The 134,024-nt window shown below is 39.9% G+C and overlaps 1 protein-coding gene across 3 annotated transcripts; it reads right to left on the bottom strand.

The window, feature by feature from the left end:
• Positions 1–20,087: 20,087 nt before the first annotated feature.
• Positions 20,088–123,583, bottom strand: LOC143033419 (tetratricopeptide repeat protein 39C-like). Of its 3 annotated transcripts, none has more exons than XM_076198833.1 (14): positions 123,431–123,583; positions 123,002–123,177; positions 114,001–114,091; positions 113,400–113,755; positions 99,530–99,670; positions 93,161–93,368; positions 73,244–73,481; positions 56,756–56,956; positions 45,009–45,177; positions 44,281–44,479; positions 42,602–42,720; positions 42,133–42,247; positions 23,056–23,261; positions 20,088–20,588 (listed from the first exon to the last, which is right to left on the bottom strand). In XM_076198833.1, exons 4-14 carry the CDS (start codon positions 113,721–113,723, stop codon positions 20,475–20,477), a joined length of 2,034 nt encoding a protein of 677 aa, XP_076054948.1. In that variant the 5' UTR covers positions 113,724–113,755; positions 114,001–114,091; positions 123,002–123,177; positions 123,431–123,583; the 3' UTR covers positions 20,088–20,474. The 3 variants fall into 3 exon arrangements, with proteins under 3 accessions (XP_076054948.1, XP_076054950.1, XP_076054949.1); XM_076198835.1 differs by having other exon boundaries at positions 113,400–113,751; XM_076198834.1 differs by lacking the exon at positions 123,431–123,583 and adding an exon at positions 123,299–123,316.
• Positions 123,584–134,024: the final 10,441 nt, after the last annotated feature.

Genomic DNA, 134,024 nt, shown 5'->3' with positions numbered 1-134,024 from the left:
TGTATTTACCTAGTTGTATTTTGCAGGATGAGAGCTATGCTCGTAGTGACCCGCAGTTGTATCTTTCTACATCCATTTCTTTCTTAAAATCATGTATAGTTTTAGCACTCACTGTTTCCTCTTTCAATTTGTTCCATGTATCTATTACTCTATGTGGAAAGATGTTTTTTCAGGTCTCTTCTGTAACAATCTTTCTTAAGTTTCTTCTTATGTCCTTTTGTATTTCTTCTGTCCCATTTTAGTAGGTCATCCCTATCAAGGATTTCTATCCCTTTCATAACTCTGTAGATGGTTATCAAATCACCTCTTTGTATCATTAGTAATGTATTCTAGGGTAGGAAAACATGTATTGACTTTATGAACATTTTGAGTTAGGAATGGCTATTCAGAATGTAACTATTCCAGAAGTTGGGGAGTGTTTGTACTTGAGAAAGTTGAAAGATATTGTTTAAAATAATTCTTACTCAAATAAGAAATTAAAAGGATCCAGTTGATCAAAAATACATTTGTTGATAATGTGAAATTAAGCCATGGGTTGTATAAACTGGGTAATTTTATAATTAAGAAAGCTATGGCTCAAACATCTGGGACAGAGAAATAAAAATAGTGGAAGGATATGTGGGCCTAGGAGAGATCTCCCACTGACCCAAGCTTCCCAAATTCCTTCACCTGTCAACTTTGTGTGTGTGTATATGTACTCTTGGTTCTCTTGTCTGTGTACCTTGAAGATATCTTGATAAGACTAAAGCACTTGGGCAATAATTTAGCATTTGCCTTGTGGTTTTTCAGTGAATATATAGTCATCCCTCACCAAATCATGGTTCACTTTTTGTGGACTTGGTATGTCACAGATTTTTCTCACTAGTATATGTAAAATTATATTGTAGGATTCTGCAGCCAATGGATAATTTTACATTTCTAGATTTCAATTGCAGGATTCAGCATCCCGTCTTGTTCAGTTTGCATCCACATGTGATCACTGTGCATAGCCTTACTCTGAGTTATGTTTTCTGCAATTTGTGTAAATTTGTGAATTTGTTTCAAGCTCTACGATGATGGGTAACTGTTCTGCGTCTTCTAAGGATTCTGCTACTGAATCTTATGTGTCTGAGGATGATGTTAAAGGTAGGTGAGAAGCTTTGTGGCTGTGGGCTGCCATTACAGGATGAATGTATCTATGGTCCATTACATTAAGAAGGATGACAAGAATATAAGGGTGATGGCAGCAGTCCCCTTTAACCAGACAGCAGGACCATCAATCACATCTCCCACCAAACCAACCCAATTCAATGCCTGCAAGGGTTGGTTTGCTGTAGACACTGACAACAATGACAATGACCATGAAGCAGGACCATCAATCACATCTCTCACCAAACCAACCCAATTCAATGCCTGCAAAGGCTGGTTTGACAAATTTCAAAAATGGTTCAAGCTGAAGAGCATGGACCTGCATGGAGAAACTGCCTTTGCTGATATAGCTGCGATCAAGGTGTACGTCAATGTTACATTCAAGACAATCCTTGATGAATGGGGTTATAAGCCTGAACAAATTTTTAATATGGATGAGATGGGATTATTTTGGAAACGAATGTCATCTTGCACTTTCATCACAACTGAGGAAGCCAGAGCCCCTAGATTTAAGGCCCACAAAGATTGGGTAATTTTAGTAATGTGTGGGAATGCTGTGGGCTTTATGATAAAGCCAGGTCTTATTCATAACTCCAAAAACCTAAGGGCCCTCAAAAACAAAAATAAGAACCTGCTGTCAATGTATTGGATACACAACCCCAAATCCTGGATTACAAAACTCCTCACATTGGATTGGTTCCACCAGTGCTTCATTCCTGTGGTCAAACTTTATCTTGCAGAAAAATTACTCAAATTCAAAGTGCTGTTGTTTATGGATAGTGCAGAATATGTGGTTGACCTGTCATACAATGGCGTACAAATAGTCTTCCTGCTGAACACCACATCATTAATACAGCCCATGGATCAAGGCATTATTCATACATTTAAGGCACTGTATATGCAAAATGCCCTGCAGCACCTGGTCAAGGCTATGGACTTGTATGAAAAAATCTTGCTGAAGGAGTACTGGCACAAGTACACCATTGCAACATACCTTACCTTATGGAGACCTCAGGACCTTCACTTCAGTTACAGGAACTGCTGCTGCTTCCTCCCTGGCCGTGCTGCCTACAGTGAAGGAGGTGTGTCTTCTATTTCTTGTAGGAAGGAATCCAGCCATCTTTTGAATACTTCCACTGTGCAGGATGTGGTGTTCTTCAGGTAGTTGGGGAGACTATTGAAGAGCTTGGGGGCTGCTCTGGTGAAGGAGGTTGCTTGAAGAGATATGGTGTTCCTTGTGTTGTTGGTTATTCCTTCAACATAGCAAGATCTTCTCATCCTCTCTTGGAAGAGTGTCACTCCAATGTTAACCTCTAATGTGACCCTCCAGCATTTTCCACATGTAAATTATCAAATACCATTCTCTGCACCTTTAAAATGAGTAGAGTTTGGGATGCTTGAGTCTGTCCCAGTAGTTCATGCCTTTTACACACTCAATCTTGCTGGTGAAGGTTCTTTGGACACTCAAGTTTCTCTATCTCCCCTATACTGTCTGGGTTCCACAGTTGGCAGCAGTATTCAAGTTTAGGTAGTACCAGGGTTTTCCACAGTGTAATCATGCAATCTTCGTCTCTTGATGTAAATGTTCTGAGGATCCAACCTGATAATTTTCTGGCGCTGTCAACAATGTTGTCAATGTGTGTGGTAAACTTGCCATCTCGACTCAACATTACTCCCAGATCTCTAACATTCACCTTGTTCATGATCTCTCTGTGAGCTGTGGTGTAGGGTTGGATGTTATTTGTGAGGCTTTTGCCATACCTCATTAGTTTGAATTTGGTTTTGTTAAATATCATGTTGTTGTAGACAGCCCAGATGTATACATTGCCAAGGTCCGTAAGGAGGAGGTTGGTAGTTTCAATCCCCTTTATTTCTTTGGTGGCTCTGGTGTCATCTGTGAATGAAGACATGTTGGAGTGTATAACTGTGCTGTCAATGTTGCTCATGAGTACTAGGAGTCCCTCCTTGTAGACTTTTAGAAGGGGTGCTGCCATGCCATCTGGCCCAGCTGAGGATGAGGATTTGAGTCCCACTATTGCCCTCACAATGTCCTTGCTGGAGAAGTCGAGGTCACATAGTGTACCCTCCCTTGAATCACCAAAGAACATTTTGTTGAGAGTCTATCACCTTGTTGGCAATTGGTTTGCTGATTTGTACTGTTTTCTTAGTTGTTCAGGTATTAGGTAGTGGTCCTGTATCATATCCCCATTTTCATCTTTTAATGGGCCACCCTGGGAACAGACTTTGTTTTTTCTTTGCATACATAAAGAAGTATTTGCTGTTGGTTTTTATTACATTTATTGCTTTCCTTTCATTTCATTTATGTTCTTCCTCATATGACTTTAGTTATCTCAATTTCAATCTTAATTAGCTTGTTTTTTTAAGGTTGATTGCTTTGGTGTTGTATTGGCCTTTTGGATTTTGTGGGAGAAATATTTCCTTTTCTTGAAAAGGATCCTCCTGTCTCTCAGGATTTATGGTGTTATCCTTCTTACACCCCTGAGCAGGCCATGCAAGCTGCATTTGTTGTAGCACATCTTCAGGAGGATCTGGATCACTTGCTGTGTGGATTTACCATCAAGATGCCCCTGCCAGTTTACATTTCTCATTTTCTTCTTGATCTCATCTCAGTTGATTTTGTTACTATGGAGGTTCAGAGTATTTAGCCCACTCAACAAAATCTGCTGGGATGGAGGAGAGGGGTTAATCTCTCCAGGCTTGTATGTTCTCATCAATATTAATCTATGGTCCGATATGGCCATATCTAGGACCTCACAGATATTAATAAGGGCATGGTTTCTTGTGAAGACTTGGTCTAGTATGTCTTCCTTTCTACTTGGTAAAAGAATGTGCTGGGTTAGGCTCAATTCCTCTACTAGATCTAGCAAAGGGCAGTTCTTTTAATTGAGGCTGCATTTGCAGCAGTGCTTTCTGTAGAATTTGTAACTTTTGGTTTTTGTTTCTACTTGATGTGAAGACCTCTGGGCTTTGAGTAGTAGACTCTTCTGTAATCTTGTTGCACTTTGTTTCTACAAGCTGCTCAGGTTTCTTTATAGTCAAGAGTTGGAAAGATTCTTTCTCAGACCCTGGGTGAACATATTCCTGCTGATTTTGTCGATGCTGCTGTGTGGCTCTGAATTCATAGCTCAGTGACTGTTTTACAAACTTTTTTTTTCCACTATCACTGTTTATGTCTCTTTGATCTATGTATTTACCAAGTTGTATTTTACGGGAAGAAAGTTATGCTCGTGGTGACCCGCTTTTGTATCTTTCAGCATCCAGAGCACTTTTTGCAAATGAAATTTCTGTTATGCTTAGAGAAGTTCATTAACTGGTATGTGGGAAGTTTGCTATAGTAGAAGTGGATCCATCCACTGCAGTTGTCACAGCAGATGGTGTGACTTATGTAATGTTTACAACCACATACACTGCACTTAACTGCATTGTTTAGACTGTTGGGCACTGCCATGTGTATCTAATCACTGTACTTTATTTTCATGACAGGATTTTCTGTTCTATCTATATAACACTTATCCTCTAATATCTTTTGCTTATTTCACTCATTTCCTATACTAAGTATAATACATGAGTACAAACTCTATGGTCTCTAAAGTCACTTAATCACTGCTTGTCATTTTATATGTTTCATACTGACAGGACTTGTCCCAACAGGTTCCCTCACAATGGGTAATGATATCAGAGAGATTAAGGTCAGGAAAAGTAATCAGGAAGAGAAGGATATGAAGGAGAAGGAAAGAGCAGGGAGGAGAAGGAGGATGAGGAGGAAGAGGAAGAGGCTTGAATGAGGGAGAGCAGGGATGAGGAGGAGGCTTGGGAAATGCAGTGGAGGCCTCAGTCTTCCATAGCCATTTACTTGTTGGCTGAGGTGGCTCTGGGAGGAGGGGGAAAGGGCGGTAGGTTGGTTTATGACCTTCACACACTGGCACCCTTGTTCAAATTGTAAACATACTCAGGCCCATGGGACTAAATTTGATATTTTGCTTCTTCATTTCCAATGGCAATAAAAGAGACGAAGAAAGAAACTTTGAATGCCTGCAAGAAAAAATTATGCCCAGAGGTGGTCCACGATTATAAGGGTTTCTCTCCTGATGAAACCCATCACTCTGCAGTAGATAAGGTAGTGAAGCTGGCAAAATTACTAGGAGGAGATGGCTTCAATTATATAACCCCCAATGACATTAATGAGCTGCTCAAGGCCCACTTGGATCCATTAAGGGATGAAGAACTGGCAGAAATGACAAAGTCAGCAAGTTAAGAAGAAGAGGAACAAGAGGGTCCAGGGGATGAAGAAGGTCTATCACTGGAACATCTCGCAACCCTGGTGAGAATGGCAAAAGAACTTCAGGGAAGGGCTGAAGAATGGGGCACCCAGATGATTTATTTGTTGCTGTTCAGAAATGTAATCAATGGAGGCAGTGAAGCCTATAAAAACCTCCTTGAAGAAGACAGCACCAGCAATTGCCCATCACTATACCTCACTCGAAAAAAGAAAGAATATACACATACCAAATTTCAAATGTTGGTAAAAGTATCAAAAGTTTTATACAAACATTTTTATTGTTAAAATAGTATTAGGATGTGTTTAAAAAGTGTGCTTGTTTACAAAAAAAATTATGCAATTTTAAAAATTATACTGTACAAATATTTTTCTAATGCATCAGGTTGTGTCTCAAAGTGTGTTTAAGAGTGTGGAAAGTGTTTAAGAGTGTAGGAAGAGGTTATAAGAATATGAGAAAGGATTATAAGAGCATGGAAAAATTAAAGGCTTAAAGTCTAAAAAAAAAAAAAAAAAAAAAATATTTCTACTTCGCAGATCCTATTGCAGTTTATTTTGGAATGTAACCCCCGCAATAATTGAGTGATGACTGTGCATATATATATATATATATATATATATATATATATATATATATATATATATATATTTACCTAGTTGTTTGCCTAGCTGTATTCTGTGGGAGGAGAGCACTCACTGTTTCCTCTTTCAATTTGTTCCATGTATTTTTATGGGACGAGAGCTATGCTCGTAGTGACCCATTTTTGTATCTCTCCACATCCAGTTTGTTCTTAAAATCGTGTATAGTTACTCTGTGTGGAAAGCCGTTTTTTTCAGATCTCTTCTGTAACTGTCTTTCTTAAGTTTCTTCTTGTGTCCTCTTGTACTTCTTCTATCACATTTTAGTAGATCATCCCTATCAAGGATTTCCATCCCTTTTATAATGCTGTATATGGTTATCAAATCACCTCCTTCTCTTCTTTGTTCTAGAATTGATAAGTTTAGTTTGTTCAATCTTTGTTCATATATCAACTTGCAAAGTGTTGGTCCCATTTTTGCCATTGCTCTTTGAATTCTTTCTAGTTTCTTTATGTTCTTTTTTTTGTACTAGGTGTCCATAGAGACACTGTGTATTCCAATTTTGGTCTTACCAGTGTAACTAGTATCTTCTTTATCCTCATCCATGTAGTCAAAGGCCACTTTCATTGATCTTATTAAGTTGTAAGTTTCTCCAACTATTTTGTTTTCATGTTTGTCTGGTGTCATGTTGTTTGAGATAATTACTCCTAGGTCCCTTTCTGAGTTTACTTTTGTAACTTCTTTTGTACCAATTTTGTATTGACCCAATATTCTATTTTTGTTTTTTTTTCCAAATTACATTATACTACATTTCTTAATGTTGAAATTCACTTCGTTCTTTATACTACATTTCCAGACTTTGTCCAGGTCTTCTTGAAAAGATTTGCAATCTTCTTCTGTACTTACTCGCTTCAATAGTTTTGCATCATCTGCAAAGAATTTCATATAGCATTCCATGCCTTCATCCATGTTGTTTATATAAACAGCAAACATTATTGAAGCAAATACAGAGCCTTGTGGGACTCCACTTATCATATCTACCCAATTTGGGTTCTTTTCTCTAATTACACCCTCATTTTTCTTCCGTTAAAGAAGTCTTTCATTCATTCCAATAGTTTTCCTTGTATTCCACCTATTGTTTCAATTTTTCTTAGTAGCTTTTTGTGTGGTACTTTGTCAAAAGCCTTTTGTAAGTCCAAGAAGGCACAGTCTACCCAACCATCTCTTTCCTGTATTATTTCTATTAATCTTGAGTAAAAGCAAATTAAGTTTGTAGTACATTATCTTCCACTTCTAAATCCAAATTGCTTGGGCTTTAGTATGTTGTTCCCTTCCAGGTGTTTAATCCATTTATTTTTAATAACTTTTTTTGCATATTTTTGCAATTGTGCTTGTAAGGGATACCAGTCTATTGTTTGTTGGATTTTTTTTTATTTCCTCCCTTGTATATTGGTACAATATTTGCATTTTTCCATTCTTGTGGTACTTTACCTTCTTTGAGTGAGAAGTCAATTATCTTGTGTATTTTATCTGAAAGTTCATCTATACATTCTTTCAATATCCATTTTACTATTCTGTCAGGCCCATGTGACTTTCTGACGTCAAGGTTCTTTATTTGGTCCCTTATTTCTTTCTGTGTCACCATTATTTCTTTCATTTTGGAGGATCCTTCTCGCTATCCTTCATCCCACATTTGTGAGCTTTCATTTGTAAATATAGACTTAAAGTGGCTGGTCATTACTTCAGCCATTTCTACATCTCTTATATATTCTTTGTTTCCTTCACACAGTTTAATTATTTCATGTTTGTCTTTTAGTTTATCATTTACATATCTGTAAAATAGTTTAGGTTGGTCTTTGCATTTGTCTTTTATATCTTTTTTGTAGTTTCTTTTTTCCTATATGTGTATATCTACATATTCATTTCTCAGTTTGATGTATGTTTGCCATTTAGTCACTTTTTTGTCTTTTTTCCATTTTTTCCAGGCTTTGTCTCTTCTATCTTTAGCATTGCTACACTTTTTATTATACCAACACTTTATGTAAACCCTTTTTTGTTTCTGCTTAGGTACATGTTTATCTGTTCCCTCCTTAAATTTTTCTTTAAAAATGTTCTATTTCCCTTCCATCTTTGTTTCATCATTTGAAAATTTTTCCCAACTAGTGTTTAGATTTTTTTTTTTTTCCAAGTTTGACAAAGTCAGTTTTGTTGTACATTAATCTTCCTTATCTGTGTTTCTCATTTCTTCTCACAACATTTTGTTCCTTAAGCTCAAACTCCATCTAATATGTGGTCACTCTTCCCAATTGGTGTCTTATAAATAATTTTGTCTACAATTTCAGGCTCAGAAGTGAATATCAAGTCTAGTCTCGATGGTTCTTCATTGTGTCTATATCTGGTGTTTTCTTTGACCCATTGAGTCAATGTATAATCAATGGTCAGATCCAGTAGGACGTTGCCCCAGAGTTTCTCTCCATCTTTTATTGTCACTTCTTCCCAATTTATTTCGTTTGCGTTAAAGTCGCCCATAATTATTATATTTTCTCCATATTTCACTGTCTCGGTTAATTCATTCTGTATCTTCCAGTAATTTTGAGTGTTCACTGTCAGATCAAGTTTTAGTTTTTGGGGGCACATATACAACTATGAACTTTCTGCTTTTCATACTGTGTGTGTGTGTGTGTGTCCGTATGTGATTCAGCATGATCTTGGATCACATGTTGGACTCATGATCAACAGCTATTATCCTCCTGGAAGAGAGCTCAGAGCTCATATATGACCAATCTGTATTTACCTAGTTGTATTCTACGGGAAGGGAAGCTATACTCGTGGTGCCCTGTCCTTATATCTCGCAAAATCTAGTTTGTTCTTAAATTCATGTATGGTGTTTGCACACACTACTTTACCTAGTTGTACTATATGGAGCTATGCTCATAGTGACCCATCTGTATATCTTTCAACATCAAGTTTGTTCTTAAATTCTTGAATAGTATTTCCACACACTGTTGCCTTATCTAATTTATTCCAGGTATCCACCACTCTATGTGGAAAGCTATTCTTTTTCAGATCTCTTCTATAATTATCCTTTTTGAGTTTCTTTTCATGTCCTCTTGTTTTCCTATTGTCCCATTTTAATAAATCATCTCTATCTAGGATTTCCATTCCTTTCATGATTCTATAAATAGTCAATAGATATCCTCTCTCATTTCTTTGTTCCATAGTTGGTAGTTCCAATTTGGACAATCTTTGTTTGTATGTCATCCAATTTGTTCCAGACACCTTCTACTCTGTGTGGAAAGCTGTTCTTTTTCAGATCTCTTCTATAACTGTCCTTTTTGAATTTTTCGTGTCCTCTTGTCTTTCTTTTATCCCAATTTAATAAGTCTTCTCTATCAAGGATTTTCATGCCTTTCATAATTCTATAAATGGCCAACAGATCACCTCTTTCTCTTCTTTATTCCAGGGTGTGCGTATATGTGCACCTCACAACAACTCATGTCAGCCACACTAGATGTAGCCTCAATCAACACCTCTCCATTCAAGATAGAGCCATTGAACACCTTAGACAAGAACACAGCATAAAAATCAATGGTGAAGTTCTGGTCAGGTGCACCAGAATAACTGCAATTGCTTGAAACCACACTTATTCGTGAGAAAGCCCTGACAATCAACATGTATTCAAACATAACCTAAAGTATTGCACTGTATGGCACTTCACTGTGGGTGGGAAGTAGTCCCCCTTTTTTCCCTTTCCTCTCCCTCCACCTCTTTCACCCCACCCCCAACCAACTATGAGGAGGTCAACCCATCTTGCTAATTACACCTTTGAGGAAAGAGGATAGCCCCATTTAGAATACAAGATGTCATTATCATTCTGGGGTCTCATGTACTCCTACATTATTCCTGAAAATGTCTCCTTGTGGGCAAAATGTCAAATTAAATGGATATCCTTGGAGAATTTGTTATTGAACATCCTCCTGATGATAGAATTCTGGTTAGGAAATTAAATTGGAGAATACTACTAAGTATTTCAGCGGCTTTGACCCATCGTTTTTCGCTCATATTTCCGAAATAACCATTCACATCAGTATGATATATTAGCACAGCCTAATTCACACCCGGCCATAATACTTAAACTTGTCACACCACATATTCCCCTTGCTGACTCACAACACGGTTTTAGGCCACTACACTCCACAAACACTCTTCTGACAAACCTCACACAAAGAATTTTAGATGGCATCAATTCAGATAGGCCCCACCAAAGAACACTTCTTATAACATTAGACATTAGTAAAGCTTTTGATGCTATCCCCCGCCACAACCTAACAAATAAAATATATAACACAGACATGCACAATAACACCAAAAGATGGCTGGCCAATTATCTGGCAGGTAGGAATGCTTATGTGTCATATAATGGCCAATCATCGCACATCAGAAACATTAAGAACGGAGTACCACAGGGCTCAGTTCTATCCCCCACACTATTTAATCTATACATACATGACTTACCCACTCCAGACACCTCAGAAATACAAATCTCTTCCTACGCAGACGACATAACAATCACATGCACACATCGTAACACAGACAAAGCTGCAGAAATAATCCAACCATACCTTGACACACTCAACACATGGTTCATCACAAACAGACTCAAAATAGCTCCAACCAAATCTACAGCAACACTTCTCACCAACTGGACAAAAGAACACAAATACATACCTCATCTCTACATCAACAACACTCTAATACCACACACAAACACACCGAAAATTCTTGGTGTAACATACGATACATCCATGTCTTTCAAACAACACATCACAAACATAAAAAACAAATGCACACCTAGACTTAACGCACTTAAGTCAATCACTGGAACAACATTTGGACAAAACAAAGAAACTAATATAACAATATACAAACAATGCATACGCTCAGTGTTGAATTATGCGAGTCCTGCATGGGCTCCTAATCTCAGTGAGACACACCACAACACCCTTCAAATCATACAAAACAAAGCCCTAAAAACAATTACAGGCTGCACAAATACAACACCTACAGACCATTTACACCATGAAACAAAAGTCCTCAAAGTCAAGGACCACCTCGACATGAGAGGCACACAAACACTTGCCGCAGCCACCACAAACACATTACACCCGCTACACTACATAGCAGAACACCCACACACACACCAAGAAACATTAAAACAACACCCAAAGACCTTTATCACGCACAGATACTCTCTTCTCTTCCTCCACAACCACCAAATACCAGCCTCCGGAAACATATTCATAATCATATCACTCACCGCTCCATTAACACACTGAAAGACAACACACTGCTGCATGCCAGACCCCCTGATATCCACCCTTCTGAATCCTCTCTCCCACAAAAGGACAGAGTCCACTTGGCCAGACTGCGGTGCGGTCACCACCCAGCACTTCTAAGCTACCAGAAGAGGCTGGATGACCGCATTGTGAACAGCTGCCCAGGATGTAACACTTCACCCCATACCATACAACACATAATGGAAGACTGCATTATACACAATCATGCACGCAAACAACACAACATACGCTCTATAAAGGATTTGTGGGAAAACCCAGTTTCGGCTATGGCATTCCTTGGGGAGACGGGACTGCTCGGACAGACAGTCTAAGGAACGACAACAACAACAACCTCATGTATCCCAACTTCACTTGTTCGATTTACTTCATGGGTGTCGGCTACGACACACACAATATCAAGAGTAAACACCGTAATTAAATACACTTGTGAATACACTATAACGTCAAAAATTATGGCCGGGTGTGAATTAGGCTGTGCTAATATACCATGCTGATGTGAATGATTATTTCGGAAATATGAGCGAAAAACGATGGGTCAAAGCCGCTGAAATACTTAGTAGGAAGATTATCAAGTGTCAGAATACTGTCACTTTCAATTCCACTTGTATATATATATATATATATATATATATATATATATATACACACACACATATATGGAAAGAATGAAAGAAAGAATGGAAAGAATGAGTGAAGAATGACTAGTAAAAGAGGTGTGGAAGCCAGAGGTGGAAGGAGTGAACATGAGCATGTGGGGGGTGACCTAATATGAGATGGATGGATGGGGTAAAAAGGGCACTGGGAAAGAGGGGAATATCTGTTGAGGAAGGATGGGAGAGAACAGAAGATAGGGGTAAATGGAGAATGGTTGTGCATGGATGAGGCTGTGATGCAATGAGGGGGAGTGGGTTGGGGATGAGGGAGTATGTGTGAGAAATAAATTGATGCAGCCTGAAGGGATGTACGTGTATATATATATGTATTCACCTAGCTGTATTATACGGGAAGGGGAGCTATGCTCGTAGTGACCTGTCTTTGTATCTCTCAGCATCTAGTTTGTTCTTAAATTCTTGTATGATATTTGCACGCACTATTGTTTTGTCTAATTTATTCCAGACATCCACCACTCTGTGTGAATAATATTTTATTTCAGATCTTCTATTACTATCCTTTTTGAATTTCTTTTCATGTCCTCTTGTTTTTCTTTTATCCCACTTTAACAAGTCTCCTCTGTCTAGGACTCCCATGCCTTTCATGATTCTGTAAATGGCCAATAGGCCTCCTCTTCCTCTTCTTTGCTCCAGGATTGGTAGTTCTAGTTTAGACAATCTTTGTTCATATGTCAATTTTGAAAGTATTAGGCCCATTTTTGTTGTTGCTCTTTGTGTGTGTGTGTAGATACACACACACATATATAATAATGATAATAGATAAAAACAAAATTAGTCCTTCTACTAGTACTATGCAATCCTGTACTTCCTGCTACATGGTCAGATTGTCAGCTACTAAACCAGCTCCCCCATTGTTCATCTGCCCGTGAGGAGGGTGTGTTGAACACTCAGATGGAGGAAAAAGAAAACCAGCAAAATGGCAGATGAACTCTTGAGTCAATAGCCATCCAACTACCTTATGGGTTACTAACCCAGGTGTTTTTCATATTTTCATGCTTCTTTGGTCTTCTAATCAGGTCAGGATGGGTGGCCCTCTTGGTTTGGAGAGGCAAATCAGCTGGGCTAGTTGATTTAAATCTGTGGGTCAGGCTTGTCCTGAGTCAAGCAACTACTGCTTGGGCCAATATCACATGGTCTGTGTCTGTCATCCCCGAGTCACAAGATGGTGGGTGCGTATACTCTCCCATGACCCCTGGGTGTATTGGGTTTATATGTTTACCCAAATCCTGGTCTCTTTTTGTTGGGCTCAGTGGTGGATGGAGGTGTGGGAGAGTGAATCATAAGCTTTATGTTCATTACAACCATACTGGATGCATATGGGATGAGCTTGCAACCTGTCCCTCTCAAAATCTTCAAACCCACTGTGTGGGGTACTGGGGTGTTGCAAATGAAGTATAAAACACATTAGGCCAGGGGTGGGGTGAACCTCCAGCGGGTTCTCTGTGTGGGCATCTGGAACATTCTTTCTCTATCCCAGGATGACCAACTATCCTTTTTATTGAAGTAGATCAGGAATCTCAGATTGGATATAGTGGCTTTCTCAGAGGTGAGAAGACCAGGCACCAGAGAGATCAGCAGTGAGGATTACACCTACTTCTGGTTGGGCCTAACCAATGGGACCCGCCATGAATGAGTAACTGTAGACATATCTAGCCAACTACAGCATGCCATTGTGAAGGTTACTCCGGTTGATGAGCATATGATGCTGGTGAGGTTGAAGCACACCTTGCACTTCATCTCTCTTATTGCAGTATATGCTCCTATTGTGGCATATAACCTTGATGAGAAGGAGATGTTGTATGCCAAGCTTGAATCTATAGTTGACCAGTGCCCACCATGAGATGCACTTATTGTTTTGGGTGACTTTAATATGGTTACTGGCACCAACAGACCTAGCTCTGAAGTATGTATAGGCCCCCATGGTTCTGAAACCAGGAACATCAACAGTTCTCTTCTGCTGAACTTTTCAAAGTCCAGAAGGCTGAGGATTGGCAGTTCTTGGTTCTAGAGACAAGAGCTACACCAATGGACATGGTATAGTAATGCCAGAGGAGTGGCCAAGGAGATCGATCATATACTTGTTAGCACTCAATGGAAGATCCTACAGAACTGCAGGGTTTATTGAAGATCTGAATTCTTAGGAACCTATGACAGACTTGTGGTCACAATACTCAGACTGCATATCATATCCAGGAAAATCTTGAGATATAACCCACCTGGGTTTAATCTGGAAAAACTCAGGGATGATGCATGTGTCCAGGAAGTAACAATCTCTAATCTGTTTGAAGTACTTGGCTCTCTTGAGGAGTATAGAGTTAGGCTGTGCTACCAGAATGGCTGTGTACCTGGACCAATACAGGACTCAGAAATGGTGGACTAGAACTCTCATGAGAATGGATAAGTAGAGGCCTGTCAGGATGTTGAGGGCCATTTTAATGCAAATGACCTTAGGCCTGCTTACCAAGCCCTGAAAAAACTGCACTCCAAATCTGTGACCCAGAGGAACACAATCCCAACAGCTGATGGTGAATTAGTGTCAGGTGTGAAGTGGTGTAACCCCTTTGGTGAGTACTTTAAGCAGCTTTCCCTCAATGGTGTTTGGGTGGCTGTTTCTGATCCACCAATAGACGAATCTCCACCCTCTCTGACAAAGGTCAAAGGGGCTGTGAGTAAGGTGAAAGGTGGAAAGAGAGCTGGCATCTGCAACATTATTATAGTTGCTGAAAGCTGGAGGTGAGGCCATGATCCACATGTTGCGTACAGTACTGTCTGCTGTCTGGCAGTCTGGTACTATTCCCTCCGAGTGGAAAAAGGGTCTGGTCATCCCTATCTGGAGAGGGGACCAGCAGAACTACAACAATTACTGTAGCATCACAATGCTCAGTGTGCCAGGTAAGGTACTTGCCCATCTATTGCTGACATGGGTTTGTTCACATCTGCAAAAGCTTCAAAAGCATGAACAGTCTGGGATCACACCAGGTAAGTCAACAACTGATCGGATCCTTGTGTTTCATGTTTTTGTGGAGCACTGATATGAGTTTCAACAGGGGTTTCTTGTAGCTTATGTTGATCTCAAGAAGGTGTTTGACCCAGTGCATTGTGCAGCCCTCAAGTCACTGCACAGGGAGGCAAGACAGCTTGGATTTGAGGTTTCCTGGACTAAGACCATGGTCTAGGAGTTTGGGGGGTTACTGAATGACATAGTTCAGTCTGTCCATACATGTGGCGAGGACACCGAGGTCTTGAAAAGCTTAACATATTTTGGTAGTATAATATATAAGTGGTGGGTCATGTCAGGAAGTATTTCAAAGGATTGGCATTGCCCATGGTGTTATGGACTCTCAACCAGAGTATATGGCATTGTCATTATTTATGCAGGACTAAGATTTGAATCTTCAAGTCACTTGTGCTCCCTGTCTTGCTGTATGGCTGTGAGACATGAACATTGAATGCTGACTTGAAGAAGTGTCTCAATGTCTTTGGTACTAAGTGCCTTTGGAGAATCATGGGGTATTGCTGGAATGACTCTGTATCAAACCAGAGACTATACTGTGAGACTCAGGCTAGCCCAGTTATCAGCATAATTCATGAACATCAACTATATGGGCATGTAGCACATTTCCATGATTTTGATCATACTTACAGGGTTGTCTCCACAAGAGACAACCCTCAATGGAGGAGACAAGGGGATACCCACAGGACTCATGGCTGGGGCAAGTTGAATGAACCTGTTGAGAGTTGTTTGGAGTGGGAAGGGAGGGTGACTGCACGGGAAGTTGCTCAGAGAGATCATGGGGACTGGCGCTGGCCTGTGAGTGAAGGGGCAAGTTGAATGAACCTGTTGAGAGTTGTTTGGAGTGGGAAGGGTAGATGCATGGGAAGTTGCTCAAGGAGACCATGGGTACTGGCGCTGGCATGTGAATGAAGCAACACACTCCATGGCATATGTCCCCAATTGATGATGATGATGAGTCATTAAGTGGTTTGTGGGGCTAGGAGTGAGTTGAGATCACAAATATTCATGGCAATGGGAAACATAATCCATGGGCCTGTCTGATGGCCACTGCCTGTTACTTTAGACCTGTGAGTCTCCTGCAAGATAGACCTGGGCAGTCATTGACTGACTGAATTTAGGCCTTTTCCTTATCTGTTATTTACTTATTTATTCATTTTTTGCCCTATTTTAGGAAGCAAACTTGGCTATAAGTAGTCATTTTTCATCTGCTTCCTAAATTATGGATGAAGCACTTGGGTAAACTAGCTCTGGCTGGTGGGCTCTATTGTAAAAGAACTGTGCTTTATCTTATTACCTCAAACCCAAGAAGTTTGAAGGGGGTGAGAGTGATCCTTCATTCCTGAAGTGCCGCATACATACATACACATAACAAAAGCTCTTTTACTCTTAAAAGGGGTGTGACCTAGTGAAAGCACACATACATGTCATTCACATTAAATTCATTCAATATCCCTCCCATCTCAGTATTTCATCATTGAAGGGTGCCTGTACACTGTACTTCTACTTCAGGGCCTGAAAATTGGAGATGGTACCTAACTGCTACAATTTATAGTGACCCCCACCCTTCATCTCCTCAAAATATTTCAGTGAGGAGAGCAGCATAACTTCCCTCTTGGCTGCATCCTTTCATCCATTTACTCTTATCTTTTGCACTCTCTGTACTCTACTCCACAGGCATTATCTGTGCATCCAAGGCCCCCTTTATCCCATCCACCCACCTCATTTTTGGTCTTCATCTGAAGTTCATTCCATCTATTTCCATTTCCCACTTTTTTTTTTGTGTGTGTAGGTCTTTCCTCACTCATTCTTCTCATATGCCCAAACCACCTCAACACTCATTGGTCCACCCTATCCAACAGTTCTCTTTACATCTTTATTTTTTACCTCGTATCTACATTTCTCATTCTATTCATTCTTGTAACATCTACCATACTTCTCAAACACTTAATTCCAAATACATTCAGGCACCTCCTTTTTACTTCCCTTAAACTCAAAGTCTTTCATACTTTTTTTTCCATTCATCCATTTAGGGGATGGAATGGGTGGGAGCAGTTTCTATGCCTTTGTCTTTTGGCTACCTCCCATGTAAGGGAGAAAAGAGACTTTGGTATATGTATGTATGTCCATTCATCCCTAAAGAACCACTTCATACAGTTTAAAACCCAATTAATACCTTCTTCCATCTCAGCATCTCAAGGACATGGGGTCATCCAATGCCCTCTTCACCTCATCCATCCACCTCATCTTTATCCTTTCAAGTTTATTTAATTTATATTTCCCCTCCACACTCTTCATTTGTCTCTCCTCATTCTTTCTAATGCCTAAGCCATCTCAGCATTCCTATCTACCCTATCTGACAGCTGACTCCACCTCCACTCTCTGCCTTACATTCACATTTCTCACTCTATCCATCCTTGTAAAACCTAACCTGCTTTTCAAACATTTTATCTTCAACACACTTGGGGTCTTCTTTTCTGTCCCCTTCAAATTCCAATTCTCTACTCATTATAATTAAAATAATAATACATAAACCAAAAAGCTTTTTTCCCTTATAAGGAAATGGCAAATTCAAAGCATACATGCACCCTTCCAAAACCTATTCATTGTCCTTCCCATCTTGACACCTTGTGAATGAAGGATCATCCTTGACCTCTGCCACACTACTCAGGTCAAAAACAATGCAGCAAGTCACAGAAGGTCCTGACAACCAGAGCTGATTTACCCCATTCACTTCATTATATGACCACTTGAGAAATTCATGGAACTGACAAGAACATTCCTTTGGGCCATGTCATTTCCTCATCCATTTATAACCACTTTCCATTCACAACTATCTTTGGCACTCTGTCTTCCTTGCTCAACAGACATTCCTCTTGCATCCAATGCAAGGAGAGACAATGTCCATGTAAATATAGTGGTTGGTCCTGCTGTGGATGTGCTGTATCTTGCTACATTGCTTCTAACCCAGGCAGTGGACAGGGGAAAGGGATGATGCATCATCCAAAAGAAACAAAGATAAAAGGGGTGACAGATGGGAGTGGAATGGTAAGGGTGGGTGCATGCCTTGGCTGGCTGCCTCCCTTATTAGGGGGAAGAGGCAATGCAGCAAAACACAGCACATCCTCAGCAGGGCCAACCACTTCTTTTACATGGTGACCCTCCCTCATTGTCCCCTCATGTGAAAACTGTGTCAAATTATATTCCATTCACAACTGTTCTACATTCACATTTATCGCTTACCTTTATCTTTCCTTTCTCAACAGACATTCTCCCTTTACTCAAAGCCCCTTTCACCCTATCCGTCCATCTCATTCTTGGTCTTCCCCTTAACCACTTCAGTACGATGACATCTATGTAGGCGTCATGAGGAGTGAGTGGGTACACAAGGATGCCAGTATCAGCGTCTTGATTACATATTTTTTTCTGCAGTTGTACATGAGTGACTCCTGGATTCTGTGAACTAGTGTGATCATGTTTTCTGTGTTTATTATTAGAGTAAAAGAGAATGAGTAATACAGAAGAAACATTATTTTATAATGTGAGTGAGTAGTGTAATGCTAATTACATATGGCAGCCAATGCTGCATGTGAGAATTTGAGCTGTACTGAAATGGTTAAGGTAACTCCATCTACCTCTGCATTTCATCTTCTTTTTGTTAGTTTTTGGAAAAAAAAAAAAAAATCAAATAATTCTTTCCATGTGTGTTAACCACCCCGGCATTCTTACATCTACCCAATCTACCAATCTACCAATCTCCTCACCCTATCCATCCTCATAACACCCATCATACTTCTCAAATACTTTTAGATAATACATACATACATACATATATCAAGGGAGGTAGCCAAAGTCAAAGGCATAAATCCACTCCCACCCATTTCATCCCCACGTGCTCCATTCCCATTCACCCTCCTTCCCTCCCTTTTTTCCTGGCTCCTTATGGATGACAGGACATCCCTGCATCTCGCCCACTGCCCTGGGTCAGAAGCAATGTCGCAAGACACAGCACATCCACAGCAAGGCTGCTTCATTTAATCAGCAACCTTCTTCTCTGTCCCCTCATGCAAAAAAAGAGATGGGGAAATCCCTTTGGGCTGCATTAAAATACCATCCACACATACCTCCCCCCCCATCCCCCATCCACTCCCTTTCATGCATCACAGCATCATCCAAACAAAACCACTCTCCACTCACCCGTCTTCTGTCTTCTCCCTTCCTTCCTCAACAGACATTCCCCTCATTCCCAATGCCCCATCCATCTCATCCTCAGTCATGTCCTTATGTTAACTCTTCCCACCTCTGCCTTCCACACCTCTTTTACTAATCTTTCTTCACTCATTCTTTCCATAAGTCCAAACCATCCCATATACTTTTTCATCAACCCTATCTCTAAACTCCATTTCCACCCCCACTTTCCTCCTCACCTCCTTGTTTCTCACTCTATCCAGCCTAGTATCCCCTACCATACTTCCCAGGCATTTCATCCTGAACACATTTAAACTCTTCCTCTCTTATGTTCCATGTTTCTGCCTCACACAGTACTGTTGGCACAATCACCCTTTCATACAATCTCCTCTTAGCATTCATTCCCAAATGTCTATTTCTCATTACACTTTATAGTCCCCAAGGAATTTACTTGCTTCTCTCATTCTACATTCCACCTCTGCCTCCATGCCTCCCTTCCCTGCTACATTAGCCCCTAAGTATTTAAAGCTATCCACTTCCTCCTGTCTTTCTCCCTTAATAATCACTTCCATTTTGCGGCCATCCTCTCCCCTTGTACATCTCATCACCTTACTTTTACTCACATTTATCTTTAAGTTCCTTCTTTCATGTCCCCATGCTTGTGGTATGTAGTCATGCCATTCAGTGGTTAGGGGTTAACTGGCATTATGATTTTTGGTATTAATTTCTGGTTATTGCCATATTATTTTATTCGGCTCTGGAGATATCCTCTATCTATCAAAAGGCAAGTTCAGGCATAGTGCTTTTACTGTTTCAATTGGGTTTGGCCAACAAAAGAAAAGAAGAAGAAAAAACATATATCCTGCATTTTACTGCACTAACTTGGAAATCTTATTCTTCACAAAGAATCAATCATCAATCTAATGTTAGTACATACTGACCTCATTCACATTATGTGATTGATTATGGGTAAAAAGCACATAATAAAGCTCTTTCTTGTACAAATAAAATTCCATAAAATAGTTATATTATACATTGCAATATTGTATATCCCTTCCATTGCTATTGATATCTGCTACCTTCCAAGTATAAATAAATCAAAGTATACAGGGAACCCTGTCAGAATTCAAATTCTATGGGTGCATCAAACTATCTGATTTTCAAAGAGTAACATACTATAAATAACATCATACAAAATAAGATTTGTAGTACATGTTCCTACCAACCCATGTGTAGTTACATTATGAAAAGTTTTTCAGAGCCGCATGGATTCTAACATTTAGTCTATTTTCAAAGTCATATCCATGGTAGTTGTCACGGGCCTCTTCCAACAGTTTCTTGCCCTCATCTAGAGTCTGGAAAAAAAAAGGTTAAAATAAATAATTAAATTAAACACATGTTCTCAGTACAATTTGAAATTAAGCAATCTATTCTTTTTATTTTGACTGTAGAGTCTTTATTGGAAATGTATTTCAAAATTATAAAATTCTTCAAAATTAAATATTACAATCTCACATTACCACTGTGATCTCCTTTATCTTCTGTTTTGCTTCTCTTCTTTTCCTTTGTACCTTACATATGTTTCATCTTACTTTGCAACCAGCCTGTGAATACTTGCTTCTTCACTTCATCATCCCACCACTCACTACCCTTCCTTCTATTCCTTCTAATCCTCCTTGTTCTACACATTATCTTTGCATACCTTGTTACACCCTCCTTGAAACACCCCTATTCCTCCTCCACTCCTACCTCTACTCTATCCTTTGCCACCTCCCACATTACTCTCAGCCCCTCCTTGTATTCCTGCTCCTTATCCTTCTCCTTTAAACAGTTTACTCTAAGTACCCCCTTACCTTCTGTTCTCTTTCTCCACCTGTCCTTCACTCTTAACTTACCTTTCACCAGAAAATTATCCGGTATTCCCCCGCTCTCTCCCCTAAGAACATGTACATCCAAAACTCTTCCTACTCTTCTCCTGGATACCACTACATAGTCCATTAAATCCTTATCAACCACCCTTCCATCCACCACCCTCACCCATGTGTACATACTTAACTTTTTTCCTAAACATTGTGTTAGCTATCATCAGGTCTCTTTCTAAACACATCTCCCAAACTAGACACTGCAAGATACAAAGGGAGGACACCATGAGCGTAGCTCCCCTTCCCACAAAATACAACTAGGTAAATACACTTTCCAACCACTCTATTTACTGGTTCATCCCCAACCCTAGCATTGAGATCTTCCAATACCACTACATTGGTATTTCTCCCAAAACTCTCAAACACCTCTAAACTTTTCTCTTCCTTTCATAAATTCCAAGTCTCTACCCCATAGCGTTGTCAGCACAATCACTCCATCATATAATCTCTTTGGATCCATTCCCAGATGTCTATTTCACATGACACTTTTTAATCCCCCAGGGCATTTACTTGCTTCTCTCAGTCTACAATTTACCTCCACCCCAACCCCTACCTCCAGCCTCTCTCCTTTAAGGCTTATCATCAACTGACTGCCATCCTCTCTCCTTGTACATCTCATCACTTTACTTTTACCCACCTTTACCTTCAACTTTCTCCAACTGCATACCTTCCCAAACTCTATCACTAACTTAAATCCCCTTCTGACCTTGCCACCAGCACAGTGTCATCTGGAAATAACAACTGGCTCACTTCCCACTTCTCTCCATTTACTTTAACCATCTCCACTCCCCTGCTCAGTATTCTTGCATTTACCTCGTTCACCACCCCATCCATGTACACATTGAACAACCATGGGGACACGACACAGCCTTGCCATAGCCCCACCTTTCCCTTAAACTACTCACAATTTCATTTCTAATCCTAACACAAGCTCTACTACTCTCATAAAAAAATCTTTACTGCCCTAATCAGCTTTCCCCAATCCCATAATTTCCCAACAATACCTCCTACAGTGCCTTCCTGTCTACCCTGTTATAAGCCTTCTTCAAATCCATAAAGGCCCACAAAGCATCCTTACCTTTTCCTAAAGCTTTCTCACAGAACTGTTTTACCACAAAAATATGATCCATGCAATCCCTACATTTCCTAAACCCACACAGCTCCTCACCAATTACTCCCTTTGTTCCTCTCCTAATCCTCTCAATAAAACTCTCCCATAACCCTTCCCAACTACACTCAACAAACTGATTCCTCTAAAACTACTACATTCACAACTATCACAAGCAAATATCTATTATTAATCCCCCATATACCCAGGAGATTAAATTTTGAGTGAAAATCAGACAGATCAGTTCATATAAAGAAAATATACAATTTGCAAGTGTTGTATACATCAAAGTTATGAAGTAAGATGTTCCAACATGTCTAAAATGTATGTAGTTACTGACTTCTCTACTGCTATTTTGAACATGTCTAACAGAAATCTTATGAGATCTAAGACTAGTTTGATCAATACCTAACACTGACAAATATGGTAATCAAAATTTCTATTGATTTTCACCTATATCAAGGAGAGTTGATATTAGTAAGAATGCCACCAAACATTGACAGTCGTCAAGTTTCTTCTCAGATATATCTATGGGAAGGCCCATGGATTGTTGCCAGCCATTATAGGGCTGTGGGTTTCTAATCAGTGAATCTCCAGGCAACAATTATCATTATTCCATACACTGTGTAACATATATATATATATATATCAATCACTACTCATCAACACATAAATGCAGAATTTTTAAGTAAGAGTTGTTGAATTACACCACAGCATGCTGGTGATTTTTGGTATCAAGATAAAAGTTAGCTACCAAGATTTTCCAATTCATTATTAAATCTGTAACTTTACCTCTGGGTTTGCTGACAACAAAAGACCAAGTTCATAGGATGCAAAAGCTGGAACACATATTTCATCAGGATTTTCCACCCCATACTTGATACTGTCACGAAAGTATCTAAGAGAGTCCTGGTGACTACCTAGAGTATCATTGACAGCAGCAAGGATTAAGCAGTGAAGACCCCTGTTCTCAGGAAGTAGCTCCATCTGATCACATTCTGTTGAAATACAAGATAACATCTTAAACTGTGATTTTAATCTAAAAAAGTTAAAATTACCTACCAATCTGACTTATATTTCATATAAAATCAGCTTCCTGTTCAATATAACATTCATTAAGGATAAGGCAAGCAATAAAACATGTGCATGTCAATTTCACATGTGTAGCATTATGGAGTTTGGAAAAATTAGAAACAGAATATCAGGTCATTATAAAATTGGAACTAAGGAGGTAAAGAAAGTGGGATTTGAAAAAGATTTGGGAGTAATTATCTCAAATGACTTGTCCTATGATTAACAAATAAACAAAATTGTCGGAGAATCCTATAACTTGCTAAGATCAATAAAAGTGGCATTTACATTTTTGGATGAAGAAATGATTAAAAAAATATTAGTCACACTGATAAGGCCTAGACTAGAATATATGACGACATTGTGGTCACCCAGTACCAAAAAGAATATAGAGAAAATAGAAAGAATCCAGAGAGCAGCCACAAAAATGGCTCCTACACTTTCAAACTTGTCATATGAGGAGAGATTGGCTAAATTGGAGTTACCGACTCTGGAGCAAAGAAGAGAGAGAGGCAACTTACTGACCATCTATAGAATCATGAAGGGCACATAAATACTTGATAGAGAGGACTTGCTAAACTGGGACAAGAGAAACACAAGAGGACATGGAAAGAAACTCAAAAAACATAGTTACAGAAGAGATCTGAAGAACAGTTTTTCACATGGAGTGGTGGACACTTGGAACAAACTGGATGAGACAATAGTGTGTGCAAAAACCATTCATGAATTTAAGAGCAAACTAGACACTATGAGATACAAAGGCAGGACACCACGAGCGTAGCTCCCCTTCCTGTAAAATACAACTAGGTAAATAGGTAAATACACACACACATAGAAGATCATGTGGCACAAACTTGATATACTTTTACTTGAGGCTACTAGAAATAATTCAAAGGATGGATGGGCAGATTGTGCCTTCTTAGATTTACAAAAGGCATTTGACAAAGTACCATATAAAAAGCTATTAAGAAAATTTGAAACAATAGGTAAATTACAAGGACAGTTATTGGAATGGATGAAACAGGAGAAAAATGAGGGTGGTACTCAGAGATAAGAACTCAAATTGGGAAGAAATGATAAGTGGAGTCCCACAAGGCTCTGTATTGGCTCCAATAATGTTTGCCATATATATAAATGACATGGATGAAGGCATGGAATGTTATATGAACTTCTTTGCAGATGATGCAAAACTGCTAAAGTACAGAGGAAGATTGCAAATCACTACAAGAAGACCTGGACAAAATCTGGAAATGGAATCAGAAGTATGAAGTGAATTTCAACATTAAGAAATGTAGTATAATGGAATTTAGAAAAAGCAAAAATAGAATATCAGGACAATATAAAATTGGTACAAAGTTAAAAAAGTCAACTCGAAAAGGGACCTACGAGTAACTATCACCAATGACATGGCACCAGACAAACATAACAAATTAGTCAGAGAAACTTTCAATTTACTAAGATCAATGAAAGTGGCCTTTGACTACATGGATAAAGAAATGATAATGAAAATATTAGTTACATTGATAGGACCAAAATTGGAGTATGCTGTGATGCTATGGGCACCTAGTACTAAAAAGAACATTAAGAAATTAGAAAGAATTCAAAGAGCAATGACAAAGATGGCACCAACACTCTCCAAATTGACATACGAACAAAGATTGGACAAACTTGAACTACCAACCCTGGTACAAAGAAGAGAAAGAGGAGACCTGCTAACCATCTACAGAATTATGAAAGGGATGGGTGTCCTTGATAGAGATGACTTACTAAAGTGGGATAGATGAAAAACAAAGAGGACACAAAAAGAAACTAAAAATGGATGATTACAGAAGAGATCTAAAAAAGAATAGCTTTCAACACATAGTGATAGATATCTGGAACAAACTGAATGAGGAGACAGTGAGTGCAAAAATTATACAAGAACTTAAGAACAAACTGGATGCTGAAAGATACAAAAGTGGGTCACTATGAGCATAGCTCTCTTCCTGAAAAATACAACTAGGTAAATGCAACTAGGTAAAATAGACACACATGCACTTTTCATAAAGTGTCACACAGAAAACTACTAAGAAAACTGAAAACCATAAGAGTACAAGGTAAACTACTAGAAAGGTTGGAGGATCTCTTACATGGAAGAAAAATGAGAGTAGTGCTCAGATATAAGGGTTCTACTTGGGAAGAGGTGATTAGTGGAGTTCCACAGGGATTGATACTAGCTCCAATAATGTCTGCTATCTATGTGAATGACATGGATGAAGGTGTGGACAGTTACATGAGCTTCTTTGCAGATGATGCAAAGTTGTTGAGAAAAATGAGCACTGAAATAGACTGTGAGTCACTGCAGAAAGATCTGAACAAACTTTGGGAATGGAGTCAGAAGTGGGAAGTGGACTTCAACATTAAGAAATGTAGTATCATGGAATTTGGAAAAAGTAAAAACAGGATATCAGGACAATATAATATTGGCAAAAAGAAAGTAAAGAAAGTGGGATCTGAAAAAGACCTGGGAGTCAAAATGACGTCCCCTGATAAACAGATAAACAAAATTAGAGAAACCTACGACTTATTGAGATCAATAAAAGTGGCATTTACTTACTTGGATGAAGAAATGGTGAGGAAAATACTAGACACACTGATAAGGCCAAGACTGGAGTATGCAGTGACACTATAGTCACCCAGTACCAAAAAGAATATAAGGAAAATTGAAAGAATCCAAAAAGCAATTACAAAGATGGTCCTCACACTTTCAGAACTGTGATATGAAGAGATTGTCAAAACTAGAGTTACCGACCCTGGAACAAAGAAGAGAAAGAGGAGACTTGTTGACCATCTATAGAATCATGAGAGGTGTGGACATCCTTGATAGAGAAGACTTACTAAATTGGTATATACATACATACATATACCAAAGGCTTTTTCCCCCTTACATGGGAGGTAGCCAAAAAGAAAAAGGCATAGGAATCACTCCCACCCATTTCATTTCCCATATATTCCACTCCCCTCCACCCTCCTCCCTCCCTCCTATCTTGGCACCTCCTGGATGATGGGTCATCCCTGCATCCTGTCCACTACCCTGGGTCAGAGGCAGTGTTGCAAGACACAGCACATCCACGGCAAGGCCGCTTCATATATTCGGTGACCCCCCCTCTCTGTCCCCTCATGCAGGAAAGGAGAAGACGGGGAGAAATCCCTTCGGGCTGCGTCAAATTTTTTCTCATACATACTTCCTCACCCCCCATCCCCCACCCACTCCCCCTCATGCATCACAGCCTCATCTATACACAACCCTTTTCCATTCACCCCTATCTTCTGTCCTCTCCCATCCTTCCTCTACAGACATTCCTCTCTTTTGTAAAGCCCCTTTCACCCCATCCATCCATCTCATCCTAGGACGTCCCCTCATATTCATTCCTTCCACCTCCGCCTTCCACACTTCTTTTACTAATCTTTCTTCACTCATTCTTTCCATGTGTCCAAACCATCCTAATATTCTTTCATCAACCCTATCTCCCAGCTCCTTTTCCACTCCTGTTTTCCTCCTCACCTCCTCATTTCTCACTGTATCTAGCCTAGTAACCCCTATCATACTTCTCAGACATTTCATCTCAAACACATTCAAACTACTTCTCTCTTCCTCTCTCATGTTCCATGTTTCTGCCCCGTACATTGCTGTTGGCACAATCACTCCTTCATATAACCTCCTCTTAGCATCCATTCCCAAATGTCTATTTCTCATTACACTTTTTAATCCACCAAGGCATTTACTCGCTTCTCTCAATCTACATTCTACCTCCACCCCCACTCCTCCCTTTCCTGTCACATTCGCACCCAAGTATCTGAAACTATCCACTTCCTCCAGTTTCTCACCCTTAATGCTCACTTCCAGTCTACTGTCACTCTCTCCCCTTGTACATCTCATCACCTTACTTTTGCCCACATTTATCTTCAGCTTCCTTCTTTCACACACCTCAAACTCTATCACTAACTTCCTCAATCCCTCCTCTGATCCTGCTACAAGCGCAGTGTCGTCAGCAAACAACAACTGGCTCACCTCCCACTTTTCTCCATTTTCTTTAATCATCTCCAACCCCTGACCCACTGCCCTTGCATTCACCTCTTGCACCACCCCATCCATGTAAAGATTGAACAGCCAGGGCGACAAAACACATCCCTGACGAAGTCCCACCTTTACCTCAAACCATTCACTCTCTCCATTTCTAATCCTAACGCAAGCTCTAGTACTCTAATAAAAACTCTTGACTGCTCTTAACAACTTTCCTCCTATCCCATATATCTGCAGTACCTCCCACAATGCCTTCCTGTTTACCCTGTCATAAGCCTTTTCCAGATCCATAAAATTCCAAAAAACATCCTTACCTTTTCCTATAGCTTTCTCACATATCTGTCTTACCACAAAAATCTGATCTACACATCCCCTACCTGTCCTAAAACCACACTGTTCCTCACCAATTACTCCCTCTGTTCCTCTCGTAATCCTCTCAATCAAGACCCTCCCATAAGCCTTCCCAACTACACTCAACAAACTGATCCCTCTGTAACTACTACACTCACACTTGTCCCCCTTTCCTTTGTAAAGTGGAACTATACAGGCACTCCTCCAGTCTTCTGGCACTCTATTCTCTCTTAAACAAACATTAAATAACCTCATCAGCCAGTCCACCATAACTGTACCTCCTTTTTTCAGACATTCTGCATGGCATCCATCCAACCCAGGTGCCTTACCTGCTCTCATCATCTTAACAGCTGCTTTCACTTCATCCTTCCCTATTTCTCCTCCATTTTCCTCACTCATCACTCTCATTTTCTTAGCGCTTCCCACTGCAACTACCTTTCCCTCCCTATCCTCCTTACAAGGGAGGTAGCCAAAAAGGAAAAGGCATAAAATCACTCCCACCCATTCCATCCCTAAATACACTCCACACCCCTCCACCCTCCCTCCCATCTTAGCACCTCCTGGATGATGGGTCGTCCCTGCACCTTGTCCACTGCCCTGGGTCAGAAGCAGTGTCGCAAGACACAGCACATCCACAGCAAGGCCACTTCATTAAATCGGCGATCCCCCCCCTCTCCGTCCCCACATTGCATAAAAGAAGAAGACGGGGAGAAATCCCTTCGGGCTGCGTCAAAATTTGCTCACACATACTACCTCACCCCCCATCCCCCCGCCCATTCCACCTCATGCATCACATCATCCATATACAACCATTCTCCATTCACCTGTCTTCTGTCCTCTCCCGTCCTTCCTCAACAGACATTCCCCTCTTCCCCAAAGCCCCCTTCACCCCATCCATCCACCTCATCCTAGGAGGTCCTTTCATGTTCACTCCCTCCACATCTGCCTTCCATACCTCTTTTACTAGTCTTTCTTCACTCATTCTTTCCATGTGTCCAAACCATCCTAATACTCTTTCATCAACCATATCTCCCAACTCCTTTTCCACCCCTGTTCTCCTCCTCACCTCCTCATTTCTCACTCTATCTAGCCTAGTAACCCCCATCATACTTCTCAGACACCTCATCTCAAACACATTCAAACTCCTTCTCTCTTCCTCTCTTATGTTCCATGTTTCTGCCCCATACAGTGCTGTTGGCACAATCCCTCTTTCATACAGTCTCCTCTTAGCATCCATTCCCAAATATCTATTCCTCATTACATTCTTTAATCCACCAAGGCATTTACTCGCTTCTCTCAATCTACATTCTACCTCCACCTTCACTCCACCTTTTCCTGCCACATTTGCACCCAAGTATCTAAAACTATCCACTTCCTCCAGTCGCTCTCCCTTAATGCTCACTTCCAGTCTACTGCCACTTTCACCCCTTGTACATCTCATCACCTTACTTTTACCCACATTTAGCAACTCCCTAAAATACTCTGCCCACCTTCCTCTCACTGCTTTCTCTTCCATTATCATCTCTCCATCTGCACCTTTTACCTTTTCTTCTCTACTTGATTCGCCTCCTCTTCCTCTTTTAACTTCCTTCCAAAACATCTTTTTATTAATTTCAAAATTTTCTGTCATACTCTTTCCCCATTTCACATCTGCTCTCCTCTTTGCTTCCTTTATCTTATGCTTAACTTCCTTTCTCTTTACTTTGTACCTCTCATACGATTCCCTCGTCCTAATTTGTAGCCAATCTATGAATGCCTGCTTCTTCTCTTCTACACCCTTCTTTGCTTCCTCATCCCACCACTCACTACCCTTCTTTCTATTTCCTCCTGCCCTCCTTGTTCCACACACCATCTTTGCACACCTTATGACTCCCTCCTTGAACCATCCCCATTCCTCCTCCACTCCTAGTTCTACTCTATCCTTTACTCTCTCCCACTCCTCTCTCAACTTCTTATACTCATTCTCCTTTTTTTCTTCATTTAAGCAGTTCACTCTAAGTACCTCCCTACCAGGTATATGAGAAATACAAAGGGATATGGAAGGAAGCTCAAAAAAGACAGTTATAGAAGGGACCTGAAAAAGAACAGCTTTCCCCACAGAGTGGTGGATATATGGAACAAACTGGATGAAAAGGTAGTGTGTGCAAAAACCATACACGAATTTAATGACAATTTAGACACTGCAAGATACAGAGACAGGACACCACAAGCGTAGCTCCCTTTCCTGTAAGATACAACTAGGTAAATACACTCAAAAAATATAGTTATAGAAGAGATCTGAAGAACAGTTTTCCACATAGAGTGGTGGACACTTGGAACAAACTGGATGAAAAAATAGCCTGTGCAAAAACCATTCATGAATTTAAGAGCAATCTACACACTGGAAGATACAAAGGCAGGACACCACAAGTGTAGCTCCCCTTCCTATAAAATACAACCAGGTAAATACACACAATAAAAGTGGCTCTTACCTAATTAGACGAAATGGTTAAAAAATACTAGTCACACTAATGAGGCCTAGACTGGAGTATGCTGCAACACTATCTTCACTCAGTACCAAAAAGAATATAAAGAAAATTGAAAGAATCCAGAGAGCAGCCACGAAAATGGCCCCAACACTTTCAAACCTGTCATATGAGGAGAGACTGTCCAAATTCAAGTTACCAACTTTGGAACAAAGAAGAGAAAGAGATGACCTGCTAACCATCTACAAAATCATGAAAGGCATGAAAGTCCTTGATAGAGAGGACTTACTAAATTGGGATAAGAGAAATACAATATGACATGTTTTCCACACAGAGTGGTGGATATCTGGAACAAACTGGACAAAATAATAGTGTGTGTAAAAATTATACATGAATTTAAGAGCAAACTAGACACTACGAGATACAAAGATGGGACACCACGAGCATAGCTCCCCTTTCCATAAGATACAACTAGGTAAATATAACTAGGTAAATACACACAAAAAAGCATGCATGAAAATAAGCTTCCTTCACACATTTATAGTAGTACAATATAATTTTCTATATTACCCAAAATCTATTCACAATGATATAGTAATATGTAGTGGGTAATGACAGCAGTGAAGGAAGATATGAATGTAGATGAAGTGGAATTGGGAGAAAGTAAGGATGAAGCAATAAATAGGAAAATAGCAATGGAGGAATATGGTGAATGAGATTTTGGAGGGACATAATCCTCCCTATGACAAAAAAAAAAAAAAGAAAAAAAATGTGGAGAGGTAATCTAGAAAAAGTGGGAACAAGTGAAAATGAAGGATAGTGAGGTAATACAATATATAAATAAAAAATGTAATGATCCAATGGTTCAAAGAAACAACATAGAGAGGGCACATCAGCAAAAATTAATTTACATACATACATACATATACCAAGGCCTTTTACCCCTTACAAGGGAGGTAGCCAAAAAGGAAAAGGCATAAAATCATTCCCACCCATTCCATCCCTAAATACACTCCACACCCCTCCACCCTCCCTCTTCCCTCTTATCTTAGCACCTCCTGGATGATGGGTCATCCCTGCACCTTGTCCACTGCCCTGGGTCAGAAGCAGTGTCGCAAGACACAGCACATCCACAGCAAGGTCGCTTCATTAAATCGGCGACCCCCCCCTCTCCGTCCCCACATTGCATAAAAGGAGAAGACGGGGAGAAATCCCTTCGGGCTGCATCAAAATTTGCTCACACATACGACCTCACCCTCCATCCCCCCGCCCATTCCACCTCATGCATCACAACATCATCCATATACAACCATTCTCCATTCACCCCTGTCTTCTGTCCTCTCCCATCCTTCCTCAACAGACATTCTCCTCTTCCCCAAAGCCCCCTTCACCCCATCCATCCACCTCATCCTAGGACATCCCTTCATGTTCACTCCCTCCACATCTGCCTTCCATACCTCTTTTACTAGTCTTTCTTCACTCATTCTTTCCATGTGTCCAAACCATCCTAATACTCTTTCATCAATCATATCTCCCAACTCCCTTTCCACTCCTGTTCTCCTCCTCACCTCCTCATTTCTCACTCTATCTAGCCTAGTAACCCCCATCATACTTCTCAGACACCTCATCTCAAACACATTCAAACTCCTTCTCTCTTCCTCTCTTATGTTCCATCATTCTGCCCTATACAGTGCTGTTGGCACAGTCACTCCTTCATACAGTCTCCTCTTAGCATCCATTCCCAAATGTCTATTCCTCATTACACTCTTTAATCCACCAAGGCATTTACTCGCTTCTCTCAATCTACATTCTACCTCCACCTTCACTCCACCTTTTCCTGCCACATTTGCATCCAAGTATCTAAAACTATCCACTTCCTCCAGTTGCTCTCCCTTAATGCTCACTTCCAGTCTACTGCCACTTTCACCCCTTGTACATCTCATCACCTTACTTTTACCCACATTTATCTTTAGCTTTCTTCTATCACATACTCTCCCAAACTCTGTTACCAACTTCCTCAATCCCTCCTCCGATTCTGCCACAAGCGCAGTGTCGTCCGCAAACAACAGCTGGCTCACCTCCCACTTTTCTCCATTTTCTTTAACCATCTCCAATCCCTGACCCACTACCCTTGCTTTTACCTCTTGCTCTACCCCATCCATGTATAAGTTGAACAGCCAGGGCAACATAACGCATCCTTGACCAAGTCCCACCTTTACCTCGAAACACTCACTCTCTCCATTTCTAATCCTGACACAAGCTCTACTACTCTCATAAAAACTCTTGACAGCTCCCAGAAGCTTTCCTTCTATCCCGTATATCTGCATAACCTCCTACAGTGCCCTTCTGTCTACCCTATCGTAAGCCTTTTCCAGATCCATAAAAGCTCAAAAAACATCCTTCCCCTTTCCTATAGCTTTCTCACATATCTGTCTTACCACAAAGATCTGATCTACACAACCTCTACCTGTCCTAAATCCAAACTGTTCCTCACCAATTACTCCCTCTGTTCCTCTCCTAATCCTCTCAATCAAGATCCTCCCATAAGCCTTCCCAACTACACTTAACAAGTTAATTCCTCTGAAACTACTACATTCACACTTGTCCCCTTTTCCCTTGTAAAGAGGAACTATGCAGGCACTCCTCCAGTCCTCTGGCACTCTACCCTCTCTCCAGCAAACATTAAATAACCTCACCAGCCAGTCCACCATCACTGTACCTCCTTTTTTTAGACATTCTGCATGGCATCCATCCAGACCAGGTGCCTTACCTGCTTTCATCATCTTAACTGCCTTCACCTCATCCTTCCTTATTTCTCCTCCATTTTCCTCACTCATCACGGTCATTTTCTTAGCATTTCCCACTGCAGCTATCTTTCCCTCCCTATCCTCCTTCACATTTAGCAACTCCCTAAAATATTCTCCCCATCTTTCCCTTACTGCCTTCTCTTCCATTATCATCTCTCCATCTACACCTTTTACCTTTTCTTCTCTACTTGATTCACCTCCTTTTCCTCTCTTAATTTCTTTCCAAAACATCTTTTTATTACTTTCAAAATTTTCTGTCATACTCTTACCCCATTTCACATCTGCTCTCCTCTTTGCCTCCTTTACCTTTTGCTTTACTTCTCTTTTCTTTTCTTTGTACCTCTCATATGACTCCCTCGTCCTATTTTGTAACCAATCTGTGAAAGCTCGCTTCTTCTCTTCTACAACCTTCTTTGTTTCCTCATCCCACCATTCACTACCCTTCCTTCTATTTCCTCCTGTCCTTGTTCCACACACCATCCTTGCACACTTTGTGACTCTCTCCTTGAACCATCCCCATTCCTCCTCCACACCTAGCTCTACTCTATCCTTCACTCCCTCCCACTCCTCCTTCTGCTTCTTTTTGTACTCCTTCTCCTTTCCTTTTCATTCACAGAGTTCACTCTAAGAACCTCCCTACCTTTTGTCCTTTACCTCTTTCTCCATCTATCCTCCACTCTCAACTTACCTTCCACCAAAAAATGATCTGATATTCCCCCACCCTCTCCCCTTAGCACATGTACATCCTTAACTCTTCCTATCATAATCCTATTTAGCACTACATAATTCATTAACGCTCCATCTACCACCCTTCCATTCACCACCCTCTCCCATGTGTACTTATGCTTGACTTTCTTCCGAAACACTGTATTTGCTATCATCAACTCTCTTTCTAGACACATTTCCACCATCAACTCTCCACTACGATTCTTTCCTGGAACTCCACATTTCCCAACCACTCCATCAATTGGACTATTTCCTACCCTAGCATTAAGGTCTCCCAGTAATAATACATTGACATTTCTCCCTAAATCCTCTATGCACTCATTTAAATCTATCCAAAAGGCCTCCCTTTCTTCTACACTCTTCTCACTGCCAGGCCCATATGCACTTACAAAGACCCACATCTCCTTTCCCAGTTTCACCTTCATCCACATTATCCTTGAGGAAACCTCCTTCCACTCCACTACCTGTTTACCTATCTCCTCACTTACTAGAATAGCCACCCCTTTCCTCCCTCGCCCTCTCTTCACTCCTGATAACCTCCCATTTACACTCCCAAACTTACACTCACCCTTCCTTTTCAACTTAGTTTCACTCAAAGCCAACACATCCATCTTTCTTCTCACAAACATACTACCTATCTCTTCCCTTTTACTCTCATCTCTACCACATCCACGCACATTAAAAGACCCAAACCTTAGGAAGCTGGTCGGAAAACTCCCAGACCCTCTTATGCCTTTACTTTTTCTTTTAGGAATGTCCCCTGTGGGGCTACAAGGAGAAGGATGCCTAGTCCCAATCCCCGTCCCTTTCTTCTCGCCTCTTACGATCCAAGTGGGAATACTTGGTAGCAGTATTCTTTTCCCCCACCATAGGGAATTCCCTCACCACAGAAAAAGAATACTCAGAGAAATGGTACAGGACAGCAACAAGGGGTTGGGGAACAGCATAACGGAGGGACAGTCGTAGTATAAAAGTGTCATCATTTCTCTATGAACAGAGTTTTCCTCTATCATAGACAAAATGATGTGTGGCTCTGGTCCGTAGGGGTGCCCCATATAGACCCTAAAGTATCAACTGCATGCTACTTTGCCACAATAACAAGCAGCCAATACCCCAAGGGACTAGTCTTGGTGAAGAGCCATCTGTATTGTGGGACTACCCCCCAATCCCCAGCATGTAAGGAATTGAGGGCCAGACCAGCACAAGAAGTCCTTCTTACCCCTGCAGGTTGCCCAGATCCCTGGTATCAGCTTTGGTTACCCAGGGTAAGTACCACCACCCTTACCTAAATATACACTTTCACATTTTTTCAACACCGACAGGTGATTCTCTGGTGATCATTCCTCTTCTATTATTCGGAGATGTAGAGCAGAACCCTGGACCCATAACAAATTACACTTGTCCAACATACTCCAAACCCATCACCTTGAGCTGTCTGACAAAGAATTCAATTCAATGCAATTTATGCTATAACTGAGCCCACCTTACACAATACTTGCCAACACAAAAACATACACAAACACCTGGACCTAATTTTTGTGACCACTCATAATTTCACCCTTGCTTGGATCAAGGAAATGCCTTGTTGTTTTTGGAACGAGAGAACTATGCCATTGAGTGACTGGTAAGGTGTAAAATCCAGTTTTGGAAAAGTATAGTATAGCACAAAATGGAGGAAAGAAAAGAAGACAAAAGAATTAATGAACCAACGAAGAGAGAATTGGATATGAGTAGAGTGGAATTGCCACTGGGTGTGATACCGAAGAGGACGTGTCTAAACAGCACCTTGAAGACTACTCAAAGGTCGGAAACCAATGATTTTTCGGGATTCTAAAGAGAAAGGGGAGCAATAGGAAAGGTTATGGATACAGAAAGAGAAACTAGGTATAGCAGTGTACTAAGGAATCGAGACATTAACGACTTGATGGAGGAATTCATAGACCTAAGAATATATTACAGAGCCTTGTACAAAGAGATGACAAATTTACATAAAACTAACGAGGAAATAATCAGAGATGAATGACCTAAAAAGTGAACTAAGTATGATTAAAAGAAAAAACGAAAGAAAAATGATAGAAACAAAAACAAAGAACTAAAGAAAGAGGTCAAAATGCAAATACAAGCAGTGACTGAAAAAGTGGGAGAATCAAAGAGACGGATCTCATTGAAATAAAAATCAGTGGAAACAGGAATGTGAAAATCAGAAAATAACTTTCAAAGAAAAAGTACAACAGCAGGTTGAGGAAAATGTAAAAGAAACAGTAATTAAAGTAATTAAAGAAAAGCAAAACTGGGTGAGAGACACAGTGGATAAAAAAAAAATGCATTGTGGTTTATGGTATAAAAGAAAAACACAATGTTTACAAATACAAAAGAGAAAAAGAAAAGAAATTGCGAAGAAAATTCTGAAAGTGGTTCAGGACAAAGGCCAAGAATTAGACAAAGAAATCGGTGAGGTGCATAGGATGGGCACATACTCTAGAGAAAAACTCTATAGGCCATTGAAAACTAAGGACTCAATTGTGGAGGCAAAACTAGCTAACAGTAAAAATTGCAAAAATTTGTGGATAAAAAAGGAAATGAGCAATGAAGAAATAGAGGAAGATAAAGCACTAAGAAATGAAGCTAATAAAAGAGAGAAGAATGGAGACTGAAAAAAACAAGTTCTTTTTAATGGAGAGTACTGGATCTGAGGCTGAGAAAATGGTTCATTAGAAAAAAGGAAACATAAACCAAAAAAGAGAAGAAAAGAAAAATTAAAAGTGGCATACACAAACATGGATGGTATGATTTCTGGAATAAATCAACTAAATGACTATGTGTTAATAGAGAAACTAAACATAATGGGAATTGTGGAGACAAAATTGAAAGGTCCTCTATCATCAATTATGGTGGGACAAAGTCTATACAACCACTGGGCGAAAAATAGAATGGATAAACAGGGGGAAGGAGTCATAATATTGACTAGAAAGGGCTTAAACATGACAAAGATAACAGAAGGAAAAAATGAAGTGGAAATGATTATGATTAAAGTTGTAAATACATACATACATATACCAAAGGCTTTTTCCCCCTTACAAGGGAGGTAGCCAAAAAACAAAGGCATAAAAACCATTCCCACCCATTCCATCCCTAATACATTCCACTCCCCACCACCCGCTACCCTCCCTTTTATCTTGGCACCTCCTGGATAATGGGTCATCCCTGCATCTTGTCCACTGCCCTGGGTCAGAAGCAGTGACTCAAGACAGCACATCCACAGCAAGGCTGCTTCATTAATTTGGCGACCCCCCCTCTCTGTCCCCTCATGCAGAAAAGGAGAAGATGGGGAGAAATCCCTTCGGGCCATGTCAAATTTTTCTCATACACACTACCTCACCCACCATCCCCCCATCCATTCCACCTCATGCATCACAACATCATCCATATACAACCATTTTCCATTCACCCGTCTTCTGTCCTCTCCCGTCCTTCCTCAACAGACATTCCCCTCTTCCCCAAAGCCCCTTTCACCCCATCCATCCATCTCATCCTAGGTCGCCCCCTCATGTTCACTCCCTCCACATCTGCCTCCCATACCTCTTTTACTAGTCTTTCTTCACTCATTCTTTCCATGTGTTCAAACCATCCCAATACTCTTTCATCAACCCTATCTCCCAACTCATTTACCACCCCCGTTCTCTTTCTCACCTCCTCATTTCTCACTCTATCCAACCTAGTAACCTCCATCATACTTCTAAGACACCTCATCTCAAACACATTCAAACTCCTTCTCTCTTCATCTCTCATGTTCCATGTTTCTGCCCCATACAGTGCTGTTGGCACAATCACTCCTTCATACAATCTCCTCTTAGCATCCATTCCCAAATGTCTATTTCTCATTACACTTTTTGATCCACCAAGGCATTTACTCGTTTCTCTCAATCTACATTCTACCTCCACCTCCACTCCTCCCTTTCCTGCCACAATCACACCCAAGTATCTATAACTATTCACTTCCTCCAGTTGCTCTCCCTTAATGCTCACTTCCAGTCTGCTGCCACTTTCACCCCTTGTCCATCTCATCACCTTACTTTTACCCACATTTATCTTCAACTTTCTTCTTTCACACACACTCCCAAACTGTCACTAACTTCCTCATTCCCTCCTCTGATCCTGCTACAAGTGCAGTGTTGTCCGCAAACAGCTGGCTCACCTTCCACTTTTCTCCATTTTCTTTAACCATCTCCAACCCCTGATTGATTTATGGAATTTTTGGCTCGAAGGCCAAGCACCGGATCTCCAACCCCTGACCCACCACCCTTGCATTTACCTCTCGCACCACCCCATCTATGTACAAGTTGAACAGCCAGGGCGACATAACACATCCCTGACGAAGTCCCACCTTTACCTCAAACCACTCACTCTCTTCATTTCTAATCCTGACACATGCTCTACTACTCGCATAGAAACTCCTTACAGCTCCTTAAAGCTTTCCTCCTATCCCATATATTTGCAATACCTCCCATAGTGTCTTCCTGTCTACCTTGTCATAAGCCTCTTCCAGATCCATAAAAGCCCAAAAAACATCCTTACCTTTTCCTATAGCTTCCTCACATATCTGTCTTACCACAAAAATCTGATCTACGCAACCTCTACCTGTCCTAAATCCACACTGTTCCTCACCAATTACTCGCTCTGTTCCTCTCCTAATCCTCTTAATCAAGATCCTCCCATAAGCCTTCCCAACTACACTTAACAAGCTAATCCCTCTGAAACTACTACACTCAATAACCTTCAACACATCCACATAAAACACAAACAAGAAATACATCCACAGAGGCAACAGAAAATCATACAACCCAAATTTCACACCAGAAATTCAAGGCCTCATCAGACACTGTGACAATCTGACACACCACCCCCACACCTTTCCTTCAGAACATAACTGACCAAATACAAACACTTAACATTGAGATCAACAATAAAATACATGAACAAAAAACACTAAGTTGGCAAACCTTTGTCAACAGAATCATGAAAAAACGCTAAAAAATTGCACAAGACACTCAACACCATTACACTGCCCAACAGTAACACATCATGCTCTCACACAGCAATAACCACGATAACAGTTAACAGATAACACAAAAACACTCATAAATCAACTGCAAAGGCAAGCCATCTCATCCCTCATCCTGATGACCAATGTACCATTTGACATAAGACTTCCCCACAGATCCAGAATATGCACCTTTCTTAGACAGGCAGAAGTTATAAAGAATTCAAAGAGCAACGACAAAGTTGGCACCAACTCTCTCTAAATTGACATACAAAGAAAAATTGTCCAAACTGGAACTACCAACCCTGGAACAAAGAGGAGAAAGGGGGGATCTACTGACCATTTACAGAATTATGAAAGGGATGGAAGTCCTTGATGGAGATGATTTATTAAAGTGGGATAAGAGAAAAACAAGAGTACATGAAAAGAATCTAAAAAAGGATAGTTATAGAAGAGATCTGAAAAAGAATTGTTTCCCACACAGAATGGTGGATATTTGGAACAAACTGGATGAGGCAACAGTGTGCAAAAATTATACAAGAATTCAAGAACAAAGATGATGCTGAAAGATACAAAGATGGGTCACTACAAGCATAGTTCCCTTCCTGTATTATACAACTAGGTAAATATAGCATATTATCTATAACCTCAAACACTCATCCACTTGTAGTCTTGATAACAAAAGTAACATCCACCTTAAATACCTCAGACCACACAGCATACATTGCAAACTACAGTTATTCACACACCATACCCAACATCTGGAAGCATGGTAAAAGTATCCAAACCAATACAGCTGGTGTTTACGAGATTCCGTGATTGGGATGTGAAAAACCCTACACTGGGGAAAAATCACATGACCTAAAAACCCTGATACAAGAACACCGATACGATGTCCACCATGATGTCACCACCAACACGTGTGTTGCACACAGGAACAGTAGCAACCACTTGATGGACTGGGAAAATGCAGAACTTCTAGTACATGAACCCGACAAGATCCGTAGAAAATGTTTGGAAGCAGCCATCATACAAGGAACCAACATAATTAAACAAAATAGGGGCATGTTTAATATCTCACCCCACCTAATTCCTTTAATATCCATTGCCCACAAAATCTTAAGCCATCTCTAGTTGCCCTCCAAAATCCCCCAAGTAGACATTTGCCCACCCTTCTTATTTTCTTCTTCCTTTTGTTCCTTGGTTGTGAGCTAATGTCCTTTGCCCAGCCAACTGTTCCATCTTATCCTTAACCTTTCCTGTTCCCAGACATTTGGTCCATCTTCTCCTTAGCCTTTCCTTATATTCAGTGAACCCTTCCCCACTACCTCCTTTCCTCCCTCCCTCCCCCCCATTTCCCCAGTTCCTTTTATTTAATCTCAGTCATGTGTATTACGACTATCAACCATTTCCCTTTTATCTTAGCTCCTTGTGGATGAAGGGTCATCTCTGTCATCTGCCCACTACCTAGGTCACAAACAATGCAACAAGACACAGCACATCCACAGTAGGGTCAGCTTTTTCATTTACGTGGCGACCCTCCCTTCTCATTCCCTCGCATGAAAATAGAGAAGACGAGGCAAAAATCCCTTCAAATAGTGTTAATTTATTTTCCATTCTTGCGACACTGCTTCTGACCCAGGGCGGTGGGCAGGGTTCAGGGATGACCCGTCATCCAGGAGGTGCTCAGATGAGAGGAAGGGTGGGAGGGGTGTGGAGTGTATTTAGGGATGAAATGGGTGGGAGTGGTTTTTATGCCTTTCCTTTTGTGGCTACCTCCCTTGGAAGGGGGAAAAAGCCTTGGTATATGTATGTACAACCATTCTCTACTCAACCTATCCCATGGTTTCTCCCTTCCCTGTTTAACATCCCTCTTATACTCAAAACCCCTTTCACCCCATCCATCCATCTCATTCTTGGTCTATCCTTCAGTTTTCCTCTGTCCACTGCTGCCTTCCACACTCTTTTTGCTGGTCTTTTCTCACTCATTCTTTTCATGTGCTCAAACCATCCCAGTATTTTTTCATCTTCCCTACCTGCCAACTCTCTTTTCACAACAATTCTCCTCCTCATCTCATTTTTCAATCTATCCATCCTCATAACACCCATTATACTTCTCAAACACTTCATCTTAAACACATTCAAGTTTCTCCTTTCTATCTTTCTATATACCAAAGGATTCTTCTCTCTTATAAGGGAGGTGGTCAAGTCAAAGGTATGCACCTACTCCCATTAAATTACCATGTGCCACCCTTGTTTCCCTCTTAACTCAGCTCCTCATGGATGAATGGTCATACCTGTCTCCTGCCCATTGCCCAGGTCAGAAGCAGTGCAGTAAGACACCATATCCACAGCAGGGCAGCTTCACTTACACAGTGACTCCCCTCTCCCCTGAGCCATTACATGCTGAAGTGCAGCCCCTGGGCAAAGTTCTCAGTGATGCCCACCCCATCACTACTTCCCACCTCCACCACCCCTTACTGCCTATTTTCACTACTGGCTTGTGAAATAATTAAATAAGCTAAAAACTTTGTATTTAATGATCCTATTGTAGAAAGGATAAAGGAAAATATCTAATATTTTGTGGATTCTAAAGCAAAAATCGTCAATTAAGGTAAAATATTCAGGGCTTCTTTGACCTCTTTTTTATTATCATTATTTTGTCAGGCTTGTGGGAAGCAAGTCCAGGCTAGAATTGCCGTCCCCTAAAAGTGTCACTTGGGCATATGGCCCCTCCCTCTCCCTGTGTAGGAAATAGAGAAGACAAGGAGAAATCCTTTTGGGCTGCATCAAAATATCCACACAACCACAACCATCAAGTGGTCTGAGGTGAAGGTAGGGCTGCATCAGGGCTATGTAATTTCCCCATAGTTGTTTGACATGAACATGGATGTGGAGGTATAGAATGTAAATGTGATGGTGATGGGAGGGGATAACTGAGAATGGAGGGAAGTGGGAGGTGAGCCAGCTGTTATATGCAGATGACACTGCACTTGTGGCAGGGTCTGGGAGGTTCTAAAACAGGCAGTGGTGTGAATAAAAGTAAGGTAGTGATATGTACAGGGGGAGAGGGTGGCAGTGAGTAGGAGGTAAGTCTTAAAGGAAAGGCTGGATACAGGCAACACAGACAATAATGCATGTCTTCTTTAAATGATCTTTGGGAAAACCTGGGAATAGAGAATACTTTAAACATTTAGGAAACCCAAGCAACAAACCCAAGACAGGTAAAATAAAATCTTCACTGCATCGAAATAAACAGTTCATAAAAAAAAATAAGGTTAATTTTGCTACAACATATAGATAAAAATCTAAAAAAGTAAAAACATGAGAGGATCTAATACATACCCAATACAATATTGAGATGATGTTGACTAGAACAGGAGGGAAGAGCATTCCAGAGGTAGAGGAGTTCATATGCACGCAGGAGGCAATAGTCCCTTGTGAGAACACTGCCCCTTGACTGCAGAGAACAAGCAATAAATCATATTGTAAGATCATCTTTAATGAAGTCACTCTTACTATAAAAGAAGACAATAACTTACTACATAGTCACTTAATATTTTTGAAGGTTTTTATACAAACATTAGCACTTGAGTCCATCATGGTAAATAGTGTGTTGGAAGGAGTTTGTAATATTATTGTAGAACTAAATTTTATATAAACATATTGAACATTCTATATTGATTCTGATGAAATATAGAACTTTATCTTTTGAAAATGTAGGTTTAACACAAAGGTAACATATATGGATCCACATACAATATTTGTGTGAGTTTTGTACAAGTTTGTGTTAAATTTTAGTGAAAGGCCTTACCTTGATGGCACGCCTGAGTAAGAACACCTCTAAGGAATGGTTGGCCCTCCTAACTAATGAAGGCACCTCAGCCATCTGCTTGGCACATTCCTCTATATTGCCACTTGCCCCAAGGCACACTATCAGAGAAAGAATGAACAAGAACCACTGAGTATTTCTTCCCATTCAGTGTATTTATAACGATGAAAAGTTACTTTGCTGACTTACAAAAAATATGAAAACAATCCAAGAAGCAGTGTTACTAATGCTGGGTAATATACATATATATAGAAGTGGTGTTTATGTCCAACAAAATACTATTACAGGTATTCATCTATTTATGTGATATATGCATTCTTTTGGGTGTTGCACAATTAGAAAATTGCACTAATAGAAAATGGAGTGGATTTTCCTAGAGTTGCATCAACCATGGGTATGGGAAGGGGATGAAACACCACCTATCATGTCACAAAAATGTGTGCAAGTGATTTGAAACAAATAATTCTAAATAAATTTCTAGTATCATACGATGCACTAAAGTGAAAATGTGTTACTAGAACACATATAAATAGATGAATATGTACACACAAAAATACTCAATCCCTCTTGTATGGGGGGATGGCAGAGTCAAAGCATCTTTTTAACATAAGTCTTGTCAAATACTTAACTCCTTTGCACCCAGTTTTGCTAAGCATGAGTAGGTCTCAATCAAACTCTCACCCCTGTGCCCACACAATGCGCATATTTCATATTATGTTTTCTTACATGTATTTTTTTCAGCAACAATTTTTGCACTTTTTTCATTCCAATTATAGTTATTATAGAAAACTAATAGTAAAATATGTAGGGAATGTACTTACATTATATCTTTTATGGAGTAGATCTAAATGTGGCTCAATGTGTACAAGGCTTACCTTTTCTCAGGTTGCAGCTAGTGCAAACTTCAGAAATTTCAAAATAACTAAAAACCTAATTCTTGGCAAAAATACACCTGGTCCTACATATATCATACTGCCTGACCAATACATATACATGTTTAGTTTTTTCACCACATCCGTCAATATGAGGAAAAAAAAAAAAAAAATCTGTTGTAACTGGTCACTACTTCAGTTGATGCACTTTTTATTTTCTTGGATTTTCATGCCAGGATAAATCAGCACCGATTCATTCACATAATATAGACATTACTTCATAAAAAATATATACAAGGTCTGTCTGGAAAGTATCCAGCCATTATGAATATTTGCAGAACTAGTAGTGCAATCTTGACAAAAGTTGGTGGACACTGACAGAAGACTACTGCACATGAGTGAGTGGCCATAGTCCCATGTGAAAACTTAGTTACTGGCCAGACACAGTTGAGTGAGGGTGTGTACTTTTTGACTGTCACATTGACGCAGGTAACTTCCATTGGCTAGACTGGGCTCCAGATGGAGGTGAGGATGTTGACAGGTCTTAAAATTGGACAGTAGGGAGACAACTCTCTTTGACACCAACTTAATATGAAAACCTCATGCAAGTTCCCATCACTGGCCCCAATACCCTTTACAAGATAGGGTGGCTGAGTTAAAAAAAAAGAAAGAAAAAAAAATGTAAAAGGGGTGACTCTTTCCTTCAACTCATTTAGCCACCTCTTACAATATGCAGGGGAATAATGTGGTGGCATTCTTGTCCCATACCAATATCTTTGAAGCACACACCTGCAGCCAGATAGGCATAGAAACTCTTGGACCATCGTGATTCCTTCTTGAGGTTGGCAAAAGCTGTATATGCATTGGTCCAATTGAGCTGGAGCAGGTGACACCAGGCTACCTCATGAAGTGCCAATAGCTGTAACTCACGCTGTGGTGAAGCCTGAAGAGCCCCACGATAGGATGCTAAGGCTCCTCCTATGTCACCCTGTGAAGAAAAGAGGATAAGCATAACTTTTCCCAATTTCTATAACTATCATTGTTATTACTATTATCATTATGCCTTTGACTTCGGCTTGGTATATGTATTATCATAATTATCATTATTATTATTATCCTCTTTTATTTCTTTTTTTTTCAGAAAAAGGGAAATGAAGTTGTGAAAGGTATTTGTAAGTATGAATGATGTTATATATAATTGGAAGTGCAATTTCATAGTTTCAAAATCAAACTACTGATGATTAATCTGGGAGATTGAGTTATTGTCCAGTTCATAAATTGATCTTTTTTATTTATAGCCTATATGTGTCCTGAAGGGACCATGTGTTCATTCCACATTTTATATTTCTATCTATATAACAAAAACTTTTTTCCCCTTATAAGAGAGGTAGCCAAAGTCAAAGGCACATATCTACTCTCACCTATTTCACTCCCATCCGGTACCACCCTTTCCTCCCTTACATTTAACACATAAGACTATTTTCAAATGTAAAAGTATTCCAATGCTGTATGCTAACCTGTAACCTACTAACTCTGCCCATAAAGAACAGAAATAGAGCAGAGTTAGCATAATTCTGCTGTGCTTCCTGCAGTAGTAAATGAGCTGCTTCAACACCAGCTCTAACTTTGGTGCCATCCAGAGCGAAGAAGGGCCGTACAATAGTATGGTACCACAGCAAGGCTAAGCTGTCAATATGAATAATTATAATCACTAGTCTTCAACTGACATTAGCATGTGAAGAACATATACACATCTTCATTTGTCTGTTCCTAATAATGTGCAACACTTCACAATCTAGCAATGCCACTTCATCTGTAATGAAATTCTTGCCACCATCCTTATTTGAAATTATAGGTACAATATATGCTAAAAACTATAATCAGTGTTGGTATAATATATATATCAGTCCCTCCAAAATGCTGTCCCCAAACCATTAATACTGTCATGTACCACTTCTCTGGGAATAAATTTCCATTTTTGCCAGACCCTATGGTAGGGGAGAAAGAATAATGCCTCTGAGTGTTCCCAACTGTGTAGTAAAAGGCAACTAAAACAGGATGGAGGATAGGACTAGGCATCCTACTCTCTAGCCCCAAAAGGGGACATTCCTGTGAGAAGTCAAGGCATAAGAGGGTCTGGGAAGAGTTGTCCAACCAGAACCCTAAGGTTTGGGTCTTTTAATGTGCATGGGTGTGGTACAGATGAGAGTAAAAGGGAAGAGATAGGCAGTATGTTTGTGAAAAGATGGATATGTTGGCATTGAATGAGACTAAGTTAAAAGGGAGAGGCAATTTTGAGTTTGAGAGTGTAGTGGGGAGGGTGTCAGGAGTGAAGAGAGGATGAGGGAGAGAAGGGGTGGCTATATTAGTAAGTGAAAAGATAGGTAAGCGTGTGGTGGAGTGGAAGGAGGTTTCTTCAAGGTTAATGTGCATAAAGGTGAAACTGGGAAGGGAGATGTATTTTACCTAGTTTCCCATTTTCAATGGTGACCCCATATGAAAATGGAAAACGTCAACAGGAAAAGAAAGAAGATTTACCTAGTTGCATTTTATGGGAAGAGAGCTATGCTCATATTGACCCGTCTTTGTATCTTTCAGCATCAAGTTTGTTCTTAAGTTCTTGTATAGTTTTTGCACTCACTGCTTCCTCATCCAATTTATTCCAGATATCCACCACTCTGTGGGTTTTTGTAAGTGCATATGGGCCTGGTAGAGAGAAGAGTGTTGACTGTAGAGGAAAGGGAGGCTTTTTTGGATAGAGCTAAATGAGTGCATAGAGGGTTTGGGAAGAAATATCAATGTAATGGTATTGGGAGATCTCATTGTTAGAGTAGGAGATGAACCAATAGATGGAGTGGTTGGGAAGCATGGAGTACCATGAAAAAATTGTAGTGAAGAGTTGATGATAGCTAACACAGTGTTTAGGAAAAAAGTCAACCATAAGTACACATGGGAGAGGGTGGTGGATGGAAGGGTGGTAGATAGGGCTTTGATAGACTATCTAGTGGTACCCAGGAGAAGAGTAGGAAGAGTTTTGGATGTACATGTTCTTAAGAAGAGAGTGCAGGAATATCAGATAATTTTTTGATGGAAGGTAACTTGAGAGTGGAGGATAGATGGAGAAAGAGGAAAAGGACAGAAGGTAGGGAGGTGCTTGAGTGTTGCCTCCCTGGTCTCCTCCTACATCTGCTCCTACCCACTTCTCTTCCTCTTGGGCCTTCTTGGTTGATCTGGTAATTACTGCTACCAAATCCTTCATGTCAGATTCATTATCATTTGTCTGTTTGGTCATAGGGTCATTTACCATCCTTAGTCTATCCTGGACTATCTCACCTATATCATTTTTGAGGAGGACGTCTATCCTCTTCATTGGAAGTTCTGCTATCCCTACTTCAATGCTCGCTGTCCTAACCTCTATTTCAAGTAACACCTTAGCTATGGGTGCTAGTGTTGTCACTCCTCCAGCTAATTCCACAGTAAACTGACTTATGTGTCTAACCTTTAATTTGATCACATTTGGCCTCACAATGGTGCAGGATGCCCCTGTGTCTTGCAGAACCTTGAGTGCATATTTTGGCATCTTTAACATAATGCAACCACTCTTGGCTTACTCTCATATCTTCCATGTTGTATACCCATCTTCACCTACACAGTAATACCTATCATCTTTATTCCTTGCTACTTCTTTCTTCTTTGTCTTGCTAGAGTCTTTTCCTTGTCTCCAGTCTTGTGTCCCCTTTGCTTCCATTTCCCCTAGGGCAATTTTCCATCCCATGACCATATTTACTGCAGGTATAACATCTACTATTTTTATCCATCTCCCTACGCACATTATATCCTGTCTGGTTTGCTTGTTTCCCATTTCCTGCCTGTACCTTTGTCCATTTGGACTAGCATAACAATCCTGAGTTCTATGCCTAAACCTACCACAGTTGCACTGGACTTATCTCCCCCAACTATCTCCTACTTGTGGTCTCGCATATCTCTCACTCGGAATTACATACAGGGTGTTCAGGATAATTTTGATAATTTTTTTATCTTCTGTCATTTCAAAACCATTTAAAGGATTTACATACATACATACATATACCAAGGCTTTTTCCCCCTTCCAAGGGAGGTAGCCAAAAAGGGAAAGGCATAAAAACACTCCCACCCATTTCATCCCTAAATACACTCCACACCCCCCCCACCCTTCCTCTCATCTGAGCACCTCCTGGATGACGGGTCATCCCTGCACCCTGCCCACCGCCCTGGGTCAGAAGCAGTGTCGCAAGACACAGTACATCCACAGCGAGGCCGCTTCATTTAATCGGCGACCCCCCCTCTCCGTCCCCCTTTGCATATAAGGTGAGGACGGGGAAAAATCCCTTCGGGCTGCGTCAAAATTTACTCACACATACTACCCCACCCCCCACTTCCCCGCCCATTCCTCCTCATGCAGTCACAACATCATCCATATACAACCATTCTCCACTCACCTCTGTCTTCCGTCCTCTCCCTTCCTTCCTCAACAGACATTCCCCTCTTCCCCAAAGCCCCCTTCACCCCATCCATCCACCTCATCCTAGGACGTCCCCTCATGTTCACTCCCTCCACATCTGCCTTCCATACCTCTTTTACTAGTCTTTCTTCACTCATTCTTTCCATGTGTCCAAACCATCCTAATACTCTTTCATCAACCCTATCTCCCAAATCCTTTTTCACCCCTGTTCTCCTCCTCACCTCCTCATTTCTCACTCTATCTAGCCTAGTAACCCCCACCATACTTCTCAGACACCTCATCTCAAACACATTCAAACTCCTCTCTTCTTCTCTTATGTTCCACGTTTCTGCCCCATACAGTGCTGTTGGCACAATCACTCCTTCATACAGTCTCCTCTTCGCATCCATTCCCAAATGTCTATTCCTCATTACACTCTTTAAACCACCAAGGCATTTACTCGCTTCTCTCAATCTACATTCTACCTCCACCTTCACTCCACCTTTTCCTGCTACACTTGCACCCAAGTATCTAAAACTATCCACTTCCTCCAGTCGCTCTCCCTTAATGTTCACTTCCAGTCTACTGCCACTTTCACCCCTTGTACATCTCATCACCTTACTTTTACCCACATTTATCTTTAGCTTTCTTCTATCACATACTCTCCCAAACTCTGCCAGTAAAGTGCAATGGATAGCTGATTCTGTGTACTACTGGTGGGTGTGAGAGCTAGAGAGTATGGATGACTGGAAAGTACTGGAATATTTGAAGAGAGTGTCCCGCATCATGACAATTTGCACCGGATTAAAAAAATTCGGAAATCTTAGCTGCAGCTCAGTGCTCCATGAATACCATGAAGACTGAGATGTGAGCTGGAGAATTGTGATGGAGATGTGGATGCAGTGGCTAGCAGGAAAGATCATAGCAGGGATTCTGGCTCTCTCCTCACAACAAAATTTGTCAAGAAGCTGCAACAAATGGTGCAGCAAGATCCAGGCAAGACAATGTGGACCTTGATGAGAGAGATGGGCATCAGAGTGGCAACTATGAAGAAAGTACTGAACAGGGATTTTCACTACTCCTCACACAAGAGGCGCAAGGGCCAACTACTTACTGCCAAGCCCCACGAGAACTGCCTTACGAAAGCCAAGAAATTCCTCAACAAGGTCAAACATTCAGCTGAGCTGAGGATGCTCTGGATCTTCTCAGATGAGAAGAACTTGTGCCAGGACCAGTTGCATAATGTGCAGAACAACAGGTGGCTAGTCTACAGTCTGAACAAAGTCCCGCGCTTCATGAAGATCAAGTTCCCTCAAACTGTATTTACCTAGTTGCCTATTTGTATCATATGGGAAGGGGAGCTATGCTCATAATGACTATCCGAGTTACAGCATACAACCACTCCTCGTTTAATGACCTACTCGGTTAACGACAACACGGAGTAATGATGGGCTTTATGACAGACCAATATTCATTTAACGTAAATCTCCCGAAGTTACGACGTCGTGTACGATAAGTTGGCTGAGGCAAATTTGTATGATGTTATAAATGAACTTGTACGGTGGATATTACCTGTGAGGTAAAGTGTTCTGAAGCTTAGGTCTACATTATCATCCTGCAAGCTGCAAAAACTACCTGGGGTACAGTATATACCGGTATTGGTAAATTTTTAGTTTCAACCATGGGCACAAAATAGCAATAGAAAATTAATGATTAATTTTGTAAATTCTAATGTATCAACGTAATATACAATTTTGTGAGCGGAAAGAAAAAAACAAAAAAGGTGCTAAAACAGATTTCATAAGTAACGAAGTCGTGTCGGATGAATGGTACGCCATGTTTGTTATGAATGATGCCGACGTCATAGAAATGAAAGGATGATAAATTCGTCTAACCTAACCTGTGTTTAATAAATCATTACCTGCAAATTAAATGTCATCCGGCTCGTCCTCGTTGTCGTCGTCGTGAGAGATGTTGGTGGGCTTTTCATCATCCTCATTGTTCTCGTCGTGAGAGACGTTGGCGGGCTTTTCAACCACTCTCTCAGCTTGCAGGGTATACAAAGTTCTTGCAGCTTGAAGGAATGCATGTATCTCCACTCCATAACATTCCTTCAAGAAAATATACCTGGCGAGGTACTGTCGGAAGTACCAAGGCCGTCAATTGACAGATGACAAGATGGCGTCCCGATCCTATGCTACCGACTTCGTTCATTAGCATATTTGCTTGTAGCAAGGTATTTTTTATTTTCATTTCCGCCCACAAAATTGCATATTACATTGATACATTTTAATTTACAAAATTAATAATTAATTTTCTATTGCTATGTTGTGCCCATGGTCGAAACTAAAAAAATACCACGGTATTTAACCCCTTCCATACGGTGCCGCATACGTAGGCGGCATGAGGAGCAAGTGGATACGCGAGGCTGCCATATCGGCGTCTTGATTATATTTATTGTAGTTGCCCCTGCGTAATGACATACTCTCTAAACTGTCTTCATCACATTTTCTATGGTTATCAAAATTCACGGGTGAAAGAGAGAACGATCGATATAAGTGGTGACTATATTTTATGATGCAAGTATTATTACGACACATCATACGTCTGACAGCTAATGCTGCCCGCGAGATTTTGGCCCGTACTGAAGAGGTTTATATGGAATGTCAGCATATGCGGATTTGGTCATACACGGTAATTTCAGGAACCTAACCACTGCGTTATTTGAGGGCTTTCTGTACTATGAAAACAGTAAATAATGCTTTAATGTACTGTATAAAAGAGGGAAAATACACGAAAATAAAGATACATGTATTGCTGGACATTTTACATACAGTACATGTACGTATATGTATACACTTTCGCTTAACGACCAATTTGGTTAATGACGGCGACGCTGGTCCCAATTGTTGTCGTTAAACGAGGAGTGGTTTTACGCGAGTTATGACCACCCGTACTTACAACCATGTCTAGCAGATGCCTATTATGAGTTTACTGTATATGTCTGGCAACACAGCTCGTAAGATAGTAGTGGCAGCCCGGCATTGTGTACGACAGTTATGGCAGGGATGGAAAAGTTGCTATACATGTGGTTGGAAGATAATAGGCAAAGAAATGTGAAAGTGATGTTGCAAGCAGTGCAAAGGCTACAAGTTAATTTCGCATGTTGAAAGAATGTGCAGGTGAAGAATACGCTTCACATGAATTCATAGCAAGTGCTGGGTGGTTTCATCGCTTTCGAGAGCGTTACCAGGTTCACCATGTGTTGTCGAAAGGTGAGGCTGCTAGCAGTGATACACCTGCAGCTAAGGCATTTATGGAAGAGTTTGATAAATTAATTAGCACACATTATTGGAGTCAATACTGACTCCTGTGGAACTCCACTAATCACTTCTTCCCAAGCTGAACTCGTTTCTCTAAGCACCACCCTCATTTTCCTTCCATGCAAAAAATCCTCCATCCAGTTTAGTAGTTTACCTTTTATCCCTCCTATATTTTCCATTCTTTAAAATAATTTTTTATGTGGTACTTTGTCGAAGGCTTTTTGTATATCTAGGAAAACACAATTAGCCCATCCATTCCTTTCTTATATTACATCTATTAGTCTTGAGTAGAAACAGATTAAATTTGTGGCACATGATCTTCCCTGTCTGAATCCCAATTGTCTCAAATTTATATTTTCTTTTTTCAAATGTTTTATCCATCTATTCTTAATAACCTTTTCACAAATTTTGGCTACAGTGCTTGTAAGGGAAACCAATCTGTAATAATTTGTTGTATCTTTGTTTCCTCTCTCTATATATAATTCCTCCTTTAGTTCAAGTTCTATTAATATGTGATCAATCTTCCCAAATAATGTCTTTTATTCAATTTTATCCACAATTTCAGGTTCTGTTGTAAATATTGAGATGAAATGTCTGAGAAGTATAGTAGAGGTTACTAAGTTTTATAGAGTGAGAAATGAGGGGGTGAGGAGGGCGGGAGTGGAAAAGAAGATGGCAGATAGGACTGATGAAAGATTACTGGGATGGTTTGGTCACATGGAAAGAATGAGTAATGAAAGATTGGTAAAAGAGGTGTGGAAGGCAGAGGTGGAGGGAGTGAACTTGAGGGGATGACCGAGGACAAGATGGATGAGGTGAAGGGGGCATTGAGCAATAGGGGAATGTCTGTTGAGCAAGGAAAGGAGAAGGCAGGAGATAGGGATGAGTGGAGAATGTGTATGGATGATACTGTTATCCAAGGAAGGGAGAGATGGGGGTGCTTATGTGTGAATGATATTTTGATGCAGCCTGAAGAGATTTCTTCCTGCCTTCTCTCTTTCTGCATGAGGGGACAGAGAGGGGGGGTGGTTGCTGTCGATGTACTGTGTCTTGTTGCATTTGTTTGATCCTAGGCAGGTGGCAGATGCAGTTATAGGGTGGGAAAAGCTCTTGGTATATAGATAGACTACCCCGCCTGGGTCAAGTCCATAATCCAGGTACCTGCCCCGCAAGTCTGCACATTGCAGAGGTATTCACCTAGTTGTAGTATATAGGAAAAGAGCAACACTCATGGGCTCATGTCTCCTATTCTCCAATTTAGCATATATAGCTTCAAATTCATGTATGTTTCTTACTTGGTCTGTATCCTTTTTAGAATTATCATACTTAGATTTGAATTTATGTCTTTGTTCCACCTTGGGCTTATAATCACCTAAGCTATTCCAGGTATTTATGTATCTGAATGGATAACTGTATTTCTTCACATATTTTAGACATGTAGTCTTTCCTAATTTGTTCTTATGACCTTTTGAAGCCCTCTTATCCTTAATCAAGAGATCTCTTCTGTCAATGTAATGTATCCCTATTTGTGACCTGAATACTGTAATCATATTACCTCTTTCTCATCAATCTTTCAATGTTGGCAGATCCAATTCTTTTAGTCTCTCCTTATATAGTTTATCTGCCATGCTGGGAACCAGTTTGATTGCTGCCCTTTATATTCTCTCCATCTTGCTTATATCCTTCACTCTGTGTAAAGACACACCACCAATACATATCTTGGACAGGTCAGGGTTCTGATGAGTTTTTTCATCATCTCTTTATTCATACAATGGAAAGCCACTTTAATCTTTAATTTATCTAATCTTCTCTTAACCACTTCAGTACAATGATGTCTACATAGGCATCACGAGGTGCAAGTGGGTACATGAGAATGCTGGTGTCGGCGTCTTGATTATATATATTTTTTGTAGTTGTACATGAGTTAACCCCAGATTCTGTGAACTGATTTGATCATATTTTCTGTGTTTATTATTACTCAGAGTAAATGAGAATGAGTGATACAAAAGTGACTTTATATTTTATAATGGAAGTAATGTGAGGCTTTATTCATATGGCAGCTGATGCTGTGAGTGAGAATTTGACTTGTACTGAAGTGGTTAAAATAACCAATTGTTTCAGTGCTTATTACATTGTTACTAAGTCTATTCCATTTGTTAATCACTCTTTTGGTAAGCTAGTTCTTACCTATTTCCTTCTTAAACCTGAATTGTCCAATTGAAAGCCATTACTATGAGTCCTGCCCCAGTCTCAATATGATGACTTTGCCTGCTTCACCCTTGTTAAAGCCCTTAACTCATTTGAATACCTCTATTAGATCACTCTGCACTTTTCATTTTTCCAGAGAGTGTAAGTTAAGATACCTAAGCCTGTCTTCATATGGTAAATTTCTGAGTCCTTGTATCATTTTGGTGATTCGCCTCTATACTATTTACAGTGAATTCATTTCTATAGGATGGAGACCATAACTGTACCACATAGTCAAGGATTGGTCTATTGGTTCTATTATTTGTGACCATTCTAAAAATAAACCTTAATGCCCTATTAGCCCTTTTCCTGGCATTAATGCATGATTTCCTGGGCTCACTAACCCCTAAGTCCTTTTCAGGTTCTGTTTTCTTTAAAATGGCATTATCTAAGCTATACCTATTAGCTGGGTTGTGTAATCCTATGTTCAACACATTGCACTTTGAGATATTAAAGTCCATTTGCCATTACACTGACTATGTAAACAATTGATCAAAATTCTGCTACAGTATCCCAGCATCTTCTCCTGATCTAATATGGCATCCTATTCTAGTGTCATCCACAAACTTATTAACCCCTTCCATACGGTGCCGCACACGTAGGCGTCATGAGGAGCAAGTGGATTCGCGACGCTGCCATATCGGCGTCTTGATTATATTTATTGTAGTCGCCCCTGTGTTTTTACATTCTTCCAAATGCGCCCTGAATCCCATTCTCTGTGGTTTTCAAAATTCGCGGGTGAAAGAGAGAACGATCGATATAAGCGGCGACTATATTTTATGATGCGAATATTATTTCGTTACGTCATACGTCTGGCATTGGTTGCTGCCCGCGAGATTTAAGTCCCGTATTGAAGTGGTTAAAATCACTATTAATTCCATTGTTCAAGTCGTTTATATACATAATGAACAATAATGGCCCCAAAACTAAGCTCTGGGGAAATCCACTATTAACATTACACATTTGGATTTTACAATGTTAATGGTGACCCTCTATTTTCCATCAGCAACCTCTGTTATAATCTATTTAAACACTTTTCCTCCTATGCCAGTTCATATGTCTCACCCACAATCCTGCTATGCCTGTCAGGTGATGGGTTGTATCTTGTCAACATTCCTAAATCTTTCTCCTCTTTTGGTTTTGATTTATGAAATTTTTTGGCTCGAAGGCCAAGCGCCGGAGCCGGTAGGCCATTCAGCGCTCTTTTGGTTTTGTTATGGATTTATGTCCCAAGGAATAGTTTAAAGATGGTCCTTAAGAGCTATTGCCCACTGCCAATACTTATGTTGCATTTCTTGGTATTGAAATTAATTTTTCATTCTTGACTTCATGTGAATGTGGCGTCTAGATCCTTTTGCAACTGCCTACAGTCCTCATTTTTCACTTTTCTCATGATTTTTGTATCATCTGCAAATATGTAGATATAGTTTGTTGTATTTAGAGATGGTTGGAGATAGTAGAGAGAAGTGCGAGGTGAGCCAGTTGTTGTTTGCAGACAACAATGTGCTTGTGGTGGGGTCAGAGGAGAGGGATTAATACAGCTGGTGACAGTCTGAAGAGGTATGCCCTAGGAGAATGTTCAAGGTAAATGTAAGTAAAAGTAAGATGATGAGATGTACAAAGGGAGAAGGTGGCAATGAGTTGGAAGTGAGTCTGACAGGAGAGAGTTTGGAAGAAGTGGATATTTTTAAGTATCTGGGGTCACATGTATTTATCTAGTTGTATTTACCTAGTTATATTTTACGGGAAGGGGAGCTACACTCATGGTGTCCCGCCTTTGTATCTCGCAGTGTCTAGTTTGCTCTTAAATTCATGAATGGTTTTTGCGCGCACTATTTTTTTGTCCAGTTTGTTCTAAGTGTCCACCACTCTATGTGAACTACTGTTTTTCTTCAGATCTCTTCTGTAACTATGTTTTCTGAGTTTCTTTCCATGCCCTCTTGTGTTTCTCTTGTCCCAATTTAACAAGTCCTCTCTATCAAGTATTTCTGTGTCCTTCATGATTCTGTAGATGGTCAGTAGGTTGCCTCTCTCTCTCTTCTTTGCTCCAGAGTTGGTAATTACAGTTTAGTCAGTCTCTCCTCATATGACAAGTTTACAAGTGCAGGGGCCATTTTTGTGGCTGCTCTCTGGATTCTTTCTATTTTCTTTATATTCTTTTTGGTACTGGGTGACCACAATGTCGCTGCATACTCTAGTCTAGACCTTATCGGTGTGACTAATATTTTTTTAATAATTTCTTCATCCAAATATGTAAATGCCACTTTTATTGATCTTAGCAAGTTGTAGGATTCTCCAACAATTTTGTTTATCAGTTTATCATGGGACAAGTCGTTTGAGATAATTACACCCAAATCTTTTTTGGATCCCACTTTCTTTACCTCCTTAGTTCCAATTTTATATTGTCCTCATAAAGAATTAAAACACAATTACCAACCTCCCAACATCAATATGGATTCAAAGAATGCCATTCTACCAGCACACTGGTCTTTACCATCACACAACAAGTATTAGCGGGTTTCAACAAGACATCATCTCCAAATAGAACAGTGAAGATGGCAACAAACTTGTACAATGGCAAGACTGGGACAATGGACTGACTAGTTGATTAATCAATTGACTGAACAGTTGATAGTCTTCTCTGAGCATTTACTTATTCTCAATACTTTGCAATTTTTGACATGTTCATTTTCCACAAATGACTATAGGCATATATGCTGTCTAGATCTTAAAACAATTTGCAGACTCCCTCATCTTTTAGTCTCAGGATTATTACTTTGTCTGCAAACATGTTAGTGTAGCTTGATGTACTACCAATCATGTAATTTATGCAGACCAAGAACATCATAGGTGTTAGTAGTGCTGATTCTTGCGAGACTTTACTGCACACAAACATAAATACTTGGCTCCCAATGACATTAAGTCATCTTCCAATCTATTAAAGTTCAACATTCTACAAAATGACAATGCTTTTTACATTTAACAAAAATATATGCAAGCCACAGACCTCTAAATCTCTTAATCCAAGAGAAAATGTAACTTTTTCCATGCGACATGTTAAAAATATATTTATAAAAAAATATAAATAAAGGCTTTCAAACTGATTATATGTATATACAAGATAATGTTGAAATGTTTAGCCTATAATTATGTATCATTAAAGCCTGGTAATGTGCAAATTTTGGCTCTTCAAACATGAACTTCTAAGACTTACGTTGCTAAAGGTGCTCGCATATCATGAGATTTGCGAGTGAACATGAGAGCTGATAGACCTGCTAGCCTATCTCCTTGTAAACCCAGAACATGGACTAGCCGGAGTAGGGACGGTGGTAGTAATGACATACAGAGTTGAAACAAACCATAACCAAAACTCACAGAGGCCATCAACCGTGACACAACATCTGAAGAAAGTTTTCTGCCAAAGAAAAATATTATATTACACTATAAATATTACTTTGTCATGAAGTCTGGAGATGACTTATTCTACACCATAATTATATTTATAATTCATATAACAAATTATCTAGAAAAAATTAAAATTCCAGAATCAAACTACATATACATGTACATATACAAAGAAAACTTGTCCCCCTTGTAACTAAGTGGCTTAGTCAAAGCACACATCCTTGCAACATCCATTCCATACCTATCCAAGACACATAACATTCCCCCCACTGTTCACATCACTTGAATCAGAGGCAACACAGCATATTGGAGGACTAGGAGACAAACTTCTTGAATGTATGAAAGATTTTTTGAAGGGAAGTTACATCAGGACAGTAGTAAAGGAAAAGATGTCAAGATAGAGAGCAGTAATGAGTGGAGTTCCACAAGGTTTAGTGCTTTCACCTATAATGTTTCTTATGTCAATGACATGATGGGAGGTACAACAAGCTATGCTAACACATTTGCAGATGATGCAAAATCATGGGAAGAATGAAAAACAAGGAGGACTATAAGTTATTGCAAAAAGATCTAGCTCCACCTTTAAACTATTTCTTGAGTGAACACAGTACAAAAACAAGAGGAGACATATCAGCAGGATTGTGGGAGAGATGTACAGACTGCTACAGAACATTAAAGTGGCTTTTCACTGTATGGATGTAGAGATGATTAAAATACTCATTGAAATCCTGATTTGCCCAAGATTGGAATATGTGTCAGTTGTATGGTAACCATACATCATATCACCTCTTTCTCTCTGATCTTTCAAAGTTGGCAGACCCAATGCTTTTACTCTTTCCTCATATGGTTTATCTACCAGGCTGGGGGCCAATTTGGTTGCTGCCCTTTTTATTGTGTCAGTCTTGCTTATATTCTTCAATCTGTTGGGGAACCATAATGATTATGGTTCCCCAACAGATTGAAGAATATAAGCAAGACTGACACAATAAAAAGGGCAGCAACCAAATTGGCCCCCAGCCTGGTAGATAAACCATATGAGGAAAGAGTAAAAGCATTGGGTCTGCCAACTTTGAAAGATCAGAGAGAAAGAGGTGATATGATTACGATATTCAGGACACTAAAGGGGTTACATTACATCAGTGGTCCCCAACCTGTAGCTCGCGGGCACCATGGCACCCTCGGGACCCTATTATGGTGCCCGCAAGGGTCAACCAGAAAACTGTGAAACATCCTTCATTTTAACACGTTCTATATAAGTATATATATATACTTCTCTCTGGGGGAAGGCACCTTCTGCTATGTTTATAATGACAGATGTAGCCTTCAGCCTACAAAAGGTTGGGGACCACTGCATTACATTAACAGAAGAGATCTCTTGATTAAGGATAAGACAGATTTAATAGGTCATGAAAATGAACTTATGAAGAGTACATGTCTAAAAGATGTGAAAAAATACAGTTCTCCATATAGATGCATAAATAATTTACTTAAAAGGTGATATACCCCAAGCTGGAATGATACACGTATTCAAATCTAAATATGGTAATTGGAAATCATAGATATGAAGTTGGATCTGTACATGAATTTGAGGCTAGATATGATAAACTGGAGAGTAGGAGATGGGACCCAACCAGTTTTGTTTCTTTCCTGTAAATTTCAATTACCGTATTTTTCGGACCATAAGGCGCGGGCAAAATCCTTAAAATCGGCCAAAATTGGGTGGTGCGCCTTATCGTGAGGTGCGCCTTATGTGTGGCTTCATTGCAAAAAAATGCCTCGGACAGTGACGTACTATTTTCACACGTTTCGTAGCTAGCCTGCCGACGGCGACAGTGCATAGGCCTAGCAAAAGTTACAACCAAGTTATAACCAAGATGCATGTATCTTGACAAGAAAATTGCGAAAACTTCAACAGTTTTCGAGTCCATGCCACCGCATTCATTAACGCTATCATGGCTATGACACGTTAGCGTCTACAACAAAGACAGCCATTCTACATTGGTCTAGTCTCGCTCCACTCCGACTGTAGTCATTTGGGTATTTTTTAAGTTTCGACCATGGGCGCAATATAGCAATAGAAAATTAATTATTAATTTTGTAAATTAAAATGTATCAACGTAATATGCAATTTTGTGGGCGGAAATGAAAAAAAAAAAAAAAAAAACCTTGCTACAAGCAAATATGCTAATGAACGAAGTCGGTAGCATAGGAACTGTATACCCCGCAAGCTGAGAGTGGTTGAAAAGCCCGCCAATGTCTCTCACGATGACGACAACGAGGACGAGCCGGATGACATTTAATTTGCAGGTAACAATTTATTAAACACAGGTTAGGTTAGACGTCGGCATCTATCATAACAAACATGGCGTACCATTCGTCCGACAAGACTTCGTTAATTACGAAATCTGTTTTAGTAACTTTTTTCGTTTTTTATTTCCACTCACAAAATTGCATATTACATTGATACATTACAATTTACAAAATTAATAATTAATTTTCTATTGCTATATTGTGCCCATGGTCGAAACTAAAAATTTACCTTCATTTGTAATCTTGTGTTTTTACGTGAATAGAGAATTCCGGGAATAAAAGTTTTTAAAACTGCTAATGCTGGTTTTATTCCCTACAATTCCCGTAACGTGTTTATATTGTTTTTTAGGGGTATTGGTAGGGCAGACCATCCATGGAGGTGGTCTGATTTCACTGACCAAAATGAAAAAATATATCATTTATTTTTGTAATTTTGCTAAATCCCAAACAATTTTTCTCATTCGACAACGAAAATGATCAGTTCTGAATGCACTCACATAAGCATGATTATCTGATGACGAGACCAGCTGTGCCTTATGGTCAGGTGTGCCTTATGTATGGACGGGAAAGAGCAAATTACGGGTGCGCCTTATGGTACGAAGCACCTTATGGTCCGAAAAATACGGTAGATAAATATATACAGAAGTCAAATGGGTTCGGCATGATGATTGACACAACTGTTGGAAAAATTGACCAACTGTGTGCCCAGAGGGAGAAGAAATACTATTCAGGGCCTTTGTTGAAGAATAGAATTGGTGGTTCCAATTCTGGAAACTAAAGGTCTTATTTCATTTTAGTTTATTTTCATTACAAAGTGTGAATTTATCTTAAATTACAAATGGCAAAATTTGAAGGTTTTCCATAAGTAAGGGTGAATTACCTCATTACAGAAATTGATCAGGATGATACTGAGGCCAAAATAAAAGGAGGTAAGTGAATTCTCAATCGAGTTGAAACAATTGAGAATAGGTCCTATGAAAGAGGGGGGGAGAGGTCTAGCCAGTACTTTATTCCAAGGCCCAGGAGATAAGGAGGGTCCCACAGCAACCATTCTCCCCTCAAGAACAAGCACTTTCTACTACCCCAAGTATGAAATACACTTACATTCATCTACATAAGCATCACTATACTTATCACACCACACTTACTTCTTTTTATTAGTATTTATAATTGATTAACGTAGACCTAGTTGTACAGACATAGATTTATTGGACATTAAATCCTCAATTTAAAAAAAAATCTCTGCCTGCTTCAGGGTCCCAAAGGGCTGTAGCACCTTGCAAAATTTCTCTTGGAGGCCCTGACTGAGAAAATTACTTTCTTCCCATTGGTTAAAGTTTCATGACCTAGAGTGAAAGCTTGAACAAGAAAAGGCCACAAGTCCACCTCAGAAAAGAGATATTGATAAACTTGAAAGAGTAAATGAGATTTTGACAAGTGAGAAAAATAATCTTCCCTATGTCATTAAAACAAGTGAGGCCAGGGCAAAACCAAATGAGGATAAGATCTGTGAACTGCTGAAGGTACAATAAGGCTGGTTATAAGGTCAACAGGATACAATAACCTTTAACAAGATTACAAAGCAACAGAGAAGAGAAACTGATGGGCTAGAAGAAGGAATAGTGGAAGTTACTGAAAAAAGGGAATTTCTTGTCAAGGGTGTAATTGATAAAACTACATGTCATACTTTTTGACTGGTGGGAAGACCACATCACTTCACAGAAGGTATGCTAGGAATATGAGATACAAAAGGCTATGGAAATTACTTTTATGATTATGGGAAATTACTTGAATGTAAATTATTAGATTGATGATGTGTCTAAGTGACAGATAGCATGAATCTGTCTGTAAGATGACATCTGGGAATTTTCATGTTTTTTTTGTGTGGGGGGGGGGGTAAGTGGGCTTTTTATTATTTTTCATAATTATTTCTTGTTGACAGGCTGAAGAAATGGAGCTTCCTTTCTGTGTCATTTTGTGAGAAGAAAAGAAAACGGGGGTGAAGGGGACTTGCTCAAGGTTATCTGTGACCTCGGGATTGGATTTCTGTGGTGTTATCTGTGATAGGGAGGAGAATTTTGGTTGTGGCACTTGTGTCCACAAAACAGATAGATTGGTGGACCAGTGTGATGAGTCCACCCCCATTGCCGTCGGTCTGGTGTTGTCTAATGGTGGTGAAATTGTGAAATGTTGGTGTTTTGTGCGAGTGTCTTAGTTTTGTTTCTTGTATGATGGCAATGTGTATGTTGTGTTGTTTGAGGAAGTGTTCGAGTTTGTGATTTTTTGTGTTGATGCCACTGATGTTGTGTTGTAATATGTTGAAGCTGTGTGTTCTGTATGTATTGTATTTTGCCTTCTTGGGTTGGGGTGTTGATGGGGAAGGTATAAGATCTGGGTTAGAGGAAGGGAAAGGTGTGATTGGGGACAAAGGAAGGGGAGGACTGATTGAGGATAAGGCCAGGGGGAGACTGGGTGTGGGTAAGGGTGCAGGCTGTGATTGGGAAGATGGGAGTGAAGTTATTGGAGGGCAGGTAGAACATGTCCAATTGTTTGTGTATTCGTTTGTGTTTGCAAGTGTTGTGCAAGTGAAGTGGGGCCAATTTTTGCATATGTTGCAGTGAACTGAGCCCTTTGTCTGTCTGCTCAAAGTGATCAGTTTGGAGCATGTTGGGCATGTATATATTGTGGTGTGCCCAGGATTGCTTTCCTAGTTGAAGTCTGTGATAAGTCTAGGGGAAATTTATTACTTTAATTTAAAAAAAGAAAAAATTAGATGATGTATAGAAAGACTCAAAATTAATAAAACACCAGGGCCTGATGGTTGGCATCTTAAAGGAAATGAAAAATGAGATTGTTGTTCCGTAAGGAATTACTTAAAAAGATATCAATCATATCTGGAGATGTCCCAAGAGAATGGAAGTTAGCTAACATTACCCCCATATTCAAAAAGGGTGACAAAAAGAAGCCAATGAACAACAGGCCAATATGCATAACCATTTAATAAAAGAGCCAGCATGGATTCAGATGGAAATGTTCCTGCATGACTAACCTACTCAAATTCTACAACATGGTCATCTCAAATTATGACAAAAGAAACAATATAGGCTTTCAATACTGTCCTGCACAAAAGACTACTCGCTAAATTAGCTTCACAAGGAATAAGTGGTGGTCTATTAAGCTGGACTAGTAATTGATTAAATGATCGTAAACATAGAGTTGTTATCAATGGCAAAACTTCTAGATGGAAAAATATTATGAGTGGAGTTCCTCAGGGTTCCATTCTTGGGCCACTTCTATTCATAATATTTATAAATGATATTGACCATGGACTGAAATCTATTGTCTCCAAATATACATACATAAATATACCAAGGCTTTTTCCCCCTTACAAGGTAGGTAGCCAAAAAGGAAAAGGCATAAAATCATTCCCATCCATTCCATCCCTGAATACACTCCACACCCCTCCACCCTCCCTCTTATCTGAGCACCTCCTGGATGACGGGTCATCCCTGCACCTTGTCCACTGGCCTGGGTCAGAAGCAGTGTCGCAAGACACAGCACATCCACCGCAAGGTCGCTTCATTAAATCGGCGACCCCCCCTCTCCGTCCCCCCATGCATAAAAGGAGAGGACGGGGAGAAATCCCTTCGGGCCACGTCAACTTCTGCTCACACATACCTCACCCCCCATCCCCCCACCCATTCCACCTCATGCAATCACAACATCATCCATATACAACCATTCTCCATTCACCCCTGTCTTCTGTCCTCTCCCATCCTTCCTCAACAGACATTCCCCTCTTCCCCAAAGCCCCCTTCACCCCATCCATCCACCTCATCCTAGGACGTCCCCTCATGTTCACTCCCTCCACATCTGCCTTCCATACCTCTTTTACTAGTCTTTCTTCACTCATTCTTTCCATGTGTCCAAACCATTCTAATATTCTTTCATCAATCCTATCTCCCAGCTCCTTTTCCACCCCTGTTCTCCTCCTCACCTCCTCATTTCTCACTCTATCTAGCCTAGTAACCCTCATCATACTTCTCAGACACCTCATCTCAAACACATTCAAACTCCTTCTCTCTTCTTCTCTTATGTTCCATGTTTCTGCCCCATACCGTCTGGGGTATTGGCTGCTTGTTATTGTGGCAAAGTAGCATGCAGTTGATATTTTAGGGTCTATATGGGGCACCCCTACGGACCAGATCCACACATCATTTTGTCTATGATAGAGGAAAACTCTGTTCATAGAGAAATGATGACACTTTTATACTATGACTGTCCCTCCATTATGCTGTCCCCCAACCCCTTGTTGCTGTCCTGTACCATTTCTCTGATTATTCTTTTTCTGTGATGGGGGAATTCCATGTGGTGGGGGAAAAGAATACTGCCACCAAGGTTTCCCACTTGGATCGTAAGAGGCGAGAAGAAAGGGACAGGGATTGGGACTAGGCATCCTTCTCCTTGTAGCCCCACAGGGGACATTCCTAAACAAAAAAAGAGGCCTCCAAATATGCTGATGATATAAAACTGAACCAATTAGATATTCAAGAAGATTTAGATAAACTACAGCAATGGTCTGAAAAGTGGCTAATAAAATTTAACACGAGTAAATGTAAGGTTATGCATGTAATTAATAACAATGATTACAAGTTATCTGGAAAGTCATTAACAAAAGTGGATAGTGAGAAGGATCTTGGCGTAATTATCAGTGATGATCTCAAATCATTTAAGCAGTGCATTTCCACCTCAGAGAAGGCAAATAAGATTCTAGGACTGAGTGCATGGTCTTTTGATTTTAAAAGTCCATCTGTCATTAACATACATACATAAATACATATACCAAAGGCTTTTTCCCCCTTACATGGGGGGTAGCCAAAAAGAAAAAAGCATAGAAACCACTCCCACCCATTCCATTCCCTACATATTCCACTCCCCTCCACCCTCCTCCCTCCCTCTTATCTTGGCATCTCCTGGATGACGGGTCATCATTGTATCCTGTCCACTGCCCTGGGTCAGAAGCAGTGTTACAAGACACGGCACATCCACAGCAAGGCCGTTTCATAAATTCAGTGACCCCCCTCTCCGTCCCCTCATGCAGAAAAGGAGAAGACCGGGAGAAATCCCTTCGGGCTGTGTCAAATTTTTTCTCATACATACTTCCTCACCCAAAATCCCCCACCCACCCCCCCTCATGCATCATAGCCTCATCTATACACAACCCTTCTCCATTCACCCCTATCTTCTGTCCTCTCCCATCCTTCCTCAACAGACATTCCTCTCTTTTGTAATGCCCCTTTAACCCCATCCATCCATCTCATCCTAGGACACCCCCTCATATTCACTCCTTCCACCTCTGCCTTCCGCACCTCTTTTACTAATCTTTCTTCACTCATTCTTTCCATGTGTCCAAACCATCCTAATACTCTTTCATCAACCCTATCTCCCAGCTCCCTTTACACCCCATAACAAGCTATATAAATCATTAGTTCATCCACATTCGGAATATGGTGTATCTGTATGGTCACCAAATCTCATTAAAGATGTTGACGGATTGGAAAATCTACAACAGTGAGCAACAAAACTGATTCCAAATATCAGAAACAAATCATATGAAAATTGACTAAAAAAGCTTAGACTCGGGGATATTTTTAAACAGATCTTTAAGATTCTATGGGGAATTGACAACATCAGAAGTGATGACATTTTCACACTGAATGTGAATCACACAAGAAATAATGGTCTCAAACTGTCAGGAAGTAGATTTAATTTGGAGATGGGTAGAAACAACTTTGCCAACCATATAGTGAGTAAAAGGAATGAACTTCCTGCAGAGGCAGTGCAATGTACTACAGTTCCAAGTTTTAAGATTCATTTAGATAAGCACCTAAAAAATATGCTGCAATGCCTACCATCTTTTTTATTTATTACTATCTATCTAGTTATTATTATCTATCTGTTAATCTTTTATGTATTATAAATTATTGTTATTTTTGTTTGTTTATTATTTATCATTATTTATTCATGTATCTATACATATTTTTTCTGCATCCAACCTAGTTATGGACCAAAAGGTCTCCTGTTAGCATATTCTTCCTTTGTGCATACATACATCTTTTCCCCCCTTATATGGGAGGTAGCCAAAGTTGAAGGCATAAATCCACTCCCACCCATTTCATCCCCACATAGTCCACTACCATTCATCACCCTTTCCTCCCTCTTTTCTTGGCTCCTCCTGGATGATGGGCCATTCCTGCATCTTGCCTATTGCCCTGGGTCAGAAGCAATATAACAAGACAGCACATCCACAGCAAGGCCACTTCATTTAATCAGCGACCTCCCTTCTCTGTCCCCTCATGCAGAAAAAGAGAAAAAGGGGAGAAATCTCTTTGGACTGGGTCAAAATATCATTCACACACACTCCCTCAGCCACCCCATTCACCACCCACTCCCTTCCATGCATCACAGCATCATCCATACACAACCATTCTCCATTCACCCATATCTTCTGTTTTCTCCTTCCCTTCCTCAACAGACTTTCCCTCTTTCCCAATGCCTCTTTTACCCCATCCATCCATCTCATCCTTGGTCACCCTCTCATGTTCACTCCTTCCACCTCTACCTTCCACATCTCTTTACTAATCTCTCTTCACTCATTCTTTCCAAGTGTCCAAACCATTTCATTAACCCTATCTCCCAACTCCCTTTCCATCTCCACTCTCCTCCACACCTCCTCATTTCTCACTCTATCCAGTCTAGTAACCACTACCATACTTCTCAGGTATTTCATCTCAAACGTATTTAACCCATTCCATATGGTGACACCTACGTAGGCGTCATGAGGAGCAAGTGGGTACGCGAGGATGCCGACGTCGGCGTCTTGATTATATTTATTGTAGTCATACCTGCATGACCCCCATACTCTGTAAACTGGCTTCATCATATTTTCTATGGTTATCAAAATTCACGGGTGAAAGAGAACGAGCGATAGAGCAGTGACTTTATTTTTTATAATGCGAGTATTATGACGCAACATCGCACATCTGGCAGCATTAGCTGCCAGACGTGCGATGTGGCCTGTATTGAAGGGGTTAAACTCTTCCTCTCTCATGTTCTATGTTTCTGTCCCATACAGTGCTGTCAGCACAATCACTCCTTATCATCCATTTCCAAATGCCTATTTCTCCTTACACTTTTCAATCCCCCAAGGCATTTACTTGCTTCTCTCAATCTACGTTCTACCTCCATCTTCACTCCTCCCTTTCATGCCACATTTGCACTCAAGTATCTAAAGCTATCCACTTCCTCCAGTCTCTCTTCCTTAATACTCACTTCCAAATTGCTGCCCTTGTACATCTCATCCTTTGTAATCCTTTGTGATACATATATTATATATATATACATACGAGAAATTCGCTAGTGGACAGTGACATTAATCAGATAATTTTATGACTGTCGCGCAAGGACTCGAACCTGCGCTGTACATGACGACAAGAGGCCCCCATGACTGCCGCCTTACACCGCTCGACCACTGATGCTTCAAGTCTGTTTTCACTAGAGAGAAGGCACAATATTGGGATGAAGGAAATGAAAGGCGATCTCCCCCCATGAGCGAGATAATAACACAAAAAGAAATAATGGAACATTTATCAAACCTTGATGTCAGGAAATTGCATGGCCCGGACGGAATTGCAAATTGGATTCTAAAAGAATGCAAAGAAGAACTAATGGACAAAATACATAACATAATAAGTTGCTCACTTAAAGAAGAAAAAATACCAAAAGACTGGAAAAATGCTAACATTGTACCAATATATAAAGGAGGAAACAAGGAAGAACCAACTAACTATAGACTGGTCTCACTAACAAGCACAATAGCCAAAATTTGTGAGAAAATTATCAAGAATAGATGGGTAAAACACCTGGAAGAAAATAATATAATAAACCCAAGACAATTTGGGTTCAGACAAGGAAGATCATGTACCACAAACTTAATATGTTTTTACTCAAGACTAATAGACATAGTGCAAGAAAGGGATGGATGGGCTGATTGCATTTTCCCGGACTTACAAAAAGCTTTTGACAAGGTGATGATGATATGGTTTAACGTCACACACTCCCCCCCCCCCCTATCGGGAGGCTAGGACAGTGCCCCTCACAGAGGGCTTTCTAGTGTGGAATTTAATGAACCATGGCCTTGGTTCAACTTCGCCGGTGGCAGGATTTGAACCGCCCTCACCTCAACCTTCGCTGCAAGTAAAGACACCCTAACCCGCTCAGCCAGTGAGTTTTGACAAGGTACAACACAAAAAATTATTTAAAAAAAACCTGGAACATATAGGAGGGATACAAGGAAACCTACTAAAATTTGGATGGAGGACTTCCTGATTGGTAGAAAGATGACAATAGTACTCATACATACATACATACATATACCAAGGCTTTTTCCCCCTTACAAGGGAGGTAGCCAAAAAGAAAAAGGCATAAAATCACTCCCACCCATTCCATCCCTGAATACACTCCACACCCCTCCACCCTCCCTCTTATCTTAGCACCTCCTGGATGACGGGTCATCCCTGCACCTTGTCCACTGCCCTGGGTGAGAGGCAGTGTCGCAAGGCACAGCACATCCACAGCAAGGCCGCTTCATTAAATCGGCGACCCCTCCTCTCTGTCCCCCCATGCATAAAAGGAGAAGACGGGGAGAAACCCCTTCGGGCTGTGTCAAATTTTGCTCAGACATACTACCTCACCCTCCCATCCCCCCACCCATTCCACCTCATGCATCACAACATCATCCATATACAACCATTCTCCATTCACCCGTCTTCTGTCCTCTCCCATCCTTCCTTAACAGACATTCCCCTCTTCCCCAAAGCCCCCTTCACACCACCCATCCATCTCATCCTAGGACGTCCCCTCATGTTCACTCCCTCCACATCTGCCTTCCATACCTCTTTTACTAGTCTTTCTTCACTCATTCTTTCCATGTGTCCAAACCATCCTAATTCTCTTTCATCAACCCTATCTCCCAACTCCCTTTCCACCCCTGTTCTCCTCCTCACCTCCTCATTTCTCACTGTATCTAGCCTAGTAACCCCCATCATACTTCTCAGACACCTCATTTCAAACACATTCAAACTCCTCTCTTCTTCTCTTATGTTCCATGTTTCTGCCCCATACAGTGCTATTGGCACAATCACTCCTTCATACAGTCTCATACAGCATCCATTCCCAAATGTCTATTCTTCATTACACTTTTTAATCCACCAAGGCATTTACTTGCTTTTCTCAATCTACATTCTACCTCCACCTCCACTCCACCTCAGTGGTACTCAGAGAAAAATATTCAGGTTGGAAGGAGGTGATCAGTGAAGTTCCACAAGGATCTATATTGGCTATCTATGTGAATGACATGGATGATGACGTGCAATGTTACATGAGCTTCTTTGCAGATGACACCAAACTGTTAAGGAAAGTAAAAATTGAAAAGGATTGCAAATCACTACAGGAAGACCTGAATAAGGTATGGAACTGGAGTCAGAAATGGGAAGTGGACCTCAATATTAAGAAGTGTAGCAAAATGGAGTTTGGAAAAAGTAAAAATAGAATATCAGGACAATATAAAATTGGAACTAAGGAGGTAAAAAAGTGGGATCTGAAAAAGATTTGGGAGTAATTATCTCACATGACTTGTCCTATGATAAACAAATAAACAAAATTGTCGGAGAATCCTATGATTTGCAAAGATCAATAAAAGTGGTATTAACATATTTGGACTAAGAAATTATTTAAAAAATATTAGTCACACTTTTAAGGCCTAGACTAGAATATGTGGCAACATTGTGATCACCTAGTACCAAAAAGAATATAAAGAAAATTGAAAGAATCCTCTTTGCCTCCTTTATCTTATGCTTTACTTCTCTTCTCTTCTCTTTTCTTTGTACCTCTCATATGATTCTCTTGTCCTATTTTGTAACCAATCTGTGAAAGCTTGCTTTTCTCTTCTACAACCTTCTTTGCTTTCTTATCCCACCACTCACTACCCTTTCTTCTATTTCCTCCTGTTCTCCTTGTTCCACACACCATCTTTGCACACCTTGTGAGCCCCTCCTTGAACCATCCTCATTCCTCCTCCACTCCTAGTTCTACTCTATCTTTCTCTCCCATCCACTCCTCTCTCAGCTTCTTCTTGTACTCCTCCTTTACTTTCTCATTTAAACAGTTCACTCTAAGGACCTCCCTACCTTCTGTCTTTTTCCTCTTTCTCCATCTATCCTCCATTCTCAACTTACCTTCCACCAAAAAATGATCTGATATTCCCCTACTCTCTCCCCTTAGAACATGTACATCCTTAACACCTCCTACTATACTCCTGGTTACCACTATGTCCATTAATGCTCTATCTACCACCCTTTCATCCAACACCCTCTCGTCTGCCTGGTTTGTCGACAACCCTGACACAGACAGAGGGCTTGATATACAGACTCAATTCGACTCATTGACTATCATGAACAACACGCATAATCATACACATATCCCATACCAAGCCCTCTACACTCCCTCCTCTCCTGATATCACCTTTTGCTCCCCCTGCCTAACCCCAACAACATCATGGAGAGTGGTCGGAGCCCTTGGTTCTGACCACCTTCCAATCATCATCACCACCAAAACAAGATGCACCCCAGCTGGCCACAGACACACTTACACCAATTACAAGAGAGCTAACTGGGAAGCCTTTAATGAAGAGACAGAACAACATTTTGAAACACTTAACAGTACACCAATCACAAACATAAACAATGCTGTGCACGCTTTTAATACAATCATACATAACGCAGACAAGAGATACATCCCTAGAGGCAACAGAAAATCACACAACCCCAACTTCACACCAGAAATCCAAGGCCTCATCAGACAACGTGACACACTTAAACACGATACCCCCACACCTATCCCTCAAAACATAGCAGACCAAATACAAACACTAAACACTGTGATTGCCAATAAAATACATGAACAAAAAACACAAAATTGGCAAAACTTTATCAATACACTTGATCACAAAACAAACACCAGCAAATTGTACAAAACACTCAACAGCATCACACTATCCAACACTAACACTACACGCTCTCACGCAGCAATAATCACAACAACAGATAATCTACCCTCAAACAGACAACAAGCAAACGCACTCATACGTCATTTTGCACAGACGAGCCATCTTACATCTCACCCTGACGACCGACGCACCATTCGACGTAAGAAAGACTTTCCCACAGACTCAGACTATACACCCTTCATAGACAGTCAGACAAAACTCATAATGCATAGTCTCAAGCACTCATCTGCCTGTGGCCCTGATAACATAAGCAACATCCACCTAAAACACATTGGACCACAAGGTATACACGCACTCACAAACATTGCAAACTACAGCTATTCACACAACACTATACCCGACATCTGGAAGCATGGTAAAATAATCACCATTCCAAAACCGAACAAAGACCCAACAATCCCAACATCGCACCGCCCAATCACACTTCTCTGCACCCCCTCTAAAGTCATTGAACGCCTAATACTTAAACTTGTCACACCATATATTCCCCTTGCTGACTCACAACACGGTTTTAGGCCACTACACTCCACAAACACTCTTCTGACAAACCTCACACAAAGAATTTTAGATGGCATCAATTCAGATAGGCCCCACCACAGAACACTTCTTATAACATTGGACATTAGTAAAGCTTTTGATGCTATCCCCCGCCACAACCTAACAAATAAAATATATAACACAGACATGCACAATAACACCAAAAGATGGCTGGCCAATTATCTGGCAGGCAGGAATGCTCATGTGTCATATAATGGCCAATCATCGCACATCAGAAACATTAAGAACGGAGTACCACAGGGCTCAGTTCTATCCCCCACATTATTTAATCTATACATGCATGACTTACCCACGCCAGACACCTCAGAAATACAAATCTCTTCCTACGCAGACGATATAACAATCACATGCACACATCGTAACACAGACAAAGCTGCAGAAATAATCCAGCCTTACCTTGACACACTCAACACATGGTTCATCACAAACAGACTCAAAATAGCTCCAACCAAATCTACAGCAACACTTCTCACCAACTGGACAAAAGAACACAAATACATACCTCATCTCTACATCAACAACACTCTAATACCACACACAAACACACCGAAAATTCTTGGTGTAACATACGATACATCCATGTCTTTCAAACAACACCTCACAAACATAAAAAACAAATGCACACCTAGACTTAACGCACTTAAGTCAATCACTGGAACAACATTTGGACAAAACAAAGAAACTAATATAACAATATACATACAATGCATACGCTCAGTGATGAATTATGCGAGTCCTGCATGGGCTCCTAATCTCAGTGAGACACACCACAACACCCTTCAAATCATACAAAACAAAGCCCTAAAAACAATTACAGGCTGCACAAATACATCACCTACAGACCATTTACACCATGAAACAAAAGTCCTCAAAGTCAAGGACCACCTCGACATGAGAGGCACACAAACACTTGCTGCAGCCACCACAAACACATCACACCCGCTACACTACATAGCAGAACACCCACACACACCAAGAAACATTAAAACTACACCCAAAGACCTTTATTACACACAGATACTCTCTTCTCTTCCTCCACAACCACCAAATACCAGCCTCCGGAAACATATTCATAATCATATCACTCACCGCTCCATTAACACACTGAAAGACAACACACTGCTGCATGCCAGACCCCCTGATATCCACCCTTCTGAATCCTCTCTCCCACGAAAGGACAGAGTCCACTTGGCCAGACTGCGATGCGGTCACCACCCAGCACTTCTAAGCTACCAGAAGAGGCTGGACGACCGTGTTGTGAACAGCTGCCCAGGATGTAACACTTCACCCCATACCATACAACACATAATGGAAGACTGCATTATACACAATCATGCACGCAAACAACACAACATACACTCTATAAAGGATTTGTGGGAAAACCCAGTTTCGGCTGTGGCCTTCCTTGGGGAGACGGGACTGCTCGGACAGACAGTCTAGGGAACGACGACAACAACAACAACACCCTCTCCCATGTGTATTTATGTTTGACTTTCTTCCTAAACACTGTTAGATTTCACTTAGTGCAGACATCATGGCACCACTACTGTGCACTATTGTTTAAAACTCTCTGCATACATAAGAATGAAAATACATGGAGTATCCATAAATTATAAAAGATCAAGTTCAGGTTAAAAGCTCTAGTGTTATCATACCCAATACTTCATTATGATAGCTACACTTATACAAATTAGTATGTCTATGATGATTAATAGTACCTTGTTTTCATGCCCTTCTGTCCTGTAATCCCATTAAATAATATTCACGCATATTGCAATATATTACCATGCATATCTACTGTTTTATCAATTACACAAATTTCATATTCATATACCTTGCCTATTAAACACAGGGACTCATCACTACCAATATACAACAAAAGAATGGGTAATATGATTCAGTCTACACTATATTCCTCAGGATATATGGTCAACCTTGCAGATAGAAACTAAAATGTACCTACAGTAATACTATTAAATACCCACAAAGAAGAGATTTCTATTACAGCAATCTACATAAAACATATTACATCTTTTACAAATTTTACATATTCTATACATAAAAGTTTTGGACTATTAACAGACACTTAAAGTATGGAATACTCAAATATATTAAAAAATAGATGCAGGTTTAAAGTTTAGAGTGAACTATATACCTGAAAATTAAAGAACTTCACCACAATGAGGAAGTTAACATGCATGATATGGTTAGTCATTACAGCCATTATTCTACAAAAAAAAGGTTGTACAAATTTAATTCTTAATAACTACAAATGTAAACTATAGCAGAAACAGAAAGTCTTACTTTTTGTTATGCTGTTTCTGATTATGGCTGAGGAACCCTTTGAGATTAGGGACAGATTTGGAGAGAGGGAGTCGAAAGCCCTGAGTTGGATTCCAGGCAGACTGGGAGGAAATGGAAGTGGAGGAAGTGGAGGAAGGGGACGGGTGAACTTCCACTCCATCCACTGACCAACTACCAGGACTTTGCAGCGTATCATTGCTCCCATGCACAGAACCCGACCAATCACCGCAAGGAGACACTGAAAGGGCAGGCATGTACTCATATGCAAGGGTAGGTACAGGCACAAGTGAGAACTGTATGAGCATGATGATGATAATGATGATGAACTATGATGCACTCAGGGCTGTAGTGAAAGATCAAAGCTGATATAATGGGCAGGATAATGTTAAGATATGAAGTGAACAGAAAACTTAATATAAAAACAAGGTATGTGTTTGACATGTGGTTAAAGAAACAGACAAGCTTATAAAGGGAATGATGTATTTATCTATTTAACTTCTTACCCAGCAAGGACATGTAAACTCATCTTCACCCAATTTTTCTTTTCCAGAGTGTGATGAGTAAATTCATCCAAACATGTTTCAAAAAACAGGCACAGACAAGTATAATAATTGAATTAGGACCCTCCTCAACCATCAATGAGTATACTCGGTGAATCATATGTCTGGTAGCTGTGTCTCTTCTGCCTCAGGATACTTTTTTTTTTCTTATATAAATCATGCTCACATGTTGAGCTCAGAAGATGAAAATGAATATGAAGCTTCAATTAGAAGTTTGGATACATCAGATGAGACTGCACGTTCATCTGACAATGGCTATTCTCTCTCAAGTGATGAAGAGGATTTACGACACTGGTGTTGACATGATGTGTTGGAACAAAACATGGTTCCTCCACCACCACACTTCCCATTCAGTGGAAATCCTAGATTATCATTTGTAAAATAAGATATAAAAAAGAGCAAAATAAGTGTGTAATTTCCCTTTACTTATGTTTCTAAATCTGGGGAAAAGACAATAAATAAAAAAAGGGAAGACATTATCTTGTTTTTACCAGAAATGGTATCTTTAAAATTTTGAGTAGAATATTGATTATAGATAAAAATAAGTTATTTCCATAATCAGCATGAAAAATACTATAAAAAATCAATAAAAAAATTGTACAAATACAAAATGTACAAAAACAAACTTACAACAATTTTACACAACTGCGAAAAAAAATACTATTACACACTGCTTGAAAATTATAAATGTAATATAAAAAAGACATGGGAAGTAATAAACAACTTAACTAGGCCCAAAAATAATAACATTGATGAATTCATAGACATTATTAAAAACGGAAAAACTAAAAAAGAAGTGGCAAATGAATTTAATTAATTTTTCTCCCATGTAGGACCTAACCTCGCGAAACAAATAAAGACAACACATCAAACTTACGAGACATTTTTGAAACACCAAATAAATAACACTGTTCTTAAAACCCGTCACGGAAAACGAGCTTATGAACACAGTAAAATCAATACAGAACAAGAAATCACTCGGTTGCACAGGAATCAATATGAACCTCGTAAAACAAATTATGCCTATCATCAAAAATCATTTTCTGACAATATGCAATAAATCATTTGAACAAGGAATATTTCCAGATGCAATGAAAATAGCAAAAGTAATACCAATATTCAAATCAGACGACAAATCAAGTTATAATAACTATAGACCAATTTCACTATTACCAGTTTTCCAAAATTCTTGAGAAATTATTCACAATTCGCCTTGACTCATTTCTAAAAAAAAATGACATCATTTACCATAGCCAATATGGATTTCAACGAAATCTTTCAACATCAACAGCAGTAATGGAATTAATTGAAGAGATAACTAACAATATAGAACAAAAGAAAAAGACAGCCGGCATATTTATTGATCTAAAAAAGGCATTTGACACAGTAAATCATGAAATCCTAATTCAAAAGGCCGAATACTATGGGCTGAGAGGTAAGGTTAATGATTGGTAAAAAAGTTATCTAAAAAACAGGAAACAATATATAGCCATTGAGGAAGAAAGATCACATATTCTACCAGTTACATGCGGAGTACCTCAAGGTTCAGTTCTAGGACCCAAACTATTCTTACTATACATTAATGACATTACAAGTGTATCCAACCTTATGAAATTTATACTGTTCGCCGATGATACCACCATTCTATGCTCCGATATAAATTCCGACAAACTGATTGTTGCGGGCTTGGGTTAGAAACACAAAGCCTTGACCTGGGTTTAGCGCGTGGGTGCACGCTTGGGTTGGAGCGCGGGACATTTTGCGCACCACAGGACAGCGCATGCACGGTTGTGAACACTGTTTCCTTGGGGATCGGTGCCATCTGCGTAGAGCTGATGGCCAGGGGTGGTTGCTGCTGATTGGCCCCCAACTCTTGGGGTTGGGGGGTGGTCCCACGACGTAGACGTTGCAGCTCCATCAACAACACTCTAATACCACACACAAACACACCGAAAATTCTTGGTGTAACATACGATACATCCATGTCTTTCAAACAACACCTCACAAACATAAAAAACAAATGCACACCTAGACTTAACGCACTTAAGTCAATCACTGGAACAACATTTGGACAAAACAAAGAAACTAATATAACAATATACAAACAATGCATACGCTCAGTGATGAATTATGCGAGTCCTGCATGGGCTCCTAATCTCAGTGAGACACACCACAACACCCTTCAAATCATACAAAACAAAGCCCTAAAAACAATTACAGGCTGCACAAATACAACACCTACAGACCATTTACACCATGAAACAAAAGTCCTCAAAGTCAAGGACCACCTCGACATGAGAGGCACACAAACACTTGCTGCAGCCACCACAAACACATCACACCCGCTACACTACATAGCAGAACACCCACACACCAAGAAACATTAAAACTACACCCAAAGACCTTTATTACGCACAGATACTCTCTTCTCTTCCTCCACAACCACCAAATACCAGCCTCCGGAAACATATTCATAATCATATCACTCACCGCTCCATTAACACACTGAAAGACAACACACTGCTGCATGCCAGATCCCCTGATATCCACCCTTCTGAATCCTCTCTCCCACGAAAGGACAGAGTCCACTTGGCCAGACTGCGATGCGGTCACCACCCAGCACTTCTAAGCTACCAGAAGAGGCTGGACGACCATGTTGTGAACAGCTGCCCAGGATGTAACACTTCACCCCATACCATACAACACATAATGGAAGACTGCATTATACACAATCATGCATGCAAACAACACAACATACACTCTATAAAGGATTTGTGGGAAAACCCAGTTTCGGCTGTGGCCTTCCTTGGGGAGACGGGACTGCTCGGACAGACAGTCTAGGGAACAACAACAACACTGTTTCCTAGTATATATTAAATTTTAGTGTAGTTAGGACATAGCTATTTCCATTTATGATTGCTGAATACTTTTCAAGAGTATTATTATTAATTACTGTATTTACCTAGTTGTATTTACCTAGTTGTATTTTGCGGGAAGGGGAGCTATGCTCGTGATGTCCCGCCTTTGTATCTTGCAGTGTCTAGTTTGTTTTTAAACTCATGAATGGTTTTTGCGCATACTATTCCATTGTCCAGTTTGTTCCAAGTGTCCAAAACTCTATGAGGAAAACTGTTTTTCTTCAGTTCTCTTCTATAGCTATGTTTTTTTATTTTCTTTCCATGTCCTCTTGTGTTTCTTTTGTCCCAGTTAAGTAAGCTCTCACTATCGAGTACCTCTGTGCCTTTCATGATTCTGTAGATGGTCAATAGGTCACCTCTCTCTCTTCTTTGCTCCAGTGTCGGTAATTCCAGTTTAGCCAATCTCTCTTCGTATGATAGGTTTGCAAGTGCAGGTGCCATTTTTGTAGCTGCTCTTTGGATTCTTTCTATTTTCTTTATATTCTTTTTGGTACTGGGGGACCACAATGTCGCTGCATACTCTAATCTAGGCCTTATCAATGTAACCAATATTTTTTTCATCATGTCTTCGTCCAAGTATGTAAACGCCACTTTTATTGATCTTAGCAAGTTGTAAGTCTCCCCGACAATTTTGTTAATCTGTATATCATAGGACAAGTCGTTCGTGATAATTACTCCCAAATCTTTTTCGGATCCTACTTTCTTTACTTCTTTGGTTCCAATTGTATATTTTCCTGATATTCTGTTTTTGCTTTTTCCAAACTCCATTATGCTACACTTCTTAGTATTAAAGTCCACTTCCCATTTCTGACTCCAGTTCCATACCCTATTTAGGTCTTCTTGCAGTGCTTCACAGTCCTCATCAGTTTCTATTTTCCTTAGCAGTTTGGCGTCATCGGCAAAGAAGCTCATGTAGCAGTTCACGTCCTCATCCATGTCATTCATATAGATAGCAAACATTATTGGTGCCAGCACAGATCCTTGCGGTACTCCACTGATCACCTCTTTCCAGTCTGAATATTTTTCTCTGAGCACTACTCTCATCTTTCTACCAGTCAGAAAGTCCTCTATCCATTTTAGTAGGTTTCCCTGTATTCCTCCTATGTGTTCCAGTTTTTTTAGTAGTTTTCTGTGTGGTACTTTGTCAAAGGCTTTTTGCAAGTCTAGGAATGCACAATCAGCCCATCCATTTCTTTCTTGCACTATGTCTATTAGTCTTGAGTAAAAGCATATTAAGTTTGTGGAGCATGATCTTCCTTGTCTGAATCCGAATTGTCTTGGGTTTAATATGTCATTGTCTTCCAGATGTTTTACCCATCTATTCTTGATTATTTTCTCACAAATTTTGGCTATGGTGCTTGTTAGTGATACTGGCCTATAGTTGGTGGGTTCTTCTTTGTTTCCTCCTTTGTGTATTGGTACAATGTTAGCGTTTTTCCAGTCCTCGGGTATCTTTCCTTCTTTGAGTGAGCTGTTTATTAAGATGTGTATTTTGTCTGTTAGTTCTTCTTTGCACTCCTTTAGAATCCAATTTGCAATACCGTCCGGGCCATGTGATTTTCTGACATCCAGCCTTGATAAATGTTCTGATATTTCCTTTAGTGATGCTGTAAACTCATTCATGAGGGGAGATTTCTTGTTTTTGTCTATGTCACAATTTGGTATTTTCTCTCTGGTGAAAACAGATTTAAAGTGATTGTTCATGACTTCGGCCATCTCTAAATCTTCTGTGTATTCTATGTTTCCTTGGCATAGTTTCACCAATTCCTGTTTGTTTTTAAGTTTACCATTCACATACCGATAGAATAGTTTGGGTTGCTCTTTGCATTTGTCTATAATATCCTTCTCATGGTTCCTTTTCTCCTCTCTTCTCACATTAACATACTCATTTCTATAGTTAACATAAATTTGCCATTTGCTTTGTTTTTTGTCTTTTCTCCACTTTTTCCAAGCTTTGTCCCTTCTGTCTTTTGCCTCACTGCATCTTTTGTTGAACCAACATTTAATGTACTCTCTCTCTCGCTTTTGTCTTGGTACATGCCTGTTTACCCCTTCATTGTAGTTTTCCATCAATATATTCCATTTCTCTTCCACTGCTGTTTCTTCCCTGTAAAATATTTCCCAGTTTGCATTCCGGAAGAATGTCTTTAGTTTTGTAAAGTCTGTTTTGTTGTACCTCAGTCTTCCTTTCCTATGCTTTTCGTTCCTCTCTATGTCTATTTCTTCCTTTAGTATAGTTTCGATGAGTACATGGTCACTCTTTCCAATTGGTGTCTCATACTGGACTTTATGCACTATTTCAGGCTCTGTTGTAAATATTAGATCTAGTTTCGATGGCTCTTCATTATTTCTGTACCTTGTGTTTTCACGGACCCATTGGGTCATTGTGTACTCCATGGTCATATCTAGCAGTACATTGCCCCACGAGTCATCTCCTCCTTGCACTGTCTTGTTATGTGTGCTAGGGTTACAGAGTTGTCCTATATCTTATGTCGCCGTATGGTGACGTCTGGCACTCTGTTCACACTTGACACCCGTGCCACTGGCTTGGCTTGGGTAAGCCAAGCACTGGTCATTCCTACTTCAATACTTGACCCGAGCGGTCATGTTCCCATCATTTCCCTAAGTATAATTTAGTTATAATTTAATTATAAGATTAGGCTTTAGATAGGTTGTGGCTTGTGATGTAATGTACTCATATATTAATGGTCTAAATAGAGACATAATTAACGTACATCACCCTTTTAATCAAGCCCCCCAGTGACAAGTAGAGTTTGTTGTTGTAGCCATATTTACCTAGACTGCAACACTGATCAAGACAATTAATGAAGGATTATGTCAGCTATCTAAATGGTTTTCAGTCAATAAACTATCCTTAAATGTATCAAAAACTAACTACCTGCTTTTCTATAAAAATAATGAAAGCACTAAGCCGATCAAAATAAACAACAAAATTATTGAAAAAGCATCCGTCAGTAAATTCCTAGGCGTGTATTTAGACGATCAACTTAATTGGAAACATCATATAAATCACGTGATAAATAAGATGTCCAAAACTTTAGAAATAATGCATAAAATGAGAAATATCCTCAATGAAAATACCCTACATACCATTTACAGTGGTCTACTACTACCATACCTTAACTAATGTTCAGAAATTTGGGGTAATACTTATCAAACTAATCTTCAACGCATAATTACGTACCTCACAAAAAAAGGCACTGCGTATAATCTGTAATGTAGGTTGTTTAGAACATACATACATATACCAAGGCTTTTTCCCCCTTACAAGGGAGGTAGCCAAAAAGGAAAAGGCATAAAATCATTCCCATCCATTCCATCCCTCAATACACTCCACACCCCTCCACCCTCCCTCTTATCTTAGCACCTCCTGGATGACGGGTCATCCCTGCACCTTGTCCACTGCCCTGGGTCAGAAGCAGTGTCGCAAGACACAGCACATCCACAGCAAGGCCGCTTCATTAAATCGGCGACCCCCCCTCTCCGTCCCCCCCCAATGCATAAAAGGAGAAGACGGGGAGAAATCCCTTCGGCCAATGCTTATCTATTATAGGTGTTAACACATGGAATAAACTTGAAAAGGAATTACCCAAGACAAAATGTTTATCAACATTCAAACGATATTTAAAAAAGTCATTAATCTATAAGTATTAGTATATTGAACATTTAAGGTCCATTTCATGATTGTATTCATGGAGAAACTGTCATGTACCGCCCAAGTCTGCCGCTCTTTTTTTTCTTGTTCCTGCAGGTGACGGTGACCCGGATCCGCGCAGTAAGCAATTATCGTCCCGTCAACAATTGACCTGACATCTCACCTCTCACCTGAGTCCCACAAGATGCGTTGCTCGCACGTGACTCCGATTCCTACTTGAGGTCGGAGTTAACGGGCGTCGTGTTGCATCTCATTCCAAAAAAATATATGTATATATGTATATGTATGTATGTGTGTATGTATTTACCTAGTTGTAATGTATGTATGTGTGTGTGTGTATTTACCTAGTTGTATTTTGCGGGAAGGGGAGCTATGCTCGTGGTGTCCCACCATTGTATCTCGCAGTGTCTAGTTTGCTTTTAAACTCATGAATGATTTTTGCGCATACTATTTCATTATCCAGTTTGTTCTAAATGTTGAAAACTCTATGTGGAAAACCGTTTTTCTTCAGTTCTCTTCTATAGCTATGTTTTTTTATTTTCTTTACATGTCCTCTTGTGTTTCTCTTGTCCCAGTTAAGTAAGTCCTATCTATCAAGTATCTCTGTGTCTTTCATGATTCTGTAGATGGTCAATAGGTCACCTCTCTCTCTTCTTTGCTCCAGTGTTGGTAACTCCAGTTTAGCCAATCTCTCCTTGTATAATAGATTTGCAATTGCAGGTGCCATTTTTGTAGCTGCTCTTTGGATTCTTTCTGTTTTCTTTATATTCTTTTTGGTACTGGGGGACTGCAATGTCGCCGCATACTCTAGTCTAGGCCTTATCAATGTAACCAATATTTTTTTTATCATGTCTTCGTCCAAGTATGCAAATGCCACTTTTATTGATCTCAGCAAGTTGTAAGTCTCCCCGACAATTTTGTTAATCTGTTTATCATAGGACAAGGGAGAGCAATTCCCCATAAGCTTTGCTTCACACTCTCCCTTTTCAACAAGCAATTTTGTAAAAATCTTGTATATGTGTAAATTGTATTTTATTTTGTTGAATAAACTTAACTAACTAACTGTCTTAAAATCAAATGTTTCCTAAGAAAAAAAAAATTGCTGGGTAAGGGGTTAACCTCTTCAATACAAGTCAAATTCTCGTGCCCAGCATCAGATGCCTGAGGCACAATGAATGATGCATCACAATACTCGCATTATAAAGTCATTGCTGTATTACTTATTCTCTTTCACTGAGTAATAATAAACACAAAATGTGATCAAGCCAGTTCACACAATTTGGGGTTACTCAGTTACAACACTCGCGCTTCATGACACCTATGTACAGGTACTCCTCATTTAACGACCTACTCGGTTAACAACAACTCGGAGTAACGATGGGCTTTATGACGTCGTTTAACGTAAATCTCCTGAAGTTACGACGTCGTGTACGATAATTAAGTTGGCTGAGGCAAATTTGTATGATGTTATAAATAAACTTGTATGGTGGATATTAGCTGTGAGGTAAAGTGTTCTGAAGCTTAGGTCTACATTACCATCCTGCAAGCTGGAAAAACTACCTGGGGTACAGTGTATACCGGTAGTGGTAAATTTTTAGTTCCGACCATGGGTGCAATATAACAATAGAAAATTAATTATTAATTTTGTAAATTATAATGTATCAACGTGATATGCAATTTTGTGAGCGGAAATGAAAAAAAAATGCTAAAACAGATTTCGTAAGTAACGAAGTCATGTCGAACGAATGGTACACCATGTTTGTTATGATAGATGCCGATGTCGAAGAAATGAAAGGATGATAAATTAATTCGTCTAACCTAAACTAACCTAACCTGTGTTTGATAAATCATTACCTGCAAATTAAATGTCATCCGGCTCGTACTCGTTGTCGCCGTCGTGAGAGACGTTGGCAAACGACAAGATGGCGCCCCGAGCCTATGCTACCGACTTCGTTCATTAGCATATTTTCTTGTAGCAAGGTATTTTTTACTTTCATTTCCGCCCACAAAATTGCATATTACGTTGATCCCTTTTAATTTACAAAATTAATAATGAATTTTCTATTGCTATATTGCGCCCATGGTCGAAACTAAAAAAATACCCCGGTATTCAATATGGAATGTCAGCATACGCGGATTTGGTCATATACGGTAATTTTAGGAACCTAACCACCGTAAATAAACAGTAAATAAAGCTTTAATGTACTGTATAAAAGAAGGAAAATACACAAAAATAAAGATACATGTATTGCTGGACATTGTACATACAGTACATGTACGTATATGTATACACTTTCGCTTAACGACCAATTCGGTTAACGACGGCACGCTGGTCCTAATTGTCGTCATTAAACGAGGAGTACCTGTATTTATATACCTAGTTGTATTTTACCGGAAGGGGAGCTACACTCGTGGTGTCCCGCCTTTGTATCTTGTAATGTCTAGTTTGCTCTTAAATTCATGAATGGTGTTTGCACACACTATTTTTTCATCCAGTTTGTTCCAAGTGTCCACCACTCTGTGGAAAACTGTTCTTCTTCAGATCTCTTCTATAACTATGTTTTTTGAGTTTCTTTCCATGTCTTCTTGTGTTTCTCTTGTCCCAATTTAACAAGTCCTCTCTATCTAGTATTTCTGTGCCCTTCATGATTCTAAAGATGGTCAGTAGGTCACCTCTCTCTCTTCTTTCTCCAAAGTCAGTAACTCCAATTTAGCCAGTCTCTCCTCATATGACAAGTTTGAAAGTGCTGGAGCCATTTTTTGTGGTTACTCTCTGGATTCTTTCAATTTTCTTTATATTCTATTTGGTACTGGGTGACCTGAATGTCACTGCATCAATGTATGGAAGAGGTTAATTGACTGCACAGGATAAAACTATATTGGTGGGGTTCTCATCTATCTCCATCAGTTGAATTGAACCTAAAATTTATTTGTCGTTTTTTATTGTAGTATTTTCTATTTAAGGGTGTTCTACAGGTTAATGCATTTGCCCAGACAACTTTGTTTCTTGATATTCTTTGTGCATATGGTGGTTACAACTGCTTCTCATGATCATGTGCTGCTCTCTCATCATAAACCAAGAACTCTTCTGTCAACTTTATTCCTTTTCAATATATTACCCCAGGGGCTTGATTTATTGGCAATAGTGAAAGAGACTATTTGTATATGTGTACTTGAAGGTAGGAGGGGGACATGTCTGCCCATGTCCCCTAACCCAAAAGAGGATGTCGGTATTACCTAATTGTAATTTACAAGAAAGAACTACACTCATGGATCCCATCTCTGTTTCCATCTATCAATGATTTTACATAAATATAGATCTACATTTTTTTCATCAATTTACTGTAGTGGAGTATTGACTGCACAGTAACATACAGACATTATTTCAAGGACTATTTGGGGGTACCACTATGAACAAGAGCCACACTTTATTCATCTACGAGTACATCAGTTCAAATTATCTACTTATAGAAGAATGATGACACTTTATACTCTGGATATCTCTCCTTTATGATGTTCCTCGAACCTGTCCTTTATTGCTAATATGACTCTACCTCTTCTGAATCTATTATGATAGGGGTAAAGAATTCTGCCACCATATTTCCCATGTTTCCTTAATTGTATCATAGAGGAAAGTAGCAATGGTCATTAGGTCCTGTCTCCTACTCTCCAATTTATCATACCTAGCCTCAAATTCATGTACAGTTCCAACTTAATCTATATCCTTGATTTCCAATTATCATATTTAGATTTGAATTCATGTATTGTTCCAGCTTGGGCTATATCATCTTCTAAGATATTGCAAGTATTCATTTATCTATATGGAAAACTGTATTTCTTAATATCTTTTGGACATATATTAATTCATTTTCATGACCTCTTAAAGCCCTCCTATCCATAATCAAGAGATCTTTTCTGTCAATGTAATTCATCCCCTTTAGTGACCTGAATACTGTAATCATATCACCTCTTTCTCTTTGATCTTTCAAAGTTGGTAGACCCAGTGCTTTTAGTCTTTCTTCATATGGTTTATCTGCCAGCCTGGGAACCAGTTAGGTTGCTGCCTTTGGTATTCTTTGGATATTGCTTATATCCTTCACTCTGTGCAGGGACCATACCACTGACACATATTCCAGTCTTGGATGGATCAAGGTGTGTCATAAAAGTTGACTATGTGGGACAAAGTGATAGGACTAGGGATCCTGCACTTGGTATGTTCCTCCAACAAAAAGTCAAAGCATATGAGAGCCTGGGAGGATTCCATCAAGAACTTTAGTCATTGGGTCATTAAATGGAGGAGAATGGTGGTGAGAAGGATGATGGATGTATTATTATTAAGTGAAACTAAGTTGAAGGGGAGGGGCAAGTTTGAGTTTGGGAGTGTGGTGGGGAGGGTGTTGGCAGTGATGAGGGGGTGAGGGACAGAAGGAGTGGCTCTGCTGGGAAGTATTTACCTAATTGTAGTATACAGGAAGAACAATGCTCATTGGGTACCATCTCTTATTCCCTATTTTTCTTTTATCATACTTAGCCTTAAATTCATGTACTGATGAGATAGGAAAGTTTGGGAAGTGTATTCAAGGGTAATGTGGATGAAAGTGAAACTGGGATGGGAGATGTGGATTTTTGTGGGTGCATATGGCCCTGATAGTGAAGAAAGGAGAGGAAAATGAGACATTTTGGATAAATTTAAACGAGTGTTTGCAAAATTTTGGGAGGAATATAAATGTAGTGGTGTTTGAGGTGCAAATTTAGAATCATAGTGGAGAGATGATGTTAGAGATGTTTGAAAATGGAGATGATTAAACCAGTGTTTAATAAGAGAGCTAAGCATAAGTATACATGGGAAAGTGTGGAGGGAAAGGTGGTCAACTGGTCATTAAGTAGTGGTACCCAAAGGAAGGATTAGAAGAGTTCTGGAAGTCCATGTTTCATAGAAGAGAATGGGGGATTTTTTGAATTCCAAAAAAATATATAGGCATTTCTTTATTTTTTTAAGTTCCTTTATTTCCCACGATTTCTTGCAACAATCTCATCCTGAACATAAATATCTTTCCTGTCAATTTTGTCCACTCCTTTCACTTTTCTTAATCCAGTGACCCTGTCACCTCTCTACTTTCTTCTATTTAGGGGAGATCCATTTTTTTTAACTTATCCTTATTCAACCTATCTGCTGCCCTGGGAGTGTTGTTTTCTGTATTCTTTTGATCTTATTCCAATTTAGGGCCGGGCAAGAGAATTTGACTCATATTGAAGAGGTTAACCTCTTACCCAGCAATTTTTTTTGGAGGAAACATTTCATTTTATGACTATTTTTTAAATTTATTTCTTAAAGTATTTTTCATGCTGATTATGGAAATAACTTTTATTTTGATCTATTACCAATATTTGATCTATTACCAGGCACCTGGTCTGGATGGATGGCATGCAGAATGTCTGAAAAAGGGAGGTTCAGTGATGGTGGACTGGTTGGTGAGGTTATTTAATGTTTGCTGGAGAGAGGGTAGAGTACCGGAGGACTGGAGAAGTGCCTGTATAGTTCCTCTTTACAAGGGAAAAGGGGACAAGTGTGAATGTAGTAGTTTCAGAGGGATTAGCCTGTTAAGTGTAGTAGGGAAGGCTTATGGGAGGATCTTAATTGAGAGGATTAGGAGAGGAACAGAAGGAGTAATTGGTGAGGAACAGTGTGGATTTAGGACAGGTAGAGGTTGTGTAGATCAGATCTTTGTGGTAAGACAGATATGTGAGAAAGCTATAGGAAAGGGGAAGGATGTTTTTTGGGCTTTTATGGATCTGGAAAAGGCTTATGATAGGGTAGACAGAAAGGCACTGTGGGAGGTTATGCAGATTTATGGGATAGGAGGAAAGCTTTTGGGAGCTGTCAAGAGTTTTTATGAGAGTAGTAGAGCTTGTGTCAGGATTAGAAATGGAGAGAGTGAGTGGTTTGAAGTAAAGTTGGGACTTCGTCAAGGATGCGTTATGTCGCCCTGGCTGTTCAACTTATACATGGATGGGGTGGTGCGAGAGGTGAATGCTAGGGTAGTGGGTCAGGGATTGGAGATGGTTAAAGAAAATGGAGAAAAGTGGGAGGTGAGCCAGCTGTTGTTTGCGGACGACACTGCACTTGTGGCAGGGTCAGAGGAGGGATTGAGGAAGCTGGTGGCAGAGTTTGGGAGAGTATGTGATAGAAGAAAGCTAAAGATAAATGTGGGTAAAAGTAAGGTGATGAGATGTACAAGGGGTGAAAGTGGCAGTAGACTGGAAGTGAGCATTAAGGGAGAGCGACTGGAGGAACAAGATAGTTTTAGATACTTGGGTGCAAGTGTAGCAGGAAAAGGTGGAGTGAAGGTGGAGGTAGAATGTAGATTGAGAGAAGCGAGTAAATGCCTTGGTGGATTAAAGAGTGTAATGAGGAATAGACATTTGGGAATGGATGCGAAGAGGAGACTGTATGAAGGAGTGATTGTGCCAACAGCACTGTATGGGGCAGAAACGTGGAACATAAGAGAAGAAGAGAGGAGGAGTTTGAATGTGTTTGAGATGAGGTGTCTGAGAAGTATGGTGGGGGTTACTAGGCTGGATAGAGTGAGAAATGAGGAGGTGAGGAGGAGAACGGGGGTGAAAAAGGATTTGGGAGATAGGGTTGATGAAAGAATATTAGGATGGTTTGGACACATGGAAAGAATGAGTGAAGAAAGACTAGTAAAAGAGGTATGGAAGGCAGATGTGGAGGGAGTGAACATGAGGGGACGTCCTAGGATGAGATGGATGGATGGGGTGAAGGGAGCTTTGGGGAAGAGAGGAATGTCTGTTGAGGAAGGAAGGGAGAGGACGGAAGACAGAGGTGAGTGGAGAATGGTTGTATATGGATGATGTTGTGATTGCATGAGGAGGAATGGGCAGGGGGTGGGGGGTGGGGTAGTATGTGTGAGTAAATTTTGACGCAGCCCGAAGGGATTTCTCCCCGTCCTCTCCTTATATGCATGGGGGGACGGAGAGGGGGGGTCGCCGATTAAATGAAGCGGCCTTGCTGTGGATGTGCTGTGTCTTGCAACACTGCTTCTGACCCAGGGCGGTGGGCAGGGTGCAGGGATGACCCGTCATCCAGGAGGTGCTCAGATGAGAGGGAGGGTGGGAGGGGTGTGGAGTGTATTTAGGGATGAAATGGGTGGGAGTGTTTTTATGCCTTTCCCTTTTTGGCTACCTCCCTTGGAAGGGGGAAAAAGCCTTGGTATATGTATGTATGTATTACCAATATTTTACTCAACATTTTATTTTAAAGATACCATTTCCGGCAAAAACAAGATAATGCATCTTCTCTTTTTTTATTTATTGCCTTTTTCCCAGATTTAGAATCAAAAGTAAAGGGAAATTACCACACTTATTTTACTCTTTTTTATATCTTATTTTACTATTGATAATCTAGGATTTCCACTGAATGGGAAGCATGGTGGTGGAGGAACCATGTTTTGTTCCAACACATGTCAACACCAGTGTCATAAATCCTCATCATCACTTGAGAGAGAATAGCCATCGTCAGATGAACATGCACTCTCATCTGATGTACCCCAACTTCTAATTGAAGCTTCATATTAATTTTCATCTTCTGAGCTTGACATTTGGGCATTATAAAAAAAAAGAAAAAAGAAAAAGAGAAGTGAGTGTATGTGCTCAAAAGCAATGAGTCTGCTTCATTTGACTGATACTTTATCACTAACAAATGCATCCTGAGGCAGACTACCAGACATACGATTCAACGAGTATACTTGTTGATGGCTGAGGGCCCTAATTCAATGATTACATCTTCAGGTAAGTAGAAATGAGTATACACATCAGTATTTAAATATAGATATACTAAGATACTGGGAGAGGTTGGTGGAAGCTGGATGTTAGGTCAAGGAGGGTGGAGGTTTTGCATTAGCTGGACATCAGGTCAAGGAGGGTGGGGGCTTCGCATTGACCTAACGTCGAGCTAATTCAAAACCTTCACCCTCCTTGACCTAATGTCTAACTTCCACCTACCTCTCCTAGTATCTTCATATATCTATATTTAAATAATGATCTGTATACTCATTTTAATAACCTGAAGATGGTTGTACGAGTCAACCAAAAGCTTGTATTTTATTTTTGTGTAATGTTTGTCTATCAAATAACACCAAGGAACTCAGAAGCCTTGTGTTTATCTTCCCTTCAAGTTATAAATGATCCATTTGGAAAATCTAGAAAATCACAATGAAGATAGTGGATACAGAATTAGCTCTGGTCTTCAATCAAATATGTATATATATATATATTATATATATATATATATATATATATATATATATATATATATATATATATATATATATATATATATATATATATATATATACACAAGCCGCGGCCTTTGCCCTTTCCGGATTCGCTAGGGGCTTGGCTGTGCAAACAGCGGCCTACGGCCGCAGCTTTCCACGCTCGAATCCCTCGTTTTCCCCTTCAGCCTCAGCCCCGGGGCGGAACCCCAACATGGGATCCCCAGCACGAAGAAGAACGCGAAGAAGAACGCGAGGAAGAAGAACGCAAAGAAGAATATGAAGAAGAACATGAAGTAGAATGTGAAGAAGAATGTGAGGAAGAAGAACGCGAAGAAGAATGCGAAGAACGCGAGGAAGAAGAAGAAGAAAGCGAAGAAGAAGAGGAACGTGAAGAAGAAGAATACCACCTGACCCCGACTTACCCAAGCGCTTTTTCAAGAATATTTTTAGGACAAAGTGTCGCCGTAATACCACCTGTCCCCGACTTCCACAGCATTTTTTAGAAGAATATTTTTATTTAGACTTAGATATATATACACATATATATATATATGTATGTCGCCCTGACTGTTCAACTTATACATGGATGGGGTAGTGCGAGAGGTAAATGCAAGGGTAGTGGGTCAGGGATTGGAGATGGTTAAAGAAAATGGAGAAAAGTGGGAGGTGAGCCAGCTGTTGTTTGCAGACGACACTGCGCTTGTGGCAGGATCGGAGGAGGGATTGGGGAAGTTGGTGAAAGAGTTTGGGAGAGTATGTGATAGATAAAAGCTAAAGATAAATGTGGGTAAAGTAAGGTGATGAGATGTACAAGGGGTGAACGTGGCAGTAGACTGGAAGTGAGCATTAAGGGAGAGCGACTGGAGGAAGTGGATAGTTTTAGATACTTGGGTGCAAATGTGGCAGGAAAAGGTGGAGTGAAGGTGGAGGTAGAATGTAGATTGAGAGAAGCAAGTAAATGCCTTGGTGGATTGAAGAGTGTAATGAGGAATAGACATTTGGGAATGGATGCTAAGAGGAGACTGTATGAAGGAGTGATTGTGCCAACAGCACTGTATGGGGCAGAAACATGGAACATAAGAGAGGAAGAGAGAAGGAGTTTGAATGTGTTTGAGATGAGGTGTCTGAGAAGTATGATGGGGGTTACTAGGCTAGATACAGTGAGAAATGAGGAGGTGAGGAGGAGAACGGGGGTGGAAAGGGAGTTGGGAGATAGGGTTGATGAAAGAGTATTAGGATGGTTTGGACACATGGAAAGAATGAGTAAAGAAAGACTAGTAAAAGAGGTATGGAAGGCAGATGTGGAGGGAGTGAACGAGGGGATGTCCTAGGATGAGGTGGATGGATGGGGTGAAGGGGGCTTTGGGGAAGAGGGGAATGTTTGTTGAGGAAGGACGGGAGAGGACAGAAGACAGGGGTGAATGGAGAATGGTTGTATATGGATGATGTTGTGATGCATGAGGTGGAATGGGTGGGGGGAGGGGGGGGGAGATAGTATGTGTGAGCAAAATTTGATGCAGCCCAAAGGGATTTCTCCCCGTCTTCTCCTTTTATGCATGGGGGGACGGAGAGGGGGGGGTCGCCGATTTAATGAAGCGGCCTTGCTGTGGATGTGCTGTGTCTTGCGACACTGCTTCTGACCCAGGGCAGTGGACAAGGTGCAGGGATGACCCGTCATCCAGGAGGTGCTAAGATAAGAGGGAGAGTGGAGGGGTGTGGAGTGTATTCAGGGATGGAATGGGTGGGAATGATTTTATGCCTTTTCCTTTTTGGCTACCTCCCTTGTAAGGGGGAAAAAGCCTTGGTATATGTATGTATGTACTTCCCCTTTACAAGGTTGGGAATGGTGGCAAATTGGTTGAGGTTAGGTCTAAAATTGTCTAAACTGTGGGGGGATGATTTGGTGGGGATCTATGAGTCAACTATTGTGATCATGGATTTGTTACCTGTTCAGATTTGGATTGATTGGGTTTCACTGGTGCTGTCTGTGGGAGGGAGGAGTGATTTGGTGGTGAACTTGTGTCCATGAAGCAGATGGACTGGTGGATCGGATGATGAGTCCACTGCCATTGCCATCAGTGTATGTTGTGTTGTTTGAGGAAGTGTTCGAGTTTGAGTTTTTTTTTTGTGTTGATACCATCAATGTTATCTTGTAAGATAATGATGTGTGTTTTCCACCCTTCAAATTCAGATCCAACCCACCACTATAACCACTCCTTATATATCTCATCAGCTTACTTCTGTCCACATTTAATTTCAGCTTTCTTCTCCCACACACACTCTCAATCTCTATTAACTGCTTCAGTCTATTTCCAGAATCTGGGCAGTGTCTCCTGCAAACAACTGGCTTCCCTCCCACTTCCCTCCATTCTCACCCACCAGCTCAAAATCCCTGACCAATACTCGCATTTAGTTTCCTTCCCATCCTATTCACAGAGAGAGTGCATATTGGTGGTACAATCAAAGTGTGCTGTCTCAGATCTTTCTAGTTATGAGTTTGAGTCACACGTCTTTCCAATTCTCAGAGGTGTCTGTTACCTATCCCAACAGTCCAAGTGCAAAAGGCTAAGGTGACAGCTGCAGCAACAGCTATGCACCTGATATATGCTCCTCACTTTCACATATACATTGAACAACCATAACAACGTCCCACAGCTCTGGCACAGCCCGAACATCACCTTAAACAATTCACTCTCTCCATAGTCAACCTTTACTTAAGATGTACTACTCATGCAACAAAATTTAACGACTCTCAACAGATTCCCACACATCTGCAGTAGACTCCAGAGAAGAAACTTTGTAAAATATGTAATGAATGCACAAAAATCAATGCTATTCTAAAGATATGTTAATGGTAAAATTAAACATAGGGAAACAATTGCCAAAAGTAAATGCAATATTAAGGAAACAAGTTTCCAGTTTACATTTACCAAAGAAATCTACTAAGAAGAAAAGGATGATATAATGGAAAAACAAGAACAAAAGGGCATGAGTGGAAGTGTATGAAATACAAAAACTACAGGAGAAATTACATACATACATATACCAATGGGTTTTTTTCCCTTACAAGGTGGGTAGCCAAAAAACAAAGGCATAAAATCCACTCCCACCCATTCCATCCTCACATACTACACTCCCATTCACCCCCCTCCCTCCCTCTTGGTTCCTCCTATATGATGGGTCATCCCTGCATCTTGCCCATTGCCCTAGGTCAGAGGCAATATAGCAAGACACAGCATATCCACAGCAAGCCCGCTTCATTTAATCTGCAACCCCCCCCTCTCCATCTCCACATGAAGAAAAAGAGAAGACAGGGAGAAATCCCTTCAGGCTACATCAAAAATATCATTCATACTCCCTCACCCCTATCTTTTGGAGTAATTGGATGTGAAAAAAGGATATTCAATAAAATTCAGGGAGTTACTGGTGGACAAGATTCATGAACTGATTGTATATTGACTAGAAGAAAGGAAAGTACTAAGTGATTGGAAAATTGCTATTGTGGTACAGATTGAAAAAAAAAAAAAAAAAAAAGTAGTGATATTTTTCATCACATCCTCATCCATGTAGTGGAATGCTCTTCTTATGTTTGTTAACAATCTTGAAGTTTCCCTCATAATCTTCTGATATGTTTTTCCAGTGACAAATTTTCTATAAACAATATTTCTATGTCCCTCACCTAAACAGATAACCTGTAATAATAGCTAAGTACAGCAACTACAAAATAATTATATAGAATGCCCAAATACATCTCACAAACTAGCACAGTAGCTGAGACAAAACAGACAAACAATCTGTTAAGGAATATCAAGGTAGGCATGTACTATATGGACAAGGTGGTGATGAAGAAAATCACATAGACTTTAATCCGCCCTAGACTAGAGGGTGCAGTTATGGTTTGGTCCCCACACAGAGTAAAACATATAAACAAGATCAAGAGAATACAAAAAGCAGCAATTCAAATGGTCCTCAAATATGCAGGTCAGTCATGTAAGCTTAGGATGGAAGCACTAGACTTGCCAATGTTGTAGGATCAAGGAGAAAGAGGGGACCTGACTGTAGTGTTCTAAGCACTGAAGAGGGTTGACAAAAGTTACATAGAGGATCTCTTGGTCTGGGATAGGAGTGTTTCCAGAGGTTATGGTTACATAATAGGTAAGACTTGTCTGAAAGATGTGGAAAAGTACAATTTTCTATACAGATGCACAAACTCCTAGGGGAAGACAAGAAAACTTAAACTAAAATCAAACAAATCCAAAATGAGCTATGATAATTGGAGATTAAAAGATAGGATCCCATGAGTATAGCTCCCTTTCTATATGCTATAACTAGATAAACACAACTATGTAAGTACAAAAAATGTTCACAAGGAAACAGATAATTAATTATGTTCCTTAAATATTTTGGAAGTCTCTCAAAATCAACCACATTCATTCAGTAACCATAAGGTAGTCCCAGTAACTCACTTGGTTCATGTTCTTCTCCTAAGGAGGCCTTGTACATGCGCTTGACTTTTGCATATGAATGTTCATAAACCTTCCAGGCTTTCCGCAGTACCCAGCCACCTTTCACATATGACCCAATTTCCTGTTGCAGAAAGGTGAGGATGGCTAACAGAACTTGGCAATCTGCTAATATCACCTGTTGTTCCAACTGAAGACCAGTATCATCATTCTGTAAGAAAAAACCAATATAAGTTATGAAAGAATATTGTAAAATGATATGACAACAATTGTTGACTCAAGTTTCACTGAATGGGAACCCATGTACCAGGGCTGGGTCCAAGTATGTGCTACTGTACTTAAATTCAAGTCCAAATACTCATAAATTCTTAAATACAAGTATAAGTACAGTCATTTTCCAATTTACTTCAGTCCAAGTGCATGCATCAATCAATCAATCAATCTATTGCCCCAAGTCTTTCTTGCAGAAGACCTGCATCCTTCTGAGCAGGTCCACAAGTGTGCATGTACATGTATTACTACTAAAGTACACATACTTTATACTGTTTCCATGAGAGAAATTAAATGATCATCACATTCTAAAGGTCAAGTTTCAATATTAGAATATAAGTTTTTAATTAATTATTATTATAAGACATTAATCAGATCATTCCTTCTTTGAGACTGTATTCTTCCGTGGTGTATTCTATGATGGGAAAAAAAAATTAAGTAAAATATGCTCAAAGTCAACATAAGTGAGCTTATTTGTTTTTTCATCACTACATTTTATAAATATTTCAAACATTCTCTTAACTCGTGATTTTTTTTTCACTAGGATGATATCTGTCTGGTTTCAACAGATGCAGATGATACCATTATAGTCAAATACTTCTTGGTTATTTCAGCTAGAGTAGGCAGAGAATCATTATGCTCCTTCCTATATGTTAACACATCAATGCCATTTGAGTTGCAAAGTTGGCTCAGGTAATAACTGATCTGTGTGTGACTGCACTATTTCTCTTGTGTGTTTTGAAAGTTGCTTAGAAGTACCTTGCATGAAACTGGGAACTTTCTGAACTTTTTCCTGACAGAAAAAGCACAGACTCTCCAAATTTTTTATAAATTCTCTTGTATTTTGTGGGACTTCTTTGGTTTTCTTACTGGGTTTTCCAGAATTCCTTTTCTTCTCAAGTGTTGCACATTCTACTTTCCACTGTGGATCTAGAAATGCTGCTAGCACAAACTGTTCTGTCCTTCTATTGCATTGCACATTTATCTATTGATTTCTTGAGTCTTGTCACCAATGTGCATTTATACTTGGATTCTAATGTATTTATCTAGTTGTAGTGTATGGGGTTAGAGCTAAGCTCATGGGGTCCCATCTCTTTTCCTCCTTTTATCAAACCTTGCCTTGAATATTTATAGAATTGGCCTGGGTTATATTCTCATTCAACTTATTCCACAAGTCTACACTTCTATGTGGAAAACTATACTTCCTGGTGTGTTTTAAACACATTTGCTTTATCTGTTTTTTACTATGACCTCTTGTTGATCCTTCTTCTCATACCAGTAATTCTTTTCTATCCACTTTCTCTAAAACTTTTTCTAGTTTAAATATCATTATTATGTCACCTCTCTTTGCTCCTCCAATGTAGGTCCCAGTTTTTTCAATCTTTCCTCATACATCTTGTCATTTAGACCAGGGACCATCTTGGTTGACAATTTTTGTATTCTCTCTATTTTTCTTGTATCTTTCTTTAGGTATAGTGACCACATTATTACTGCATATTCCAATCTGGGTTGTATCAAACTTTAAATAATTTTCTTCATCATGTCCTCATCCATGTAGTGAAATCTATCTATATACCAAAGGCTTCTTCTCCCTTATAATGGAAGTAGCCAAGGTATGCACCATCCCCACCCAATTCTAATATTAGCTACTTGTAGGTGAAGGAATATCCCTGTCTCATGCCCACTGCCCAAGTCAGAAGCAATACAGTAAGACATAGCTCATCCACAGCAGAGGCAGCTGCTTCATTTATATAGTGACCCTTCCTCTTTGTTCCCGCATGCAAAAAGTAGGGAAGACAAAGAGAAATCCTTTTGAACTCCATCAAGTTACTGTTCATTCACAACCAACTTCCACTCAAGCTTATCCCTGCCTTCTCCTTTCCCTGTTTAACAGACATTCCCCTCTTGCTTAAAGCCTCTTTCACCCCATCCATCCATCCATTCATCTCATTCTTGGTCTTCGTCTCAAGTTCACTCCATCCACCACCACTTTCCATTCTTTTTGTAAAATTTTCCTCATTTATTCTTTCTATGTGCCCAAACCATTTCAATAATCTTTCATCAGCCCTACCTGCTAGCTCCCTTTCTACCCATGCTCTCCTCCTCTTTTCTCATCCTATCCGTCTTAGTAACCTCAACTATATTTTTCAGAAGTTTCATCTCAAATATTTGATTTCACTTTCTGCTTCTCATAAGTTCCAAGTCTCTGCCTTATACAGTGTTGTAGGCACATCACCCCTTCATATAATCTCTTTGCACCCATTTCCAAATGTCCCTATTCCCTCCAGTCATTCACTTGCTTCCCTCACTCTGCAGTTCACCTCCACCCCTACTCCTCCATTCCCTGCTCTTTGTGACCCTACTTTAAACTATCCAATTCCTTTAGCCTCTCTCTTTTAAGGTTTACTTCCAACTTGTTACCCACTTACTACTACCCTTGTGCATCTCATCATTTTGCTTTTACCCACATTTGCTTTCAACTTTCTCTTATCACATACCTTCCCACACTACATGTCTAACTGGTTTAGATTCTCCTCTGACCCTGCCACAAGCATAGTATCATCAGCAAACAACAACTGGCTCACCTCCCACTTCCCTCCACTCTCTCTAACCATCTCCAATGCCCTGCCCATCACCCTCACACTTACCTCCCATACTATCCCATCCATGTATATGGTGAACAGCCATGGTGACAAAACACAGCTTTGGCACAGCCCCATCTTCACCTCAAACTACTCACCATTCCCAATCCTAACACAAGCTCTACTATCCATGTAAAAACTCTTGACTGCCCAGCTTTTCTGCCTTCCCATACATATGCAAAACCTCCTACAGTGTGTTCCTGTCTACCGTCATAAGCCTTCTCCAAATCCACACAGGACCAAAAACCATCCTTACCTTTGGGCAAAAACCTCTCACAAATCTGCCTTACCACAATTTTTTTTTTTTATCATCATACCCTTCCCTAAAACCACACTACTCTTCATCAATCATTCCCTTTGTTCCTTCCCTAATCCTCTCAACTAATACTTTTCCAACTATGCTAACCAGACTGATCTCTCTATAACTACGACATTTGCATTAGTCCCTTTTCCCTTAGTAATGTAGAACTATACATGCATTCCTCCACTCTTTTGGCACCCCCTTAGACATACAATAAACAACCTCAGTAGCCAATCCACTATAACCATACTTCCCTTTTCCAGACACTCTGCATGACACCCACTCAACCCAGATGCCTTACCAGTCCCCATAATTTTCAATACTCTTTGTACCTCATCTTTTCATATATCCCTGTCATTTTACCTCCCATTACAGTAATTTTCTTATATCCTTTCACTGCCACAATCAATCAATCTCTAATCTCCACATTCAACAACTCAATGAAATATTCTACCCATCTTCCCCTTATCATCTTCACTTCCATAAACATCTATCCATTTGCACCTTTTATCTTTTCCTCTCTACCTGACTCACCCTAACCCTCACTCTCCTCACTTCCTTCCAAAACATCTGTATTCTTTTAAATTGTTTCTGTCATCCTCCTACCCCATTTTACATCTCTCCTCTTTGCCTCCCTTCTCTTACATTTTGCTTCTCTTTTTTATTTTTGTACCTCTCATATGCTTCCCTAGTCCAATTTTGCAAACAATCTAAATATGTTCATATCTTCTATTCTACTATTGCTTTCACCTCATCACCCCACTACTCGCCTTTTCTTCTATTCCCTCCATCCTCCCCATTCCACATACTACCTTTGCACACTTTGTTGCTCCCTCCTTAAAACACCCATTCTTCTACTCCTACCTCCCCTCTATCCCTCACCACCTCCCATACTTCTCTTGGTTTCTGATATTTCTTCTCCTTTTCCTTCTTATTCAATTTGTTTACTCTTAGCACCTCTCTACCTCCCATCCTTTTCCTCCTTCTCCATGTATCTTCTATATATATATATCCACTCTTTCCCCTAAGAACATGGACATCCAGAACTCTTCCTATCCTTCCTTTGGATACCACTACATAGTTCATTAACGCCCTATCAATCACCCTTCCAACCATCACCCTTTCCCATGTATACTTATGCTAGACTCTTCTTAAACACAGTGTTTGCTATCATCAACTCCCTTTCTAAACATCATCTCTCCACTGAAATTTTTACCTAGTACCCCAAAACTCCCTACTATTCCATCTATTGGTTCATCCACTGCTCTAGCATTGACATCTCCCAACACTTATACATTGACATTCCTCTCAAAACTCTCTAAGCACTTGTTAAAACAAAAATCCCTTTCCTCTTTACTTTTCTCAATACTAGGTCCATATGCACTTACAAAAATCCACTTTTCCCATCCCAGTTTCACCTTGAACCACCTTGAAGATATTTCCTTCCATTTCACCACAAGCTTTCCTATCTCATCACTTACCAGCAAAGCTACTCCTTCCCTCCTATACCCCATCATCTCTCCTGAGTTTTCCTGCAACTCTTCCAAACTCAAAATTGTTCCTCTCTACCACAACTATACATATCTAATGATCCAAGTTTTAGGGTTCTGGTTGTGGTTCACCTACCAGACCCTTTTATGCTTTGACTTCTCATGGAATCAACATCCAGGGAGCAGGATCCCTGGTCCCATCACTCCATCCCACTTTGTCACTTTTTATGACTCGCATGGGTATCACAGTGGCAGAATTATTTTTTTACCCTACCACAGGGGATAAGATATACAGTATAATCATAGAAATGGTAAAAGGGGATTTTCAAGGAAACAGCATAAAGAAGGGACAGTTGTACTACAAAGTAGCATCATTCCACTATGATTAGAGATTTTACTCCAACATAAACAAATTATGTGTAACCCCAGTCCATAGGGGCACCTCAAAACACTCCCTAAAGCATTGGGTTGATGCTTTCATGCAGGATACCTAGTCTCATCACTCTATCCAACTTAGCCCCCTCTAACAACCTGCATGGGAAACACAGTGGGAGAATTTCTTCTTCCCCCTACCACAGGGGACAACAGTGAAAAAGAAATAATATTCTCAAAGGAGTGGTTCAAGACAATTTTAAGAGGGAACAGCATAATGGAGGGATAGCTGTGGTACAAAAGTAGCATCATTCCTCTGGGAGTAGATTTTACTCTACGATAAGACAAAATGATGTGTGGCTCTAGTATGCAAGGGTTTCTCAAAACAGTCCCTAAAGCACTGGCTGCATAACAGAGATTAAAAATATCATAGGACTCCACTTATTACTGTTTTTCATCCAGACATCTTATCCTTTACTGCTGTCCTCATGTGCAGGTGAACCCCACTATTCATGGAGGTTATAGAAATAAAAAATCTGCAAATAGCAAAAAACTACAAAAGTTATTACATTTCTCTCACAGAAATGTAACTCTTATTTACTCAGAAATCACACATCCCAGAGAAGTTTCTTGAATTAGGTCCATAATTTTGATTTCTCATGGCCCTTATTTGCTGTTAAACAAATAGTGGCAGTGTGAACATTGAAAATAGTGGATACTCTGAGTGGTCAGGAGGTGCAAATCATAATAATGTTAAGCCTGGGCAGTGGTGGGAATAAGTCATACCATCCAGCCTACTTTGAGGACGCAGTGGGAAGAGCAAATGAGCAATGCTATGCTTGGGTTGTGGTAGGAAGGAACTACTGCTGTACAGCTTCTGCAACTGTGTGTATCATGATTCTATGAGTACTGAATCAGTGAATAGCAGGGTTTAGGTATACCTGTCCTTTAGAATTTTTTTAATTCCTTCTGTAGTTAAGCTCTTAATCCTCCAATATGCCCCAGTTTCCACAGAAGTTAATTGTGAGGTACTTTATATCAAAGTTCTGGTAGGGGACAAGGATGACACTTCATCCACAAGATGATAGGATGGGTTTTGGATGGGTGTGGGATGGGTGTAGTGTGGGTGTATGCTTTGACTAGACCACTCTCCATATATGAGGAAAAAGGCCTTTTTGGTATGTATGTATGTATCTTAATAAAATCTTACCCTATAGTAAAATGGTATTCTTTAAAAATGTGCACATCAAATAGAAGGTCAATCTAAAGTATTTTCAACATTTATCTCAAGTCTTACCTCACCATTACGACTGCCTAACACAATATTTTTCACAGATGAAAACCATCCATTTTCATTCCCTCCACATCTACGCTCCATCCCCCGTAGAACCTCCATGCTGTACAATACCTTCTCCTCTTCAAAGGACATAACTGCATTCTGTCAGAAGAAAAATCAAACATGATGACACCTAGTTAATCCAACTATTACACATATGAACAACCATTATTTGTAATGAATTGTACAACTGTTTAAAGAGAACATTTCTTAGATACAAACAGTATCATGCAATCAATCTGTTGCACATGGTCTCTAGTAGAAGACCCACAGCTCCCAAGTAACTGTAAACAGCCATCCAATTGGTCCATAAGCAACTCAAGGAACATATATGTTGCTGTCCAGATATGAAGACAGCAGGCTAATGTAGGATGTGTTCTATGTAATAATTGCATCTGGGACAATTTGAGTCAATGGCCAGGCCTCTTCTGTGTTGGTTCTGTTTCAATGCAGAGTACTGACCTGAATACAATCATATTAACATGGTTCTTACAGTTGTGGTAAGAATTTCTCAGCTGAACTGATATCTGGGGATCTCGGGTGAAGTACAGAGTTTAGGTACAAGACCTAGAGTGCTCATTTTGTGATTTGAGTGTATGTGTTTTTGAATGAACATGCTTGTTATGAGGCTGGGGTTGTTTTTCTGTTGTATTTACCTAGTTGTATTTTGCGGGAAGGGGAGCTACGCTCGTGGTATCCTGCCTTTGTATCTCACAGTGTCTAGTTTGCTTTTAAACTCATGAATGGTTTTTGCGCACACTATTTTTTTGTCCAGTTTCTTCCAAGTGTCTACCACTCTATGTGGAAAGCTGTTTTTCTTCAGATCTCTTCTGTAGCTATGTTTTTTTATTTTCTTTCCATGTCCTCTTGTGCTTCTCCTGTCCCAGTTTAACAAGTCCTCTCTATCAAGTATTTCTGTGCCTTTCATGATTCTGTAGATGGTCAGTGGGTCACCTCTCTCTCTTCTTTGCTCCAGAGTCAGTAAATCTAGTTTAGCCAATCTCTCCTCATATGACAAGTTTGCGAGTGCAGGTGCCATTTTTGTTGCTGTTCTCTGGATTCTTTCTATTTTCTTTATATTCTTTTTGGTACTGGGTGACCACAATGTCACCGTATATTCTAGTCTAGGCCTTATCAGTATGACCAATATTTTTTTAACCATTTCTTTGTCCAAATATGTAAATACCACTTTTATTGATCTTAGCTAGTTGTAGGATTCTCCAACAATTTTGTTTATCTGTTTGTCATAGGACAAGTCATTCGAGATAATTACACCCAAATCTTTTTCGGATCTCTCCTTTTTTACCTCCTTGGTTCCAATTTTATATTGTCCTGACATTCTGTTTTTGCTTTTTCCAAACTCCATTATGCTACACTTCTTAATAGTGAAGTCCACCTTTCATTTCTGACTCCAGTTCCATACTTTATTCAGGTCTTCCTGCAGTGATTCGCAATCCTCTTCAGTTTTTACTTTCATTAACAGTTTGGCATCATCAGCAAAGAAGTTCATGTAACACTTCACATCCTCATCCATGTCATTCACATAAATAGCAAACATTATTGGAGCTAGTACAGATCCTTGCGGTACTCCACTGATCATCTCTTTCCAATCTGAATATTTTTCTCTGAGCACTACTCTCATCTTTCTACCAATAAGGAAGTCCTCCATCCATTTTAGTAGGTTCCCTTGTATCCCTCCTATATGTTCCAGTTTCTTTAATAATTTTTTGTATGGTACTTTGTCAAAAGCTTTTTGTAAGTCCAGGAAGGCACAGTCAGCCCATCCATTCCTTTCTTGCACTATGTCTATTAATCTTGAGTAGAAACATATTAAGTTTGTGGTACATGATCTTCCTTGTCTGAAGCCAAATTGTCTTGGGTTTATTATATTGTTGTCTTCCAAGTGTTTTACCCATCTATTCTTGATGATTTTCTCATAAATTTTGGCTATAGTACTTGTTAGTGAGACTGGCCTATAGTTAGTTGGTTCTTCCTTGTTTCCTCCTTTATATATTGGTACAATGTTAGCATTTTTCCAGTCTTTTGGTATTTTTCCTTCTTTGAGTGAGCAATCCATTAAGTTATGTATTTTGTCTGTTAGTTCTTCTTTGCATTCTTTTAGAGTCCAATTTGTAATTCCATCCAGGCCATGTGATTTCCTGACGTCAAGGTTTGATAGGTGTTCTAATATTTCTTTTTGTGCTATTGTTATGTCGCTCAAGGGGGGAGATCGCCTTTCATTACCTTTGTTCCAATATTGTGTTTTCTCTCTAGTGAAGACAGAGTTAAAGTGATTTTTCATGATTTCGGCCATTTCTAAATCTTCTGTGTATTCTGTGTTTCCTTGGCATAGTTTCACCATTTCTTGCTTGTTTTTAAGTTTACCATTCACGTATTGATAGAATAGTTTGGGTTGCTCTTTGCATTTACCTATAATATCCTTTTCATGGTTCCTTTTTTCCTCTCTTCTCACTTTAACATACTCATTTCTATAGTTTATACAGACTTGCTATTTTCCAGGTTTTATATCTTTTCTCCACCTTTTCCAAGCTCTGTCCCTTCTATCTTTTGCCGCACTGCATCTTTTGTTGAACCAGCATTTAATGTCTCTTCCATGTAAAAATTTTCCCAGTTTGCATTCTGGAAGAATTTCTTTAGTTTTGCAAAGTCTGTTTTGTTGTACATCAATCTTCCTTTCCTATGCTTTTCATTTCTCTTCATGTATATTTCTTCCTTTAGTTCAGTTTCAATGAGTATATGGTCACTTTCCAATTGGTGTCTTGTATTGGATTTTGTCCACAATTTCAGGTTCTGTTGTAAAAATTAAATCTAGTTTCGAGGGTTCTTCATTGTTTCTGTATCTGGTGTTTTCACTGACCCACTGAGTCATTGTGTATTCCATGGTCATATCTAGTAGTACATTACCCCACAAGTTGTCTCCTCCTTGCACTGTCATGTTTTCCCAACAAACTTCTTTGCAATTGAAGTCCCCCATAATTACCAGATTACCCCCGCTCATTAGTATCTCGTTTAATGATTGCCTTGTATCCTCTAACATTGTTGTATGCTCGTTCTCTTTCCAAGCTTTCATTTTTGGGGTTGGTTGGTTGGTTCATGAAGTTTTTGGCTAGTATGCCAAGCGCCGGAGCCTGGGGCCATTCAGCGCATATATATCTACTTATTCTTTAAAATATTTACTTGTTCCAATTCATCCACTCAATTTCTGTAAAAATTTAAATATGGTAGAACAAATCTATTTCCTTTAAAAAACATTTTATCCGATCTATGGGAGCGATCTCTCCTAAAACTTTAGTGATGGTAAGCCCTTCTAGAAGATTGTTTCTTCTAGCAAAGATGAATTGTGCGCATTCCTTTAAAATGTGTTTTATTGTGAGGTTCTTTCGACAAGTAGGGCAGAGGGGAGCCTGTCTCTCCACTCCAGTTCTCAACAGGTACTTGTGGGTTAAAAAGGTGTGCCCGATTCTAAGGCGAGTCATGACGATACCTCTCCTCCTGTCTCCCTGGAAATGACTCCAAGGGATGACAGAAGCTTTGATGGATTTGAGCTTTAAATTGTTGTTTCCATTATTCCATTGAAGTTGCCACTGTTCTCTGGTGTAACTTCTAATCCGGTTTTTAAAATCCATTTTGGAGATTTTGAGTTGGGAGATATAAGCCAGCCCAGCTGGTTCTTTAGCTGCAGTATCAGCTAACTTGTTTCCTTTTATTCTCACATGGGAAGGAACCCAGCCGAAGTTCACAGTTATTTTCTTTCTGTTACTGAGGAGGACCAGCCAATCTTGTATTTGTCCGATAATGGGGTTGACTGGTAATATTGATTTTATTGATGTTAAAATGCTCTTACAGTCTGTATATATGACAAATCTTTTGTCAGATGCATTGTTAAAAATATAAATTAAAGCATTAAGAACTGTCAGCAGTTCTGCAGTAAAAATAGAAATGTTAAAATGAGCTCTTTTTTATAATAGATTGAGGGGTAATCACTGAGAAACCCACTCTGTCTGCAGTTTTTGATCCATCAGTCATCTGTGTGGGTCCTGCTGTGTTCAAAGAATTTACTTCTTAGTTTGGACTCTGGGCAGTTATTTTTCTTACACCAGAAAGTGCAAATGTTGATTTCGAATCTACACCAGGGAGGGTATTTAGCTGGTAAACTTTCTTCGATGTGTAGAGGGGTCAGGTTTATGTTCTTGGCACTATTTTCCAGTCTAACTTCCAGCGGTTTGGAGAGCTTAGGTCGAGTTGGAGCTCTGTCTTTGGGTGTTCAAACAAACTTGTAGTTGGGGTTGATTTTGGATGACAGTACTCTTATTAGGTATCTCAATCCTAGTTCCTGCCTTCTAATTGGAAGAGGAAGAATGCCGGCTTCAACATTTAGGCTGTCTATGGGTGACGTCTTATACGCACCTGTGCAGATGGGTATAGCCATGTTTTGGATGATATCTAGTTTTTCTGAGGTGGTTTTACAGGCGGCCCCATAGATTTGGCATCCATAATCTATTTTGCTTAGGCACAAAGCTTGGTATATTCGTAACAGAGTTGTTCTATCAGCTCCCCAGTTGAAACGTGAAACTACTTTTAAGATGCTGAAGCGTTGTTTCACGTTATGTATTATTTCATTAATGTGTGTATTAAAGTTTAGTTTTTTGTCAAGGCTTAGTCCTAGGTACTTGATCTGATCCTCGTATGGAAGAACAGAGTCTTCCAGCATTAGGGTTGGGATTTCTTCTCTTATCTTTCTTCGGCAGAAGCAGACTGCTTTAGTTTTCTTCGGGGAGAATTTAAAGCCTCTTTTTCCCGCCCATGCAGTGGTAGAATTAATAGCAGTCTGTATTTTCTGGCTTGCCTCCAGTGCTGATGGTCTGCTACAGATTAGAACAATGTCGTCTGCATATGCCAAGCTATGCACTTCAATCAGTACTTGTTTTAGTAGTCCATTGATGGCTATGTTGAACAGTGTTGGGCTGAGGACACTTCCTTGGGGTATGCCTTCCTTCTGGGTGTAAGGTGAAGAGAGAGATGAACCTGCTCTTACTTTTAGGTTACGATCAGTAAGAAATGCTTTAATTGCAAAGAACATATTTCCTCCTACACCCCATTCGGCAAGTTGTTTTAGGATGCCACCATGCCAGGTGGTGTCATAAGCCTTTTCTAGATTGAAAAAGACTCCTATGGTTTGGCTCTGTGTGGCGAAAGCATTCTGAATTTCTCGGGTAAGAAATGTCAGAGGGTCTATAGTGCTTCTGTTTTTTCTGAAGCCAAACTGTCTGTTTAAGAGATTTTTTTTACTCTAAAATCCAGACAAGACGCGTGTTGATCGTTCGTATATTTTGCATACACAACTGGTTAGAGCAATGGGTCTATATCCTTGAGGGAGACTGGGTTTTTTTCCTGTTTTTGGTATGGTTATAATGATCGAAGTCTTCCACGACTTTGGTGAAGATCCTGTAGTCCAAAATTTGTTCAGTATATTCAGGAAAAATTCTTTGGTGCATGTAGGAAGATGTGAAATCATTGAGTAAATTATATTTTCTTCACCAGGTGAAGTTAGATATGATAGAGGTATTGCGTATTCTAGTTCTGTTAGTGTAAAGGGGAGATTATATGCCCCCGTGTTTTTACTTTTTGGAGGGACAACTATTGCACTTTCTCGAATATTTCTGAAGAAGGGAGTGTAGTGGAGAGCATTTGAAATGTTTGTGAAGTATCGTCCAAATGTTTCCGCTACCTCAAGGGTATCAGGAACTGTTTCATTGTTAATTTTAAGGATGGGTAATGGAGATGGTACAAATTTTCCCATCAGTTTTCGGATTCTATTCCATACTAAGCTTACGGGAGAGTCTTGTTTCAATTTACTTATGTATCTAATATACGATTCTCTCCTTGCTTTTTTGAATGTTTTCTTTTGTTTGGCCAGTGCTCTTTTGTAAATTATTAGGTTAACTGTTATAGGTCCAATTGATGGAGTGGTTGGGAAATGTGGAGTTCCAGGAAAGAATCGTAGTGGAGAGTTGATGGTGGAAATGTGTCTAGAAAGAGAGTTGATGATAGCAAATACAGTGTTTCGGAAGAAGTCAAGCATAAGTACACATGGGAGAGGGTGGTGGATGGAAGGGTGGTAGATAGAGCGTTGATGGATTATGTAGTGGTAAATAGGACCCTAATAGGAAGAGTTAAGGATGTACATGTGCTAAGGGGAGAGGGTGGGGGAATATCAGATCATTTTTTGGTGGAAGGTAAGTTGAGAGTGGAGGATAGATGGAGAAAGAGGAAAGGGAGAAAAGGTAGGGAGGTTCTTAGAGTGAACTCTTTAAATGAAAAGGAAAAGGAGAAGGAGTACAAGAAGAAGCTGAAGGAGGAGTGGGAGGGAGTGAAGGATAGAGTAGAGCTAGGTGTGGAGGAGGAATGGGGATGGTTCAAGGAGGGAGTCACAAAGTGTGCAAGGATGGTGTGTGGAACAAGAAGGACAGGAGGAAATAGAAAGAAGGGTAGTGAATGGTGGGATGAGGAAACAAAGAAGGTTGTAAAAGAGAAGAAGCGAGCTTTCAGAGATTGGTTACAAAATAGGATGAGGGAGTCATATGAGAGGTACAAAGAAAAGAAAAGAAAAGTAAAGCAAAAGGTAAAGGAGGCAAAGAGGGAAAGTAATAAAAAGATGTTTTGGAAAGAAATTAAGAAAGCAAGAAGAGGCGAATCAAGTAGAGATGAAAAGGTAAAAGTTGCAGATGGAGAGATGATAATGGAAGAGAAGGCAGAAAGGGGAAGATGGGCAGAATATTTTAGGGAGTTGCTAAATGTGAAGGAGGATAGGGAGGGAAAGATAGTTGCAGTGGGAAATGCTAAGAAAATGAGAGTGATGAGTGAGGAAAATGGAGGAGAAATAAGGAAGGATGAAGTGAAGGCAGTTGTTAAGATGACGAAAGCAGGTAAGGCACCTGGTCTGGATGGATGCCATGCAGAATGTCTAAAAAAAGGAGGTACAGTGATGGTGGACTGGCTGGTGAGGTTATTTAATGTTTGCTGGAGAGAGGGTAGAGTGCCGGAGGACTGGAGTGCCTGTATAGTTCCACTTTACAAGGGAAAAGGGGACAAGTGTGAATGTAGTAGTTTGAATGTAGTAGTGTGAATGTAGTAGTTTCAGCTTGTTAACCACTTCACTACGGGACTTAAATCTCGTGGGCAGCAGCCAATGCCAGCCGTACGACGTGTCGTAATAATACTCGCATCATAAAATATAGTCACGGCTTATATCGATCGTTCTCTCTTTCACCTGTGAATTTTGAAAACCACAGAGAATGGGATTTAGAGCAGATTAGGGAGAATGTAAAAGCACAGGGGCGACTACAATAAATATAATCAAGACGCCGATATGGCAGCGTCGCGAATCCACTTGCTCCTCATGACGCCTACGTGTGCGGCACCGTATGGAAGGGGTTAAGTGTAGTTGGGAAGGCTTATGGGAGGATCTTGACTGAGAGGATTAGGAGACGAACAGAGGGAGTAATTGGTGAGGAACAGTGTGGATTTAGGACAGGTAGAGGTTGCGTAGATCAGATCTTTGTGGTAAGACAAATATGTGAGAAAGCTACAGGAAAGGGGAAGGATGTTTTTTGGGCTTTTATGGATCTGGAAAAGGCTTACGATAGGGTAGACAGAAAGGCACTGTGGGAGGTTATGCAGATATATGGGATAGGAGGAAAGCTAGGAGCTGTCAAGAGTTTTTATTAGTAGAGCTTGTGTCAGGATTAGAAATGGAGAGAGTGAGTGGTTCGAGGTAAAGGTGGGACTTGGTCAAGGATGCGTTATGTCGCCCTGGCTGTTCAACTTATACATGGATGGGGTAGTGCGAGAGGTAAATGCAAGGGTAGTGGGTCAGGGATTGGAGATGGTTAAAGAAAATGGAGAAAAGTGGGAGGTGAGCCAGCTGTTGTTTGCTGACGGCACTGCGCTTGTGGCAGGATCGGAGGAGGGACTGAGGAAGTTGGTGACAGAGTTTGGGAGAGTATGTGATAGAAGAAAGCTAAAGATAAATGTGGGTAAAAGTAAGGTGATGAGATGTACAAGGGGTGGAAGTGGTAGTAGACTGGAAGTGAGCATTAAGGGAGAGCGACTGGAGGAACAAGATAGTTTTAGATACTTGGGTGCAAATGTGGCAGGAAAAGGTGCAGTGAAGGTGGAGGTAGAATGTAGATTGAGAGAAGCGAGTAAATGCCTTGGTGGATTGAAGAGTGTAATGAGGAATAGACATTTGGGAATGGATGCGAAGAGGAGACTGTATGAAGGAGTGATTGTGCCAACAGCACTGTATGGGGCAGAAACGTGGAACATAAGAGAAGAAGAGAGAAGGAGTTTGAATGTGTTTGAGATGAGGTGTCTGAGAAGTATGATGGGGGTTACTAGGCTAGATAGAGTGAGAAATGAGGAGGTGAGGAGAAGAATGGGGGTGGAAAGGGAGTTGGGAGATAGGGTTGATGAAAGAGTATTAGGATGGTTTGGACACATGGAAAGAATGAGTGAAGAAAGACTAGTAAAAGAGGTATGGAAGGCAGATGTGGAGGGAGTGAACATGAGGGGGACATCCTAGGATGAGGTGGATGGATGGGGTGAAGGGGGCTTTGGGGAAGAGGGGAATGTCTGTTGAGGAAGGACGGGAGAGGACAGAAGACAGGGGTGAATGAAGAATGGTTGTATATGGATGATGTTGTGATGCATGAGGTGGAATGGGTGGGGGGATGGGGGGTGAGGTAGTATGTGTGAGCAAAATTTGTCGCAGCCCAAAGGGATTTCTCCCCGTCTTCTCCTTTTATGCATGGGGGGACGGAGAGGGGGGTCACCGATTTAATGAAGCGGCCCTGCTGTGGATGTGCTGTGTCTTGCGACACTGCTTCTGACCCAGGGCAGTGGACAAGGTGCAGGGATGACCCGTCATCCAGGAGGTGCTAAGATAAGAGGGAGGGTGGAGGGGTGTGGAATGTATTCAGGGATGGAATGGGTGGGAATGATTTTATGCCTTTTCCTTTTTGGCTACCTCCCTTGTAAGGGGGAAAAAGCCTTGGTATATGTATGTTATAGGTCGTCTGTTGTACTTTTTGTAGCAAATTCTAGTGATTTTTCTGCTTAAGGTGCAGGCATCTGTCCACCATGGAACTAGAGTGCGTCTAGGATTTCCTTGAGTTTTTGGTATAGACTTCATGGCCCCATTTATTATAATTCTCTCAAGATGTTCGTAGGCAACATAGGCATTTGGAAAATCTTCATTATTTTGTTCAATTTTTGTGAGGTCTTGGTATGTTTTCCAATCTCCCTCTTCAACTTTCCATTTTGGTAAACAAGGGAATGGAATATTTCTATTTAATTTCATATGGATAGGGAAGTGATCGCTTCCGTATAAATTTTCGTCCACAGACCATTGGTATTCTGGTCTCAATGAAGAGGAGCAGATTGTGAGGTCAATGGCAGATTTAGAACTGTGGGTGAAATCGTATCTGGTTGGGGAACCTTTGTTTACTAGTACAATGTCATTATTGTCTAGTAGGTTTTCTACTATATTGCCCCAATGATTACATGTTCTTTCTCCCCACAGCCTGTGTCTGGCATTAAAATCCCCCATTAAAATGAATGGTTGGGGTAGCTGGTCTATTAGGTTCTGTAGGTCTTCCAGTTTTAGTTGTCGGGGATTGCCTAATTCATCTTGCAATCTGTTTTCTAGTGCAGACTCTAGATATAATGAGCATAGAGTAATCCATTTTGTTGTAAAAATCTGAATTGCACATGCTTGTAAAGCTGAATTTAGGTGAAGGCTTTGATGATTCATTGATTTATAAACAATTATGCCTGTACCTACGCCTGGTCCTCCCTGTATAGGTACACCTGGAGGAGGTGGGGATCTGTAGATAGCATATTCATGTCCTAAATTTGGGGAAGTGTTTCCTAGCGTAGTCTCTTGTAAGCAAATGGCAGAGACTTTATGTTCTTTAAAAAGGATCCGAAGTTGTTCTAGGTTGGAGTTGAAACCACGTATGTTCCACTGGATAAGAGACATTATTTAGGTCGCTTCTTTACTGGGTCTCTAGTGGGGCTTGTTTTAGGTGTCTCTTTTTTGGGTTTCCAGGTTTTGTTTCCCAAGTGGGATGGTCCCGAGTTGGAGTGATTGGATCTTTTTTGGCGGGCACCTTCAGGTGTTACTTGGGTAGGGGAGAGAGTTTGGGGTCTTTTCTTATAGGAGTTTTGCATCTCCTTGGATTTTGAGTTTCGTACTTTTGGTTGTACAAGGTTGTGACTTTTCTAGGTTAGGGTCCCATAGTCTGGGGAAGAGTCTGCTTTGTGGTTCTCAGAAGCAGATGGAATTCGGGGGGCGCTTGAGGTGTCCCTGGCAAAATTTGGAGTGTCACTGTCGATGTCTGTGAGGCTTCTGTAGGAGTCTTGGTGGTCTTGGAAGGAGTCTGGTGTGTCCCCATGGGGGCCCTAGTAGGCTCTGAGGATGTTTCATGTGCCATCGCAGAAGCCAGAGGGGCCTCCGGAGTAGCCTGGGGGGCCTCCAAGGAAGCCTGGGGGGCCTCCTAGGAAGCCTGGGGGGCCTCCGAGGAAGCCTGGGGAGCCTCCGAGGAAGCCTGGGGGGGCCTCCGAGGAAGCCTGGGGGGGCCTCCGAGGAAACCTGGGGGGCCTCCGTGCGAGTTCGGAGGGCTTCCGAGGAAGCTTGGAGGGTCTCTGAGGAAGCCCTGTGGGTCCTCGAGGAAGTCCGGTGACCCCCCAAAGAGGGGGGATTAGAGGTTTCATCTGAAGGTCTGTAGTTTTTATCCTTGTTTGTTGAGAATGTTACAATGGTGTTGGGTTTGTTTGTTTGAAGGACTTCACTGTAGGTTGTTTTTAGTAACAGCCTCTTTGCATGTCCTATGCTTGTTTTTTCTATGGAAGCTTTCAGGACAGCTTCTTGCTCCTTTTTATATGTAGAGCAGTTTTTGTTTTTAGTGTTGTGATTTTCTTTACAATTTATACATAGTTCTCGTTGGTCGCAGTTGCCGTGTTCATTTTGGGAGCCATTACCACAGACTTTGTTCCTTGTGCATTTCCTTGAGGGATGACCATAGCCATAACAATTGTAACATTGTAACGGTCTTTGCTTATAAGGGCGAATATTAATTTTTTCCTTGTCGATTATAATATCATAAGGGAGGTTTTCATAGTTAAATGTGACAACAATCATGTGAGATCTTAGAATTTTATCAACTTTCCATATTGTTTCGGGGCACATTTCAAGAATTTCTTCTTCCGACAATTCATGTAGGTCTTGGTTGAAAATAACCCCCTTAGCATAGCTAAGTTGTAATGGGGCTTTATTTCTTTGATGACTCCATCTTGTTCGATTTTTAAGTTGGATATCATTGCTGCTTGAGTGGGAGACTTAACATGTATTAAGAAACTTGTTAGTCCAAATCTTGTAATTCTGGAATTTTCCATATCTCTAGCTTTAAAACTTTGTCTCCTAAAAGTATACAAGTTTGCTCATTCACCCTTGGTTGTTGCAATGAGCCAAGTAGCTGGCTTACGTGTTCTTGAAATGTTTGCGTGTTGTGAGCTTTTATTATGCACTGCAGGGTAATATACATCTAAATTAGGTGATACCTTATTGACCAAGGAGCATTTGATATCTTTTGATATATTTTCTGAATAGGCCTTCTTTGCCTCATTGTGGGAAGAATATACTATCCACATTTGCCAATAGTTGGAAGTGTCTGACAGCCGTAGCCTAATTTCTTTTATACATCCAAATTCACTGAATTTTTGTGAAATGTTTTCATAATTCATGTTTAAAGTTAGACTCTCAATATGTAGAGTCTTTTCATTGTCTTTAAAGCTTGGCATTTCAAATGGTTCTAGTGTGATCATTATTGGTTTGGCGGTAATAGTGGAAACTGCCTTTTCATTTGAATCTTTATCCATATTCGGTCCAGGGTCTTTCTTATCATGATTTTCCTTTGCCTTGAGTGGGTTGTCAACTGGGTCAGGGGAGAGTTTATTTGAAAGGGTCAAATTTGTGGGAGTGTTCGTTAGTACTTTGGAAGGGTGATTAGGAAGAGAAACAGGAGGATCTGGAGGAATGGGAGGAGGTAAGAGTTTAGGGTCTGCTGTAATTGCAGGTAGTGGAGTCGCCATTGCTAAGTTTATATCTCTTGGGCATCACCATATACTGTATTAGAAATTTTTGAGTTAATGTACATAGAAGATACTGCAGTTGCTTGATGCCTCAAGCAATGAAAGAAGTAGTCTCTGCAGAGTCAGAAGGATCCAGAATATGACTATTTACAAACAGGGGGTCTCGGTCACGAGTGTAAGCTTTCACAGCCCGATTTGTCCTTTAGTTTTGTTCCATAGAGTATGGAGCTGGCGTTGCTACTCCCTGTGTGCAGTGGAAGATGGATAGAGAGTCGGCAGTCAAAGGTAGCCCCTCTGCCCCTCCTCCACCAGCATACGGGGTTTTGCCCCTTGCAATGAGTAGGGACCTTGCGGTATATCCCATCACCCAGCTGGTTTCTGGTAGGGTTTCAGGGAAACCTTTAACTGTCAGAACCTCTCGAGTAGTAAAAGAAAAAGTTGAGAAAAGGAGAGTAGGGTAGCGAATAAGAAGGAAAGGGATAGGGGAGTTCACTGGGTAACGAGGGTGGGGGGTCCCCTATCTATTCGTTACCCCTGATATCTCACTCTCTGACAACTGTCATGGGGTGAGGGCGTCGAATCCAGAGAATAGTCCAGTTCATAATCAAGATCAGGCCGGGGTTGTCAATCTATATCTGTCTGTTTGGCACAGTTTTAGTCTGGAAGCTCAGGATTGACCTCTCCAGCATGGTTGGACCTGGCTGGCACAGCTCAGTCCTTCCTTGCAACACGCAAGCCCCCCCCACTACATCAAAGTACTGGGCCCCGGGGGAGCCCCTTATGTGGGGGATCAAGACCTTTCTACACATATATGTAGATTTGGAAGATCTGGCTCCTCCTATTATTGATCCAAGTGTAAACAAATGTTTCCCTCACTCTATGATCAACCTAGGTGGCATATGGTGTAAATGTAGTGTACAGGATATACTCATTTTATTAGTGATTACATTCCAATTCTGAACAGGTGAGTTTACCCTCTCACTACCACCCCCTGAGAGTATGGGTATCCCCCAAAAACCTGGTTTATTTTCATCATCATTACCTTACACTGCCCCACCCTAACCATACCCAGAAAACACAATATTTCTTCCTCAACTGATTTAAGGTCCAATCACGTGGCAGTTGATGGTTACCTGGGAACTATGGGTTTCTTGCAAGAAACCCCTAAGGCAATGGATCAATTGACTGAACAGACATATATAGGCTTGTATCTTTTCTTCAGAAGACACATATAATTACTATAAATTTCTTCAGAAAATACAGATGACAAAACTTGCATCACTGAAAGCTTTAAAAAAAATTTACAAGTGAGACTTGGCACAGAAGTTCAAAGGATTAACAGGAAATAAAACAAGAGATGGTGAGGAGCCTACAGCAGGAGGCACATAGCGATGGCTGAAGCTGTCACCTTTGCCCTAAGTGCTTGGACTGCTGATGCAGGTAACAGTCACTGCTGGGAATTGGAGAGAAATGCAGGATTCAAATCCACAACTAAACAAATGTGAGACCAGCATGCTTCTGATTAAACCACCAGAGCACTGAAGAGGAGAGTGGTTATGGAAAGGGACCTGGTATAGGAATGGTAACAAGAAAAGGAAAAAGACAAAGAAATGAAAAAGAGAAAGAAAAGAAAGAAAAAAAGAAGTAGGTATCTTACCATAAATGTGAGATAGCAGTACCCCATGGCCATGTGAATGTTGTCATGGATATGCTGCTCAAAGAGATCTTCTGCCTCTGTGAAACGGTTGTTGAGCATCAATTGGATTCCTTCTCGTGCCAAGTTTGAATATTCCTCTGCTGTTCGCTCTCTCTGCTGACTTCCACTGGATGAAGACAAGGTGTCAGACGAGGACCCTTCTTCCCAACTTGTTCCAAATCTTCCTATTTCTCCATCCACATTAGTTCCAGCTCTTCTTGCCTGGGTCCCCTTGGTGGAAGACCCATAGGTCACTGTACTCCCCCCAGCTGAGCACATCCTCATCTCTGGCTTTACTTGCTAGGCAGACATTCTTGCTTAGAAAAAATATAACCTTGTAATAACATTAGTTGTTTTCAATCATATGCATACATTTTTTATTTCTAAATTTGGGGCAAATGAGAATACACAACAATAATTCACTTGTAAAATACAGTATATGAATTTCTGAAAACTAATCTATCAATCAGATGGCTGCCCTGGGTCTTTTGTAGAAGACACCTGGAGCAACTAATGATGGGAAAATTAATATAGGATTTAAATGAAATGTAATGGTACTTACATATTTTGTCTTCAGTGAATCCAACTGTGGACACTATTGCATATTTAGAAGAGTAACATCAAATGTCATGTGCAATCATGATTTCACACATCTGTCAACAAAAGAAATAATCTTGAAATTCAGTACCTTACACTATGTAATTATCTTCAATCTATCTACATGCCAAGACTCTCCTTCCACTTTATAAGGGAAATAACCAACAAAGGCATGCTACCCCCACCCATCTGTTTCCCCATACTGAGGTACTGACTGCATGGTATCATGCAGTAGTGATTGCATGCTAGCATGCAGCCAATGCTTTAGAAACTGTTTTGGGGTGCCCCTATGGACTGGAGCCGTACATCATTTGTTGCAGATGACACCAAAGTCACCAAAGAAATAAGGGATATTGGGGACACCTACCTCCTTCAAAATGACCTTGAAAATGTATATGCCTGGGCTGTTGACAACATAAAATTCAATAAAACCAAATTTGAACTAATGAGGTATGGAAAAGGCCAAACAAATAATATCAAACCCTACACCACAGCTCACAATGAGATCATGAAGAAGGCAAATATAAGAGACCTGGGAGCAATGCTAAGCTGAGATGGTAAGTTTACCACACATTGACAACATTGTTGACAGTGCCAGAAAATTATCAGGATGGATTCTCAGATCATTCACATCAATAAAACAATGATTGCATTATCACACTGCGGAAGAGACTGGTACTAGCTAAACTTGAATACTGCTGCCAACTGTAGAACCAAGACAGTATAGGGGAGACTGAGAAACTTGAAAGTATCCAAAGAACTTTCACCAGCAAGATTGAGAGTGTAAAAGACATGGACTACTGGAACAGAGTCAAGCATCTCAAACTCTATTCACTGCAAAGGCACAGAGAATGGTACCAGATCATTTATGCGTGAAAAATGCTGGACAGTGACATCCCCAATATTGGAGTGACACTAAGCCAAGTAAGGATGAGAGGGAGATCTTGCTATATTGAAGGATTTGCCAGCAGCCACAGGAGCACCATATCACACCGAGCAAACTCTTTCATCAAAATGCCCCCCCCCAAGATCTTCTATAGTCTCCCTAGCTACCTGAAGAACACCATTTCCTGCACAGTCAAAGTATTCAAAACACAGCTGGATGTTTTCCTACAAGAAATTGAAGACACCTCCCACAGCATCCTATAGTAACACATGGCCCCACTACAAGCTGGTACATTGTATACCACTTCACTGGTGGCAATACAGACAGGGAGGAAGCCCCGGTAGTTCCTGTAGATGAGGCAAACTTGCCAAGATCTACACAAGGTAACACAAGATATGTTAAAATAAAATCTCTAATCATAGAGGAATGATACTACCATCCCTCCTTTATACTGTTCCCCTGAAAATGTCCTTTACCACTTCTTATCACCCATGGTACGGGGAAAAATTCTGTCACCATGATTTCCCATATGAGTTGCAAAAGTTGACAAAGTGGGATGGAATAATAGGACTTGGGATCCTGCTCTTTGTATGTTCATTCTATGAGAAATCAACTTCAAACTTACGTAAAAGGTTAAAGATTGCCTGCATTGTTCAAGTCTATGGTTATGACAAAATACTTGAGCATGGTAAGGTATGTGAAATATTCATAAATACTTGAACTCCCTAACAACTTATGGATGTTAATCTGAAACTCCTAAGAGGCCACAAGCTTCTTTTCTCTTATATTTGCACATTTGAAGATATTATTTACATCTGGAACCTCAGGATACATGCATGTATTGGTCTAGTGACATGAATATAAAAGAAAAATTTTCCTACCACTAGTCTTAAAAGCCCATTAGCACCCTTACCTTCATTAGGGGATACAACCCTGAGGAGTTGGCACTTAGTCACAGGACTAGGCCCAAGATTCCTATCAATCTTATCTAACTTTCCAAACTTTCTTATAAAAGAAAAACTGGCAACTGCTCCCTTCCTCCTCCCACTGCCCTATGTTTCTCTTACATAAGACCTACAGCTCCCATTTAACCAGCAATAGCCACCAAAATGGCCTACAAGTCACTCATAGAGATATTGTGTTGCTGTCTGGGTAAGGGTGAATGGAGAGTGGTTGTGTATGGATGATGCTGTGATACATGAGGGGGAGTGGGTAGGGGATGGGGGGTGAAGGAGTATGTGTGAGAAATAAATTGATGCAGCATGAAGGGATTTCTCCCTGTCTTCTCCTTTTCTGCATGAGGGGACGGGGGGGGGGGGGGGTTGCCAATTTAATGTGCTGTGTCTTGTGACACTGCTTCTGACCCAGGGCAGTGGACAAGATGCAGGGTTGCCGTCATCCAGGAGGTGCCAAGATAAGAGGGAGGGAAGAGGGTAGAGGGGAGTGGAGTATGTAGGGGATGGAGTAGGTGGGAGTGGTTTCTATGCCTTTGTTTTTTGGCTACCTCCCATGTAAGGGGGAAAAAGCCTTTGGTAAACGTATGTATGTACATGTATGTCTGGATAAGGCAAGAATAGGACAATATTAGGTGAGGTGGTCAGTTTTCTGTGTGGTGATTCCATCTAGGACAATATGCAACTGTGGTTCAGTCTATTCTATGATATTATTTTTTTCGTAAGCTGGATGACGATAGTGTGGTTCCTACTTGTTGTGGGAAGGATTTCTCTGTAGGGCTGATGTCTGGGGGAGTTTGGTGGTCATTGTTGGAGGGCTTGTTTTGTGATCCTAACTGTAGTATACAGGAAAGGAGCAATGCTTGTTGGTTCCCATCTCCTATTCATTAATTTTCTAACATACCTAGGCTCAAATTTATGTACAACTCCAAATTAATCTATATCTTTGATTTCCAATTATCATATCTCTATTTGAATTCATCTATTGTTTGAGCTTGGGCTATATCACCTTCTAAGCTATTTCACATATTTATACATCTATATGGAAAACTGTATTTCTTCACATCCTTTTGACATGTAGTCTTTCTTAATTTACTTCAATTACCTCTTAAAGCACTTCCATTTTTAATCAGGAGATCTCTTCTATCAATGTAATCTATCCCCTTTAGTGACCTGAATAATGTAATCATGTCACCTCTTTCTCTTCAATCTTTCAAAGTTGGTAAACCCAGTATTTTTAGTCTTTCCTCGTATGGTTTATCTGCCTGGCTGGACCAATTTGGTTACTGCCCTTTGTATTCTCTCAATTTTTCTTATATCCTTCACTCTGTGTAGGGACCATGCTACAGACACATATTCTAGTCTTGGATGTATCAGGGTTTCGATGAGTTTTTTCATTATCTATTCATCCATATAATGGAATGCCATTTTAATCTTTTGTAGTAGTCCATATGTCTCTCCCACAATCCTGCTGATATGTCTATCTGGTGACAAGTTGTCTTTTATCAACACTCCCAAGACTTTCTCTTCTTTTCCTTTTGTAATGGGTTCACTACCCAAGGAATAGTTTAAGGATGGCCTTTTGCTGCTATTGCCCATTTCCAGTACTTTGCATTTTTTAGTATTGAACTTAATTTCTCATTCTTGGCTCCATGCAAAAATAGCATCTAGATATTTTTACAATATTCTACTGTCCTCCTCATTATTCACTCTTCTCATGATTTCTGCATCTTCTGCAAACATGTTGGCATAGCTTGTTACTTCCATCATATCGTTAACATAGACAAGAAACATTATTGATGCAAGCACTGAACTTTGTGGAACTCTACTCATGCTCTCCAGCTTGACATATTGTCCTTTACTACTGTCCCCATATCTTTCCTTCAAAAAGTCTTTAATCCATTCTAGTAGTTTACCTCTCAGTCCTCCAATTTCCACATAAGTTGACTGTGAGGTACTTTATCAAATGTCTTCTCTAGGTTGAAGTACATGCAGTCCACTCATCCCTCTCTCTCTTGCAGCACATCAATCACTATCGAGTAAAAGCTTAAAACGTTTGACACACATGACTTTGAAGCCAAACAGACTATCTGTCAGAATGTTCATTTTTTCAAGATATCTGGTCCATTGATCTTTCATATTTTACTATTCTGCTGGTTAGTGATACTGGCCTATAATTTACTGGTGTTTACTTGTTTCCACCTTTGTGAATAGGCACCACATTTTCCCTTTTCCAATCAAGTGGCACAATGCCTTCTTGCAATGGACATGTAATAAGACTGTGGATCTTGTCTGCTAGTTGTTCCCTACATTCTTTAAGTATCCAGGTTGAGATTCCAACAGGTTTTGAAGTTTTTGTCACACTGACCCCAAGGGAATGACTACTTCCCTCACTTCTATATTTATATTAGCTAAACCTGGATTTTTGCTCCCCTCAATTTTCTCCAAAAACTTGTACTTTTTTGTGAAGACCGTTTGAAACATTAATTATTTCTGGCTGAGCTGAGGTCTCTTCAAAGACCTCACCATCTACTATTATCTTGGTGATTTCTTCCCTGTGTCTCAATTTACCATTTATTAACCTGTAAAACAGTTTTGGTTCGTCTTTACATTCTTCTACACTACACCTCTTTCAAAATTGCTTTCTTACTCCATGGAATTTCTGGTACTGTATAGTCATTCCTAGCTTATTTGTGTCTTTTGTTTTGTTTTTTTTCTTTCTCCATTTTCCCCAAGCCACATCCCTGCCTTTTTTTTTGCAATCTCACACTTTTTGTTAAACCAGTCCTGTTTTTGCTTCTTTCTTTCCCTAGTCTTTGACACTTGTTTGTTTCACTCTCCTTTTGTAAATGTCAAGAAATCTTTCCCATATCATCATTATTCCTGTGGTATTCATGAATTTCTCCCAGTTTGTTTCTTCAAAGAATTTTTTAAACTCTAAGTAATCTGCTTTCCTAAAATTGAGTCTCCCTCGCTTGAGTGATTCATTCCTTGGCTCTATTTCCTCATCCTCCAGCTGAAATTCAATTGTAATATGGTCACTGTTTCCTGTTGGGCAAAGGTAGTTCAAGGAGCTGATGTCTGGCTAGTAACAGATCTAATCTTGTGGGAGTGTCATCTCCTCTTACATGGGTCACTTCCTTTACCCACTGGGTCATTGCATTTTCTACTGATATACTCAACAGGGTATTTCCCTAGTAATCTGATTTGCTACTTGCTTCCCAATCCTCCCAGTTGATCTTGACACAATTAAAATCTCCAATAAGGACTAAGTTATCACTTTAGTAAATATTTTTCTTTAGGAAAAGAGTTGTATTCTTTAACATTTCTCAATATTCAGTTTTATCCCAAGCTTGTCTTGGGGGTGGGGGGGTGGGAACATATGCCACCATAAAGTATTTTTTATTGTGTCCTTTAGTACTAATCTTTAAGTGAATTGCTTCAGCCCTGCCTTCACTCAGATTTGCTTCTTCCACTTTTATGTTACTTCTCACCACAAACATTACTCCTCAACTCTTTTTATTTTCTCTGTCTCTTATCCAGTAGGTGTACCTGTTGTTTCCCAACTGTATATCAAAATGTTTTGGGAGTTTAGTCTCTACTAGACACACTATATTAGGCTCATTTATCCTTAAGTAGTAATTTATCTCCTACCTAGCCGACAGTAAACCATCAACATTAGCATATACTATTCTAAGTTCCCTTGTAGTGTTTACTTTGCAATACTGCCTTCTTGTTTTCCTAGAAACCATTTCCTCACCTGATTGACAACTCTTAGAAAAAAAAAAAAAAAAAAAAAAAAAAAAAAAAAATCTTTTTCATCTTTGGTCTTATACTTTTTGGCTTTGACTTCCTCTAAGAGCTTTTGTGTCTTTGCTCATTCCTCTTCATTAGCATCTTTTATAATCCAAATATTTATTAATATTTATTGTCATGCTAATGTCCAAGACTTCCTGATTACTTCTTTTGCCATGGCTTGTGATTTGAATTTTATTTTCACTGGATGTACACAATTTCTCTTATACTTGCCTAACCTATACATGCTGTCAATCTGGTTTATTACATCCAAATCCTTCCCTAGAGTTGTTAATGTAATTTCCATAATCAATTACATTTTTCTTTATGTAACTTCCTTGAGGTGTTGTATTCTTCTTAGCATCTCCCTGATGAGATTTTTTTTTTTTTTTTATAACCTTGACTATTCCTTCTTCCAGGCCATATGTTTAATGTTGCTCCATGATCTCTGTAAAGGTTACTCTATTTCTCCTATCCTCATTTGTTGTTGGTCTATCCTTTTTTTCCTCCAGTGTTAAGATTTTTTCTTTTATTTATCAAAGTTTCATTTTCCCTTCTCAATTGATCAATCTCCAATTTTTGAGCCAGATTTGTTTCTTTTTCCTGCTCAAATTTTTTCTCCAGATTGTGAAATCTAGCTTCATGTCAAGAAATTAAGTCTAAAAATCTTTCCAGCTCTGTGAGAATTTCACTCACCTCCATGGCAGAATATCCAACTTGAAACTTTTCTTCTTTTTCAAATTTACTTCCTGTACTATATTAATTTTCCAATGGATTTACCTTTTTGGGCATGAAGCCTTTGAAATCATTCATTGTTAGTGTAGATACAGCAATAAAAGACAACTGTTTGACTGGAGTAGCTTGTCTCCAGCTCCCAGCTGAGTCAACTGATTTTCTTTCAAGAATACAAGAACTCAGTGTAGATTCTTCATCTCTCTCATGCATCCTTGGTAACTGTATAACATTTCTTAACTTCTTCACTATAGTGAACATTTACAAATGTGTTATAACATACCAATTTCCATTTCTTAAGTTGATGTAATAACATCATATGATTATATATGACAATTGAAAATTTCATATACAAAGTAGTAGCAGTAATAAAATGTTGTCTGTTGATAGTTCAGGGTTTTCCTCCTTTTGATTTTGAGAGAACCAGGCAATTAAATATTGTCACTCTCTTCTGGTGCTAGATAAGGATTTTTTACTATATACTGGAAATAGGCGTTTAGTACTGAGGGGGGGTGACATGAAATATCAAGTCCCAAATTTTTCTCCTCTTTAGCTTTTGTAATGGGTTTGATTCTAAAAGTTATAAGTGGTATTCTTTCTTAACGAATTATTGTTTTTCTTTCCTTTATAGATGATGAGAAATGATTCAAATAAAGCCTTGAAAATCTGAGATCTCTGACTACTACTCACTACACAATGGACTGTTACTAATGCTGTGTTCAGCACCAGAGGAGTGAGGAAGCAAGCTGTATTTACCTAGTTGTATTTTATGGGAAGGGGAGCTATGCTTGTGGTGTCCCGTCTCCATATCTCGTTTTATCTAGACTGTTTTTAAATTCGTGTATCGTTTTTGCACACACCACATTCTCATCTAACTTGTTCCAAACATCTATTATCCTGTGGGGAAAGCTGTTCTTTTTCAGGTCTCTTCTATAATTGTTGTTCTTGATTTTCTTTCCATGTCCTCTTGTATTTCTACTATCCCATTTTATTAGATCCTCTCTATCAATAATTTCCATGCCTTTCATGATTCTATAAATAGTTATCAAGTTGTTGCCAGATAGAATCAGTATACTCCTAGAGTTCCCATTGTTCTTTTTCAAAACATTTTAGGGCAGCTTCAGTCTTTCTAAGTCAAAACTATCTCCATTGAAATTCCACAAACAAAATAGCTACACTGGAAAAATTTGGGATTTTCATAGGGCTAAATAGATACTAACCTCTAGAGTCTAGAGACAATCAAAAGTACACAAGTTTACCACACTGTGAAACATTGCTTTAGACACTTGGGCAATATCACTGAAATGGGAGAACCTCTGATAATTAGGTCTACATTTCTCATGAGTAATTGAAGAATCCCTCAAGGCAATCTATTTCACATGTCTTTTCTTTTAAAACCTTACACTTTAGATAAAAAATATATATAAGAAAATCTTATTCTAGTCAAGCTAAAAACAGCTAATAAAACTTACAAATTCAGATTTCTAGGTCTTGTCTCTATCAAACCACACAGCAGAATAAGCAACCTGGTAAGTGATGTTTAATACTTGTGTAATATATAAATGTCATGGAAGACAGGTAGGTACCAAGAATATATATATATTTTTTTCACTAGTATCCTATTTTCTCATCTTGTTAAGTTTAATATCTCACTAGAAGTACTCAGAAAAAGGATAAAATATCAAAAATCCTAAAAAGTAAGTGCTCTCTCTTATATCATGAGTTAACATAATGTAACTGTAGTTTCCTTAAGGCCATGACATTTTGTTAAGGCCACAATGGTGAGGCCTTGAATGGGCAGTTTTTCTTGTCACTTGGCAAGACCTAACACAAATGTAACTTTATACTAGAAAACAAAAGTTCCACTTCAAAATATCAAAAAAACTATGCAAGTGAGATCCAATATCTTGACCAATTAATTATTACAATGAAAGGGTAAATGTACAACTTGAATGCACTACCTGTCCACACTATCAGCATTGTCTAACCAACATATAGAGTTGAAATGACCCAAAGTAGCTATCAAAAAGACCCTTTTGCATATTCTTTGAGCAAAAATACTATATTTCTATCCAAAAATTAAAGTTACAGCATTCTAATGAGTGTAAGATGTTCATGTAACTTGTATGCACTACCTGTCCAAACACTATCAGCATTGTCTAACCAACATACAGTATAAGATACAAAGTTGAAATTAACCAAAGTAGCTATCAAAAAGATCCTTTGCACATTATTAGAGCAAAAATACTATATTTCTATCCAAAAATTAGTTACATTATTCTAATGAGTATAATAAGGTGTTCATGTAAAGACAGTAAGAGCTGTGTATTTAAATAATTTACCTTATTGTATTTACCTGACTGTAGTATACAGGAAAGTAGTAATGCTTGTTGGGTCCTATTTCCTATTCTCCAATTTTCTTATCATACCTAGCCTCAAATTCATGTACAGCTCCAACTTATCTACATCCTTGATTTCCAATTATCATACTTATATTTGAACTCATATATTGTTTGAGCTTGGGCTATATAACCACACAATTATATTTTATTTGCTACAAAAACTACAAAGAATTATGTACCAGATCCACAAGTACTTACCTATAGCAGTTTGTAACAAAGTTCACATGAAAATTAAGGCTGCTACTGATACATTCACAAGCCTGTTTTTGAAGTTACTCTGTATCTACACATCACAGCAAGATCTGCCATCTCTGAATCTGCAGATTTCTTCCATGAGGTTCAAGATGTTCAAATGTCACTGGTCAGTACCGTCACTACAACATAGAACATGAATGAATAAAATCGGGTGGCATTACAGAAATTAGAGAACGAAACACACGGAAAACTGCACTATTTTACCCATCTAAACAATCATAATGCTCGTTTGACAATTACCACTTCCTGAACACTTGTCTATACTTAATCTCTGCTGGAGCCTGATCCATTAAACCTTAGACTTACGTGGAAATACTAAATCTCACAGAATATATACTTTGTTCAACAATATAGTTCAACCACAAACCTCACCTGTCAGCTGTCAGTTTCCAACACAAATAACGTCGTCTGCTACACGAGAAAACAAACCAAGTCATATTTTCAGACAGAGTTCGCGCCATTCAGTAATTTACATTCTATGACAACCTATTCCCAAATTTAGATCTAAACGTAAGTAATTGCATTCTAAAGTGTTAATTAGTTAGATGAGGTGCTTATAAAGACGAGGAGAAAGCGAAAAACTTATTGTTATTTCGAACAAGGAGGATAATGATCGAAAGAGTGAATATTGTATATAATTCATATATTCATGATAATTTATCAAAATAAGTAAAAACGATGAACTGGTTTAGATAGTGTGTACCGATAAAATTTGCACGAGGTTATTCATTTTACATTTTGGACACAGGTTATTTGACCTCCAATTTCAGGAATCTGAATTTTCCTAGATTGGTCATAGTACTCCCCTGCAACAAATCTTACTGAACAATTTGGTGGGGTGATCTCAATTACTTATTTCCTAAAAATATTTCTAATTACCTAATTTTCACACCCAAAACCTTGATAATTTTTTGCAAACGATTGGGTGGCAATGTAGAGGTGTTACAGTCGTCAACATCTTGAGTACTGTGTTTTACAAGATTGGGTACCCTATTATAGAAAAAATAAGGACTACCTTGCAAAAATCAACGTAGGGCTACAAAATTGGTGAAAGGGTTGCATCATCTTTCATATGAAGAAAAACTTCTGTGATGGACATATAATCTCTAGAGAAAAGGGAGCACGTGACGACCTCATTGAAATTCATACAACACTGACAGAGTACACTTCTCCAATCCAGCATCGTCAACACACCTACGGGGTAATACTTATGGTGGCCACAAGTTCGGCTTAAGGGTGCGTACAAAAGAAAAGAAAAAAAAAAAAAACTGCGCGGGCAACCGGCGCCGACCTGCGCGAAAAATGTATACATGTAATCAAGGCTCCGATTGCAGAGGCCGCTCGCCTGTCCTACCCAGTGGCCCACGCCCCCACCTTCCTTACTACCGACGCCTACTCCACAGCTGTCATTCCTCTCCCAATTTGATACTCACATCGAATACATCAAGGGAGAGGATAACCAAGTGGCCGACGCCTTGTCCAGGATTACCTCTAGCATCCTCCCTGATCACCACCACGTAGACTACACACGCATCGCCGCCTCCCGGGATAACGACGAGGAACTCCGTCTCCTACGCCTGCATGGTACCTCCTCCCTGCAGCTCCGACAGCTCCCCAACACTCCCGCACCATTGTGGTGTGACGTCTGTACTGGCAAACCCCGGCCGTACATCCCTGCCTGTCATTGTAAGGATGTGTTCTCGGCATTCCACGACCACAGTCATCCTGGTATTCGGGCAACACAACGTCTCCTCACGGATCGGGTCGTCTGGCCAGGCGTCAACAAAGATGTCAGAGAATGGACCCGCACCTGTCTTCCCTGTCAGTCTTCAAAGGGCCTGCGCCACGTCCAAGCCCCATTCCAGCGTTTCTCTACACCCACAGCACGCTTCCAATCGGTCCATGTGGACATTGTGGGCCCCCCTTCCACCTTCCCGTGACATGCGTTACCTGCTCACGTGCGTCGACAGGTACACCAGGTGGCCAGAGGCGATCCCTCTCCCGGATATATCTGCCGTGACAACTGCCCGTGCTTTCCTCTCCGGTTAGGTATCCAGAATCGGCACCCCTCACACCATTATTACTGACAGGGGCTCCCAGTCCGAATCTGATCTCTGGTCCAGAATGCTCAAGTTCCTTGGCACCAACCGCAACCGGACTACCGCCTATCACCCTCAAGCCAATGGACTACTAGAAAGATTCCACCGCCAGCTGAAGGAGTCACTCAAGGCACAGCAACCCTCATGTAACTAGGCCGACGCCCTCCCCTGGTGCTCCTCTCCATTCGCAACACTCCCAAGGTCGACAGTGACGTGGCTCCATCTCAGCTAGTTTACGCTGAAAACCTTCGCCTTCCTGAGGAGATTGTCACCCCTGCCGTTGGTGATCCCAACTGTTACGCCCTCCTTCAACTCATCATGGAGACCTTCACCAACACCCGCCCCACGCCAACTCGGATGCCACAATCAAAGCCAGTGCATGTTTCCCCGGCCCTCACTGCAAGTGACTCCGTCTTCATCAGGCGGGACTCCAGACAAGCCCCTCTCCAACGCCCGTACGATGGACCCTTCAAAGTCATCAGCAGATCGGTGAAACACTTCTTCATCGACCGAGATGCCAAGCCAGATCGCATATCCATAGACAGGCTCAAACCAGCTTACCTTCCCCTACCAACCCTTCCCATCCCCTCCAATTCCTCTTACAACATGGTCCTGACCCCATCCCTACCACTGGGGAACGTCAATCTATGCAACCTCTGCACCCCATATCGAGTGTTCCCCCCAAACCTCAAGAACCTACCCCTCCCCCGGGACCACTCATTCGTCTCTTCAGGCCAACCCTTCCCACCTGATCATCCAAACCCACACCGCCAGGCCCAGTCAGGATCCTCGCCAGGCATCAACCACGCCTACGGTACGCCGCACCCGTCTCCTCCTTCACCCAGGCCAACCCTGCATCCCGCCACATGTGTTCCCCCAGCCCCTAATACCCTAATTTTCCCCCGAACTCACTCTCCCCTTCACTGCAACCATTATCACCTAACCGTATATCTCCACAGCTCCACGCTCAGCCAGGCCCCCTCGCCAACACAGCGACCACGCCTACAGCACACTGCCGCCGCCTTCTCCATCATCCAGGCCGTCCTCTCCAGAGATACCATCTGACGGGACAATCACCCTTTCCGGTCGGGTGGTTAAAAGGCCGACCCGATTCTGCCACATCACTCGCGTCTCACCCTAGCCTCCGCGGTGCTCGCTCCCAAATAAGGGGGGGGGGGTATTGTGGTGACGCGGCGCTGGTCAAAACCAGACTGGCCGTCACACAACTCGAGCTAGGCCTATATACTCGCCGAAGTTAGCAAGACATCTCGGCCAGCTCCAGGCAGCAGCCAATCAGAAACTCGGGAAAGCTCTTCAGGGATCTCGCTGAGCAGCCAGTCTCCTTTAAAAGGACGGTGTCTTGCCGAGACAAGCAGTTTTCTCAGGAACGCTCATGCCTAACCTGGGGCTAATCAGGAACGCGCTCTCTACACGCGGGAAGTGAACTCTACTCACTTCCCGTAAGATACATACACACACCTCTCACGAACATAGCCACGCCCCACGCACAAACATTTACACGTACTTTTTCTTCGACTAAAATTCACTTTCTTTCTAACTTTCTCTTATAATACATCTTCTCATTTCAGTTTACCTTCCACTAAAGATTTTTCCGATTTTCCACCTTTCTCTACTACTACGCCTCCTACAATTTTCTCAACTTTTGGTGATTCTAATTCCAGGTGTCGGCGCCGCCGTCCGAGTTCCCTGCCCATTTCTCCTGAGCCACGACCACCAACTGCCCCTAATCGCTTGCTCAATCGCCCGGTGGCAAAAACCCTCTTTTATACCCTACTATCTTTTCATTTTCTTACAGACATTCTTCCCCTCCCACAAAAACCGATCCCGCGCAAGCAGGTGGTCTTACCTAGCAAGTCGACAAGTTCTCTCCAGCAAGTCGGCTCGGGTACATCTCCAAGCTTCAAGTGCCCCTTTGCACTCAGCCCACGACACTTGAAGGCCCTCACCCTGGACCTTCCATCCTGTGGCCCTTCGCTCTCGGCCCACGACACTTAAAGAGGCCCTCACTCCGGACCTTCCCTCTAGGAGCCGTCGTCCGTGACCTCCGAGCCTAGTATTCATTAAATCGTGTGTAAATTAGTGTTATTGTGAGTTTCATTTCCCTGCTTGTCCGAACGTAACCACAACACGGACAAGCTGTGGGCTGAAACCAGCAAGGAATTGAACTGTGAAGGAAAACAAATTATGGTTTACTACTACTACTACTACTACTACTACTACTACTACTACTACTACTACTACTACTACTACTACTATTACTACCACTTATCTAATCGGGGTGCCGTATCAACTTGGACGTTGGCCACCATGGAGCTCCATTCCTGTCTCCACATGGCTCTTCTTAACAAGATGGCATTTGTTAATTCTTCTCCTACAGATGTCCTTTACCCATCTACATATTTAGGCAGCCTTTCCAATGGTCATCCATACATCAAGGCAATGTCATCCGTGAATTCTCCTTTTGTTTATGTTGAATCCCTTTGCCCTGATTGGTAGTGCTGTCAGCCAATTGGACGCTCCTTCTTCCTGTGCCATTGCTATCTTTCTTTACATACGATTCGATAACTGATCTAATTGAGTGCGAAGCTCCTATTTCTGCCTCTCCTCTTTTCCTTTTGATGCGTTTCTTCTGATTTCTCTGATTTCCTCCACGTTAGTCTCCTTCTGTTGATCTTGTGACACGATGTTGTTTGTCAGGGAGGACGTGAGTTTCAGGGAGTTTTGGTGTTCTATGTTGGCAAGGTTTAGCGGGTTTGAGATGCCTAACCCTCCCATTCTTGGTGGAAGTTCAATAAGTTTTCTTTCCTTTTCGTTTGGTGTCCGTCCGTTGGTGATGGCCGGAATTAGCTCACTTCTGATAGTTTCTTCAAGAGGATTTAATAGTTCAGTGATGTTCGGTACCGTCCTTAAAATGTAATTTCATTTATGTTTAACACCATATATGTATGCAGCATATTCCGTGAGATTATCTGCATATGCAACCTGTTTAACCTTGGTGTCCTCATGTTGTATCCTCTGCTGTAGGTGCATAAGTCCAAGCGCGTACATTGCCATGGCCACCGGATCTTCCTGAGTGGTGCCCTCCGATGATTTGACTACTACTACTACTACTACTACTACTACTACTACTACTACTGCTGCTGCTGCTGCTGCTGCTATTATTGTTGTTGTTGTTGTTGTTATTATTACTATTATTATTATTATTATTATTATTATCATTATTATTATTATTATTATTATTATTATTATTATTGTTATTATTATTATTATTATTATTATTATTACTATTATTATTATTATTATTATTATTATTATTATTATTATTATTATTATTATTATTATTATTATTATTATTATTATTATTATTATTATTATTATTATTATTATTATTGTTATTATTATTATTATTATTACTATTATTATCATTATTATTATCATTATTAGTAATATTACAGTATTATAATAATAATAAATAATAATAAGATATACAACGGGAGAATATGGCGGCAAATTGGAAGTGAGTATTAAGGGAGAGAAACTGGAGGAAGTAGATAACTTCAGATACTTGGGGGCCAATATGGCGAGAAAGGGAGGGGTGGATGTGGAGGTAGAACGTAGATTGAGAGAAGCAAGTAAATGCCTTGGGAGAATAAAAATTGTAATGAGAAATAGATATTTAGGGATGGGTGCTAAGAGGAGATTGTATGAAGGGGTGATTGTGCCGATAGCACTGTATAGGACAGAAACATGGAGCATATGAGAGGAAGAGTTTAAATGCGTTTGAGATGAAAGGCCTGGGAAGTATGGTAGTGGTTACTAGGCTGGATATAGTGAGAAACGATGAGGTGAGGAGAAGAGCTGGGGTGGAAAAGGAGTTGGGAAATAGGGTTGATGAAAGAGTATTGGGATGGTCTGAACACATGGAAAGAATGAGTGAAGAAAGATTAATAAAAAAGTTGTGGAAGGCAGAGGTTAAGGGAGTGAACATGAGGGGGTGACCAATGATGAGATGGATGGATGTGATAAAAGGGGCACTGGAAAAGAGGGAGTCTATTGAGGAAGAAAGGGAGAAGACAAGATAGGAGTGAATGGAGAATGGTTGTGTATAGATGATGCTGTGATGCATGGAAGTGAGAGGGTGGGGGATGGGGGGTGAGGGAGTATGTGTGAATGATATTTTGACGCAGCCCGAGGGGATTTCTACCTGTCTTCTCTTTTTCTGCATGAGGGGATGGAGAGGGGGGTCACTGATATATGAAGTGGCCTTGCTGTGGATGTGCTGTGTCTTGCTACATTGCTTCTGACCCAGGGCAGTGGACGAGATGCAGAGATGACCCGTCATCCAGAAGGAGCCAAGAAAAGAGGGAGGGAGGGGTGGTGAATGGGAGTGGAGTATGTGGGGATGAAATGGGTGGGAGTGGATTTATGCCTTTGACTTTGACTACCTTCTTTGTATGGGGGAAAAATTGTTGTTGTATATATATATATATATATATATATATATATATATATATATATATATATATATATATATATATGTGTGTGTGTGTGTGTGTGTGTGTGTGTGTGTGTGTGTGTGTGTGTGTGTGTGTGTGTGTGTGTGTGTGTTATCATTATCATTATCATTATTATTATTATTATTATTATTATTATTATTATTATTATTATTATTATTATTATTATTATTATTATTATTATTATTATTATTATTATTATTACTATTATCATTATTATTATTATTATTATTACTATTATCATTATTATTATTATCATTATTATTATTATTATTATTATTATTACTATTATTATTATTATTATTATTATTATTATTATTATTATTATTATTATTATTATTATTATTATTATTATTATTATTATTATTATTATTATTATTATTATTGCTGTTGTTGTTATTGCTGTTATTGTTATTACTATTATCATTATTATCATTATTATTATTATTATTATTATTACTATTATTATTATTATTATTATTATTATTATTATTATTATTATTATTATTATTATTATTATTATTATTATTATTATTATTATTATTATTATTATTATTATTACTACTACTATTATCATTATTATTATTATTATTATTGTTGTTGTTGTTGTTGTTATTATTACTATTATTATTGTTATTATTATTATTATTATTATTATTATTATTATTATTATTATTATTATTATTATTATTATTATTATCATTATCATTATTATTATTATTATTATTATTATCATTATCATTATTATTATTATTATTATTATTATTATTATTATCATTATCATTATTATTATTATTATTATTATTATTATTATTATTATTATTATTATTATTATTATTATTATTATTATTTCTCTTTTTTTAGAAAAAGGGAGGTACAGTGATGGTGGACTGGCTGGTGAGGTTATTTAATGTTTGCTGGAGAGAGGGCAGAGTGCCGGAGGACTGGAGGAGTGCCTGTATAGTTCCTCTTTACAAGGGAAAAGGGGAGAAGTGTGAATGTAGTAGTTTCAGAGGGATTAGCTTGTTAAGTGTAGTTGGGAAGGCTTATGAGAGGATCTTGATTGAGAGGATTAGGAGAGGAACAGAAGGAGTAATTGGTGAGGAACAGTGTGGATTTAGGACAGGTAGAGGTTGTGTAGATCAGATCTTTGTGGTAAGACAGATATGTGAGAAAGCTATAGGAAAGGGGAAGGATGTTTTTTGGGCTTTTATAGATCTGGAAAAGGCTTATGATAGGGTAGACAGAAAGGCACTGTGGGAGGTGATGCAGATATATGGGATAGGAGGAAAGCTTCTGGGAGCTGTCAAGAGTTTTTATGAGAGTAGTAGAGCTTGTGTCAGGATTGGAAATGGAGAGAGTGAGTGGTTCGAGGTGAAGGTGGAACTTCTTCAAGGATGCGTTATGTCGCCCTGGCTGTTCAACTTATACATGGATGGGGTGGTGCGAGAGGTAAATGCAAGGGTAGTGGGTCAGGGATTGGAGATGGTTAAAGAAAATGGAGAAAAGTGGGAGGTGAGCCAGCTGTTGTTTGCGGACGACACTGCACTTGTGGCAGGATCGGAGGAGGGATTGAGGAAGTTGGTGGCAGAGTTTGGGAGAGTATGTGATAGAAGAAAGCTATAGATAAATGTGGGTAAAAGTAAGGTGATGAGATGTACAAGGGGTGAAAGTGGTAGTAGACTGGAAATGAGCATTAAGGGAGAGCTACTGGAGGAAGTGGATAGTTTTAGATACTTGGGTGCAAATGTGGCAGGAAAAGGTGGAGTAAAGGTGGAGGTAGAATGTAGATTGAGAGAAGCGAGTAAATGCCTTGGTGGATTGAAGAGTGTAATGAGGAATAGACATTTGGGAATGGATGCTAGGAGGAGACTGTATGAAGGAGTGACTGTGCCAACAGCACTGTATGGGGCAGAAACATGGAACATAAGAGAGGAAGAGAGAAGGAGTTTGAATGTGTTTGAGATGAGGTGTCTGAGAAGTATGATGGGGGTTACTAGGCTAGATAGAGTGAGAAATGAGGAGGTGAGGAGGAGAACAGGGGTGGAAAAGGAGCTGGGAGATAGGGTTGATGAAAGAATATTAGGATGGTTTGGACACATGGAAGGAATGAGTGAAGAAAGACTAGTAAAAGAGGTATGGAAGGCAGATGTGGAGGGAGTGAACACGGGGGGACATCCTAGGATGAGGTGGATGGATGGGGTGAAGGGGGCTTTGGGGGAAGAGGGGAATGTCTGTTGAGGAAGGATGGGAGAGGACAGAAGACAGGGGTGAATGGAGAATGGTTGTATATGGATGATGTTGTGATTGCATGAGGTGGAATGGGCGAGGGGATGGGGGGTGAGATAGTATGTGTGAGCAAAATTTGACGCAGCCCGAAGGGATTTCTCCCCGTCCTCTCCTTTTATGCAATGAGGGGACGGAGAGGGGGGGTCGCCGATTTAATGAAGCGGCCTTGCTGTGGATGTGCTGTGTCTTGCGACACTGCTTCTGACCCAGGGCAGTGGACAAGGTGCAGGGATGACCCGTCATCCAGGAGGTGCTAAGATAAGAGGGAGGGTGGAGGGATGTGGTGTGTATTCAGGGATGGAATGGGTGGAAATTATTTTATCTTTCCCTTTTTGGCTACCTCCTTTGTAAGGGGGAAAAAGCCTTGGTATATGTATGTATGTATGTATGTATGTATGTATGTATGTATGTATGTATGTATGTATGTATGTATGTATGTATGTATGTATGTATTATTATTATTTTTATTATTATTATTATTATTATTATTATTATTATTATTATTATTATTATTATTATTATTATTATTATTATTATTATTATTATTATTATTATTATTATTATTATCATGATTATTATCATTATTATTATTATCATTATTATTATTATTATTATTATTATTATTATTATTATTATTATTATTATTATTATTATTATTATTATTATTATTATTATTATTATTATTATTATCATCATCATTATTATTACTATTATTATTATTGTTGTTGTTATTATCATCATTATTATCATTATTATCAATATTATTATTAATGATAATACATACATACATACATACATACATATGCCAAAGGCTTTTTCCCCCTTACACGGGGGGTAGCCAAAAAGAAAAAGGCATAGAAATCACTCCCACCCATTTAATTTCCCATATATTCCACTCTCCTCCACCCTCCTCCCTCCCTTCTATCTTAGCACATCCTGGATGACGGGTCATCTCTGCATCCTGTCCACTGCCCTGGGTCAGAAGCAGTGTCGCAAGACACAGCACATCCACAGCAAGGCCGCTTCATAAATTCGGCGACCCCCCCTGTCCGTCCCCTATGCAGAAAAGGAGAAGACGGGGAGAAATCCCGTCGGGGTACGTCAAATTTTTAATGATGATAATAATGATAATAATAATAATAATAATAATAATAATGATAATAATAATAATAATAATAATAATAATAATAATAATAATAATAATAATAATAATAATAATAATAATAATAATAATAATAATAATGATGATAATAATAATAATAATAATAATAATAGTAATCATAATAATAATTATCACTATTATTATTACCATTATCATTATTATCACCATCATAATCATCTCAATCACCAATCTCTGTCGGTCTCAGTTTCCTGTACTGGGATGATTATTGACCATAGAGAAGGTACATACTGTACATACATACATACATACATACATACATACATACATACATACATACATACATACATACATACATACATACATACATACATACATACATACATATATACATACATATATACATGCATACATACATTACCAAGGGCTTTTTCCCACTTACCCACTCCACTCCCATTCACCATCCCTCCCTCTTTTCTTGGCTCCTCCTGGATGACGGTTCATCCCTGCATCCCGCCTATTGCCCTGGGTCAGAAGCAACCGCAACCAGATCCAGCACATCTACAGCAAGGCCGCTTTATTTAATCGGCGACCCCCCCCCCCATCCGTTCGCTCATGCAGAAAAAGAGGTAATAGGCTTACAGAAGATAAATGATGATGATGATGATGATGATGATGATGATGATTATGATGATGATGATGATGATGGTGATGATGATGATGCTGATCATCATCATCATTGTTATTATTGTTATTATTATCATCATCATCATTATTATTATTATTATTATTATTATTATTATTATTATTATTATTATTATTATTATTATTATTATTATTATTATTATTATTATTATTATTATTATTATCATTATTATTATTATTATTATTATTATTATTATTATTATTATTATTATTATTAT

This window comes from Oratosquilla oratoria, chromosome 15 (genome assembly GCF_046742065.1).
Source record: "Oratosquilla oratoria isolate Oo_2021 chromosome 15, ASM4674206v1, whole genome shotgun sequence".
Taxonomy (NCBI): domain Eukaryota; kingdom Metazoa; phylum Arthropoda; class Malacostraca; order Stomatopoda; family Squillidae; genus Oratosquilla; species Oratosquilla oratoria.
This window is presented reverse-complemented; position numbering and strand designations above follow the sequence as displayed.

Bases quoted from the DNA above. Each gene is read 5' to 3' on its own strand.
- LOC143033419 (XM_076198833.1), bottom strand. From the start codon at position 113,723: ATGAGGATGTGCTCAGCTGGGGGGAGTACAGTGACCTATGGGTCTTCC. The intron at 45,178-56,755 runs GTAAGTCTTAGA...TCATATTGACAG, and splicing joins ATGCGAGCACCTTTAGCAAC to CTTAGCCTTGCTGTGGTACC. The intron at 42,721-44,280 runs GTGTGTGCTTCA...TTTCTCTGATAG, and splicing joins CTATGCCTATCTGGCTGCAG to TGTGCCTTGGGGCAAGTGGC.